Consider the following 106164-nt stretch of genomic DNA (forward strand, 5'->3'; position numbering starts at 1 on the left):
TGCATCGTAATACAAGGAAAAGGCCAGTTAAGGCTCATTACTGTTTGTGGGAGAAACAAGCCTTTGAAGTGAAAGGCAGTAAACTAGTAAACATCACAGTCATTCCTTTGCTTTAACAACATGGCACAATGTTTGCGCAATAACAAATTCTATGCAAAACCTTGATTTGAATATCAATGATGAAAATTTGAATATACATAAGCTGCAAATTGCCATTTCCCGTCTGTCCGGCCGTGCCCTTATTTTGATTCTCTGACAACAGCAACAACATATCGTGGATGGTGCTCTAATCTTTGGCGTACCACTGCACATTTGTCTGAGGCTGACTCATAGCTATTTACATGCAGTTAACATGCTTAATGAGATGTGTTCTGGTGAGTGAAGTGCTGGTCATATCTGGCAGCGGGGCCACTCTAAGCATGGCAGGAAACTAAATCAGAGTCATTTCCCTTCAATTAGTGAGTGATTAACGCTGGGTCAGAGAAGGCTGGCTGACCTTCTGGCCACCTAATGACTTTAACTGGATCGATGGATCTCCAAACGCCAGCCACATCAGCAACATAGGAACTGTGCAGTCAGTGGAGAGGCCCTGTAGGAGCAAAGAGTTGTTGAATCTACCACTGACTGCCCCCTTCTCACTCTTGTTCTATCTTTGGCTGTGTTGCCTGTCACCTCTCTCTTTCCCCCTGTAATATTGTCAGATCAGCGTCCCCCCCCCCCCCCCCCCCCCCCCCCACACACACACACACACACACACACACACACACATACCGTTGGCTCACTGCTATCTTTTTATCTTTGTCTGTCACTCTCTGTGACTTCAAGCACCTCCTCAACACTCTCAACACGTTCCCACTTTCTTATACTTTCTATTAACCCTGTGCTGCCTGCGCGCAGAAGAGTCTAGACTAGTACTGCAACAAATGATTGTGAAACTGAGGCAGATAAATGGAAATCAGCCATCATTCATTTACATTAAGTACCAAGGCTTTTCCTACTGTGATGTGCGAATTGGACAGGAGCAGAAGAGATTCATTCAGATGTTAACTCCTCTTCCTCCTACAGGCACTAAGGCCTCACCCAGTGGCCTTACAAACAATGTGCAGTGGAACAGTTTGTGTAGTTGTTGTAGGAAATAATTTAAGCTGTATATAAAATTTCACTTCAAGGGTAATGTTGATTTTTAGGCTCTCTGAACAACCAGCAACTATGCACCTGGTCTACACACTATATTTTTACAACACTGTGGAGAGGGTATGAGTATTGATGTGAACCCTTTACTCTGTTATAAAGAATAAAAGGTGGCTTTAAATACAGGTTACATGCTTTATTTAATAATGCAGAAGCAGACAGCAATAACCATTATAATTGATTAAACGTTCAAAATACCACAATAAAAAAAACAAAAAAAACAATAAATCTAATAGATATTTATTCCCTTCTTAAGCTTGAAGTTGTTGTACTTACAACCTCCAAACAGCTGAATAAAGCTGGTAGCTAACCCTGACCCTGGACCAAAGAAAAAACTTTGGTGCAGTGTGTAAAGATGATAAAATCACAAATCTTTAAAAATAATCTGATGGGAAGTTTATATGGAGACTGAGCCTTGAAATGTTTAAGATCACTGCAGTCCTGTATCAGGGTTGGATTTTTAATTACATTTCTTTATTTTTTTGCCACCACGGCAGCAGACATGTTTTCGGGTTGTCTGTACATACATCCGTCCCATCATCGTAAACACGATTTCTCAGTAATGTCTTGAGGGAACTTCTTCAAATATGACACATTCACTTGGACTCAAGGATAAACTGGTTAGATTTGGGTGGTCAAAGGTCAAAGGTCACGGTGACCTAACAAAACACACCTCACAAAATGTTTTTGGCCATCTCACAAATTCATACTCTAGTTATGACACAATTTATGGTAACTCATATATTTATAAGGATAAAATGAAGTTGTTACATTTTATATTCAAATGGTCAAAGTTCAACTTCACTGGGACATCATCATGTTCAGCAAAAACACTTCTCGCCATTATTCAGTGCTATAACTTTGGAAGGTGAGATTGTGACCATATTTCTAGTTTATTTTAGTTTATTTATTAGCTTCCTTTTTAAAAAAAATATTTTTAATGATTGTTCTATTTAATTGCCTTTTTGTTTATCTCTCCGTTCTTATTGTGCTTTATTGCCATTTGTTCTGTTTGTTTGGTTGTATAGCTGTTCTTGCTCTGATTGTGTGTGTGTGTGTGTGTGTGTGTGTGTGTTTGGTCTTGTGTTCCCTTATTGCTTAATACTAGTGGAAGGCTGGCTCTGGTTCTCTACTCTGTCAAAGCTCAGAAGAGTTTATTTCCAAAAATGCTGTTTCACTGACAATGAAACCTTTTCATTTCCAGTAATTCCCCTCACTGCCCCCCTTTCCTGGAACTGAGCTCCCCACTGTGAACCCCAGGTTATTGCCCCATACTTAAGTACTGATCACTGATTTCTCATACAAACTGTAAACTTAGTAGTGTTTTCCTCAGCCATCTGTGTCCACACATGGTCCTAATGTACAGTGCATCCAGAAAGTGATGTGATGTTTTTTGTTTTTTATTTTTAATATATTTGCAAGCAAACTTTTTTCACTTAGTCATTATGGGGTATTGTGTGTAGAATGTTGAGGTAAAAAATGAATTTAATCCATTTTGGAATAAAGCTGTAACATAACAAAATGTGGAAAAAGTGAAGCGCTGTGAATACTTTCTGGATGCACTGTATTGTCCATCTGTTCATTTCTAAATTTGTTAGTTACAATACCTCCTCTTTTCCTTTGTATTTTCCTCTCCTCTTCCTTTTCTCATACACTTTTCTTCAGATCAAAGAATGAGATTTCATTATCTTTCTATCATTATTTCAGTTAGCCTGTAAGGCCTCTATTGCAGCCAGCTGTTATCGTCCGCTGCTGCCTATGTTGTATCAGTCTCTGCTGTAGAGCCGGCCTGCTGTGGCTCTTCTCTTTTCCCCTTTATTTTTAAACCGTTTCCTTCTCTGTCCATACAGCCTGATTTTGGGGGACTGGAGTGCTTGTGCATTATATGACAATAATGTCTGTTTTTGTGGCTTTTTGACAGCTGTCTTCATGTATTTGTGTCCACCACACCTTCCTCTATGACACAGTATCCTCTTCTCCCTTTCTGCTTTAATCTGTTGTGCTTTCCATCTCAATATGTCTGTCCCTCTCTTTCTGAACCTCCACGCCCATACTGCAGCCATTTACTATATTGCCTACGTCCCCTTGTTTTTAAGCTGATGGAATTTTCTCTCTCTCTCTATCTCTCTCTCTCTCTCTCTCTCTCTCTCTCTCTCTCTCTCTCGCTCTGTTTTTTGCTGACTGCATCTGTTTTTCCAGACTTGAGTTGGCCATTCATAGCCTTCCTCTCTCTTACTCTCTCTCGCTCCACACACTTGTCTTCCTCCTCATATATCATTCCATCTCTCCCGCCAGTCTGCCAGCTGACTCACTTACAGTCAAGTGCGGAGGAAGGAAAATGAGCAGAGAGCTTTTGCAAGGGCAAGTAAGAAGTCTCTCACAGATGAATGGTTTTGAGCGAAGGCCCAGCTAGAGTGACAGCTCAGGCAAATGTGTCCTCGCATATAAGTTTGTACTACAGAGGTGAGGGAGGTGCATTGACTCTCCTGCTCGGGTCTCTTTGATGTGATACTCTGGCTATGAAAAGGTGAAAAAAGTCTGAAAGCGACAGAAGAGACATTATCTCTATTGATCAGTCTGAGTGAGACTTCCTACAAGCTGAATGCTATTTTTCCTCCATCGTCCACTTGCAGCTGCCCTCTGAATATTACAGTGTTGGCTTTTGTTTTAATAGCTTGGCCTGAACAGAGGCGCTGACTCAGACAGTGGTTGGATCAAGCATCACATTAACTACTGAATTCTAGTAACTTCCTGTTGATGAAGTATGATGCAGTTTTCTCCTTGTAAAAATCTACTTTAAGTTGCAATGTGTGTCCTCGCTCTTTTGTTCTTCTTGATTCCAGATTAATTTAGCATTGTCATGTCCATCCCATCTTCTGTCTCCGCTCCTGGCTTCCATCCAGTCACAGTTTTGACCTTGAACTCTCATCCTTTCTCCAGACATCCTGTCCCTCCTGAGGATAATGGAGATTCTCACCTATCTGAACTGGCGTCATCAATCATTTTTTTCCATGCTGTCTACTCCTGTGGCAGCTTTTGTCTGCATGCCTGGTAGATCCTCGGGCACCAGCAGCAGATGGGCACGCTGGCACCGTCAGGTTGGAGAGGCACAAAGAAAAACTACAGCAGCTCAGTGGGAAAGGGGCTTTCTGATTGGACATGGTGCAACCCCAATTACCTGAGCTGTTCTGAGACCTTTATGTTTAGGAACAAATGTGAAAATGTCCTCATAATTTGTTTCTGATCCCAGGTTTTCTTTGTGTTTCTTTTTCTTCTCTCAGCAACAGGACAAAAGTCATCTGTATTCAGTTTCTGTGCATTTTTTGGAGGGGTGAGCATTGACCATCTATAACAGAATGAGTATCATGCAATTTCACTCAAGCTCTACAAACTCGAGCTCTACAAGGCTCTACTTATACAGTCATGCGCTGTGCTGAACACTAATGTCAGCATGCTAACACACTCACAATGGCAATGGTAAAATCAGTATAACATGTTAACCATTTTAGTTTAGCACTTTAGCACACTAACATTTGCTAATTGGCACTAAAGTGTTGCAGGAATAAGGTCATAAACCAGATGATGATAATGATGATGATGATGATGATGATGATGATGATGATGATGATGGTACTAGAGGAAAAGTTAAAGAATCACCAAAGTTCTAATTCATCCTGCAGGTGACTGTGCCAAATTTCATGGGGATAAATCCAACAGTTGTTGAGATATTTTATGAAAAATTACAAATGTCATGCCAAAGTCAGTAAGATTCATCCTCTGGGGGCAATGAATGTCTGTACAAGATTTCATGGACATACATCCAGTAGTTGTTGAGATATTTCAGTCTGGAACAAAGTGGTTGAACGGCTGATCCACAGACCAAAATTTTAATCCATAAAGCCACTTTGCTAGCATGGATAATAAAAATACCTAAAAAAACGTGCACAGAAAACGTACGAAGAAATGCAGTCATTTGGTCACATCAACCACAGTGTAAACTCAAAAGCACCACAGTTAGTATTTATTGTATTTTGCATTGTTAGTTTCTACTTGCAGACTCACAAATGCATTTTATCGACTTAAAAGATAAGAAAAAAATCATCTTAAAACAGCACAAGAGGTTAACTGTTCCACAGTCTGCAGGCAACAGTGGAAAAATCTCTCAGTTTTGGATTTTAACTGGGTGTATAGAACTGAGAGAAATGATTTTTCAGAGGATCTAAATGGTTTTGGGAATAGGGGACTGAGTAGGTTTAAACAATAAACCAGGGCCAATTTATGCAGGGATTTATCAGCAAATAAAAGAAGATTCAGCTTTGTATTTCTGGAATTTTGGATGAGCTGGAGGGCGAACAGGACCAACTGACTGAGACAGAAATAGACATACGAAAAATAAAAGATCTCTAATATCATGTGTGGGAACACATCATGTCACAACAACAAACACTGCCAGACAACCCCTGGATTAGCCAGGCCTTTATTACCCCGATATCAGTACATCTCTGCAACCCCCGTCCCCCAGACTCAGATAAGAGACGGCAGTAATTCCTGACACATTTTTATTCACCAACGTTACGTAACATTCATCCCAGTCATGCCTTTGATTACACTATAATGAAGTGACGCTCAGTCGATGTCATTGTGGTAGAATAAATTAAAGGATTTTATGAAAGTCGAGCCTACTAGAGCGTACAGAGTACTAACACAAAACCTCATTTGGCCATTATTTCACCTTTAGTCCATTAGCTCCTGAATTGGTGCAGGAGGAGAAGGGAGAGGAAGTGCTCAAGGGCCATAGTGTATGTGCTCTATGTAAATGAACAGTATGCATTAATATGCTTGGCACTGCTTGGCTGAATATAGCGCAGAAATAAGAGCAGCTGGACCCACAATTCCAGACTGTATAACAGGGACGAAGAAGATGACAGAGGGAATAGAGGACAGGAAGGAGGAGAGGAGGAGGAGGTGGGGGGGTGGGGTGGGGTGGGGGGTGAGGAGGGTTTGGGTACAAGGAATGGCCAGAATCCACAGAGATGGAGGTGAAGGGAGAGCGAGGGAGGGAACAGAGGAGGACAGAGGGAGGCAGGCAGGCAGAGTAGAAGGGTGATGTCACCTCTAACAGGCAGCCAATGAGAGTCAGGGAGGGTGGAGAAAGAGCGGCCAAAGGAGGGTGTGTTTTTCTATCACTGCAGCATCAGCAGAGAGGAGAGGGGCACAATCAATTTCACAGAGAAGAAGAAGAAAAGGCGCAAGTAGATAAGGAAGAGAGGGGGGAAAGGACGCAAGGAGTTGCCACAGGAAAGGAGCATCACTGTGGAGGTAAGAAGCTCTTTTTGTGGTGAGATGAACGGTTTGTCATTAAACGGAGAGAGAGTGGGAGAGAGCTGGTGAGCGGACTAATTAGGCTCTGAGGTGGAGGTGGCTTGTTATGGAATCGCACCTTTGCTTCATCTTCTACTGGCAGTAAAAGATGAAAGTCTGGGTCATGTAAATCACTTGAACAGATTCTTATTTAAACGTATTCTCTTCAGAAATGTATCTCACTGCTATCAGGTGTGTTGATGTTTAGGAAAACTATATAATTAAAAAAATAATAATTAATGAATTGAATTAGACAAATGTGAAAAATGTTAAAACACTTCTTTTCTTTCAGTGGTAGCCTTGTGCCACTGCATTACTTTTAACTGTTAAAAGAGTATTAGCCAGGTGTCATGGATAACCTGTTGGTGCAGAATACTTTTAGAGAGAAGGTTTTCTCTTTTGATTCTGTTTTTTATTTTATCTTTCAGAACATTGCATGCAACAGGGTCTCCTTCGACATTAATATTGAATATACAGCAGGGCTATGTGCCATTGTACCACCTCACTGAAGACTTTATTGGCCATCATTACAGTATAACACTGCCTTAATGTCTCATATCCTCAAAGTTAGGATTTGTGTTTATAGAAAAGTAAACGTGATAATGATTGAAGAATATTTATATGTTTTTTTTAAAAATTAACTGCACTTGCACAAATGTTTCAAGAAGCTTTCTTTACAGTATCTTACCAAATGTGAAAAACATATAATGCAAATACCTTAAATCTTTTGCTTTGTAATTCATGTTGCATTGTGCATTTTCTGCAATCTGATGGTAATTTCTCAGGCAAATTATTTGCCTCTCCTTCTGCCTTGCTACTTTAGTATGAATATTCTCTACACATTCCCCTCCCCCAGCTAATAGCTGAGTAGCTTAATGTTCAGCACAGCTCATGATTGCAATGTGCTGCTACAATTTTCATTCATGTGAGGGATGAAACTTGGCTGTATAGTGAACAGCACAGCAGAGCAGACTACAACAATTTTCTAGTCTACCAATCTTATCTCCTGCGGCTCCAGTTAGTCTGTTTTGCCTTGGCAATGATAGAGCTGGGTAACGTTAAACTACACACCTTGGAGGGAAGAAGGAGAAGAAAGAATCTGAAAAGAGCTGGTAGAAGGAGAGAGAGAGAGAGAGAGAGAAAGAAAGATTCAGATATCAACAGGAGACAGAGCGTGAGAGAGATATTCATACAGAGGGAGATATCAAGGGAAGTGAAAATAAGGGTGGGGCAGTGCACACAGCAGACTGTGGAGGTGTGCCCATGAAAAGGAGGCCCTCACCTGGCTGTATGCCACACAGCTGGCTGCTGTCACCCTCTGCACATCTGTTGTACCCAATGGCAGAAAACAGACAATATTCTACCCACCAGTTGTGTTGATGATGTAGAAAACTGTATTGCCAGAAGCGGCTTCTAGACGCTATGAGCTTGTTTCTTCTGTTTGTTGTTTATGTATGTCAGTGGTGTTTTGTTGGTAAGAACGTCTTGGTGCATATTCTCATATCCTACACTCACAAATGCAATTCTCAAAAATACGACTGCACTTACAAGGATATGTATGTGTGGGTTTGTGAATATGTGTTTGTGTGTGTGCTAGTGGTGTAGTGAACCTGCTCTCTCTCGCTCTCTCTCTCCCTCCCTCCATGCCTCAGTAGCCTGCAGCTTGTCCCAGATGAACCCAGCCAAGGGACTGGAGTGTAGGGAAGGCGTTGTGCCCGACAATGACTTGTTACCATCTGTACAACATCCACAAACATACTGCACTGTACACATTCACACAACAGATCACGATCCAGCTGCTGCTGAAGAGGGCGTGTTGGGGTGAATAGGATGTGTATGTCTATGTCTTTATATGCGTGTGTGTTTGTGTGTGGGCCTATATGTGATTGTGTGTGTGTGTATGTGTTTGTACATTTTCTCCATAGCAGCAATGCTCCGGAGACCCACTGCTGGTCACATTATCATACTATTCAATGCAGTGGGGTTTGTGTGGCTGTGGCAGCTGCATCTTTTGACGGAGCTGGGAGCTGCTGGTGTAGCAGCGATGTTCTTGTCAGAGTAGCTGGTTAGACTTGGAGTGTATGATTACCCTCGCTATAGTATGCTGCAGAATGTAATCTCCCCTCTGACGCGGGCTGGTTAATTGAGCTGTTCCATCAAAGAGATTGATGGAAACAGGGATTTACGTGAGGAGAGAGGGACAGAGAGGCCCAGATCTGCAATGAAAAGACAGAAAAAGCAGGGGAGGATGGTGTAAGCAACATAAAAAAGATAAAGGAGAAGGACAAGAAGGTGGACTTCCTTTTGAAAGGCAGAGCACTTTGCATCTTTAATGCATGTTCTCTGCTATAGGTGTTGAAGGAAGTAGAAAGGGAGAAGGAGGGATCAATTAGGATATAGAAAAGGGCAAGGTCACAAGGGAGGACAGGCTGTAGGAAAAGAAAACGAAAGGCAAAATTAAAAGGAGGATTTCTAAACATTCTCCTCACAGATAGTAAGTCGGATAACAATTGAAGAAGGTAATGAGAGAAAAAATCAGATTTTTATGCTTTTGCTGTATTCATTTTTATGATGTCAGAGACTGGACTGGTTCCAAATGCCTTTAGTCCTGCAGTTGAAGTGGAGAGCTGGTGTTGTGTAGGAGGAGAGGAATGATCTGCTCTCAATCTGCCAGTTTAAAGCAACTCCAGGGAAGAGCAGTGCTGCACTGGCCCTACGCTCCTCAGCCACCTGTTATAGCCTCAGGGCACCTTTGCCAGTCATCCTGCTCACCAAACACGCACACACATTAACGCATCTGTAAAGGCTCAACTTCTGCAACACGCGCAAACAAACACTCTGCAAATACACACTGCAGCGGTCCTGTTGCAGTGCGCCAAATGAAAGATTCCCTGTTGCCGCCTTGGCCTGATTACTTAAGCGTCTGCTACTGATCAAAGACCACACACCGCACTTTCTGGGGATTCAGCCATTGAAGCAGAGACAGGGTAAAATAAGGGTTAAGAGAGAGAACTGTCTCTAGGACTGAAGTGTCAACAATGACTGTTTCATCATCTCTGCTTTCTTTTTTATCCTCCTTTGAGAAAAAAAAAGTTTTAAAGTTACAAACGCACAAGCGCAGATTCAAAGGCTTGAGTGAACTCCCTTGAGTTATCTTCAAGCATGTGTGCATCTTTTCCATGCCCTGCACACGTGTGCGCGCAGTTGCACGTGCACTTTCAGGATGCTGCAAAGATGGAGAGTCCTACCCACCCCACCCCTCCCTGGTTGCAGCTCGGAGGCTGTTTGATTTAGATTGTGCAGATGGGTGTCAGCCCACTGGGTGTCAAGTGGGGGATCGTGTAGACATGGTGTCAGGGTTTGGTGGAGAATACATTGTGGTGATTTAGGGAGCTAAGGGTCAGATGGATTGACAGGCACGGGTAAATGATTATAGAGAACTGAGGAGGAGGGAAGGAATACAGAAAAAGGGGAGCATGAAATTTGCAGAGGTGAGATGAGATAGGCAGGGAGGAAAACCTAAAGATGTAGAGGATTGATTTAAAAGACAGCAGGATAGTATGGAGATGGCAGAATGATAAAAGCTGTTATGGAATATGAGACAAAGCGGAAGAGGATTGTTGTGGCAATTTCTCTGAACCACCTTGTTCCAGTCATCACTTTAGAGTCCTGATCTCTCTTCTCAGACAACTAGAACAAACCTTTCAACCTCGGTAATCCATTTTCCTTTACTGCCTCTGTCTCTGTCTTTCGTTTCCCGCCATGCAGTTCTTTGGTCTCGCTTGTCCTATCAGTATTCATGCAGTGGTTGACAGAGAAGCCCGCATCAAGGTCTTAATCAAAATAATGACTGAGGTTCCTATTAGCTTTCCCAGAAAGAGGCTCTCAGACAAAGACTCATAAATCCAACCCCATTATACAATTGAACCTGCAATGGAGACTGAGGCACAAATAGAGGTGTCATGTATGGAAACAAATTTAATTGGGCAGAGTGAATTACCTTATTACGGCTTTCAGAAGTGATGGTGTGAGAGAGGAGAAATTGGAGAATTCCCCACAGAAACAAATATGATATTGGTGGCTAAAATACCACAAGTGCAGCCTCGGAGTGGATGCTTGAAACCAGGAGAAAAATTAATTACTGCCAAACCAATAACGAGGCCCCGGATATTCTAGAAAAATATAGTAAAATTGGGAAATTGTGATGCAAAAACATTTTCTAATTCTATGAATAAAACTTCTGCATTGCACACTGTTTAAAATAAAGCAGCAGACAGGAAAGCAATAAAGCTACACATAGGATTGAATATAAATTAGGGGAGATATTAAACTCCATGTGTGACCTTCTCTTTGCCTCCTTGATGCCGTCCTCATCTTATTTTTTCTGTCTGGCAAAATTATTTCTTTGTCTCAGCAACACAGAGAATTCCCCTTAGGGTCACTCCTTCTGGACCCCAGTCAGCTCTGTCAAAGAAGCTTTATTGTCCACATCAGTGAATATAATTGGACTAAATTGACCCTCTGTCCAGTGTGTTTCCCAACTGCATGTATCCGTCTCTATGTAGTGTTCTGTTGATTGTCAAAGATGCTTCTCTGTGCGTTTAGCGTGCGTGCATGAGTCACTATCAACAGGGAGCCCTTGTGAATGAATGAATTATAACTTACATGAATTAACAGTGTTGGGTTATTGCCTTTCATTTGTAAAAGATGAAAAGAAAATAAAGAGAGGTATAAAGAGAAGGTCTAGACCTCCTCTTTTTGGAAGGTGCCTTGAGATAACCTCTGTCGTGAATTGGCACTCTATGAATAAAAAAAATAAATAAATAAATAAATAAATTAATGTCAAGTGTCTGATGGCGTTGTTGAGATACAGTAAGTTTGTAAGTTTAATGGCTTCTGGGTAAAAATAGCTTTGAAATTAGGTTATGTGTTAGGCCAACCCTTTCTGCGTCATAGAAAGTTAATAATGCTTTTATTTTGCCTTTCATTCCTCTTACCATGAAGTCAATGGTCATTGTGAGTTGAGTTTATTCTCATCTTCTTCTTCTTCTTGCAATGAGGTAAAACATTCTAGAGTCCCTAGATATTTTATTAGAAACTAAATTAGACTGTAATTTAAAGGACAGAAAAATATATAATCAGTTTTATGATTCATTGTAATGCTAGTCGTATTACAAAGAGCCTCCACTTGCTTTGTAAATGTAGAACTAAATGTATGATTTATAATTTATACTAAAATGTATAATAAAAAGGTCATCTCTTGCTGTGGAACAACAGTTGTGGTAGGACTGCAGATGTAGCTAAAGGTACTGTAGGTTTACATCAGCAGCACCAGCTAACCTTCACTGTGCTGTTTCTGATTGTTTCTGCAAAATTCATAATAGCAAATTTAGCTCCATCTTATATAAGTTAATATGTCTATTTGGCAATACTGACAATATCCCAGACGCCTCTGACCATATTGTGACACCTTGGGGAATTTATGTGTCATTGTACCATTTTGGTTTTGATTACATTGCACAGGCTGTTATTAAGGAGACATACAGCATTGGTTTGCTAATTTATTGATTTGTTGCTGAGAGGCTGGCTGCATTTTTAATGAAATGTGGGGGTATGGCGAGCTACTTCAGCACTGGTGCTTTGCTTGAAGTTACATCATACTGCTCTGCTAAGCTCTTGACAGGCTTTTTCAATACTGGAATTTCTTCATCTGTGCTCTGTGTTTTTCTTGTCAGTTTCCCTCCTCGACATTGCCTCTCCATGTCCTTGGCATGACTTTCATCCTAGCCCAGATAATTTCTGTTGCCAAAAGCCAGCTTGCTACAAATGTAACAAAGAAAAAACTTTGTTCTGACAGTCAGTTAAATAGCACTATTTGGCCACCAGTCATACTTAAGGTGCATCTGTTGCACAGGAAGTATTTGACAGTCATGACTGAATGATTTACGTGGAGTCTGCAAGTCACTGTTTCACCAAAGCAGTTCTCCTAAGAGACATTTACATTCTGGCACTAAGGCATTATCACAAACACGTTTCTCTTTCCTCTCTGGATTGGATTCTAACATTGAGCCTTATGCCAGAGCATATCCAGTCTGTTGAAGCATCTCAGAATCACACCTAAAATTTTCCCGATCAAACGATGTTCATTGAACTGAAAATTCAGGCTGGGAACTTTGTGCTTTAGCTATAGATAAATTAAGCCTGTAAATTGCAGAGATGGGAAGATGGGAAGCAGTGTTTGAGCAGTGTTTTGTCTGTTGCAGCTGAAACACACATAGTCAGGAAAGCAGACATAAGCTCTGTTTGGGGTTTTTTTTTTTTGTTGCTGTTGTTTTTTTTTTTTGAGGTGTTAGAACAAGTGTGGTGAATTAAGGTGGCTGATTGATATTGACTGAGTGGCACACATCATTTTCTCACATGTGAAATACAATGTGGTTTCATACTGCCCTGAATCCATCTAAAGGCTTACTTATTTGGAGTGTTTACATTTAAGTGTATTGATTTTGTTTCACTTTGTGCTTCCCGCCTCTATACCTACACTTCATTTGAATTAAACCTAACTGAAATAGATGGGGCATGAAACACAAGCATCTATACACACTTGAAATGACACAGCATCCTCAAGTACTGTGGCTGATGTAAGTAACCAGGCTGTCTGTACTTGTCTCCTCTTTATGTCTCGGTGATGTTGTGATTACAGTTTCTTGCAGGCGCTTTATCTGCTGTGTCAGCCATGATATATTCATTAGGGTTGGATTTCAAGAGAGTGGGATGGGATCAGGTTTTGAGTGGGTTGTAATCCCCATACACTGGCCTAATTTAATCTCACCTACTGTGCCATCCTATTACACACTACACCCACCACATGCATGCAGGCTCTGGCTGGAGGACACTAGATGAGGGGCAGGCAGGGCTAAAACAGGGTAATGTCAGACAAGAGGCATGGAGACAAAGGAGGATTGTAAGAAAAGAGCTACAGAGAAGGCAAATTGATTATGAGCAGCAGGAGAGAGATTCAAGTTCAGGGAAAGAAAAAGAAAATGTCAAGGAGTAAAGAAATGTCAGACAGCAGTGGAGATAGACGAGATTCGGAGAACGGCTCTCTTTAATTTTGTTTATATGAGTGACAACAGTTGTGCTGTGTTCACTTGTTTCTTTCCCCTGGGAGTTGGCAGCCTCCTCTTTCAGAATGCTTTAGAGGACATTTTGCATGTATCTAATGACTTATTATACATATGTAGAATAATAAATGCAACCGTGCATCTCTCTCTGTCAGATTTTTTTCTTTAGGGTATTGTAGCCTGTATTGATGAGATTGATGGGAAACAACATATACACTCATGCTGGGGTGTAGAATCCCACAGCTGGTGATAAAACATTAAAATAGCCAGAGAGAGTTTTAACATTGATAAACTGGGACATGCACTTTCGTTAATATTATTGCATATAGATTTCTCTTCAAAAACCATAATCATCATTATTTACATTGCAAGTAGTATATTTCACCTGTTATGTCACATCTTGTCACACAGTCTATACTCTCTTTCACACTTTGATTGAAAAAATAAACATAGTTAAGTTTGGCAAATTGTCCAGTGAGCCTTCTGCTTAGTGTATCTCGGGATGTCCCCTAGCTCATTATATCTGTTTGACTAAGTTGCAAATAATTTACATGTCCAAGAGACTTTACACAGTGAAATAAGGGTTTATATTACCTATTCTGTTGTTTTCTTTACCATTTATGACCTACATCTTTCCTATCATCCATCCTCATCTGCTCATAGCCAGAGTGAATTAGGCCATGCTAGCGAGCTACGCACTATGTTGGCTGTGGATCTGTTCTTGTTAGCCTCTTGTGAATGTGGACTTGAATGTGTGTTTTTAAATCAGGTTGGGTGTTGGGGTTGTTTGAGTTTGCTCTCTGAATTGATCAGGGGTAATTGGGCATGGTGCTACAGACAGCCTCACACAGGGCCCAAGCTGCAATAATGAGACTCTATATTTAGCTATAAAACTGTCTGTTTACATCAGCCATCATGCTCTGTTGCACAGCGGGAAGAACTGAGCAAATGCATTTTTGTGGCAAAACTTGCAGGGGCGCACTTTCGTGTAGAGATTTTTGTTGAAATCTGTGCTGAAGAGAGGACTGACAGATGTAGCAGGAAGTGATACGGAGACATGGGGTGAGGCCTCTTGAAAAGATAAAAGACGCAATCCCCGAGAGAAAACACAGGAGTGCCAAGAAGAAAAAATAAATTTATTTCGGGGTGGAGATGTCACATTAAGGGGAAGGAGGGAGATGATGAGAAAAAAGACAAAGAGCAGAGAACAAACCACACGGAGATAAAGAGAGAGAATAGATATAGGGCCTGGATATTGTTAACGAGCTTAATGAAGTAATTATACACATAAGCAAAGACTTCATCCTCCAGGCTATATGTGGCTGGGTGGGGCAGGGTAAGCAGAAGAGAAAGTGGAATGCTGGGAGAGAAGGAAAGGGCGTTTATTATCAGTAACCTTTTAATCATATTGATTGTACCGTTAAAGTGTGATCCCGCTCAGGGCGACGAGCAGGAAGTGTGAGAGCGCGGAGGTTAAGGTGGGACGACAATGTGGGAAGACAAAGAGCGAAAGATACAGGGAGCAGAGAGTGATGGGAAGGTAAAGGACAGAGGTCCTGTAGCGATTAAAATGTCAGTGTGTACAGAGGCAGATGCACACCTGCCAAGCACACACACATTCAGACACACACATGCAGCTCACCTGCATCTTCTCCAGCTGTGTACTGAGTGACTCTGTGGCATCAATTAAATAAAAGGAACACAACCCCAAACAGAAATAGCAGAAATGCCTACAGACTGAACTGACAGGATTAAATCAGCATGTCTTCAGTGCTGGGATGACTTAATTCTCAGTGGGTGCCATATATCAGCCATCTTTATACATCCTCGTAACTCTTCTCCCCCCCACCCCCACCCATCCCCTCTGTCTTTCCGTTCCTTCTTCTGTCTCTCCTCCATCCAGTGGTCCAGACAGTTTGTGTTTTATTTATGTCTATGTTGTGAGCACTGTTTTGACCAGCCTGTGGTTCGGGGGGGGGGGGGGGGGGGGGGGGGGGGGGGGGGAACAACCCAACAGTAAATGTTAGTGACAGGGATGTTACTGGCTGTGCAGCTGTCATACACATTGTTTTGTTCCCTGTGTGTCAGCCCCTCAACCTGGCTGCGGGGCCTGTCTGCCTCCACAAGTGTCGAAAAATCTGGTTTCTCCTTTCACTTTGAATAATGGAAAAAGTCTCTGAGGTGTTTGAAAAATGTTGTCATGCAAAAGCTGTGTTTGTTTGGCTAGTTCTAGCTGCCATGAGTTGCTGACACGCTGGGTGGCTGTCCTATATAGGAACCAGCATGATCAGCAGATTTTAAGCCATGCTATCATGGGATGGAGATGATTCAGATATCTGCCACTATAGGAGGGGATTTATTGTACTAGAATATTGCCACTGGTCTGCATGAGAAGTTGTATATATGTGATCATTCTTCATATACTTGCCTGTGGAATTATATACAGGAGTATCAGCAGCTGGCCACAAGCTTCTTTGTTTTGTGTGTGTGTACAGTATAGATTGTCAGACCTTGTTGGCCCAACTCTCTATGAAAAGCTCATCAACTGGTTGTTTAGCCACAGGGAAAGGTCACCACAGCTTCCTCTGCATCCCCGTGGCCTCTCGTCCTTTCTCTCTCGCTCCCTCTGTATTCTATCTGTTTTTCTCTCCCCCTCTTTCTCTCACTGGATTTCTGTCATCTCTCATAACTGAAGCAAAACGGGACAGAAAGAGAGACGAGAGAGTGCGGTGGAGCTGTGGCCACAGCTGGGGCTTCAGTGTATGGAGCAATACCCCAGGAGGAAGAGGAGGGGAAAAGATAAGATGATGCAGGAGGAGAGGAGAGAGGCAGTGAAACTCTGCAAAACAATATAAATAGAGAACAGATGAAACAGCAGCCTCATTTTTTTTTTGCTTATTCACTCTGTCTGCCTCCTGGAATAGATATTATAAAGCCAGATATATTTGTCACTCCTTCTAAATGTCTGATGGGAGATGATGCACACACACACACACACACACATATATGCAAACACAGACAGGATGGAACAGGTTGTCTGTTTACTCTCTTTCATATTGCGCCTTGCTGAAAATTGCTTTGCGTTCTGGAAAATGTCATGTCCTTGATCTCTTTGCACCACTACACACTGGTGCGTAGAGGGGCTGGAGCTGTGTAGAGATGTGGGGAGGGGGATTTGCAGAGAAGAGGGTCTGCAGCAGGGACGTGGCTGTGCGCCTCAGATAACACTGCAGCCTTTGATGGAGGCTGGCCCTTCTCTGTTGGAGAGCACAATCCGCTCCGCCTCAAATAGATCTCTGCTGTGGACTCCATTGGTAATGATTGGATTTAGTTACGGAGCAGAAATGGTTTGCTGATGATAATGATAACAGATGCGATGGGAGTTAGTCAGCCACTTAGGGTGGAGGGATTGTATCGATGCTGTGCCAGCCTGCAAATTTCCCCTTGGACTGGACAGTCTCAGGCTTGATAAAAGTTGATGGCAGAGGTTGATAGAATGCTACCTGTAATTGCATTGTGTATGATCTTGGCTGGGTGGTTAAAATGAAGATGTAGTTCAGGACAGATGGAAGACAGTGCTCCATAAGCTTCTTTCTATAGGGAAGGAGAAGAAGACTGGAAGAGAGGGGTTGGGTAAAGGAGTTCAGGAAGATAAAAAAAAGAGAGACTCACACTGATATAGGGAGTGAGACACAATCAGCAGGGAGCAGAGAATAGAGAACAGAAGCGAAAGAGAGAGGAGTGCAAATAAAAGATAGACTTTCGGCACAGATGACAGTCAGGAAGAGGGAACTCTTTCATGTATGGGTAGCATGTAGACATAACGGGGGAACTGGAGAAAGGCAGAGATGGGGAAAGAGCAAGAGATGGAGACATGGGAGACAAGATGAAGGTGGAGAGTATAAAGTACAGATAGATGACAGGGAGAGAGAGAGAGGGTATGGGGGGGTGAACATGTGGGAGGGGGATGGGAGAGAAATATTTGCTGTGTGCTGCTGAGCTGGAGTCAGGAGGTTGTCATGGTGATTGCAGGGTGAGAAAAGGAAAGTGAGCCAGGGGTAATGACACCTAGCCCTAGACACTGCACACACACACATACACACGCAGAAAGACAAACATGCATATACAAGCATGGACACACACGGACACACACTATAACAAACAAAATGAGTCATGCATAACAATACTGACCTGTCACATCCTAAGTGGACACACTATCACACTTTCTCACACAAATGCACACACACAAAGGTGGTGTGTACAAATAGGCTGCACCCATGTATGAAGCCCAATGGCCATATCATAATGCAAACTATGTTTCCCATGTCTCTCCGCTGTCTTTAATCCTCACTCAGCCCCATTTGAATGGCAGGCAAATCTCCTTAAACTGACTTGTCTTGCCAGACAATTACCCTAACCAACCCTCAGTCTGCTGCTACGTGCGTGTGTGTGTGTGTGAGCAGGTTTGAGCGACTGTGTGTGTGTGTGTGTTTGTGAGTCTTGACATATCTGAGCTTCGCTGTTTTTCTGTGTGAGCTGATGACACAGAGATGAGAGAGGCATAAACAAGCTGATGAAGAGACAAGCAGCAGCTCCAGTGGGGCATAGTTTTCTATGCCAGTAAACTCACTTATATAACAATAAGCTGCATTTGTATATCTATTTAAAAAAAAACAAAACCTGTATGGAATAAAACTGCAGTTAAAAGGCACGTCTCCACACTGCAGTAACTGCTTAAAGAAATGTAAAACTTATCTTGCATCATAGGATTTCTTAGCAGCACATAACAGCAGATCATTTTATACAGTATGAACTGAACATACAATCATTCACCACGGTGACTTGTTAGAAAGGAGCAGTTTTTTATAAAGAAGAGTATTTTTCTAAGATGACAATGCAAAGTTTTACCTTCAAATTGAACTCACCTTGACCTGAATCATGTGAACGTTACTGATATTAGAAGTTCAGCTAGTCTGACTGAAAATATCTTTTATTCACACAGATAGGTGGTAGCAGATAGTAAATCTGAACGATTGACTGTGATTGCAGTGTTGGGAGAGGGCATAAAAGAAATACAACAAAGTGCAAACACAGCAGGAAGAATAAATGATTTCCATACTGGACAACAAAAAAAAATCAATAAAAATGCTCACTCTGACTCTTAGCACTTCTGCTAAAATGCGGTTTTGGTTGTGTCCCAACAGAACATAGAAATGATGTGATATTTTTTAAAATTTCAGTCTAGATAGAGGAGACTGGACAGTTTCAAAAAAGCTACAATCCATTATTTTCTCTTCATTCCTTATCTTGTTCTTTCTCATCCTTATACACATGATCACTTCCTCTCTTTCCCCTCCCTTTCCAGTCCATAGACATCTACTAGTGTTACATCTCTTGCCTCTTCCCCAGAAGACCATGTATTTGATTAGATGAGGACCACTTAAGGGGAAGTGCTGCTTTTGCAACTTTTAACAAAGTTAATGGGATTGCCAAGAAGCCGCTGCCTGACCTGGTTGATAATTGTGAAGATGTGAATCACCAGGTCCTGTGAGCTGTTTTGCTGCAACTGTAGCCAGTAAGCTTGTGAAATCTGATTCGTTATGCTTGGGCTATTCTGGTTTGTTTTTGTTGTTGAAAATTTGCAATTGTTTAGATATCTGTCTTTTGCATTGCTGGGATTAAGGAAACTGTGTGTATTTGTACCATATGTGCACGGTTGCAACATTGTTTTCATTTATGTACTTTCTGCAATTTCGTGTGACTCCACAAGCCCAGTATCAGGCTATAAAAAAGGTCCAGCCACTTTTTCACAGTCGTTGAGCCACTGGGGCCCTTCCATGCAAATGCGTTAGTAAAGCACTATGTGTGACCTTGTCCTGCCAGTAGCTCATTTCCCTGAAGTGGTGGAAAAGACAGGATTACACCCAACCGAAGGAGACCTTGACAAATGTTTCTGGCAAAGTACAAAGCTTAGCAATAAGCTGTCTGCAAGGAAGCTTAGGGGCAAAAATTACTTTTTTGAAATATTATAAAAACATATCTGAGATTAAGAACCTGGAAAACAGAGACATAAGGATTAGTCTGCAAAACAAAGATGTCTCAATTGATGTTTTGTTATATTTAACTTTTTAAGAATGCCTTTTTCCCTGAGAGTCAAGTTTCTCCAATGTCTAACCTGTTGTGATGGAGGTCATAGGTCACTTATACACCCCCCCCCCCCCCCCCCCCCCCTCCTCAGGGTGTGGCATGCTGATTTTCCCTGTGGAGGTGGCCACGTGTCCTTGCGTGTCACACGAGTCGCTGGCAGCTGTGTCCTCCATTGCTATATGGGCCACTTATCACCTGACCCAAGGGACCACTCCCTCCTCCTCCTCCTCCTCCTCCTCTCTGTCTGCTCAATGACTGACTGCATAACCCCTCCTCAGACATTACTACCTGCAACAGCCAACACAACCCCCCCTCTCCCACCTGCACTCTTTACTTAATGCAACACACACACACAAGTGCACAAATATGCTCCCCCTCACACCTGAGGCTCATGCAGCTTTCTCTTCTGGTGCTTAACACTGTATTTATGCATGGATAATGTGAGTAACAATGTGACCTGTATGGGAAAATAACCATAAAGTCATGTAAATGCTTATGTTTTGTGCTCTTACATATACACCATGGTATGAATATTCCAGCATCTGCTTTATTGGTGGATTTCCCTCTGGTGCTGTTACATACTGTTTGTGTTGTTGTAGCTGGTTTGTCCCCTCCAACAGCGTTAAGCTGCTGCATCTGGTTTCAGCGCTGACTCTGACAGATACTATACTGATGTCGACCTCTTTTTACTGGTCTGTCTGGCTCCAGTTTGATCCCCAAAGGCTTCACTAGCGCAAACACACATAAAATCTCCGCTTCACCTGTCTGATCTCCCTTTAATTTTTCTCTCTAAGGGACTGCACTTTCTATATAGACTGTGTCGTCACAAAGGTAGAGAAAAAAAAAGTGTCAGTGAAGGTCAAAATGCACATCAAAAATAGGAGAAACACAGGCAAGGCTGTTAGCTCCAGAGGAGCAGGAGAGAGGGGGAGGCTGACTATGAGAGATAAAGAGAGAGAGAAAGCAATGACTGTAGGATGGAACAGGAGCTGTAAAAGGAAGCGGGGAGTGGAAAGAGAGAAGGTCACTCCTAATAGCTCTTCCACATAATTTCATAATGTAATGATTGCCTCTCTTTACACAAGCTAACACCATTAACTATCTGCAATATGGACTCTAAACCAGTCGGCCACAAAAAAGTGTCCTTATAAGCTGTCTTCATCATCACATGTTCCCTCTGCAGTGCATAACAACATGGCTATGAGGACGGGTTTGGATGCATCGCATGTTATATCTTCTGCGTGACACCTAGGGTGTGTCTGTAATTAGCGCGCTTTGTGCTGCAGGGACAGAATCTGACTGATGCTGCTGCTAATGAAGCAAATGATACCCACAGGCAAGAGTGCAGCAATGTAGGGTAAGTTTATGTTTATGTGTGTACAGAGAGAATACACATGTTTTTCATTTAGTATACAAAAAGACTTGATTAGCTTCCTTGATGAGTGTATTTGTTTTTCCAATGAGAAAGGACAGTCTGTTTTCTTTCTGTCTCTGTGTTATCGTATTTAGCTTACAGGTGTATTGAAAGGAAATGGAAAAAGCGATTCAACATTACAGCACTGTCCACATGTTGGACCCATTTCACTGTCCCATACTAAAGTCTACCGTCATGATTTCATGTACCCTTGCATGCAAACTTACCGCTCTGATCCATTCTGTTTAATTTTTTCTTTTTTTTCTTTTTGTGTGCGGATACCTTATGTCTTCATGTCTTGTTACCAGCTGACTGACAGGCAAGCCGTAAGGACATTATGTTATCAGCTGTTTACTTAAGTGAGCAGCAGCTAACATGCTAGAAGCACAGAGGGCTAGAGGCAGCACTCCATCTGCAAGACTGGTTCCATTAGCTGACAAGAGAGATTAGCTGACCTGCTGACACACAGTCTGATCTTTACTGATACACCATGGACTCTTGCACACTAACACACACATACAGGGAATCTGATACACTATTACATTAGGGTGACACACCTGTTTTTGATTGTCAGAGAGCTTTTACTGGTCAGTGATCCCATAACCAGATCCCTCTCCTTTCCCATCTATCATTTGCACTTCATTTTCCTGCCCATCTTTTTTCTCTTGGTTCTCTCCATCCCACCTTTTTCCTCTCTCTTTGTTTTCACTTTATGTTAATTTTTCAGACTTTTTGTTGTCGACTTTGTTGTCAACCCCGCCTTTGATCTCCCGCAGGTCTTGCCCTTCTTTCTCTTAGTCGGTTTTCCGTCCTCCATCCCTCCGTCCCTCCTTCCCTCCATCCACCACTCCTCTCTTTCTCCATCCCTCATGGATGTCTTAATGAGTCCACTCCTATCTCCTTGAATTATTCACCACTTCTTTTATTCTCCCATTCCCATTGTGACTTAAGGGGAAAAACATCAATAAATAAATCACGCCAGGGGTAGCTTCTTTTGCAGTCTTGGCAGGAGGAGGGATGACAGTACGTGTGTTTATTGGTGTACAAAGAAGACAGAGTGAGAGTGGAGAACTGGAAAGGCCTTTGGAAATCTTGTATTTGTGTTTTGTATTTTGATCGGATATGTCTGTAAATGATTTAAACTCATAAAACTTTGACTAACTTCAACACTTTCTGCCAAGTCTGGGTGTTTCTTCTATCTTATGTGTGTCCACTTGCCAGTTTAAGTATGTGTACATAGTATAGATGTGAAGAAATCCAGTATTTGTCCGAACACATGAATGTATGTGACTCTGTGCGTGTTTGAGGGACGGCCTGTCAATGAGTGAGCGTGCGTACGTGTGTGCGCATATGTAAGCGATACCGCAAACCTGTTAGTGTCCATGTGTGTGAATAACTGATTTTGTATGTGCAAGGGGGGGATGACGTGTAGAGACCCTGTTGTCATGGCAACCAGGATAGAGAGAGTGTGGGCGGTTGCCCTCACGGCTCCTCTGACAACCTTTATTTTCTCCAGCTTTGTGTCACTCCAATGTTAACCCCTAACCCTTGACAAAACGAGAGGGGGTGGGGTGGGGTGGGGTGGGGCCCTCGAAAGACATGCACGAGTTGGAGGCTGAGGGAAATATGGAACAGGTTCTATCGCTTCATCTGTGGGAGTGGGAGTAGCAGAGTATCTAACGGCTGAGCTTATGCTAATAGCAGTATTGATAAATGTGCTGTCTGGGTACCCTGATTCCAGATAAGCTCTGCAGCTATTTTCCACTGGTAAATTTTCACTTGAAGTTGACCATGGATCGTCAGTCGTGAAGCACATGTAACTTGGCCTTTTAAACAGAAGAGAGTACAGACAAGAGTACCGGCATGACAGAGATATTGGTTTCCCATTGTGCTTTAAAGCCCCTTTTCTATTAAAGTTGCAAATATTGAATTAATGTCCAAACCAGAATGCTACCACAGCATTATATTTAATTGAGAAAATGCATTGAATATGGAAGACAAGAGAAGCAGAGGAGAGGAATAGTGACTATGAAACATCTTATGAGAGGTGATCAGTGAAGAAAGCTTTTAGTGTCAGCTACCAAGGGGTTGAGAGACCAATAAAAAGATGACAGGAAAATGGGCACTTATTGTTCTTGGACACTTCCAATTATAAGACTCGACTCATAAGTAGAGACACTAAGCAAATGTGAGAAGAGGCTTGTATGAAATGCACTTTTCACCGTGGTGAATGATTAAATACACATCCGTGTTAGGGAGTGAATCGTGAAGCGGACAAGAAACAGGTAGCCAGTATTATTTCACATGATTTGTGGTATTTTTCTGCTGTAGTGACAAAGTAGGTCTGAGACTTGTCTCACTGCAACAGGCTCATGCATTAAGTATGACCCTGCCAGAGAGAGGAAGAGGGGAGGCGGCGAAGGAGAGAATCAGACAGCCACACCAAAGACACCAGGTATAGATGGACGGCATCAGTCTGAGACCAAAGCAAATGTATGGTGAAGGGGTGCAAATGAATTATGAATTTGGGTGAATTTAGGGCAAATTGTGCCGACAGGAAGGGGATTTCTATGAATAATTCACTCTTTAGGGGGCCTGATCATCTACCCCCCGCCAGCACCACCTTGTTCCTCAAACCCCCCTCCTCACTTATGCTATCCATTGACCCTCAAAATCTCTCACTGCCCTTCTCCTGTAACGCCATAACTCTGCCAGTCCATTTGTCTCAGTGAGTACTCTCTTTGTTTATGTCGAAATCACTACCTTTTCCCCCGTCCTTCCTGTCTCTTTTCAGCCTGATGTTTCTTCAGACAGACGAACCCTGGGGGAAGAAGCGGGGGTAAAGGGGGGCATGTATTCGTTTATTTTTCTCCCCGCTGCTTCCATCCCGCATCCTCTCCCCCTACACATCTTCACAGCTGGAGGTAGTTAATATTTAAAAGCAAGGCATGACAGGACGCAAGACCTGCACACATGTTTGAACATGCACACACACACAATCACAGACACACACACACACACAAACAAACACACTTTCCCACAGTAGAATCCAGTAGAGCAACACATCTGATCAATGTACAGAGAGGCTTTCAGAATTCATATTTGCCTGACTTGTTGTGTTGAGAGAAAACATACCAGCAGTTCCTCACACAGATGCGTGAGGATAGGAAGCAAACAGTAAAAGTGTCTCGTGTGTGGGTGGTTGGCACGATGGAGATCAGAATATGTGTGAAACTCAGAACATGATTTGACTCTTGAGGTTTAATCTTGCGTGTTTTGCCCTCTCACCACACACACACTCACACACTCACACACACACAGACAGACAAGAGAGCCTGTTCAGCATTTAAAGTCCTTGGCAACGCCCAGCATGTCTACTTAATGCTAATTACTACATTTTGCAAAGGACAGACGGGTGCAATTTTCTATCCAATGGATGACAAGGGGGGTACACATCTCAATGGTAGTACAGCAATTAAATTCAACTAATGATAGCAACAGTAACATCTTAATACACAATGTTTGGGTTACTTGAGTTTTTGTAATTAAAACGCCTCAAACAGGAATCCATAAATAATTGAAGAGTTGCAAAATTGACTTGGTTGATTTGACTTGCTTGATACATGGCCTGCTGGTGGCTGATTTTCCACAGTGAGGCTTTCTTGCTGAAAAAAGAAATGACCACGCCCTGATATCTCAACCCGGCGCAGCACACTCTGTAATCTCCCTGTGATTGAACGACTTCTGATGGCGCCCGATGACATCCCAGCGGTGATAATAGTTTTTAAAAGCACTCAGAAACACTGTGACGGGTCATCTCAGCCCAGCTGCAGGCAGCCATCACAGGCGTGACCTCTGACCCTGTCCAATGAAGCAGGTAACAGGGCTGGGATTGGATCGCTGACAGCTGCGCAGTGGACACCCTGAAGAAGTGAAATCAGGCATCTGCTTCACTGTCAATGTCTCTCACCCCTGTGATAATGGAGTGTCCACATGACTCCATGCTGTGCACACAGCGTGGAAGTGTGTGTGTGTGTGTGTGTGTGTGTGTACATTTGTGTTAGTGTGTCTTAGGCGACATCAGTGTGTGCTGTCAGAATGTTTGGGTGGCAGGGTTGGCCCTGTTACATGGCAACCTTCCACACCTCTCTCACCCTCTCTCTGTCTGTCTGTCTCAGCCTTCTCCGCACCCAGTCACACCCCTGCCAGCCCATTATAGTGTTCCTCTTTACTGCTCCTACTCAACATGACTGGAATATTCTGTGGCACAATCTACCTCCTGACTGGAGCCCACTGGACCATGCCCTTTTATCTGTCTGATCTCTTCTGTCAGACCACTGGAGGTGTGTGTCTGTCTGACCGCCTTCCTTACTGTCTGTCCATCCATGCATTACAAGCTTCTTTGTATGTCTCCCCATGAGCATTGTGTGTGCGTGTGTGTGTGTGTGTGTGTGTGTGTGTGTGTGCCGGCTTGTGCACCGGCTTGTGCACGTGCAGCACAGTCCCTTAGTGAATTCTGATTGGCGTCATGACAAGCTACAGCCTGCCACATTGTTAATCAGCGTCCTGCTTCACTCAGCTCTCCTTTACCGTCTCACTGGAAGGGGCAATGATAGACAAGTTCCCACCTTAGATCACATTAACACCAGTACTAATACCCTGACTAGGTCTGCTTTGTTCATTGGAGTTTAATGGCATTTTGGAGAGGCTGGTTTTAAGACCGGATCACTGCAATTGGCCCCCTGTCTCCAGAGAACAACAACTAAAGCAGCTTCAGTCTGGTTCAGGGACTGGAAAAGAATGAAAGAAGAAAGTGAACAAATAATTCACACTGATTGGAGGAGCTTGCACATATTTGTATGCGCGTGCAAGGGTGGACGGATAGGATTAGCATCACAGCTGCCACCTATTGTCATCCCTCCTCCTCCTCCTCCTCCTCTCCTCCTTCCACATCTCTCCACTCCTCCCATCACCTCCCTCCCCGCTGTCACTATACCTCTCTCCTTGCTCACCTCCACCTCTCCCTCTCCTCTGCTCTCCTGCTTTTCATTTTCCCCAGGAGCACTCCACCCACCTCACCCCTCCCTCTCCTCCCTCTCAGTGTGCTTGTTGTGCCAGTCCTCCGACAAGGCAAGCAAGTGAGTGTAATGGCTCATTTAATCCTAATGCTGTTAGTTTAAAACTGCCTTATTAAGCGCTTAGCTCTTGTTTGGTCTTTAATTTTATTTAATTTGGCTCTTTTGATGTAGACAAATCCCACATTCCTGTTTCTCTTTCTAAGATATTGTTCAATGCATTCTCAATTGATTGACATATGAAATATCCACCGTAATTAACTGCCCAGCCATTACACACTAGATAAAAGAAAATGAATGATAATTACCAGTCTTCATCCTTCATCCTCTTCTCGCCCTCAACATTCTCCATCATCTTCATCTCCTCTCCTATCTGACCTTTTCACACTCTCCAAGGTCACCCATCACTCCGTTTTGGCACTCTAGACAAACTGCACTGTGCAGAGCCAGATCTCTTTCAATCAGGCTTCCAATACTGCAGAGCTGCCAAACAAGCATGCTCTCTCTTTTGGTGTTGTTTTCTTTTGTCTCCCATGTACGTCTTAATCATAGTGAGCCATAACAGTTCTTTGTGTGTGATACTGAGTAGTGTAAACAGTCAGTGGGCTGCGCCACGTGGTGCCGCGGGGGAGGACAGCCTGCATGTTGTGGCGAGGACCGACTCCAAGAGTACAGATGGAGAACGGATAGACTCCTAGCAGGGGTGGTTTGCCTCACTCACCATGACTGATAGCATCTTTATCGCACACTTATCACAGCACTATCGCCCAAATACACTATGACCTGTTCAGTTCGTGCAATGCAGCCCCAACAGTCAGCGTAATAATCAACTATTTGTTTGTCTGTCTTACATATTATCTGATTTGAGACTTAATCAATCTGCGTTTGTCCACAGCCCATCTGGGTTCTGGGAGGCTCTCTGCAGCTTTTTGTTATGGCCCTTCCATATGGGCTACTGCTCATGTAATTAACCAAATGGAATTTTTTTTTTTTTTTTTTTTGCAGGAACAGGTTCAGTGATAGGCATTGGTTTGGGGTTTTTTTTAGGGTGCATATTGTTGACTCTTGATTGGTGTGTTAACTCCATGTCTTGGTCTGTCTATAGGTCTGACCACATGGTGCAGGGTAATTTTTCTCCCATTCTGACACATGGCCCCTCTCTGCCCCTCCCTCTCACTGTTCCTCTTGTCCTCCCCTCACCTCCTCCCTTCTCTTTTATCTTTCAGAGAGGAGACCAGCAGGAGGGCGTGGACCTTACTTAAAGAAGGAGACAGGAAAAAAAAAAAAAAACAGGAGAGAAGAAAAGAGGGACCAAAGCTGAGAGGCAAAGCTGAGGCCTCCAGGAAGTGAAACATAGCCTCACACTTGCTCAGCACGAGTGAGTGTGTGTGAGGTTGCCCTCTGTGTGCATTTTACTGTTCGTGTGTGTGAGCAGGTGGGACTTTGATGGGACAGTGAGCAATGCCGCACACGCAGCGACAGCAGGTTGGCAGTAGGGGGCAGTGCTTGCCCCGCCTCCTCCCCCTCCTCCTCCTCCTCTTCCTATCCCTTGCTGCCCAGCCCAGCCAAGCAGCCATACACATACCCTCCAACTGTGAGTACCGATTCATATTGTGCCATTCATAACAATTGTAGCTGAATTTTTCCATGCACTTCAAATATCTATTTGTTGTGCTAATTACATTGTTGATTCTTCAAAGCAGGCTAATAATGATCTTTCATCATGATTAATGAGTGTAAATGAGTAGAATGAGCATGTTTCTCTTTCACTAGCCTCAATATTCAGGGTTGGATTGCGCTTTTATGCTTGAATACTCCACTGTTTGAGGCCTCTTTGGTTGGCTCTCATCTGTGCCTGTGGTGTGTCTAATTACTCTGTAATTGATCCCCTCATACTGCATTGATTAGTCCCACTATTGATCTAGTTTCTTTGGCGCAAACCAGAATCTGATTGGGGAGTAATTTGATCAACAATTGAGTTATACAACAATAATCCAGCTAGGCTTTACCTTGCTTGGTCTCATTCCTTCCTCCTCCTCCATGCAATATGTGGGCATTAGAAATACAGCTGAGCTTGTGGCCCTGCAGGGAAATTGATCTTCATCTCCTCTGCTGCTGCTGCTGGCCTGCCCACAGAGCTCCAATAGAGAGAGAGAGAGAGAGAGAGAGAGAGAGAGAGAGAGAATATTGTTTCCACTATTGCTTTTGTTGTTCACTCTTTATCTAAGAATGCTTGCAATGAGTCACAGTCCCTCACCACCCACACAGATTTCAGAATGTGTGTGTGTGTGTGTATACAAACAAGTAATCGCACATGCATGGCCACATATGAGCTCACACACACACACACACACACACACACACACACACACACACACACACATTTATCCCGTAAATGTTGATGAAAAACAGTAAATCTCCCATTCTAATTCCCGAGGGGACGGGGTGACATGGGGGTGAGAGGGCTGGACAAGGATGAAGGGAGGATGATGAGGAGGTGGAAGGAGGAGCAGGTCAAAGATGTAAAAGGTCAAGGTGTCCCATGCCTTTCAATTAGCAAGCCTCTGCCATGTCAGTGAGAGTCAGTGAGGACTGATTGATCAGGATCGATAAAGGAGATGCGTTAGAATCTGTGTCAAAGAGGACGGGGCCAAAAGTTCCGCTCCATTACAGGAGATATTACACTGCTTTATCGTCCAGGCATCATAATTGTTGTTCAATTATCAGTGAAACATTATCTATCTGTTTGGCCTATCTATGTATTTAACTGTCTCTTTCTCCTTCTTGTTTATCGCAACAACAATATTTTTCCCTCCTTGCCTTTTCTCTTTGGACTAACAGACCACATAAGTGATCGTAAGTGCTTTTAACTTTATTGATGTCTATCTGTCTTAATGCAGGTGCTGGCAAAGCTTATTGTGAACACTTTCATTATGCCAGAGAGGTTGTTTTCCATCCAGCACACAGTAAAACTCATTTTGCTCTTCGATGAATCTGGCATTAGTGCGTATCTGCAGTGTTATGTTAGCGTCTGTGTTTGCGCATCTGTGTCAGAGGATGTGTTTTATTGTGCATTTGTGATTGTGTGTGAAGATGTGTGCATTGTACTGTGAACATGTGCCTGTTTCTGTGTTCCTTTTTCTGCATGTGGGTGTGTGTTTAGCCTCATTGGCTCCCAGTAGGTGAGATCCCTGCAGGAACAGGGAAGGGGAAGTGTGAGGAGCTGCTGTCTGTAAAGAGGCAGCAGGGCTGTCAGATCAAAGACACAGGAAAAATAAAGAGGAGTTAAAGCACTAAGCACCAGCTCCTCTCCTCCTCCTCTGCCAATAATGGAGCACAGCCCGCAGCCCCAACTTCAATTTGATCAGCTGAGGAAGTGGGCTTATTTCTTCTATCAGTGGGAATTCTTTCATTAAATTCCCTCACTCTCCCTATCTGTCTCTTTCTGAACCTTGTTTGTTTTTTTCCCTCTATCTCTGTCTCGCCTTGCTCTGTTTTTCTGTATGTGCTCTTTCTTTGCCGCTCTTCCATCCTTTCCTCTCCGCTCAGATCTTCATCTCCATCACCTTCCTCTCATCTACCACAGTGCCCCTTCATCCTATGTCCTCCTTTACCCATTTACCTACATAATGTAAATTAATCTCTGTCTTGGGCTCTGTCTCTTTCCCTTAAAGTCAAATTAAAGACAAATTAAAGACAGATTAAAGACAAGTATCAAGCTGTTACCTCTATTCCACTGCAAACAGCCTATATGTAAAGTCACTGAGGCTATGTGGAGAAAGATTTAAATTTCTGTCTATAAATATTGAAAAGCAGAACATAAAAATACGACATGGCCCATAAAGCATGTGTAAGAATCAAACATGCTGGTTCAATACAGTATTCACGCCACATTCCAGCATGCTGGTTTTTATGAGTCTGTTATCAGGGCATTGCTTTATGGCTGCAATGGAGAGTGGTGACAGAGGAAGAGAAACCTCTTCTGGTGGTCATTACTTTTTTTTCCCCTTCAAAATCCCTGCCTCATTTCCCCACAGACTCTTTCCCTCCTTTTCCCTGTCTCTCAGTCTCACAAGGAGCTCGTGCCATATATCTCTTTTACATGAGCTCTCCCTCTTACATTATGCTGTATCAATTTCCTCTCATCTCAACCCATTTCCCCAGCCTGCTCTCTTACTCTCACTCTTTTCCTCGGCCTACATTTCATCTTATTCTCTGGGGAGTCCTTTTAAGTGATATTGACTGAATATACTTATGGACAGCTGCTAAACTATGAAAATGAGTGGTATCTCTAGTTATTCTGTGTTGTTTGCCAGGCCTTTAACAGCAGCCATAGGGTTATGTGTGACACAGTGGAGTATATGTGTGTGCATCGTAGCTGGAGTTTTTACAGTAGCATGAACGCAGCAGGGTAAAGACTGTAGCACCAGTGTGTTCTGAGTGTGTGCACGTCTTTCTACCAGTGTGAACCATATAGGTGTGTTAGAGTGCATGCATGTCTGCTTGATAATGTTTTGAAAATGGTACCTGTTCTTGGTCCCTGCAGTCAAGAGGCCTCCAATGATCACCACGCAGCCAGAGTCCGTCACCGTCTTCAGTGTTGAAGACCTCGTCATGAACTGCGAAGCCTCCGGCAACCCTTCACCCATGTTAGTCAGCACACACACATCCACGCAAACAGAAAAAGAAATCATGGTTTGTCCAAGTCGGAAGATGCTGTATGCTGTCACTGAGGAGACTAGCCTTTGGTTATCTTTTTAGACAACTGGGAACAGCGACCTTCCCTCTCCTTGTTCGGTTGACATCTACATATTAGTTTTACATGAGAGCACAGCTTCTCCAAGTCAGAGTTCTCATTTCAACAGGGGATAAATGTCATTAAGCCCTCGAGCAATCTTTTCAGAACGTCTTAGCTGCTCTGAAGTGGAAAACTGCTCCGATTGCCAAGGAAGAGATGAATATCGCAATTACACAGCACAGGCTTATGAGTCCCACTGGGGCATCTCATGTAAATTTTGCAGCAGATCATTTGTGTCCTCAAATGCAGTGACATGTAAGGACATCTTGTGTGTGTTAAGAAGTGCTTTTAAAAGCATGGATATTATTTATGACTTTGATATTTGACTGAACACTCTTCTATCAGTCTTAATGATTCTTTTTTTTTTTCTTTGCTCAAGTTTCCGATGGACAAAGGATGGAGAGGAGTTTGACCCAGGCAATGACCCAGAGCTGAAGGTTTCCGAGCACACCGGCTCTTTCGCATTCTACACACTCAGTAATAGTATGGACAACCTGAAGCAGTACCAAGGCAAATATGTCTGCTACGCATCCAACGAGTTGGGGACTGCCGTCTCTAATGAGGCCACACTCAACACTGATGGTAACAGCATGCTGATCACTGATTAATCCTAAAGCAACCACTGACCAATTATTGAATGTTGATCATTTACATCTGAATTCAGTCATACTCAGTGAGTATTTGTTGATCTGCAGTCATTTGGCTTTGGCCTTGAGAGAGGAATCACACCCTTTCAAAGAATGTCAAACATCCTCTGATATGTTTTCAATCAAACAGCAGAACACTAGAAATGTTTTTGATAGATGCCAGTTTCAGTGCTAGAGCTCCCGTAAATGTCTTCAAGGTCCAGATTAGAAGCGAGCTGTGTGTTGTTGGTTTTATCAGCAATAACACAGCAATTTACAAAGCTGTGAGTGCAGCCAGTGTATAAACCCTTTCCTTGCCCTGCTTTATAGAAAGCTCATTTGTAAGCAGATGGAAGCTCAGAGTGAGACCTTCAGGTGCCGCCACCCAGAACATAATTACATGCAATAACATGATAATCAGCATATACTCAGGTACACACATGCACATAGATACACACATACATACATGCACACACACACACGCGGTCCCCTGAGCAAAAGTGCAGTGCACCTCTGTGTATCCATCCACCTGTGTGACTGGCTCTCTCCTGGGCGACCTCCTTCCTTCACAGTTTCCCTGACAACGGTTTCCCCAGAAACGCTCTTGAGTTGATGTCATGTGAAGCACTCTTCAGTGGCTCCTGTGGGGTTATCAACAACGGGTGGGGTGGGGGGTGGGGGGTGGGCAAACCCACATGACTCACAAATCACATCACTCTGCTTCTGCAAGAGCAAAGACAACCTGGCGCCTTCTCTGGAGATGCTTTTCCTCAAATCTTTAAAGTTCCTCTCATGAAAATTTATGAGTAATAGTTCTTATTGTGTGTGCCCTTTGTTGTGCGTTCAAGTTCACCTGTGATGTGGATTGTCTCAGGTAGTCTCAAGCCAACATAACAGAGTAAATGTGTGTACAGATGTTTGTGTACATCACCTGTGTGTATCCACTCAGACTAACAGGTGTGTATTTTTTTCCGTTGCTTGCCTTCCTTTAGTTCCCCCGACACAGCAGAAAGAAAAAAAGGTTACTGTGAAGTCAGAAAAGGGAAGCAGCATTGTTCTGAAGTGTAACCCCCCGCAGAGCTCGATGGAGCCTATCATTCACTGGATGGACTGGAGTGAGTACATTACCTTTCCATCTCTGCTTCCATTACGTCCTTCCTGTCTCCTCAATAAATCTGCTACTTAGACTTAGACCTCTCCATCCTTTTGTTGTCCACTTTTATCACATCATAGAGAGGTAGTTGATTATTTATGTCTGAAACAATCATATCTAAATGTTTCTCTTTCATAATATTCATGGATTTAAATAAAATGTATTGTCATACCTTTTGAAGGCTGAGCTGGATCCATTCTTACCCCAGTTCAATGACGCCTCTTTTTTTTTTTCTCAGCCTGTTATATCTCTATGATACCCTTTACCATTTATTCTCAGTGTTTTATTCCATTGTTAACTACTTGAATCACTTCCAAGTAATCCCTTTTTTCGGTTATGTCTAACTGTGGTCATTTTCTCTGTCTTCCTCTCCAGGGCTACACCATATCCAGCTTAGTAAGCGTGTGGTGGTGGGGAAGGATGGCAACCTATACTTTGCCCATTTGACGAGTGAGGACAGCAGGGAGGACTACACCTGCAATGTCCAATACCTGGCAACACGCACCATCCTGGCAAAAGAACCTATCACTCTGACTGTCACCCCCTGTGAGTTTTTCATGGATCAGCTACGCATCAATTGTTTTTGATCTAACCTGAATTGAACTAGGTTCCTGAAATGCATCGTCATTCAAAATTTAAACCAACAGATTGTGATGGAGGAGGTCATAGGGAACAGAAGTCTAGGTCATACTGGCCCTCAGTAATGTTACTGCCATGTAAGAAACAAAACATTACAAGTGTCTTAACTTTCCCCAAACATTTAATTAGATATCAGGCTCATGGGAAAATATTGGATTGAATGTAAAATGACATTCTTTTGATTTATTCTTATACAGTGTCAAAGGCAGAGTCATTTTCTGGTCAACTTCTAGTGTTGGTAGAAATGCAGATAGTTTTGGTTATGGATTTCTGCTGCCACCTCGGTATAATCAAGTTGACTGGAGTTTCATCTGCAGGGCTTGTAGATTTGACAAATTACATTTTAAAAATTCTCTTTCTTGAAATATTTGCAAGAACACACTGTCAACTGTTTTTAAATCGACATTTTTTTGGTTTATAGTAGTTAAGAGTCTACAGCAGCTCTTTCAGGCTGCACACATACCAACATGTACCAAATTTCATGGCAATCCATCTGATAGCTGTTGAAGCATTTCTCTCAAAAGCACAAATGTGAAAAATCACAGGATCACCACTGAGGGAGTGATTTTTTTTTTTTACCGGAAACCAGGGATGTCTATGCCAAAGTATAGGGCAAGACATTTGACAACTGTTGAGATATTTTAGTCTGAACCAAAGATGTGGATAGAGCCATGCTGCCACCGTGTACAGCAGTTATATTAAAAAAACAGTATAGTTCTTTATATCAAATTGGCTCACACCATATAATAAATCATTAGCATGACTATTTGTTGAGAGCCACTGAGGTCCCATAGTTAAACCAAAGTCAAATCACCCCTATGTGGTGGCATATTTTGCTGACCAAAGCAGTGATTGTATCCAATAGACTGCCCCAGAGTGGCAGGGGGCTCATCACCACCTCAGCCCAGTGGTAATGAGATGCAGCTCACACTGAGATGTGGCTGCCAGCATCTGTGGCCCAACTAGAGGTCAGAGAGATGAGCGCATGTTAACATGCGACCTCTGTGTGTATGTAGAAAATCTGTATGATGATGTGTTGTTAGAAAGGTTAAGTCCCTAGAAAGGCTGTATAGTTGTCTCTGCATGACACCACGCCCTGCATCTGTGCGTGTATGTGTGTATGAGAGTGTCAGCAGGATGGCAATCTGAAAATTACCCATACATATGTATGAATCTTCCTCTCTGTCTTTGTGTTTCTTCCTCTCTTTCTCCAGCCAACTCAGTAGTACGGAACAAGAGACCCCAGATGATGAGACCTACTGGAAGCCACAGCACTTATCACGCCCTCAGGGGCCAGACTGTGGAGCTTGAGTGCATTGTCCAAGGCCTGTGAGTGTGTGTGTGTGTGTGTGTGCATATGTATGTGTTTCTGCTCCCATCAATCAGAAAACTTGAGCCGCTTCTTTTAATCAATCTTACCTGCCTCTCATCCATCTCTCTCCCCTCCTCCAACCTCCTCCTGCCAACTCTGCTTTGTGCTGCCTTCTCATTTTCATGTATTCCTCTTCTTCTCACTGCATGCCCCTTTCTTTCTCTGCCTACCTTCTTCATTTTATGTCCACTTCCTCTCACTTGCATCCACCATCACACAACTGCTGTTCCTGCTTTCTCTTTTATGTCTTCCTTCCCCTATTTCATTTTCTTTACCATTCTTGCTAAACGTCCTCTTCCCCTCTCTCCTCCTCTTCAGTCCAACTCCAGACGTGCTGTGGCTTAGGAAGGATGGTGAGCTGTCCGAATCTCGAACTATGAGAGACATGTTCGACCGCCGCCTGCGCTTTACTAATATCTCAGAGAGCGATGCGGGCGAGTACCAGTGCAGAGCTAACAACTCCCAAGGAAAGGTCACACACATTTACACAGTGATTGTGGAAGGTACGTCATATACACATACGTCATATTATTATTTTTGACACTAGTTATTTTGAAGTTGGCAGTTCTCGTGGATTTATAATGCATAAAGATTGTTGTATAGATATGGTGAGCAAGTTATGAATTAAGACTTTCACTTATGGATTATAAAATAATACAACTATATTGAATTGGTAAAACTTGTTTACCTGAATTTAAAACTTCAAAGAACTTCTAATGTACGTCACCAATGCACACACTGACATCCTCTTACAGAGACAGAACAGTTGTCCTCTGCAACCATAGCAACCATGGCACAAGTGAATAACAGTTTGGTGATCAGTTGCTTCATTTAAGAGACTGTGACAGGGACATATTCTGTCCCTTGCAGCTGCTCCCTACTGGATCAAGGAGCCAGTCAGTCAGCTATATGCCCCAGGTGAGACTGTCAGGCTAGACTGCCAGGCCGATGGCATCCCCAATCCCACAATCAGCTGGACCATCAATGGGATCCCCCTCTCAGGTCAGTACACACATGCACCTGCATGCACATACCTCAACACACAAACTTGGACACTCTGCATGTACTGAGAACATGTTCTTATTAACAGCAACCGATAAGGACCCTAGGCGCACTCTGACAACAAGCGGATCTCTAATCCTAAATGATGTCAACTTTGGAGACACTGCCATATACCAGTGTCGGGCCTCCAACAGGCATGGAACCATCCTCACCAACACCAATGTTTATGTCATTGGTGAGTATTTGTTTTGTACATGTCACTTAGAGGTGCATGTGTGCACCTCTGTGTGTGTCTCATTTCTCTTTGTGTGTTGTTTCAGAGCTTCCTCCACAGATCCTTACTGAAGACAGGAATATATACACATTTACAGAGGGCCAGAAGGCTCTACTGGAGTGTGAGACCTTTGGTTCTCCTAAACCTAAAGTCATATGGTGAGTCGGTTGAATATTTCTTTATATTGTATTGCATTCTACTTTGTTGTTTGGCAGATTTTCATATTAACAATTTGAAGAGGTGACAGTGCGTAGGTAGCTCTTCATATGCATAAATTAACAGCCAAATGCTGTTACATCTGGACTGTGACTATGAATTTATCAGTGTGGCGGGTATTCAACCAGGCTTTTGTTCTACTTGGTAAGAGTGTCAAATTAACTGGTGAATTCATCAGCCACTGGAGTATATGAGATTGTTTGCTTCTTACTCTGCATGTCAAGCTTCTGATGTGTTTGTGTGTGTCTTTTCCAGGGAGAGTGGCAGCACCTCCTCTCTTCTGGCAGACCCCAGAGTTAACCTACTCACCAACGGGGGGCTTGAGATCTCTAATGTCACCCATGATGACGAGGGCTACTACACCTGCTCTGTACAGAACAGCAACTTGTCAGTCAGTGCAGAGCTGGAAGTGCTTAGTAAGTGACACACGCACACACAAACACACACATAGTGTCCCTTAACAGCTGATGTAATTTGCACCTCATGCAGCCTGTCTCAGTATCATATGTCTCCTTGCTTTCTCCTCCAGACAGGACAGTGATCCTGTCGCCACCACAGGCTCTGAAGGTGCAGCCTGGAAACACAGCAATCTTCACCTGTCTGGCCCAGGTTGACCCCAAACTCGGCTCCCCATTCATTCAGTGGAGAAAGAACAATCAGAAGCTGTCTGAATCCCACAGTGATGAAAAGTAAGACTATATTGTTTGCGTTGGAGAACTGCCATTAATGGGGATAACGTTAGAAATGATTGAAATTATTAATTTTTCTATTGCTTTATCTATTCCTTTGTTTACTGTAGTTGTTTTACCGTAATTGCACAACCTCACTGGGACCCCCACTTTTCTATGGTGACAAAAAATTAGAGGAAAGGGATGAGGTGACGAGGTAGAGATGACAATAATAACTGGATGGAGGTGGTCTTAATTAAAAGGAGAAGGAAGATGAGGATAACAATGATCGCTGTATCCTCCACAGATACACAATTGAAGGACAAGACCTGATAATAGCTAATGTGGAACCAGATGATGAGGGCGTGTACACCTGTCAGGTCATCACTAAACTGGACATGGCTGAAGCCAGTGGCACCCTCACTTTATGTGGTAAGATCACTGATCATGTACTGTATGACCAAGATCCGGTGTTTTTTTTTTTTGCAAAATTACAGAGACCTGTTTGTTAAACTTGTGGAGTGTAGCCAAGCAGTGTGCAGGTAGTTGTTGGTAATGATATTATTGTTGTCCCCCTCAGATCGTCCCGACCCTCCTGTCCACCTCCAGATCACTGATCCTAAGAATCGTGCAGTCACTCTCAGCTGGACTCCCGGAGATGACCACAACAGCCCTGTGCTAGGTTTAGTATAGACAAACCCACACAAATTCACATACTGACACATCTCTGTCCACCTGTCCCCTGTACCTTTTTTTTTGTTAAATTTATTTTATACTGCCTCTGGCATAATGAAATGCTGCTCTGTTTTTAATACTTGGACATAATTGCTATTATTCTTTATCTGCAACATCAGACCTTTGTAAAGCTCAGGTATCTCCACTGAGTGTTTATTTATGTTCCTATTTCTTCCACACTGTGTACCCCCTGTCTTCTTCCATCAATCCTTGACTCTCTTGTCTACAGATTATGTGATTGAGTTTGAGGACCAAGGTTTAAAGGAGAAGGGTTGGGAAGAGCTGAAAAGAGTAAAAGGGGGCAACGAGCGTACTAGCCTCCCTCTGTGGCCCTACATGTCCTACCGTTTCCGGGTCATTGCCATCAATGAGGTGGGCAAGAGCGACCCAAGCAAACAATCTGAAATCCACAACACACCCGCTGAAGGTAAGAACCAGTGTTTTTTAGCCACAAGTTTTCATTGTCATGGTAACACCCCCCAAAAATATCACACTGAACTGTTTTTTCCAATCACAGCTCCAGACAATAACCCCGAAGATATTAGGAGTGAGTCCACGGACCCAGACACTCTGGTCATCACCTGGGAGGTACAGCTATTACCTGAGTACTCAATATTCTGAAGCAACACCAAACAAATTTTAAAAGAGGGTTTGTGTCTTATCGGCTGCTGTTTCCATCACTACAGGTAATGGACAAACGCAACTTCAATGGACCTGACTTCAAGTACAGGGTGTTGTGGAGGCGAGTGGTGGGCAGTGGGCCCAACTGGCACATCAACTACACAATGACACCTCCATTCATTGTCAATGACGTTGGCAACTTCTCTGCCTTTGAGATCAAAGTCCAGGCTGTCAATGAGATAGGGGATGGACCTGAGCCAGACCCAGTCATTGGCTACTCAGGAGAAGATGGTAAAATATTAGAATAACACAACTGAAAAGCAGTTTTTCAGCAATATGTTCTTCATTCACTGGGAACATTTCTACTTAGTATTCCTTCTCACCTATATCCTTCTGTCTGTCTCTATGTCTCTAGTACCATTGGAGGCTCCAATTGATGTGGGTGTTATACTAATGAATAGCACTACCATCAAAGTGACCTGGGCAGCAGTAGACAGAGAGACGGTCAGAGGACACCTGCTGGGATACAAGGTACTGATGCTGTATCTCCTTTGTTGTTTGGCCTAACATATTCAGTCCCTGTCCTCATGAATAATACATATTTTGGGTTTATAGAGGGGGCAGCCATATCTTGGCTTGGCAGAGGCTTCAGATTTTTCTTTAGTTTCAAGGTTGTGAAGAATAGAGCCTTTTTTATTTTAGTTGATCTCACCTTCAAAATGCATCACTCTCTCACTGCTTAACTTTCCTCTCTCTTGGGGCTTTGATGCCTGTTCCATTCAAGGTTCTAGCCATACCCCATCACTCAACACAGTCATAATATGAAGTGTATTAAGTATGTTGGTATGTTTAAAATGTTTAATGTAACTCCAAACTAACCAATGATTTCCTCTTTTATCATTTATCTTGACTGATTTTACTGGCTCCAGATCTACTTGACCAGAACTGGCTCTAGGGGCCATCACAGAGGCCGGAGGGCCAAGGAGTCAGAGAGCACTGTGGTGGTGGAGACTGGGGCTAACGAGGAGAAGAAGGTGATCAGTGATCTCAGACCGTACTCCCACTATACCTTGGCTGTCACTGTATTCAACAGCAAGGGAGAGGGACCTGCCTCTGAGACGCTGTCCTTCAAGACTGATGAAGGAGGTGAGACTGAAAAAGAGGGGAAAAGTCAGGGGTGGAAGAGGGAGGGGAGGTGACTAGATAAAGTGGGTGAAGAGGTTCAATCACGGACAGGGAGAGACAAGGATGGAGCAAGATGGGAGGCAGGGAGGGATGGATAGGGGATCACAACAGAGGAAATGATGCTGGGTGGAGGGCACTATAGAGAAGGAGGGTGAAACTGATGTAGGGGTAGATATTATTAAGCAGGGTAGGATTTGGGGGAAAAAAGGTGACAGTAGATCAAAGTAGTTAAATAATGCCTATTAAGTCAAATGCATTTTGTTGCGGCTAGTTCCTGGTCCTCCTGCATCCCTGATGTTGGACAGCCCATCAGAGACCGAAATGACCCTCCACTGGACGCCCCCTGACCACCCCAATGGTGTCCTCACTGGATATCTACTCCAATACCAACGGAGTGAGCATTGTTTATTTTTAATCCTTATCCAGTGCACATACTGTAAATGCTTTTGTTTGATGAGCTTAGAGTCATGCGGCTTTACAGACATCAGTAAAAAAAAATCAGCAATGTGAGTAACACCACACAATACATTTCCAGTTCAATCAATAACACCATGAAGATGTCAAAAGCATAACCCCCTAATGATGCTCATCAGTCAGTCACATGTCACCCAGAACAATGTGTCACCCATAACGATGTGTTGAAGACCAAGTAGTGATCGAATGTTTTTTTGGCTATGCTGTGGTCAGTTGTGGAGAGTGATGACAGCCCCATGCAGGTAGAGACAATAGATGACGCCACAGTCACCCACCTCACCCTGAAGAACCTGGACCGTCACAGCCACTACCGCTTCTACCTGAGGGGGCGCACTGCTGCTGGGGACGGACAGCCCGTCATGAGGGACGGTGCCACCACGCTGGATGGAGGTAAAAACAATGTTCTTCATTGTCACAAATAGGAAGCATACAGGACCAGATTGTATTAGATCATGAATTGGATCCCTCTGTTTGAATTTCAGCGCCTCCTGCCAACATCAACCTGTCTGTGGGGGAAAATGCAGTTAACCTCAGCTGGGTGGCCAAAAAGAGACACAGGAATGTTAGCTTCCAAATCCACTACCTCAACAAGAATGGTATAATATCTACACTAATATGTGCAAAAGGAATAGTTTCACAATCCTGAGCAACAGAAAAAAAAAGAAACAGTGGTTCATGTTGTGCTTCTGCAGGTGGCAGTAAATGGAAGAAATCGGAGAAGGTGAACTCCTCTCAGTCTTTCTATCAGCTCCAGGGCCTGACTCCTGGCTCTCATTATCGTCTACGCTTCACCTACAGCAACACCACCTTCTGGGAGACTGACATTGAGACAGAAGGAACAGGTACTATGAGCTTTCTGCCTTCATTCATCCTCTTTTCTTTCATCTCCTTTGCGCTCTCCTCTGGGCTTCCCACATCTAAATATAAAGCCTGATCCTACAGAGAGTGTCTTGCAGTTGCCTGCAGTGCCTGTGAAGTGCTTTCAAAGACTTCAGTGAAAAGAGAGCTTGGTTAGCCATATGAAATGATCCATTACTTGTGTTTGTTTGTGGTATTTTGCTGTATTCTTTGGTTCCCTGGTGAAATGTCACCCTGTCAGAAAGCATATTGCTCTGTCTCTTTTGCTCTAGATTCAGCTCCCTCTTTTATCTTATTTCTCCGTCCTTTTTCATCCTTTTCACTCCTCTTGTACTTTCATCCTATTTTCCCATCATAAAAAACTCACTCTCTTCTCTTTACACCCCCCACCCCCTTTTTGTTTTCAATCTGAAGGAGTGACAGAGGTGCAGCCAAGCTTTGCAACACAGGGCTGGTTCATTGGCGTTGTGAGCGCCATCGTGCTGCTGCTGCTGATACTACTCATCCTCTGCTTCATCAAGAGGAGTAAAGGAGGAAAGTACTCAGGCAAGTGTGGCCCTCCATGATGAGTGTTAAGTATTCATCAGTACAGCTGTCGAACTGTTTGAAAGAATCACTTTGGTGTTGATGAATCATTGAGGCCTCGAGTGAATGTGTTGTAGAATTTACTGTATTTGTTTGTCCTTCAATGCCTGTGCGTAAGAGCAATCTAATGTTGGACAACTGACACACTTTGTGGGTAATGCTGCCAGTCTGGAGCCATAAAACTGCCTGATAATGACAATGACACTGCAGTAGAAAAAGAGGCTGAGCAGTTACAGGAATGCACCACAGTAAACAAGATTAGTCTGACTGGAAAGAAGACAGTAAAATAGGATTGCACCATATTTAAAATGCTCCCTTCACTCCAATTCTTATTATTGTGGCTTCAAATCCAAATAAATGGCTGATTCCACTTTGCTGACTTTCTCCCTTGCAGCCTTCACATCAAACATGTCGTTAAAAAAAACAGACCTCTAAGCTTACATTTCCTTACTTTGAAAGTTAGGAAGAAGGTCTGCCCCGAAAAGAACCGTGAAATAATAATCACAAACCACTAGAGTAACTGCAACCTGCAGGCCACTGTCTGACTGGTCAGAGAGAAACACCAGCCTTTCATCCCGTTCCATAAGAAGGAAAACAAGTGTCTAGCTCTGTTTGTTCTAAAGACAAGACCAAGAACAAACTAAGAAATAAATCATACCATACCCACTGGCATCATGCTTCTGAACAACTAATTATTTAAATAGTTTGATCATTTAAAAGTAATATTCATAATGGTAGTTATTACGCTGAGAGTCAGACAACAAATTAAGTCAAAAGTTAAACTGCAAACAACATCAATTAATAGATTGTGCACAGATAGTGAGACTATTTTTGTTCCACGTAGATAAACCTGGTGTTATCTTGCTGTCTGACAGAATGTCATTATCAATGTCTGAGACAGTGGCTTAGAGAGAGACATGACTGAGATCTTAGTGATAATGAAATCCAATAATCTCTCTCCCTCTCAGTGAAAGATAAAGAAGAGGGTCCGATGGACTCGGAGGCACGGCCTATGAAAGATGAGACTTTTGGAGAGTACAGGTTTGTTATCTGAGTGCACATCATTTCTTTGAGTGTCACATAATGTTTCTATAGATTCTTTAAATTCTAACTCCTAACACGGCCCTTGTTCCCTCAGCACTGTTTGGTTTTCCTAACCCTTTGTGTTTTGCTTTCACTGTCCCTCTTTTCCCCAATGCTTGCCCCTGCTATGCAGATCTCTAGAAAGGTATGCTGTGAGCTGATTTGCTATCCCAAACCCACTTATTTATTATCCCCTGCCGATGCCTTTCCTACCCACTGCTTTGCCTGTAATGTTCGGTAAAATCATAGTGTTAATGTATTATGTTGGTTTACAACTGCTGACTAATCTGTTCATTATTTTGTCAATTAATCTATGAAATTTTTGTTGTAAAACATAAGAAAACTGTAAAAATTCCTTAAACCCAATGATATTCAATTTACTTACTTATGTAAGACCAAAAAAAGCAGCAACTTATCACATTTAAGAATGGGGAACTGTCAAAAGTTCTAGTATTATATATTTTCAGCTTGAATGTTTGCATATAGAAGACTGCTCTTTGAAAAACAATCCTGCTGAATAAAGGTGTATTTAATTATTTTTTTTACACGCTTTATGATAATATTTCTTGCTCACATACTTCAGTGATCTTGAGGAGAAGCGCACGACCAGCCAGGCGTCCCTGTGCGAGGAGAGCAAGCTGTGCAGCGAGGACCACCTTGACTTCAACGGCAGCAGTGCCATAACCACGGAGCTCAACATGGATGAGTCTCTGGTCAGCCAGCTCAGTCGGCCCAGCGAGGGCCCAGAGGTGCTCCATGGCCTGCAGGACAACTCTCCGCTCAACCCCACCACCATCTCCTCAGCCACCAATGGCATGCCCAACTCAGTCACCATCCTCGATTAACCCCTACACACATCCCCTGGGGACCATCAGACCAAAACATGTCAACACATTCGTGCCCATATGCTCTTGTTCCTTACTGACTTGCTGATCTCTACTTTGACGACTAATACACAATCAATACAATGACTATTCAGATGCCCCTGGCAGTCATCTGATTGACTGGACTATTTTGACCAAAGCAGTGTCCAAAGTAGTGGACAACATGATACAAGTCTGACTGACCTGAAGATGTCCTTTGACCCCCTCACCCTCCTTTATCTGTGTAGTTTACAACAAATCTAAACCACTAACATTCATTTCTCGCCCTTTCTTCTCTTTGTCTTTCTCTCAGCAACAAACTCCACAGAAAAATAAAGACAAAGTGCTGTACAGGTAGAAATATCAGAGGGACTGTAGGCGTGGTCCTATAGAGATGCAGTGTAGTACACTGAAAGAGGAAAATGATGTGTAGGGAAACAGACAGCACATGCTGCTGTAACAAGTCCCGCAACTTAGATATTTATCATGTCTTGACTTATTTCACACATTATTTTGTGTGTCAAATGCCATTAGATGTCTGAGATTGTACTTGCAAGTGACATTTTTTACATTTTTATTTTTTTATGTGTTTGAAAACATAAAACATAATTTTTCATGTTGGTTATTTTTATTTTTTTCATATTGTGTTCTACACTACATATTTCATAGAGCAAGATGTTTTCATTGAAACTAAGTGAAGCCAAGTTTCTTATTATAAATAACATTGGATGCATTAAGGGGAACTTGCCGTGAAGATGCTGAGTAGCATCTGGTGTATATAGCTGCATCTACATCTATCTATTTAGCCATAATACAGTATTATAGATATGTACATGCTCCTTATATGTCCCTGTGCCTGCTGGGTCTGCATAGAGCACCAGATTGATGTCATTACTTTCGCCTTCCCACCAGAAGTGTAATGTCATTATTGGAAATGATATTGTAATTATTTGTGTCGAGACCTATGTGTAGCTTTCTGTATCTGTCTTTGTCTCTTTCTACACTGTATTAAAAACATTGTTGTCTCTAATTAACAATCTTTTCATACCTGTTCATCTCACACTACGCAAATTGTTTGAGGAGCAGTATTTATGTATATTACAGATTAGAGAGTGGAGTCTTGTGGGCAAACACTCTCAACTTTTATTTTCAGACCCTCATCAATGCAAGTTGACATTGCAGACAGGCGTAACGATTGCCAGTTGATGTATAATAAAGGCAAACAGTTGGTATTTGCATCAAACGCAGAGAATGTATTCTTTTTAGTGCTGGGTAGGCATCGTATTTACATGCCACTGAAAAAAAAAAAAAAATCTTTGCTACAAGGTACAGGAGAGAGAAGAGTGGTTATGAGAAGACCTGGAAGGACAGTTTTTCGCCCACTGAATGTAAATACAACCCTTCAAGATTGTTTTGATGAAGCCAACCATGTTTGATAAAAAATGTGAAAAATGTGCAGGTTTAAAATCACTTAATTTTAAAATGTTGCAAGCTGTACTTTTTCTTCTTTGTACTATTGCTATGAATTCAAACTTTCTGTTTTTGACTAATGACTGCAGTGAGATTTGGCAGATTTAGCAAAACTAGCTCATAGTTGAGGAAAAAAAAAAAGTGAAAAAAGAAAAAAAAATGCACATTGTTCTGTAGATGTTTACAAACATTTCAAAATTTGAAAATCAAAAAATTGTACATTAGTGTCATTTAGTGATAGTAGTAGTTACATTATGACAAAAGCTAAGATTGCATTCATGCCCATAACCATCCAGCGATACATTGCAGTGCAGTGAATATCTGTGGAGTTTTTGTCTGATGCAGTTGAGAGAGGCAGGGATGCAGCAAGCCAGTTTGTGCACACCATGGGGAGCATCTATATGCAACATTGCTGTCTCAGTTCTCCCTACACAAATAAAAGCTTGACACTGGCCAAATATCACCTGACAGTCCCTGAGGTAAAGAATATGGGATATCAAAAATGGCTAGTGGCACTGAGAGAGGTGTGTGTAAGCTCCCTGTTGTTGGTTATACAGACACACTCAGGACAAATAAAGCTTTTAAAAAATCTATTTTCATACAGGAACAATGAATGACACAAAATATGCCAATATTCTAACTTGACTATCTGCTGCTAAACATCTGTGTTTGTCAGTGTTCGGGGCAAATGTTAGCTTTGAATGAGGAATGAGTGTACACACACAGATACTCACTCGACTGCCACTCACTCTTTGCTTTTCATGTGTCGAGGGGAAAGCCGGGGACGCTGGCATTTGCTTTTCCACCATTGTTTTCCTCCCCTTTTTATAGTTAAAAGATAAAAACCTTTCAAAAAATGAATTGGTTGGTTTACAGAAGCCTCTTCATAACTCAGAAAAACAGACAGACTTTAAACAACAATGCCTGAGTGGGAGGGGAGGGGTTGGGCATGTGTGTCCCTGTTGGGGTGGAGATGTGCCTCTTTGTGGTGTGTGGGGTGCACAATTAGCAAAATGGGACTGATGGTATCTATATGTATCATGGGTGAACGTCAGGAGTTGGGTGGTCTCGTACCATGGGCCCAATATAACTGTAACTGCATTATGAATCTAACACTGTAACTGGATATATGACTGAAAAATAAAGTACATGGAACAATCTGTACCAAAGCAGGTTCCCTTTATTGTCACCAGTATCAGTCAATAAAATCAATGAGTATGTGTCACTTAAGGTTAAGCAGTAAGTATTGATTAATGACAATTCAATTCACATTGAGTGTGAGTGTAACAATCAATAGTTTTTATTAGCGCATTGACACAGGAGTACGAGCCTGTTCAAGGTGTGTGATGGTCAGCGGGAGCTGGTGTTGAATTGATTAAAGTAGTCCTTAGTGGGTCTGTTGGTGTATAGCTTCTTGTTCAGGTACTCCTGACTGGGGGAGACAGACACACACACATAAACACAGTGATTAACTGTCTCCAAAGACAGTCATCTAAATCTGAATTCTACATTATCATCTACACCCAAAATACATTTGCTGACCATACTGCCTGAATAGTGAGTGTATGTGCTGTATGTATATGCAGTGCTCACTAAGCCTGCTGCTCTCTGGCCTGCTGCATGTTGTAATGGTCCATCTGAATCCTCCTCTGTCTCCTCAGCTCTGCTGCTTTTGTCTCCTTCTCCTCTGCTTCTCTGGACAGCTTCAGCAGCTTAAGGTCCCAGGCTGCACCCTGAATCCTCTCAGCATCCTGTTGTCTCTAAAGATGGCAAGAAATAAAGGTCTAAATGCTAAACCTAAGTGGAACTGCTATGTGGGACACCATATTTAGGTTTCCATGAAGGAGTGGTTCCCAACACGGGTGATAGGATCTGACCAAAAGGCCGCAAGATAATTTTGAGGGCTTCCAAGATGGTTAAAAGGATAACAAGGCAGACATTTTTTTCTGCTGAACAAATTTAGGTTTATTTTTTTTCAAACTTTTTTCTTCAAACTTTAAGCACTGGATAATTTTATCACTTCAGGTCCCTGAAAAGTTTTTTTTTTAAGAAGGAAGGAATAATACTTATTTTTACAAGTAGACATAGACATGGATGTCAAATGAATGGGAAAAACCTGAATAAATTAGCGGAGAATAATAGATAGATAGATCCATACTGGGCACAAGGGGTCACTGAATGTTTTGATGAATTTGAACATTATGTAAATCATATGCTACGGCCTTCACAATCACAAGATCTCAACCCTATTAAAAACCAATGGGACATTTTAGAGCAGCGTGTTAGGCAGCACTCATCTTAATATCTTTTGTGTGAATGCTGCTCATCCCTCCAGCAGAGTCTAACACCTTAATCAGACATTTTAAGTTGTTTTTTTTCCTTAAGTTATCATCCGTCTGTGACTTTATTTTAAGGTGTAAGTTTAAGTTGAACATTTTGGGAACCACAGTTCTGGAGGACTTTTGCAGAGCTTGTAGCAGAGTAAGGTGTGACTTGACCATGAATTGCTCATTTGCGTATGGGAATTGCTCGGTGTTTTAGGGTGAAACCAGTACCTGTCTCTCAAGGCACTGCTTCTCTCTCTCCTCATGGATGGCGCTCAGCTGCTCGGGGCTCATCCCCTTCCACCTGTCAGTCAGAACCCGGGGTGGCTTCCCTCCTCCCACCTCTCTCTTCGCTGTTTCTGCACTCTCTGTCATCATGTCAGATGCCACTGTGTGCCGCATCTCCGCAAGGTTCTCCCTTTCCTCTCTCCTGTGCTCCTCCTTTAGCCTCTCTGCCCGCTCTGCAGCCTGTGGGGAACAAGTCTTGGTGAAGCCTTATCAGGGATCCAGGGACAGTTGATGGATCATTCCCTTGATGATTGGAATGGCAGCATATTTATGAAACCCAGCCTCTAGTATGTGGTTACTTCTGGCTTAGAGTCAAGAATCAGCCACATGCTGAATGTCCTCCTGAGAGATCAGTTTAGTCAGTTGCATTTGCTTGTGCATCATGCATGTGAGTGGTTATTAGAGAAACCACAAAACTGTCAAAAATACCATGACCTGAAGGACTTGTAATGATGCCTCCCAATGGAGGATTTAGTTGAGTGCATTCAGGCAAATGAGGGGAGAGCTAAGTGGAGGCTTTTAAAAACAGGCCCACGCATACATCAAAGCAGTTTAACCATCCATGTAGCTTGGTACCAAAAAATATGATGGTGGCATTCCTGCAGCAAGTGTGTGCATGCATCACTTAAGATTTTCAATTAGCAATTTTAATTTTAAAATCCCACCTGAGAACCGCTTGTGACAGCTGAACCCCCCCCCCCTCTGGATTTTGCTTTGAGTATTCACATCAGCAGGTGGTGTGTGCCTGTGTGTGTCCATCTGTGCGTGCACACGCATGTACTGTACCAGAGCTCGATTGTAGTTGTCGAGTGCGATGCGGGCAGCTTTCTTACACTCTTCCTCTAGAGCCGCTTGCTGAACCCCCCTTAGGTCCTGATGCACCAGCTCTCTGCTCACAAGCATCTCTGTGACATACACATGAGTTGGAAATCACCTACTGTGTGTTTTTCACACAGCCATTACCCACTGCACAAAGCTCTTCAACAACACACTTGCACGTACATAACGGCTTTCTGGGATGAGCATCCATCAATGCCACCTGGCGATAGGGGCTGTGCGTAGGAGTGTGTGATTGTTTGTGCAGGAAAGCATGAAGCATGTGCAAGATTTACAGAAGCTATAGCATACAGCGTGTAAGCTCATCAGTGATTACAGTGTGTGTGTGTGAGTTCCTGTGTGTGTGCTTGTCTCCTTTCACCTCTGTGCTTGTTTCCCATGTGCCTTCTCACATTGTCCTCCTTCTGCGTGCGCAGATCTCTTTCTGTCTGTTTCATTTGTTCTCTCCTCTTTTGCTCCTCTCCAATATCCTCTCCCTGTACATGAAACAAGGGCTCAGTGCTCCTGGAATAATGTGATTATTTATTTAACCCCTTGCTGGATTTTCTTTCCACTGCTCTCGATGCACACCATACACCTGCCTGTCAAAGGCAGCATACCTGAAAGATTTGCATGCTGGCAGGCCCCAGTTCACCCTCTGGAATCCTGAATGCCCCCTTCAGGCCACACTTGAGATCGGCATCACTAGAGTCCTCCTCACGCTGCTGAGTGGCCCAGTAATTAGCCAGGTCAGTCTGCAAAGCTGCTCGCTTCTCTCTTTCATCAAAATCTTGCAGCAGCAGTATGTCATTGTGATACTCTGTCAGTTTTTCTGCAATATATCGAAAATAAATACACTTGTGAGCAATACTTATTAGTGGTGAAAGGTGATTTCATAAATGGACAATATTCTTAAAGGGACCCCGATATTCCTAGCGTTGCTCCTGGGTGAATTTGGTCTAATTCTGTCCCCTCCCTCCCTCTTCTCCCACCCACAGTTTACCAAAAGCTTTGTGTCGTTGTCGCTCGATGTTTTGCTGATGTTTTTTTTCCTGGACTTGTTGGTTCAGAGCATCAAGGTCGAGGCCCATCACACGTAGCCTGGTGTTGAGGATTCGATCCTTGCGTGCAGTTGCTGCAGACCTTCGCCTCTCCACAGCCTTTTCAATGGACTGGTCTACAGGCAAATCCACTTTGTGCATGTTCACAGTTTCTAGTGAGCCTCGAGGGAGGAGACACAAAAATGTGCTTGCTTTAGAAAATACTTGAAACAGCATTGAAAATAGGTTGGGATATTCTTACTGCACTTTGAAATAGTTGAGTAAAAGTAGAAAGTAATAGAAAATAGTTTTGAGGTACAAATACCTCAAATTGTACTTAAGTGGAGTATTTGACTAAATGTTCTAAGTTACTACTTACCCCTAAAAGCTACTACCACAGTTGGAAACAAATTATTGTGTTAAAATAAAAATAACACCCAGGTGGATTGGTACCTGACAATATGTCACACTAAACTTGAGAAAGGCTTCATTGAGGGTACATGGACTGGAAGCAACTTCTTCAATTTAGCTGTATTTTCTTTAAAGACAGGCAGTGGTCATTAATCTAAAGCAAACACTCACCTGATGATGAATGAATTAATTTGGGGACTTTAGACCGATGTGAGGATCAGTGCATGAGGCCGCTCCGCTGCTCGATTCCCGTCGTGTTTGGATGCCCTTGGTAACCATGGTAACATCTCAACACATTGTGCTACGTCAGAAACAAATCGGCGAGACAGGGACTGGTGCACTTGTACAAAACATGTAATCTCTCGGAAATTAGCCCACTGTATAACGTTAATGAAAAAGGCCTGTAACTTTAACGTCAGTGGGGCCTTGAACACAGCAGCTGTACTCGGAGCTGGTCCACTTCGTATCGCGAGAAATCACGAGGTTTCGTGTCTCGCGCGCTCGAAGGTTTTCCTGCTGGATTGTAAAATGGCGCATTGTTGTCACAACTGCATCGCGGCTATTTGATTAAGGTTATGAAGATGTTGAGATCATCAAACTAAATATGCACTTAATAATGTGACTTATGCGTAGGCCAGCAATAGATTGAACGGAGATTCATTCATTTGCGTGCATGCTTCGCCTTTGAGATCGCTTGTTCGGTGAACATTGGTCATTAGCATTAGCAACATTTTACTTGCTAATATTTACTGTGCAGCTTTTTTTCAGAACAGCGACACAAATACAACGAACATGGGGTATTTAAAACTCATAGAAATTGAAAACTTCAAGTCATATAAGGGAAGACAGATCATTGGACCTTTCCATAAGTTTACTGCAATCATTGGACCCAATGGATCAGGTATGTTATGATCGCGGCTAATGCAGAATGCAGACAGCCTGTTAGCATTGGCTAACGGTAAACACAGTGCACTGAAGCCCCTCTGTCTGTTGATACCACAATTTATAATTAAATCCATTTCTGTGTGTAACATAATTTGCTGGACAGCAGTATTTCTATCGTACTAACTATCTACCATATTATCATTCTGCACTCAATTGTTAATGTCAGTGTTATTTGTGTTATGATTTGTCAGCTTGTACAATGCTGTAGGTGTTTATATATATTAACGTTTAATATAAATGAGCGAACTTTTCTTTTGTCTGTGGACATTATGACACTGTCATATTTTAGTTTTCATTGATAGTTATGATTTATTTTCTTGTGAACACATAGTGCTTCCTGCATCGCACAGGAGGAGGTGAAAATCGTATTATTCAATGCGCTGCAGCATCACAACAAACTATGGCTTATGAAATTAGTTATATCAACAATCAACAGTTGATCTCTGACAAAACATGAAACTTCACATTCTAAAAGTCATGAGGATAAACTTTACTGCAGGATAATTGTTTTGGATTACACCAACAGATTGTACATAAGCGCATCAATTAAAAAGTTCACACTGTTTATATTTTATTTTCCATGTCGGATTTGTGTGGGGTACTGAAAACCTAAAAACTCTTGTTATAGGAAAGTCCAACCTTATGGATGCCATCAGCTTTGTGTTGGCGGAGAGGACCAGTAACCTGCGTGTGAAGACCCTGAAGGATCTAATCCACGGAGCACCTGTAGGGAAGCCAGCTGCCAACAGAGCCTTTGTCAGTATGGTGTATCAGGAGGATAACGGAGAGGAACGCTCCTTCACAAGGGTCATTATTGGTATGAACCACCATTGACAATTATCTTGAGATGTATGTTGCAGTTGCTTTGCTAATTAATAAGTACATCTATAAGGTCGTGTGAATATGTTCAAGTACAGCTGCACAAACATTAGTATTACATATTTTGAAACATTAAATAATTTCCTTAAAATAATGCCTGTACTTTTTGCCAATAAATGGGCCCCAATTTCAAACAATGCAGAGACATTGTCACATTCACATTTAATTTTAATCCATCTCACACTTCAAAATTCCCTAAGATCCAGTTGAGACCTGTAATCAAGCTCTGTTGACTGCTTTGTTGCACTGTATTTCTGTTATTAAAATATGAAAGCTATTCAGACAGCACTTTATAATGTGTTCAGATATGTATTATGATACAGTTGACACATTTAATCATACACCCTTGCAGCCGTCGTGTGTGCATTTGCTTTGATGAGCTAATGTTTCTGGTGTTTTATCTCACTGAATGTGTATGTGCCGTGAACGTCAGGTTCCTCCTCTGAGTACCGCATCAACAACAAGGTGGTGGGCCTGCCGGAATACAGCGAGGAGCTGGAAAAACTTGGAATCCTGATCAAAGCCAGGAACTTCTTGGTCTTTCAGGTGAGACTCCTAAAAATGTTTTCTCAGAGAAATGTATTGATCAGTGTTCTTCATAACAGGTTGGCTGTCATACAATTGTGCATCATGGATTTAAGTAACCTCTTTGCATTTCCAACGCTGAAGTTTGATGTAATAAATGCTTAATGTTTAAATAACAATACTGAATCATTGATGATAAAAGTTATTCTTATGACAAACAGTATAGCCCTTTTAGTGGGCTAGTTTTGTTTTCCTCATTGTCAATACTCTTTGTGGTGGAAACAGTATCAGTTTTGCTGGTGTAAAATTAATATCTGGTAAAGTTGTGTTGCCAGTTGTTATTGGTAATCACAGTTATTTCCCTCATTATTTCACCTCCCTCCAGGGAGCTGTGGAGTCCATTGCCATGAAGAATCCAAAGGAGCGTACAGCTCTGTTTGAGGAGATCTCACGCTCTGGAGAGCTGGCACAGGAATATGACCGCAGGAAGAAGGAGATGGTGAAAGCAGAAGAGGACACGCAATTCAATTATCATCGCAAGAAAAACATTGCTGCTGAGCGCAAAGAAGCCAAGCAAGAGAAAGAGGAGGTTTGTCCTTTTTGTTGATTGCAAATACAGTACCTAGCAGTTACTCCCATGTGTTCTGCTTTGACTGGAAATACTTCATGTAACTTTTGCCCCTTGATTTTAAAGTTTATTGCCCTGTATGAGGAATTTGACATGCAGAAAGACTTTAGCTTTTAGTTAGCAGTTAGTTTTGGCATTTGATTTCATCAATAAAGGTCATCATTATACAAAATGCCCAAAATTTACCTCATCCCATTGCCTGTGTGTCTCTACCATTATTCTACCAGGCTGAGCGTTACCAACGTCTGAAGGACGAAGTAGCCAGGGCCAGTGTTCAGTTGCAGCTCTTCAAACTGTACCACAATGAGACTGAGATTGAGAAGCTGAACAAAGAGCTGGGCCAGCGGAACAAGGAGATTGATAAGGACCGTAAAAAGATGGACCACGTGGAGGAGGAGCTGAAAGACAAGAAGAAGGAGCTGGGTAGGCTGATGAGGGAGCAGCAGACCATTGAGAAAGAAATTAAGTAAGTGACTAACATGATGGCCTTGCCATGCTTTCTTACTGTACATGCATAGATCCTGTACCTTTAAAAACCCAGGACTTTGTTAATCATGTGACTCTCTCCGCAGAGAGAAGGACTCTGAGTTGAACCAAAAGAGGCCACAGTACATCAAGGCCAAAGAGAACACCTCACACAAGATCAAGAAGCTTGAGGCGGCGCGCAAGTCGTTGCAAAATGCCCAGAAGATGTACAAGAAACGCAAGGCAGACATGGATGAGCTGGATAAAGAGATGAGGGCGGTGGAGTTGGCCAAGCAAGAGTTTGAGGAGAGAATGGAGGAGGAGGCACAGAGCCAGGGCCAGGACCTCACTCTGGAGGAAAACCAGGTCTGATATGTTAGAATGTTGTAGACATTTAATGGCTCCTTGTTTCATTTTGATCAGCTGCAGCTTTTTATGTAATTGATACAACTGGTACTTGGTGTCAACACAAAGTATAAATTTGCCTTCAGATCTATTTCAGTATATATTGCACTTGAGAACTTCTAAAAAAAATGGTTGACTTACATGCTGATGTCCCAGATGACTTTCTAGTCATCAAGGCCGCCTTGACTTCTCAAAATGCATTTAGCAGTTTGGCATTATGATAATGGTACAACTGGAAAGCTAGCACATGCAAATTTCAGGTTTTAGTGAACTGCACCTTAGATTTTTGTTAGGATGTCAGGACATCCAATGGATATTAAAAAATTTGAGTGACTAACACGATCCACTTTCTCTTTCCCCTGCAGGTCAAGCAGTACCATCGTCTGAAGGAGGAAGCCAGTAAACGTGCCGCCACACTGGCTCAGGAGCTGGAGAAGTTCAACCGTGACCAGAAGGCCGACCAGGACCGCCTGGATTTGGAGGAGAGGAAGAAAGTGGAGACGGAGGTAAATAAGAAAATGATGGCATGTTTTTTCCTGTGCTAGAACAAACTGATTTGTGCTGATTAGAATGCACATAATCACATATTATGTTGTGTCTCTCCAGGCCAAAATCAAACAGAAGATCCGTGAAATTGAGGAAAACCAGAAACGTATCGAGAAATTAGAGGATTACATAACCACCAGCAGGTATGCTGCTCTCACTGTTCAATGTATTGATTTAATAGGTTTCTCCATTATACTTTCATTCACACCCTTTTGTCCTGCCACCCCCCCAGGCAGTCACTAGATGAGCAGAAGCGCATGGAGGAGGAGCTGACCGAGGAGGTGGAGATGGCCAAGAGGAGGATTGATGAGATCAACATGGAGCTCAACCAGGTACACAAAAACACACACACACACACACACACACACACACACACACACACACACACACACACACACACACACACACAGGAAAAGAAAGAAAAGGAGGTGACTTTAAGCTGCGTTGTCTTAGCTGACTGTCATGTTTTCAGTGTGCTGTAGTTGTGCATGTGTTCCAATGTTACACTGTCCATAATTTTCAGATTTCAACTTACTTTGGTAGCTAACCTGTGCTTTTGAAGTCAGCAGCATGAATTTTCATGTGAATCAATGAAGGTTTCTCATTGCAGACACTTTACATATCAGGAAAAAGCACAAGTGGGACCAATAAGATAAATGAGGATGCTAGGTGTGTCAGTAAGCCATGCCAGTGGGCCAGTATGCGTAGTACCAGGGTCCTGGCACTGGTGCTACTATTCTTAATATTATTAGTTACGCCAGTGATTGTCAAGTGAAAATGTCAGCTGTGAAAACGTCTGTAACGAATCCCGTTATTGGCTTTTTCTGTAGGTAATGGAGCAGCTGGGAGACGCCAGAATCGACAGGCAGGAGAACAGTCGCCAGCAGCGCAAGGCTGAGATCATGGAGAGTATCAAACGACTCTACCCTGGCTCTGTGGTAAGGCAACTGTGACACCTTCCACTACAATATTTTCTTGCTTCCCTACTAGATTTAGTGAAACATACAACTCTTTCTTTCCTCAGTATGGTCGTCTAATCGACCTGTGCCAGCCCACTCAGAAGAAGTATCAGATTGCTGTGACCAAAGTGTTGGGCAAGAACATGGACGCCATCATTGTTGACTCTGAGAAGACTGGCAGAGACTGTATTCAGTACATCAAGGAGCAGAGAGGAGAACCCGAGACCTTTCTTCCTCTCGACTACCTTGAGGTGAATACCAGAAAGTACTGAAAATAGCTTTGATCATCTGGGTGCAAATTATTTTTTTTACATAGTTTATTAATTCCTGTTTAATGTCAGACACTAGGTTATCTGTGGAAAATGACACTTACATAAAAACAAGTCAACTGAAATTTTAAAATGCTCTATTCTCCCAACAAAGGTGAAGCCAACAGATGAGAAACTGAGAGAGCTACGAGGAGCCAAGCTGGTAATTGATGTGATTCGCTATGAGCCCCCCCACATCAAGAAAGCCCTGCAGTATGCATGTGGCAACGCCCTGGTCTGTGAGAATGTAGAGGATGCACGAAGGATCGCTTTTGGTGGGCCATACAGACACAAGGTACTTGACTTAGTTTAGGTCACCAGTTGAAGTTTCACATATACTGTCAACCATGTCGTCATAAAGACGGGAGGATATGGAAGCTATCACTCATGCCTCATGACTAGATGTAAACCTTGTCTATTCTTCCACCTAAACGAGTCTTGTCTGCCTGTGTCCAGACGGTAGCCCTGGACGGAACTCTGTTCCAGAAGTCTGGAGTCATCTCTGGAGGAGCCAGTGACCTGAAGGCCAAGGCCCGGCGCTGGGATGAGAAAGCAGTGGACAAGCTTAAAGAAAAGAAAGAAAAACTCACCGAGGAGCTCAAGGTAACGTTAAATATGAATACCTCAATCAATGAGGTTGTGACTCGGGTTGTTTTTTTTTTTTTGTTTTTATTAGTGAATAAGCATGAAATCATAAAAATGATTTATTATCCTGGCTGTCGTTTTATTGTCACTTTATGTTAATTCACAACTATTTCCTCATAATGTTTTTCATTGTAGGAGCAAATGAAGGCAAAGAGGAAGGAGGCAGAGCTGCGTCAGGTGCAGTCTCAGGCCCACGGTCTGCAGATGAGACTCAAGTATTCCCAGAGTGACCTGGAACAGACAAAAACTCGCCACCTCTCCCTCAACATGCAGGTACAGCTCACAGCTCATTATTTTACTCTCCCTGTCTGTTTTTGCCTTATTGGCCGTCATACTGAAGCGTGTTTTATTTGTGTTATGCAGGAGAAGTCTAAGCTAGAGAGCGAACTGGCAAACTTTGGCCCCCGCATCAATGACATCAAGAGGATCATCCAGTCCCGTGAGAGGGAGATCACCGACCTGCGGGACCGCATGAACCTGGTGAGACTGACAGAAATTCAAGTCCATTTAGAAATCTGTTTGTGAAGATTTGGCTTTTCAGTAATATCACTATGAATGTTTTTGTCTTCCAGGTGGAGGATGAGGTGTTTGTGGAGTTCTGTGAGGAGATTGGAGTGAGGAACATCAGAGAGTTTGAGGAGGAGAAGGTGAAGAGGCAGAATGAGATTGCGAAGAAGCGGTGAGTTCAGTAATTTAATGTTCAGTTCCAGTGTAGATCATTCATCATTCTTTCCACATTGTTAGTTAACCTGTTCCAGTTTGTCGGTGTAACCTAACCTGACATTCAGTATTTTTGCCTCAGTCTTGAGTTTGAGACCCAGAAGACCCGTCTAGGTATCCAGTTGGACTATGAGAAGAATCAGCTGAAGGAGGACCAGGAGAAAGTCATGATGTGGGAGCAGACTGTCAAGAAGGACGAGGCTGAAATTGAGCGACTTAAAAAGGTTAAAACACGAAGCAAAGGATGAAAGCTTAAGTTATTATCTACTCTGTCCTCAATTTTGACATCAAGTTAAATCTCACATGTGTCCTGTCATCCTGTAGGAGGAGCACAGACACATGAAGATCATTGATGAGACAATGGCCCAGCTTCAGGACCTGAAGAACCAGCACCTCACCAAGAAATCTGAAGTCAACGATAAGAACCATGAGATGGAGGAGATCCGCAAAAAACTGGGTGGTGCCAACAAGTCAGTGGCTGCACACATGCACTCACACACACACACACACACACACACACACACACACACACTCACACACACACACACACACTATATATATATATATTATCTATATAAATGTTACTTTTAATTTAGGTTTGCTCTAAAAATGTTGTTGTTGTTGTCTGTTCCAGGGAGTTGACCCAGCTCCAGAAGGAGGTGACAGCTATTGAGACTAAACTGGAACAGAAACGCAGTGACCGTCACAACTTGCTGCAAGCCTGCAAAATGCAGGATATTAGGTTGCCTCTTCGTTCTGGAACAATGGATGATATCAGCCAGGGAGAGGTACAGACAAACACTGATACAGGCTCTTAACTTTTATACCACTGGGACTGAAACATAAAATGACATCCTTCTTTTGTTTTATTGATCCAGGGGAGCTCCCAGACAGAGGAGTCCAGCAGCCAGAGGACGTCCAGTAGTGTTTTGGCTAAAGAGGCTCTCATAGAAATCGACTACAGCAACCTGTCTGAAGACCTTAAGGTAGCTCTTCCAAGTGACACCCTAGCTTTACATTTTAACTGTCCAGCTTGAGCTCTCATCATTTCATCAGCTCTTTGGATTTGTGTTACTTGGTTTTCTAGGTGACAGTAATTCTAATAACATATTAATAATGTACTTGTTTCTACATAGTTACAAAGTACTTAACAATACACAAATGAGGAAACATTTGCAGCAAAGATAGGACATCCATATTTTAAACTACACTCCTGACTTATTTAATTCTGTTTGACTTCCTGTAGGATGCGCTTTCAGAGGAAGAGATCAAGGCTGAGACAAACACACTGCAGCAGCGTCTGAACGAGCAGCAGAGCATCCTACAGAGGATCAGCGCACCCAACATGAAGGCCATGGAGAAGCTGGAGAGCGTCAGGGACAAGTTCCAAGAGACCAGTGATGGTGAGATGGCAGGAGTTAAATGAGTGAGAGAAAGGAAGTGATGCTGATTTTCACGGTGCCTTTGTAGAGCTGTTTATAGTAATATTCTCAATCTCTGTTTCAGAGTTTGAAGCTGCTCGTAAGAGAGCCAAGAAGGCCAAGCAAGCCTTTGAGCAGATCAAGAAGGAAAGGTTTGATCGTTTCAATACCTGCTTCGAGTCTGTGGCCACCAACATTGATGAGATCTACAAGGCCCTCTCACGCAACAGCAGTGCCCAGGTAGGCCTCAGAAATGTTTTACGGTGACATATTGAAATTCAACATAGTACAACCGCCTGCATTTATGCTTAGGCAGATAGTTGATAAGTAAGAGATTGTGTGGTAAATATTTAGGGGAAAATCTTTTTTACAGTGACTGTCTTTCTTCTGTAGGCTTTCCTGGGCCCAGAGAACCCAGAGGAGCCATACCTGGATGGTATCAACTATAACTGTGTGGCTCCAGGGAAGAGGTTCAGACCCATGGACAACCTCTCTGGAGGAGAGAAGACTGTTGCTGCCTTGGCTCTGCTCTTTGCCATCCACAGGTGAAGCAAGGGAGGAGTGGGAGAGGGAGTCTAAAACATGTTTGTGTGTGTTAATGTTGATGAAGATTTCTGCGCTATTGGAATATTGTTAACATCCTTTCCTAATTGTCTGTAGCTACAAACCTGCGCCCTTCTTTGTCCTGGATGAGATTGATGCTGCTCTGGACAACACTAACATTGGCAAGGTCTGTTCTTAATTAAATTCGATTTAGTGACTTGAGCTTTTTATCAATGCTGCTTGTGATGTAAAAACAGAGGCTTTGTTATTAATGTGCAACACATTAAGCACAACTACAACTCATAATTTCCTGTAAACTCAAGGTGGCCAATTACATCAAAGACCAGTCGGTGCAGAACTTCCAGGCCATCGTCATTTCTCTGAAGGAGGAATTCTACACCAAGGCAGACTCGCTCATCGGTGTTTATCCAGAGGTGCGTTTCCCAACATTGTCTGTGCAAAAATTCAGTGTAAAATACTGAATAAATGCAGCCATGATGCTTTGACAGTTTTATAAAACAGGGTATTTGCAGGTCTTCAAAAGTCTTAAAAGTACTGAAATCAGATCCTCAAAAAGGATTATTATTTAAAAAGAGTTTTTTGTAGTCAGCAACATTAGTTACATTTTTTTGGACATGGTTGCAGGCTGTCAAGAGATGTTATACATCCATAAACTACAGGTGAGGCTGTTTTGACACTGGATTGTTTAATCCCTTTTTAGTTTCAGCTGGTGTTGTCACCCCTGTAGCAGACACTGTCACTAGTGCTAGCAACGGAAGCTAAGAAACCCACCAGCTCATGTCAGTTTTAGTAAAAGTAAATTTACTTTAATTAATTGATTGTTTTTTAATTGTTAATTTATTCATTAATTTTCGTCCACTCTTCTTGGTCCAAGTAAAGTTACTTGATTAACTGTGGTACTAGGAATTACTGTTATATATAGCTGACATAAATGCCAGTGACATTGATATAAATGTCAATAAATTAATGTACTTTAATAATTGCAAGCCTTATTGTCCCTACCGGGTTTCCCTCATTTGTTGTATGAGTATGACCATGAAAAGGTATGACATTGCTTTCTATGTTGTATTAAAAAAAGGTCTTACATTTTAATTTGGTAAATACCGAAGAAACCATATGTTGGTTGAATGGATTAGCTGATCAACAGAAATCATTTCTGACATTTGTAAAGCAAACATTGTGGAAAAAAATGCCTCAATATCTCAGGTTCCAGCTCGCTGCTTTTCTCTGAATATCGTTTGGGTTTCAGACTGTTGGTCAGACAAACAGACTCGGGGGAAAGTTCTGGGAAACTGATTGTTGTGACTGATTTTTTTTCACTATTTTCTTTTGACATTTCATGGTCCAAATGATTAATTGAAAAAATAATTGATAATAATGTTAATATTTGTTTCAGCCCTAATTATAAGTCTATTTGGTACATCTAGTTTCAGATTTGGCCTTCATAAAGCATATTAGTGAATTGCTATTATTTTCAAGTGAATGGGAAAATGTGTCCAAACCTTTGACTGGTACTTTATATAATAATTGTATATTTTCAATGAAGCACATGTGTCTAATGTGCATTTAGTCAACAACTGGTACTGTATATATAAATTATTTTCCTTCTCCTCTACCTACAGCAAGGAGATTGTGTCATCAGCAAAGTTCTCACCTTCGACCTCTCTCAGTATCCGGACGCCAACCCAAACCCGAATGAATAGAACAAGGCACTCCCAACATTGGCATTTTGGCAGGTTGGATGTTCATCTGCTACTTTCTCTGGATTGCTCATGTATTCTATAGTCCCAGATCATGTATCCATTAGGTCCCACATCTTATTTCCTATTGTTTTTTATGTTTTGTTTATTTTTGAATAGGCTAGAGTAGTGAATTAGTGAATTGCTATTATTTTTACAACCAGGATGTGTGTACATTTATACGACCCAGCCCTTTCTCAATTTGGCCATACAAGTGTGATTATAATAATCAATAAAGTTAATTATAAGCTAATGAAAATGAGTGGGAATCAAACCTTTTTAACAGACTGTAGAATTTGTATCATGTGGTAAAATGTGTCAAATTTACCTGAAACAAGTTTTTGCTGTCAGAACTTTTATACTGTTTATGGCCCGCCTTTCAGTGGTGTGCTTTAAAGCCCTTGCCTGTCTTCTGTTGTGTGTACTAAAATATGTATTTGCATTTTCATATGTGCTTCTTTTTTAAAAGCTGGAAAATCAGGAAACTGTTTTTACAGTATGGTGGATACATTCCCATGTTTGATAGCTAAATAAAACCACTAGTTAGCTGCAACTGCCGATGCTATAATGAGATCATGGAGCTTTCATCAGAAAATAATTTCAAAGGAAAGGCTGAGACTACACGGCTGTATGAATAACAACAGTCTCTTTATATTCCCTGAGTGATATTCTGAATCAAGTTTGGGCGAATGGGAAACTCAATGTGAGTGAGAATATTCTGTCAGGTCTGTTTTATTGATTGCTTTGCTTCAATAAATAAAATTTGAATTATTTAAGCTCCTTTAATTTTGTTTACTTTTATTTTGAAATGCAAGCAAGATTTCTTTGACAGCTTTGTGCAACTGTTTGAAGGAATTTTCTTACCTATCTGTGAACCTGTATGAACCCACAATGCAGTATGCATCTTGCTGCATTAGTTTCCATTCCATAAGGGGGAGTCTTTGCTTTGCTAGGCAAGACTATTAATAGAGGCTCTCAGTTTTCACGCCGTAACTTCTCCAGGGGGCAGCGTCCAAAGCATGCACCTCTCTTCTCATCAAGACTCTGTTTGCACTCACTGTTCCATTTCAGCGTCCCTCTATCACAATTTTTGATTATTTCCTGGAGCAAACTCACCTGTCTGTGTTGTAAAGTGTCCATTTTTGGTTTGTTTACAGAAAGAAAACTAACACAGAAATTAATGTTTTGGATGATTTATTTCTTTTGCCAATGGTGAAATCACTGGTGTCCAACCAAACCAACATCAACCGTATTGGCACAGATCCAGAAGTGAAGGAGAATTAAGGTCAGAAGTTGAGCTATAAGGTTCACTCAAACTACCGGCATCTCCAAAACCTTTCAGAAATAATGTGAAGTATGACAGCAAAACACAGGCTGATCAGAGGACAATGTAAACAAGAAAAAAAACACTCCTCTGGAAGTCCTGTCATGTTTGCATTTAGGCACAAAATATGAAACAAGTGCAATAAATTATGCCCATGCAATTATGAATAAAATCAGTAAATTAGCCTTGGTGAGCTTTCAAGCTAAATCCACCATACTCCAGGTATGCTGAAGATACATTCTCTGTACGGGTCAAACCAACTGCCCCCAACTAAAAGGTATGACACATTCATGTAAATGAAAAACACATAAAACCTGTAGCAGTTGTGACTTATCGTGAACAAATATCACATGCACCATATGACTACAGTATAGTTTAAATTTAACAAATACTTAAACACAGCTAAATCCTTGGATAATTATTTTATAGATGAAATGTACTTCTATGTCCCAGATAATAAAAAAAACAAACAAAAAAAATCTTGTTTCCTCTAAAAAAAAATCTGCTGAAACCAACTGCAAACAGGAACAGTTGTGAACAGGAGGAAACTTCAAACCTCAGTAATAAAAGACTAAAAGACTGCAAGTCCTTATGGATCAGAGGACACTGCTTTCAAAACAGGTAGAAAATGCCTCAACTTGCATTGTTAGCACCAGGACCCTTTAAAGAATGTGAACTGAATACTCAGTTGAACTTTTCTGGGCCTGGATGCACAGAAACTCAGTCTTTCCCACCTTCCACACTGAACTGCAGCACAATAAAGACAGCTGCCTGTTCCCTGTATTCACTGAGTCACTTCAGACATTTTTAGTCACCCGTCACTATCCTGCCTCCCTCTTTGAGGCTTTCAGCAAGACACTCAGTCCAATCACATGGTTGTCCTGTAAGTCTATGGAATGGATAACCTCAAAAACGCTACAAAGAAAGGAGTGCGTCAATCTGTTCACTCTGAGATAAGTCAGTGTTTTTATTAGTTTCAATAAATCTGAAGATTAAGAAGATGTTTCATTATCAGAGATATTGTTTCTCCTTGTTAAGTTTCAACCACACTGGACAATATATCAAACCTGAGCCAACATGCCTTTAGGCCTTGAGCCAGGCTAGTAGATACAGATTGTCACAGGGGAACAAGCTTGGTAAAGTGAGGTGAGGTGGAGCCACCTGCGAGAGTAAAAACCACATGATAACCACGTAAACTAAAGTGACAGCATCTAAACTTTGGAGTTGGTCTCCGCCTGCCCCTGTACGGAGGGTATCATGGGAATTGGACGTCTCTTTCTCCTCACAGCCGGATCTGGCTGGCTCATTTCCTGTGCGGACACAGATGGCCCAGAAGAAGGGACAGGGATGGGTCGTCTCTTTTTGACAGGGGTGATGCTGCTGGAGCGTTCCTTGAGGATGCCCTGAGCCATGCCCTCCATCTGTGCCATGGGGATGTGCATGGCATCAGCCATCTCCTTCTTAGTCGCAGACACAAAGTCTGCATCTTTGGCCAGGGAGGCAAGACCTCCTTCCACTAGAGCCTGAAAGACAGAAACAAAACGCAGTGTTGGTGCTTACATACAGTAATGTTTTCAAAGTACTATTACTGGTGAAGCAACAACCATAAACCCACAACTCCTGCTGTATTATGTTATGTCCTTATATGTTGTTATGCAGCCTTTTAGCTGATGTAATCAATAGTGTTAACGATGATTTGATATTTTATTGAACTCAGCTTAACAACAAATGCCCTCGAGCACAGTTAGCATCTTTCTCAAAGACACTTTCAGGAAAAAACCTCCCTGAAATATGATTCAGATACAATATAATTATTAATTATTAAATTATTATTAAAGACTATTTTTCCTTACACTGCTGATGCCATCTAAAAGACTGAAATTGAAATTTATTTCAGTTTGTAAATTACACAATTACTGATAAAAGAATAAAATCAGACAACAGAAATGGCTCCCAACAGTGAAAAAAATAATGCAACACAGAAATCTGTACAGACTGAAAAGTTATAGAGGCTACAGCTTGTGGGGCTTACTCTAAAAACATGTCCCGGAGCTCCCTAAAACACAAGACAATCCTGACAGAAAAACCTCAACGATTCTTCTTACAGTGATTTGTGGAGTTTTCCTAAACTTTACACTAGCTGTCTTACACTGATGTAAAACTGAAACAGTAAGAGTGTGATGTTTCTGCTCTTGCACTGAGTTCCAAACAAATTCAACTGAAACCTTAACTGTCTTTACTTCTTAAGGAGAAATAAATGTAGTGAAATCCAGCATGAGCCTCAGTTTGTGTCATGGCCAGAGCTGAAAAGGGGATTATGTTTATCACCTATCCATGAGAGATGTGGATCAGGACATATCCTGCTGTCAGAGACCCTTCCTCACCTACCTCCTGGACGAGCTGGTCAGCTGCAGTGTGGGAGCTCTGACTCTGACTGTCACCATAGTTAGGGTCATAAGGGAACTGCAAAGAAGAGATGTGCATTCATACATAGTCTACATAAGCTGTTCATCATCATGTACACTGGGCGAGTCAACCTTCAATAAGACGTTACCTGTGTTTTGTCAGTTTTCACGATAAAGCTCCAGGAGCGCCCGTTGTCTGAACAAGGGTGAAAAAGGAAAAAACAAACGTGTATTTTACTGAGGACGATGAAAAGTTATCTAGAGAAACCTGGAGCCGAAAAGATTTGTTGATTGACAGAAAATTAATTAACTGAATAACCAGGTTCTCAGTTTTTAAGATATACCTTTCTCCTTTATCTTAAGACTGTACAGGGATTATCTTTGGCTTCTGGACTGGTGGTTGTGCAAAAAAGTTATCTGAAGATGTTACGTAAAATGCTCATCTGCTGCAGCCTTAAACCCATCTCTTTTTTCTACTGGCATCTTACTCAATTGACAGATTTTATCCAAACACTTTTTGCTGAACTTGAATTTGACGTTTTGGCCCATGTTCAGTTTAAAGTACAAAGCAAAAGATAATTCTTAACTTCAAAAATATCACAGTCTGTGAATAGGCACTGGGTCTACAATGTTATAAAATATGTTACCTGATAAGTTTAAATAAAGTGATAATATTTTTCATCATCTGTAAATACTTGAAAATTGAGGGGGGCTCACTTTTGCAGGAGTTTTGTCCCTTCTGCTGTAGCAGCCCTAAATAAAATACAAAGCTAACTACTGTGTATAGATGTGTGTGTACATGTGAGCGTGTGTACATGTGTATTTAAATATATGTCACGATACTGGGAGGGGTATGAATGTGTATGTGTACATTTGAACACATGTTCACTGTTAATTTGTGTGTCTTTGTGTTTTTCTTGTAAGACAGGAACATGTGCACACTGTAACAACAAATTTTCCTCCTGGGATATAAAGACAGTCCTTTTAAAATGTTCCCAATTTTGTGGACAATTTCCAAGTGTCTTGTGTCCTGTGAGGAAATCCCAGCCCTTCACAGGAACCACGTTTCTGTACCAGACCTCTCTGGACGTACCTGGCTCTGCATCCTCACTAGGATTGTAAAACTCTTCGGGACTGCCTTCTCTTTCAAATGAAAATCTGAAAGACAACAAAAATGACCCCCCATCAGACATATTCATCCTGACCATGTGTTATCATGGTAGATGGGAGTGTGTTTGGAACCCACTCTGCGAAGGCGTTGTTGTTGGTGTTGCTCTTCGGTGTGGTTGTGGGGAAAAATACGGTAGTGGGTATCGAGGTGGCGGAGTTTGGCGGGGACTCGGGCTGGGTCTCAGAGAACTTGAGGGGCCGCTGGTTGGTCATCTGTGGGGATGGAGAGTTGGTGGGCTCAGAGGAGAACGGGTCCACCCGGTCACCAAACAGGCCATGGGTACGCTGGATATGACAAGCAAGACAAGCACACATGCAGGTGAAATCTCATATTAGTGCACATGGTTAATCAAACAGAGAGCTCACTCCCATCCATATCATCATAAGGCAGAATCAGGACAATAAAGCATGTGTCTACATTTACGTGTCTTTTCAGGAAATGTAAAAAACTGCCATAATTTCAGCTTGACACTGAGCATATTTGATGATTTAAAAAGAATCAAAGGTCATAAGACTTTCTACCCCTATAGATGATCTTGTTATCGATCAAAAATGAAAACTGATCATAAGAAAAAACTATATGCACAAGTCTTCCTCATGACAACGATGATGCAGATTGTGTGAATGAATCCACTGCACTTTATTGCAGAAAATGCTTTTCACCTGGTAAATTCTTTCTTCTCCAGCCTCCTCCATCGCTCTGTCCATCTCATCCTCATTTTGCAGGTCTCCTGAAATGGCCCTGTGCATCTCTGGAGCGGCCTCTTCGTCTATACTCCTCAGACCCGCCTAGAAAAACATAAAAGATGTGGAGAAGTGAAGACCAGAGGCACATAGCACCGTACAACCAAGGATAGGAAGAAGAGAAAAGATGAAGTTGAGTACTGGTATAAGAAATGGAAAAGGTGAGATATAAGCCAGGGTATACTGCATTGGTAACAGTGAAGTGCAAAAAAACTTGCTGATACAATATTTTATTGATTTATTTACATCTAAGAGCCAAAAGAGAAAACAATATGTATTAACATTTGCATAGTATGCTACTCTGAAAAATGCTTATCATCTCTCTTGAGTATTTCTAAGTGATTTTGAGTCATTATGTGGTAATTTCCTGACATTTTAAACATTACACTAATAATATGACTTTGACCCCATACTAACTGCTTACCTGGATCTCCGGGCCTGAGGCGCTTTTCTTTGAGGGCCGGTATCCGTAGTACTCCTCCTGACACTTCAAGAATTTGCGAAAATGGTCCTGGAGCAGGAAGGTGGCGTAGAATTTCCCCACGGTCACCTCATCATCTACAACCAGACAAGTCAGAGGGGAATCAGAGTGAGAAATACAGGATTATTTTGTAAAGGTGCAATGTTACTAATTCAATTTATTTAGACCCACCTCCTATTGGTGGGATGACCTGGTCTAGCAGTTTCATACTGGTGCGTTTCCAGATTTGCTTTATAATGGCTCTCAGCTCCTCATTGGCCTGCTCAAAATTACCTATTCAGAACAATAAATGAAAATTGCATGGAATTACAGTGTGGACATCAAGTTGGAGGAAATATATATATTGTATATGAACTGTATAAGACAGGCACTGATGCATTGTACCTTCTGTTTTGATCTTGAGAGCAGTTCTGACCAGAGCGAACAGGGTGGCATTGAAGGTGACGGTGCCGTCGCTGTTGAGAGGCATGTTCATACCAACCAAACGCTGAAGAGAGGAAACCGAGAGAACAGCAGAACACTTAAGTTTAAAAACTTTTCACCTTATTAGCTTTTTATCCACTTACTTAATTCAATGTATTTATCATTGTCATCATCATCATCATCATTATTATGTATTAATATTATTTTAGGAGAGGAGAGGAAGGCTCTGGGATGGGGAAGAGGTGAACCTGGGAGGACTTTGATTGGCGGGAGGTACTATGTATAATTTATAGTTTATAATTTAATGTGTATAATTAAAAATAACATTATAATACACCTGTTAACTAATAGTAATGTTTTTATATGGGATATTCAATATATTATCGTCTCTCTTTTTGTGTATTGTGTCTCTGTGTGTTCCTTTACCACAATGTCCATCTGCAGTGATTTCATTATATTATTAATGTTATTCAGCAGTCATGAACCAACTATCTGATGACTTACATAGAGTATATGCAGAGCATCATTTGGTTTTTCACTCTGTTTATGATTGTATGTACCTTACATGCAGCACGATGGGGGCAGAACTTGCCAAAGCCCAATGGAGGCTGGATGCGTCGCAGCAGTGTCACCACATCCAGATGTTTAATTCTCCCCCTGTTTGATCCGAGAGACATGTTATATTTATCTGACCCAGTCACAGGGGTTAACTGAACATATAAAAATAAGTATGGGATTCTGGATCTTAATAGGAGTTCGGGCTTACGTGGCTTCAGGGTCATATTCAGCCCAAATCTTCTTAAACTCATCCAGATGATGAGGACCAAGGAGAGACCAATCACGGGTCAGGTAGTCAAAGTTGTCCATGATGACAGCTACAAACAGGTTAAGGATCTGAAGTAGGAAGGAATAAAACTCCTTTATTTATACTGTTTCAACATTTCTGGGAAAAGAGAATGAATATTTTTTTAATCATATACATGACAATAAAATATGACAACAGCTTAAAGGTAACTGTTGACTTTATGGCTGCCTCTCACCAGGAAGGCACAGAGACAGTAGAAGCTGAGGAAGTAGAAGACAGCAAAGTTGGACCCACAGGTGTACTCCTCTCCTGGCAGGAAGTCTGACTTGGGGTCACACTTCTTCCCGTACATCGAAGCCATCATGACCTCCTGCCAAGCCTCTCCCGTAGCACATCTGGATACATAAACGCACACCAACTACAGTGAGATCTTGGCTCTGTTTTTCATCCTGCAAGCAATGAGCTTTGAACCCACAGACTCACCGGAATAACATCAGAACAGCCTGAGGGAATGTCTGGAAGTTGTTGTTGCGGTTGATTTGAGTGCCGTCCACTAAGGCTACCTTTCCAAAGATCTGAAGGGTTGTTAGAGTCCCAGTCAAAATAAGTGCACCAATGACAAATACAGAAACTTGTCCTGGTGGCATTTAGTCAGAAATATATTATCAATCTACAGAGGTAAATTTTTTTTCATCCAGACAGTAAATATTGAAGATTGTACCTGCATCCCGATGACAGCGTAGATAAAGAAGAGCATCACAATGAGCAGAGCCACATGAGGGAGAGCCTGTAGACACAAAGCAGTCAGGTCATTAAAAGTGTGTTAAAAGAGGAGAATGAAAATTAAAAGTGAAGATGATAATGACCAATATGACAGACCTGGAACGACTTGATGAAGGTCCACAGCAGGTTACGGATGCCCTCTGAGCGGTTCAGCAGTTTGACCAGACGCATGACACGGAAGAGTCGGAAGAAGGTGATGGAAACAGAGGCATTTTCAGAGGCCTGTGGGCAAAAATTAAAACAGATTTTGAGGAAACAGAAAACTAAGAAAAAGAGAAAAACATTGCTGGTTTTAAATATTGGCAGTGTTTAGACTTACAGCAATTGCTTGCATAGGATTCGTCTCCTGCACAAAACAGATGAAGAGATTACATACTGTAGTTATATTTGATGGAAGTTATAATATTATTACTAAGAGGCACATAGCAGATATAGCAATTATCAACTGTTAAATATTATTAAGGTATGATGTACAATCTCAAAATAGGGTTAATATTAGAGACAATGTTTCCACCTGTAATGAATTACAAAGCCTCTGGGTTTTAGCTGCTGAAAACTGCAGCTGCAGCTTGTAACTCATGCGTAATAAACAAATACACACACATTGCTGTCAAATTATTAACAGCTTTCAGTCAGTTCAGCCACCATTAATACTTGCTGTGATTATATACACAGTCTTGAGATGTATCCCTGTTTGTGTAAACAGTATGAGCCACACTGTAACACAATATAGCGAAACAACTGGAGGTCTTATCTTACATTTGCTGTGTAAGATGAGACAGTTTCACCAGTAGTTTGAGCGGCACACGGTTCAGTACAGTAACACTACAGTTTAGTAGAGAACACAGTGGAGTGCAAACACAGCAAAGCTCATGCAGCGGTGCAGTGCAGTGCAGATCAGATATTTACAGCACAGCCATGAAGACAGTACAGTCCTCCACTGGAGGCCAGGGCGGTCTGTGGGGGATAGACAGATGAAGAGTGAGGTGCGTGGAGGGTGGAGGGATTGATGGTGATAAGAAAACAAGAGGAAGGAAGAATAGAAGACATTAAATATATTTTGGATGGAGAAAACTGAATTTGCTACAAGCTTGTGTTTGAAAAAGATGAGGATGATGCAGTGCAAAAATGACAAGAGAAAACTGTGACTAGACAGAGAAAACACTGTTTGTGTTGCATTATCACATAAAATAACACTATAACCCTTAATTGATACTGTGCTCTTTTTAAGTGCTCAAACAACACATATAAAGCATCAGATCACCGAACACATTACAATGAATTATTGTGTGAATAATGGAAATTTTTGGTGGTTTTGTGATGGAAATGGAAGTGCATCTGAGGCTGCATAAGACACAGAAGAAAGTGAGAGGGGGGTTGGAGGTGGGGGTGGGGGTGCGGTATAAATGGCCAACAACAGTACTGACCATGTCCTGTGAACCAGTTCTGCTAGCACCAATCAGCTGTTGGGCCACAATTATATGCTTCTGGGTCAGAGCATTGAATAAATACATTCAGTCATTTCAGCTCAAATCTGTTGTCTGGGAATGTGTCATAACGACAACACAAGGGACTTTCATATACACAGCACCTGCAAAGAGAATCTGATATCTGTGGAATTCATTAGAATAGACCAAAAAATATATGCTTTGTTATTCGTACTCACATCGACTTCACTCAAGATGACATCAACAACGCTGCCGACGACGATAATGAAATCAAAGACGTTCCAGGGGTCTCCAAAGTAGCCCTGTACAGACAGGGACAGCACTGATGAGACAGTGGCACACTAGACTGAGTGAATAACCGTTTGAACAAGAAACATTAAAGTGTTTACCTTTGCTTTGAAGGCCATGAGCTTGAGAATCATCTCCACAGTGAAGAGCACAGTGAAGATCAAGTTCAGAGTGTCTGACAGCTTGGTCACGTGGTCTGACTGGTTACAGTGCTGTTCAAAAGCAAAAGCAAAAATGTATTTTATTAATTTAAGATGTTACAGCTATTAGCTTGACATAGTATTATTACAGACTGTAGTTTTAGTGACGGTTATTAGATGTCATCGGCTAACATTAGGTGATACACTGAAAAAAGTTTTTAAAATCTTAGGTATGTCTCTATAATATTAAATATTCACAACAAAACAAGGAAAATTATGTTTTTTCAGTGTTTAACACTCAAATCCTGAGCTAATCTACTTTATCAGAACTGTGCAACTGTGGTTTTGATCATTTGACATTCACTGCACAAAGTGCCATCATTCTGCTATAAATGTTACTAAATTCTGATTGGTACACAGAAATTTGTGACATGACATTTTTTCAACTGAGTCCCGCCCACTTTAAACCAGTGAGCAAAGCACAGACAAAAAACAAAGAAATACAGAATCCTCTCATGTAAAATAACCACAACAGTTCTAACTTGTGTTCATGTGGGATCCCATCACTCAAAGTAAGAAGCTTCAAGGCCTTTAATAGATAAGTCCTGTTTATTACAAGTTGGGTCTTATTTGGGTCATAGCTTTGGCCATTGTGAGACTTTTAAGTCACAATTAACTTGGTGTGTACAATGTACAATGTAGAACATAACCCATAGGAATGATGGACAAGCTGACACAACAGTAATATCAGAGTTGTGATAAACTGGGATTAGCCTTTAAAAATAATTTAACAAATTAAAAATTAATCTCATCTACTCACTGTGTGTATTGTGCTGTCCTGTCTGACAAAAAAAAAAAAAAATCCACAAAACTTGCAAATCATTGTTTGCATACCCATTAAAGTTTTGCGAATTAACTGACAAAGGAACGAGTAGAGCACTCTGCATTAATCTGCTCCTAATTCCTTTCAAAATTAATTAGTCTGGGATTTGCTTGAAAGTTTTAGTGTCCCACATTTTAAATACTGTGTCAGAGTTTCACAACTTCATTAATTAAATGCTGTAACAAAATCTGAACCCCTGTGATCCTGGATAAAGAAATGCTTACACCCACATCTAAAGACACTGAACGCACAGTGACACCAAATATTGTTTGTCAGTCCTCAATACAAAACAGTGCGTTAGGTTGCAACATGACCTTGATTTACATACCTGCATCCCCAGACACAAGGTGTTGAGCATAATTAGGAAGAACATGAGGTACTCAAAGTAGGAGGAGGTGACAATGTACCAGACTCTGTACTGGTAGGGGTTTTTGGGGATGTAGCATCTCAGGGGACGAGCCTTCAAGGCGTACTGCACACATTGACGCTAAAGGGGGAGTTAAAAGAAACATAATTAGTCAGTCTACACTTGAGGAAGTTGTTTTAGATTTTACTGGGTGAGACTGGACTCTCTCCCTCTCTCTCTCTTTCTCACTGTCCATCGCTTCTTCTCTGAGGGTCTCAGTGTACCTGGTTCTTGTCCAGCTCACAGTTCTGATACTCCTGCTCGCCCTGCTCCTGGAAAGTGACGATGACAAAACCCACAAAGATGTTCATCATGAAGAAAGCAATGAGGATGATGTAGATGATGAAAAAGATGGACACGTCCACACGGTTGTTGAAGACAGGACCCATGTCTTCTTCATCTGAATCAATGGCTCTGTATAAGAGTCTGGGAACACATGGGATGGTGTTGAGAGAGGAGGGGCCAGACAAGGATCAAAGGTCAGAGATACAATAAAGGTAATTTGTGTAGATGAAATTTATGGTTCAGTGGATTTTCAAAGAATATATTGTCTCTTTTATAATCTCTGGCTCCAGTCAATGGAAATACATCCAACTCAATGTCCATGTAATCCGATATTCTGTCATCTAACTCAATCAAAACAGTCCTGTCAGAGACACAATTTGTTAAATCAAAATGAATGCTGCGCTTACTTTGGCCAGCCCTCAAATGTGGAAACAGTGAAGAGAGCCAGCATGCCATAGAGCACGTTGTCAAAGTTGAAGTCACTGTTGAGCCATTCTCTCTTAGCCACCACTGTGTCTTGTAGGGTGTTCTCCATGTGCTTCAAGAAGGATCCCCTGAGAGCAGACACCATGAATGGTCACTCTAAAATAGCGTTAGCGTTTTGATAAATTATTAATATCTGAAAGTTGTTTTCCTTACTGGCAGTCCTCCGCAGTCATTTTGGACTGGTCTGTGCAGCTGTAGAATTTACCCTGCAAGGGAAAAGAATTAGTGACACATTTAATACACAAGCAGCAAGGCTTCTATATTTCATTAGTCTGGAAATACAACTTTTACAGTACATGTGGTGTGAAAACCTACCTTAAAGAGTTGCACTCCAATACAAGCAAACATGAAATTCAGCAGCATGGTGACCAGAACAATGTTGCCGATGGTTTTGATGGCCACAAACACACACTGGACCACATGCTGTAAATAAAGACAAGCAATGACCACTTAATACTGAGTCCAGTAAGGTGTAGGTTTGTGGAAACATAAAGTGGTGGATTTATAAGCAAATACAATTACCCAGTACACTTTTCAGGTATTTGTACTTTACCTGAGTTGTCTGCTACTTTATACTTTTACTAGACTACATTTCAGACAAATTGCACTTTTACTACACTTTACTACACTCAGTAGAAGTTTTTAGATTAAAAAACATTTGATAAGCCTATAAAATATAATGCATCATTCGAGATTAAACCAGGATCCACTGGACAAAACTACCCAACTACATCTAAAGTAGGTAAACTAAAACAAATTTCAACTGTAAAATGCAACTAACCATTAATGCATCACTATTAACAATCCAATAATGTTATAAAATAATATATCAATTGCATGGGCCATTTCTCTGCAGAACAAGGGCTTAAACTTTTTGTACTTTAAGCTCATTTTACTGATAATTATTTTGTACTTAGGTGAGACTTTGAGTGCTGGACTTTTACTTGAAATGTATTTTCTCATCGTTGTATTGGTAGTGATACTTAAGTAAAGGATGTGAATACTTCTTCCACATAGACAAATGTAGACATTTCCCCAGTGCAATTATTTATGAATATGTTCTACCTTTGCAATTATTTATGAATATGTTCTACCTTTAACCCTTTTGCTCTGTTGATGGCCCTAAGAGGCCTCAGCACCCTCAACACCCTGAGAATCTTCACCACAGAGATGGCACTGGATCTGCAGATAACACGGGGCAAAAAGCAGACTTGATAAACACGTATGGGAATAGAAAAAAGTGTAATGTAGGGAGTGAAAATAACAATGGAATTGTTCTATATTTAATGTAGGAATCCCAACTTACTCCATTCCCATAGACAGCAGAGAGACTCCAACCACAATCAGATCCAGGATGTTGAAAGAGTTACGGCAGAAGGAGCCTTCATGCATAAATGCTCCATACACTGTCATCTGCCAGTCAGATATATCACAGTTATACACAGATTACTGAAGCAAAAGGATTGATGCTTAAACTTTTTTAAACAGAAGAAACAACACAGAAGACACATGTAAGACTGCCAATATTTTAGTGGCCTGTGATATTCTTAATGCGATTTCAGATATCTATTTCTCTGCTAAGAGCAATATTGAATTGGGAAGGAGGCAGAAATTTTTTTGTCATTTTTGGCACAAAATCATCAAGTTTAATATTGAAAAAAATTCCATTATCTGTTTTCTGGTATCTTGACTACCCAAATTAGACAAACACAGTACACAACTTTCTGTTGAATTTACCTTTAGTACAATCTCAATGGTGAACACAGTCGTGAAGACAATGTCAGCATAGGCCAAGATCTGGAGGAAAGACACAGACAGCAAAGTCGTTTTAAAATCTGGCCTAATTCTAACAGTTACTGTCCATCGTGCAGTGCTAGTCCTGAATGTCACCTGGTTTCTATAGGACTTGGGATCGATGGGGTCCTCAGCTGCCAGGGAGATGGAGGAGAGCAGGATGAACAGGAGGATTAAGTTGGTGAAGGACGAAGCATTGATGATCTTGTAGCACAGCTTTCGGAACCTGGATAGTAGTGAATAACCAAATATAAACACAGACAGATATTATGATATCATCTGTCATAATATGAAATATATTTTCAGGTTGGTATCATGCACGAGGACAATCAGATTCTGACTTGTTCTGGGGGCCAAAGATGAAAAAAGAGCTGGCTTCAGGCAATGGAACTGCTTCTTCCTTCAGCTGCAGGTCGGCCATTGGTCTGGGCCGAGGGCTGATGGGGATTTCAGGCTCTTCCTCTTCGTCATCACCTAGCGTGAGGAAGGAAGGAAGCAGACTCAAAATTCTATAGTGCAATGACATATGTGCTTATTAATGGTATTAATGTTACAGTGTTGCAGAGAAGAGAGAGAGAAAAACAAATATCCAGAAAATGAAATTAAAACTCATAAATTTGGGAAAAAAAGGAAATCTATACTTGTTATACTGCCTAGACTGAATCATATAGTGGGCTTTATATGGTAGTCACCAGAGTAGTGTGAAAATAGCCTGAGTTTAGACTGCTATAAACTCAGCTCAGGGAATTGGCTGAGTCTAATAATAATGAGGGGTTACTATACTTACACTGTAACATAGTCAAGACAGCAGCACTGGCAGACAGCCAGTGTAATGAATACGAATTCCTGCAATCTGTGAGCTCCTTCTGCTACAACTGCATTGCTGAGAAAAATGGTTCAAGATGCAAGAAAAGTTTGTATTACCTGGGAAATCGGCAGGTGGGAATGGATCTTTCACTTCATTGACATTGGACTCAAACTCATCAATTTTTAGCTGGAAAACACACACACACACACACACATACACACACACACATATATATATATGTATGTATATATTCTTTCTGTATGTACATATAATTAATATATCTATGTTAAGAGTAAACATGTGATATGATACCAGAAACAACACTAACCTTGGCTGTGGTGGGAATCCCCTCCATCTTGGCTCTCTGCTCTGCCAGTTTCTTAGCTATTCTCTCCCTCTCCTCATCAGTCTTGTCAGGCATTTTGGACCTGGAGGGCGACATGGGACAGGAATGGAATAACTTTGAGCTATGAGTAGACAAAGCAGATCATCTCACCCAGGTTTAACTCATTTTATTTACCTAAGCAACTTCCTTCTCAACTTCTCTTCTGCCTTTTCTTTCTGTGCTGAAGTCAGACTCTCTGCCTCTGCCAGGTTGTCGACGGCGATGGCCAAGAAGACATTGAGGAGGATATCTAGTTGCATTGAGCTCAGGAAAATAAAATCTTGGGATTTTTGTGAACATTATTGTTCTGTATACAATTTTGACAATCCCACATGACATTGCGAGTACATGTGAAGGATACAGTTTCCACAAACATAGAGGATGATAAAGTAGATGGCAACCAGGATGCCAGGGAATTCAGGCCCTCCATGAGCCATAATGCCATTATACATGATAGAGGTCCAGTCCTCTCCTGTTAGGATCTGAGAAACAGTCAATAGTTAGAGTAGACAATGATTTTCCACTTAAAACTATGTACCATAAAAATCAGGCAAGCACGGTATAACAAAATCAGAGTTTAAAAATGCCCATGTATGAATCAGTGTCTAATCTCACCTGAAATACACTGATGAGGGCCTGAGGGAAGTTGTCAAAGTTACTGCGCCTGGTTCTGTGGTCGGGAAAGTTAAATTTCCCCCCAAAAACCTGCATGCCGAGGAGCGAGAAGATGACAATGAAGAGGAAGAGAAGGAGGAGCAGGGAGGCGATGGAACGGACAGAGTTGAGGAGGGAGGCCACGAGATTACTTAGAGAGGTCCAGTACCTGCAAAGCAGTTGAGAGAGGAGGTGTTAAATGACAGCAAACAACATTACAACTGTTAAGTTTGATACATGATCTTTTGAGGGGACTGGACTTGCTTTGTGACTTTGAGGATCCTGAGGAGCCGAATACACCTGAGCACAGAGAAACCCAGAGGAGCCACGGCTCCTGCAGACAGCATGATCATCTCCAGGATACCGCATAGCACCACGAAGAAGTCAAAACGGTTAAACAGAGACATGAAATATGCTCTAGGGCCCAGAGCATACATCTTCACACACATCTCAATGACAAACAGCACCAACAGTACACGACTGGCAACATCTGTTGAGATAAGAGAGGAGAGAGAAGAATGGATGAAGCTGGGAGGGATAGAATTTATGTGAATAAATACTCACAGTAATATATTTTAATCACTGACCTTGTAGGGACGTGAGCCAGTCAGCCTGGTGGTGGTGCTCTGTTGCTATGGTCAGGGTGTTGAGTAAAACAAGGAACATCACCACCCAGTAAAAGCTCTGGGTTTTCACATACACCAGGCACTTCATCCTGAAGAAACGATTCCAGCGACGGGCAAGACGGCTACACACACACACGCACACGCGCACACACACACACACACACACACACACACAAAACCTTAGCTCACTGTGCCAAGCTGCTGTGGCAATTGCATGTACACATTTACAAAACAGCAGACTCACTAGTAGTAGATGATCCGACTCTTGCCTTCCAGGTCATACAGGCTGTCTGTGTCAGAATCTCCACTGGTCAAAGGCAGCAATCCTGACAAGAGAATAACAGTTGGAATTCAACAGTATTGCTAAATGGGATGAGTGCTGAGATGGTTTGCAGCGCTTACCTTTGCCCTCTCGGTCAGCATCCAGGACTTCAGCGTGAGTGATCCACTCCATGTAGCCATGAAGGTCTTCATCCAGCTGCTGACGCTCTCGCAACTTCTGAAACTCTCCACGCGACCTCGCCTTCTCTCTCTCTTTGGTAAACTCTCTTGAGAGGAGAGACGAAAAAAGGTAAAAGAAGAAGTGCGATTGTTTTTAGCTTGTTTGTGTTGAGAAGCTAGATGCAGACAGTAGAAGTAATCAATATATATATATATATGATAAAAGTTGTCTTACCCACTGAGCACACCCAGAACCAGATTGAGCACAAAGAAGGAGCCCAGCAAAATAAGGGGAACAAAGTAGAGCCAGGGCCATTCATTTCCTATGGCATCATTAATCTGAAAGACAACTCTGCGTCAGCCATAAACAGTGTATTCTGTTAGGCTATGCTTTGGACAATAATCATCAAAATGTTGAAGTGTTGGTGGTTAGCACACAAATTCCCCACCAATGAAGTGAGTAAATGTTCAAGCAGTCACTAACCCAGTAGAGGACTTTGGTCCATCCCTCCATGGTGATACACTGATAGACAGTCAGCATGGCAAAGCCAATGTTATCAAAGTGGGTAATGCCATTGTTGGGACCTTCCCAGCCTGGCCTACACTCAGAGCCATTGATGATGCAACGGCGTCCGTTACCAGCCTGAGCACAGGGAGCAGGCAGCTCATCCTCAGCTGTAGAATAGATATCTATGGGCCAAAGAAAAGAGATAAATATAACACAACAAAATATAAAAGCACAAGTGAAATGGTACCTGATTGTTCCCTTTATACGTACTTGTGCCAGTGTAATAGCAGGTCTTATGCATTTTGCATTTGAAAAGCTCCAGTCCCATGATGGCATAGATGGTGACCAGTAAAAAGACCAGCAGGGCGATATGCAACAGGGGCAGCATGGCCTTGAGGATTGAGTTCATCACCACCTGCAGGCCTCAGGGTTTAGAGTAAAACCAGAACATCACAACACTGTCTAAAAAATCTCAGTAGAGTCTTCAAAATACAGGTATACAGTGACTTCAAATGGTTTAAACAGTATAACATAGCAACAGGGTCTTTCTGCCATATGTGTAGATTAAAGCATAGGCTCTTACTGGGGACTCCAGAGACGAGACGTAGGGGTCGTAACACTCTGAAGGCTCTCAGTGCCTTCATGTCAAACCCCCCACCCTTCTCCAATGGCACACCAGATATCTTATGGACCGTATCCATAACAAAGGTGACAAGACTGTAGGAAAAAAGATGATATAAGCACCTACCACAATAAAAGTGTAGCTTTGATGACTTGAGGAGTATTATTTTTTTCAAACAAAATGAGCATGTCTGTACATGGACAGTATTCAATACTCTATTTCAATACTGTTTTGACAAGATGTTAAATTAGTCAAAGGCAGTTACAGTGATCAAGAAAAGCTGCGTCCTTTGGCAGTGGAGATATCCACCTGCAGCACACAGCTCATTTTACCCCATGAAGACGATGACAAAGTCCAATATGTTCCAACAGTTCCGTAAATAGGCGCCTTCATGGAAAACAAGCCCATACGCCACTATCTTCAGAAAGCACTCTAACGTGAAGATTATTAGGAAGATATACTCCAAACTCTCCTGCAAAAAGACAAACACAAACCAGGAAATTATGTTCACAAAGCCCACAACCTGCAGGTTCAATTCTTTAGTAAAAAATGCAATGATTGTAGGTAATGACAACTTTGGCCTTTAAACACCTGCTGGCGAGAATAGTAATATATAATAATGTCGCTGGTGTTAGATGAGCTCAATAGCTTTAATCTTTTTAATTAAACATTACCCCAGAAGTTTTTAACAGATGGGTGGATAGTGATGAATGAAACAATTTTAGCCTCAATTTATCAAGTCAGAGCTTTGAGACAGAGAGAGTATAACACAAAGCCAACAGTTTGCAGAAGATTAAATGCTTTCAGTGGTAAACAGATAAATGTCAGGCTGATTGAATAAAAGCATCAAGTTTGCAGATCTGGCCTGTTTCTGTGTCTTTATCATCAATGTCGATTTTTTCGAGGACACACAGCAGACAGACACAGAAATGAACGCTGTTTCCCTCAGGTGCTGTAATATTTCCTCTGCATGTCAGAGTAGTATCATTTGTCCATGAAAAACACTCCACAGCACCTATTTTCTCTAAAAAAGCAACACGAAATTGTCATCTTTATATACATTCTTTTACTTTTTTGCTTCATTGTTGGTGTAAATACAAATGTTGTAGGAGGAAAAGGAATAATATGAGAACAGTAGAGCTCAGAAAGAAATCAGCAGTCACCATCAAAACTGCAGAGTTCAATTTAGGAAAACTATAAATTATATATAAGATGCTGTTTATTTCCCTTTGATCCTTTTACACAAATCAGGTCAATAGTGCTTGGCTGAACCACCCTGCAGCAGCCCCCAAGCCCCTAATCAATAAGAACCTCCAAGGCCAACCTTGCATATATTAACAATAACACATTCATAAACATAAGAACTTTTGTAATTCAAATTACATCAAGTGGAGCAACAAGTAGAGCTGTGCCTCTGCATTGCTAGAAACATCATATTTTCTGATCATGGTATGAGTGTGGTAACAGACAACATTTGCGGACTCTCCTGTATCCACCTGCATCAGTGGGGTGATGCCGTCTGTGCCGACCTACTTCTAACAGAAAAGGGGGGTGGGGGTTTTTGACTAGCTCCTCTTACATTGGCACACTGAGAACTAAGAAGGATTTGGCAAGCAGGCCAAAGCAAAGAAAAGAGATGGGATCAGTTTTAGGTTCAGACACCTGATGACTTGATGAATTTGGCTGGGGTGTAGGTCAGTTGGTTGTGTACCAACAACTTTCATATAAACTTTAACCTAGTGATGTGTGGGGTTTATTGAGGAAAGTGCGTGATGGGTGGCTACAGGTGCTATATGTTGACATTTGCACTGGATGTCAGGCATCTCGGAGACAGTGATCCCCATATCAAGACTCTCACAACAAGCCTCCCCAATACCATAACACCTATGTCAATACAACATCAAATGTCTAGACATTGGCAAGACATGTAATATACTGTGGAGCAAACATTTATCTTTTTCTCACAGTTTTGTTCCATTTGTTTCCACTGGTATTATTCTGTTTCAGACATAGAACACATTATCCACAACCTCACAGCAGTATAAACACACACCTATGACGTTCAAATATAATAACACCTGAACACACAGCAGTGGTTTCCATGGGTCAAACCTTCCATCAGCTAGTTTACACAATGGAGCCATCTAGAGTGTGGAGTCATGAAACCTTTACAGAGGATCCTTAAACTACTTCAGTTTTATTGGCAGAATACATGTTTCTGGAATTAATGTCAAAAAATTAATAAAAAGAAAAAAAAGCCACACATGAGCCATCAACTCAGATATGATGAGCCCAGTTTTAAAGGATTGTGTACGTATGTGTGTCATAACAAACACAGGCATTATGAGACATTACTGCACAGCTTTGTATTCTGTAGCTTTTATCCATTTATGTAAAACTACCCCCATCATATCCTGAGTATATGAAGTTAGGCAGGTTGTGATAAGAGAAGGATAAACTAATCAGAGTTGAGGGAGAAACTAATAGCACACTTGTTTGATGACATATTCTTCTACAGACACAGATGGGACTCCAAATAAAGAACTGAGTTGTGTCTAGAGGCATTTAAAAGGAACTTGGCACTTGGACTAGTGACCAGCTGAAACAGCAACCTGACTAAAGCACTTGAACATATTAAATTATTGAACACAGCTCCGCAGTCATCATCTGGTCATGGGAAAATACTGGATCCTTTAGAAATCAGAGACCACTCAGACTCCTGAGACATTCATCAAAGAAGGGCGAAAGTGTCATATTCATACTCACCAAGCTTGAGTTGGTGTTATTACTATCTTCTTCAGGCATGGGCAGGAACACAGCCAGAGCAACACAGTTTGCAAAGATGGTCAATAGAATGATGATCTCAAAGGTTCTGGGTGGGGAAGCTCAGGATCATAACAATAATACATGAAGTGGACTGGTAAAATCCCAGTTACCACCTAAAGGAAATATTACAAAAGGGATACACTTTACATGGAACAACTCATGGTGATAATATTTGAGTGATAATGAAGGGGTCAGAAACATTTTTAGAAAATAAATATTCCATTTCTTTATCTGTGTGACTTGTTCTGTACTTTCTGTGATGTAATGTAACAAAATATATCAAACAACTCTGCAGCCATACTAACACTGATCAGTGCCTCTAAATGCTCCATGAAACATCATCTCTAAACCGACCCACTGGGTAACCAGCAAAGCAGTCACAGTTAATGTAATCTTGTCTGCTGTGCTGCTACATTCTCATCCATAGGGGGCTCTCTAAGAGAATTCCTCTGCCAGGTCAGCATCATGTCTCTCTGTGATGCCGCGGGACAGCTGCAGAGCCCAAGAATATGACCAAAGCATTTAAACTCAGACTACTCATCAGGAATAAAATGGTTTGGTTATTATATGAGGTATTTATTAATTCATATGTCTGTGAGCAGTAATTTTTGAAAGTACTGTAAGTAGTACTTGAAGAGTTTAAATCCATTGCTGTAATTTTGCTCTTATTACAAAACCTGTGTGTGTTGCAGGATCACATACCAATGTGATTAAACTGCTGGAGCAAAAAAGTAATGACCTGGTTCGGCATGTAGAGGCACAGTTCAACATACATGTTCATAAAAATCATAACTATTTACACCATAATAATGTTTTAAAGGGCACTGTTAAACCCCATATGTAAGTCCATATATCCTATTTAAAATGTGAACATAAGAATGTTGTCACTGGAATAGATATGATCTACTCATTCTATTTTGGATGGAAAACATGTATTATCCAGGAATGGACATCAGGCTGAAAACAGGAAACCCCCTATAGGGGCCATAACATCACTCAGCAGCCTGCCTTGTGTTAGGCCTTACGGAGTCCGGCCAGGATTGCAGAGCGACTATTTCCACATTAAAAGCAGAATGCCAGCCAGTCAGGATATGATTATGACGCAGCTTCATTAATTGTTTCTATATGTCAGATAAAAATAGATACGCTTAAGAAGCTCTCCAGGTGAAAATACGAGGGCTACAAACTTGACTGCCAGATACATAACAAAAGTCTTAACACTGCCTTAACACAGATTTGACAGAGACTTTGCTTTGCCAGGCTCATCGCAGGTGGACTACATGGCTGATAATTCCCTGCCATGTGAACACTTAATTTCTGTATATTCTAGCTGTCAGTGTTCTTAACCACAACACTATATGCTGTAATAACTGTGTAATACCTTAAGGATCAGAAATACTGTCTATTCACAAGTGAAAATCCCTTTAATTACTCAAAAAGTGTCTTTCTTTAGAGAGACAGGCACATTTTTAAGACAGCCTCTATCAAAACAGTTGTCTGTGTGTTGTGTGTGTATACATAGGCATCAGTGTGTGTGTGTGTGTGTTTGTAAGATATAAAGGATACTTCCACTCTACGATGTTGATGCAGGCCTTGCGGAAGGGATTCTTGAGGGTGAAGAGGAAGAGGGATCTCGCGGGTCGAGGGTTACCCCCCGTGGCCTGTAGCTTCTTCAGCTTCTCCCTCTGCTTCCTCTTCAGCTCCTCTTCATTCATGATGACGGGCTTGGCCGCCTCGCCATTGGCCGCCATCTTAGCGCCTTCACCTGAGAAGAGCTCCCAGTCCACGAGAAATGAGTCCTCTCACTGTATAATCCCAAACTGAGGCGCACTATAACTCCCTGTTGTGAAGGCCCCTGGGTTCCTGACCTGCCAATCCTGTGAGCGCTCCTCCACCAACCTCTCTCCCCCTCTTCTCCTCTCCCTCTGAGTCCTTCTCCCTCACACAGAGCCACAGGCCTCTCCTCCTGGCTGGGGGCCTCTGACAGAAAAAGCCCCCCCCCCCTTAGGCAGGGAAAAATAACAGGAGCCCAGAGTAGCTGGAGGAGCAGTTGGCCCTGCTGTAGTTTAAATTTAGACTGTGAACCACTGACAGGCCATGCTTGGGGATGGTTAAAAGGGTGGGGAGGTAGAAGGTGGAAGAAGGGAGTCGATGGGATCAAGGGGGGTTGGGGCAGGGCAGCAGTGGCAGATGAGGGCACAAAGGCGGGAGATACAGTTTGGGGGGTCTTGCAGCAGCAGAATATCCCCACCAGCCCCCTGAACTTGCCCTCCCTTTCAAAACATACTGAGCTGCTCTGCTGATAGACGCTAATGCTGAACACTAAACTGAGAAAAAACAGACTCATGGATGTTTTTGCCTCCAGAGTTACATTGTGCAGGTGGAGCACAGTGTTTAGACTCTGAAAAGTGGTGGATGAAAGCAATACACCAAGAGCAAGAAATGATTAAGGGACTACTTCAGATGATCTGCTTCAGAATCCCAGACTTTCACACAGAGTGTTTACATGTCCGGGGGTTTCTCCATTTAAATCCTTTGTGCAAGGAATTTAGGGCTGAACTCAAAAACATGATATTAGTGCAAGTATTTTTATTTATGTCCTTATATTTTTTAAAAGCGAAAATATGTTCATATTATCATGACACGATTTAAATGAAAACTGATTAATTGAATTACACCCCAGCCCTGAGGGAATTAGTCTGGATGGGGCTTCATGTGGTTTCAGGAATAAAATAATAATGTTGCATAAAATGCTTACTAACTAACATCACAATCTTCAGCATGTCAGAGGTGAAATTGTTGAAAGCTTTCCCAACAGCTGAAAACCAAAACAAATGTGAGGATTAATTTGATGATAAAGCAGCATTTCTCACGGAAGAGAGGAAGCAGACGGGCCACATACTGTGTCCTCTGTCGTCCCCTAGTGCCGATAAACAGTAGCAGTGACCCCAATAGGGAAAAATCTGCAACACCCAAAAGAATATTCCCAAACATCCAGAAGAATGAACAAAAATCTTGCACTCAACCAGAGTTTTCTTTTTTATTTCACATCAAGCTGAATGTATAGACATGGGAAGTGGAATACTCCAATGTGGCTGGAGAGAAATATAAATACAAAACACCGACACCAGTGATATGAAACCATACTTAAACCCAGTCAATCAAAAACATTTCAGTGATAAAACAAAGCATTACAGACAAATAAACTTCAGCAGTTCACATTGGTGCATGAGGTCGTGTGAGTCAGCGTACCTTCTTGGTCATATCAAAAATTCCCCAACAGGGAGCTTCAGTGGTAGACTGTGAAGGGGAATTCACTGACACATAACGAGGCCCACGAGGGCCTTTCAAAGCCACGAGGCATCCTGATTCTGCCATACTTAACTGCATTATCAGCAGCTTTACTGATTTGGGATATTCTCCAGCGGCAGAGATTTGATTCATGTGAGGATGGCTTTAAAGCTATGTTAAATGCCCCGTTCTCCCTCTCTCTCTTTGCATGGGAAAGTATGTTCCATCAAACTGCACTGCAAAGTATGGGGATGTTAATGTGGCCTTTTGGCTAACTCACTGATCAACCCTTAATCAGGTTCACTGTTAACTTCAAGATGAATAATAGTAGAAAAAAAACAAGAAAAAAAAAACAAACAAAAAGAAAGCAACTACTATTTGGTGGACGATATATACCTGCTAAAATGTATTGGTAGACTAGACTTGTACATCTGTTACGTTTTGCAAGCTCTGAAGTGCCAACATTTAAGAGCCAAATTTTACACTAGAGTTTGATGTAACACATGCACTCACACAAGGAGAGAAACAGAAAAAGGCACATATTGGGGCTAACTTAAAAGGTAGCAATGTCAATGCTTTGAAATTAAAAAGCCCAAAATATACAATCCTTTATTTGCATTATTAGTGCAAATGACACTAAATATGCCCAGGGTTATAATAAATAAATTATCATTAAAGCTAAATCATAACATGTGCAATGCTTGGCAACAGCAGAGATGGGGTACTCTGTCTACCCCATTAGCTAAACTAATCATTCCCAAACATAAAGCTTACCTGTCCTGAGGTAACGTCATAAATTACAATAATATCATACCATATTAACAATTAGTGAACAACAAAAAGTATCACAAAAAAAGCTTAAAGGTTATTCACAGTCTGGCTAAATGGACAAAAAGGAATCCTACTCTATCAAGACATTACGAGTCTAGTCGTCGTTAAGAGTGCACAAACTTGTAGTTTTTTCAAAATGCAACTTTGCCTGAAGTGTTACATATAATAAATAAAAAATATCTGCTCGTTAGATCAATATTTTAATGTTTCTTAGTGAGGAAATACTAATTCAGAGGATGGAGTGCACATCAAATGCAAACAGGTTAGTAATGCTGCAGCTGGTGCCAGTGGAACAGCGCTGAGTTATCTATTCTAAACTGGTTTTGAAGTTAGCCATAGGGTCTAACTAAGCATCTTGTGGCGGTCAAAAACAGTCTTGCGTTGTTCCTGGACCTGTTTTTTCCAGCGCTGCTGTGCTCCCTCGACCCGCTCCAGCACTGTGTTTCCTCTCGCCTGACTACTGTCCACCTGCGGGCGCATCTCCTGAACACACACACACACACACACACACACACACACAAAAACCAAGAATTAAATTAAATCAAGGACTTCCCATTCAATTGAAAGGAAATACATTTAACGGTTGTGTACGTGTTTAAGCATGTATGTGTTATTTGTTTGAATGGTTACCTCAGAGTCCTCCTCATTGTGCAGCGGCTGGGTGTAGGGGTCATGTTTGCGGATAAGAGGATCAACCAGCAGCAGAAACAGCATGTAGAGCAGCAGTGCACCAACAACAGACAGGTAAATAATGATGGTTACCTGGGATAAACAAGATAGAAAACATTTAGAAGTACTTCCACAGTGTGTTGTAGCCCCAACCTCTAACAACATTTCTTCCTGTTTGTAGGACTTACAGGACTTATTGTGACAGCCATGCTGTTGGTTGGGTGTAAGACAATTTCTTGAGCATTTTTCAGGACAGGTTTTTTAAAAAAAAACCCTAAAATGTTGATAGAATGTCAGCTTTTCCATTTCTGATGCATGCCAGTAGAAGTAGTCAGTTCTTCGCAAATATTTATTCTCATGTTTTTTTTTCTCCCAACTACATTTTCATTTGATTAAGCAGACAGATTAAATAGACTTTATAATGTTTGACATGACACGTGTTGTGACATATAAATCACAGTAAGATGAAGAAACAAACTTGACTATGTTATTTTTCTTAAAGAAAAAATTATCTATAATACCTTGATGGTGTTGCTGCTTCGTTCCTCGTACTTGCACTCACACAACAGGCAGTAAGCCTCAACATCATGGCCAGGCACTGGCATGGGCTCCACTACATGGAGGCAGTTACTGTAAAATACAAAACTGTGCAGTGAGTTGTGTCCACGTGCTCAACATTTCTACACAGTTGACACACACAAACCAGCATAGTGAACTAGGGAATTTAATTTACTACTAAAGTTACAGTGCATTCAGAAAGTGTTCAGACCCCTTCACTTTTTCTACTGTTGCAGCCTCATGGTAAAATTGTTTAAATTCATTCTTTTCACTCATCAGTCTACGTGCAATATCCCACAATGACAAAGTTAAAGTTTTGTTTATTTATCAAAAAGGAAAAATTTAAATATCACGTTCACATAAGTATTCAGACACTTTACTCAGTACTTATTTGAAGCACCTTTGTCAGGCATTACAGCCCTGAGTCTTCTTGGGTAACACGACGCAACAAGATTTGCACACCTGGGTTTGAGAATTTTCTGCCATTCTCCTCTGCAAATCCTCTCAAAATCTGTCAGGTTGGATGGGGACCATCAGTGAACAGCCATTTTCAGGTATGTCAAGTGATGTTCGATTGGGTTCAAGTCAGGGCTCTGGCTGGGCCACACAAGGACTGAGTAGTCCCTAAGCCACTCTCTGTGTTATGCCTTCCTGGTCTTGGCTGTGTGATAAGGGTCATTGTCCTGTTGGCAGGTGAATCTTTGGCCCAGTCTGGTGTCCTGAGCATTCTGGACCAGGTTTACATTATAGATATCTCTCCACTTAGCTCCTTTCTCCCTCAACCCTGACCAGTCTCCCTGTCCCTGCAGTTGAATGATGCTGCCACCACCATGTTTCACCCCTGGGATGGCATTGGGCAGGTAAGGAGCGGTGCCTCCTCCAGACATGACATTTAGAACTGAGGCCAGTTCAACTCCACTGCCACATAGGATCTCTGGAGCTCAGCCAGAGTGACCATCAGGTGCTTGATCACCTCTCTTACCAAGGTTCTTCCCCCTGATTACTCACTTTGGCCAGGCAACCAGTTCTAGGAGAGAACTGGTTGTTTCACACTTCTTCCATTCAAGAATTATTAGGCCACTGTGCTCTTGGGAACCTTCAATGCAGCAGATTTTTTTGTAGCCTTCCCCAGATCTGTGCCTCAACACAATCCTGTCTGTGAACTCTGCAGGCAGCTCCTTTGACCTCATGCCTTGGTTTTTGCCCTGATATGCATTGTCAGCTGTGACATCTTAAAGATGGTCAGGAGAAATGGGAGGCACCTAAGCTACATTTCATATGTCAATTTTTCCTTTTTATAAAGTTGCTAAAGTTGATTGTACTGTAAATTCTGTTGTTCTACGGAGCAAAAACACTGTGGTAGTTGTGACTGTAAGTCCAAAGAGACGGCTTCTCTTACCAATCCTTCTGGGAGACATTTCGGTTATATATGTGGCCAGTGATGTTTCTGTATGGAGGGCAGATGCACTTGCAGCGAACATCCTCGAAGCTCTGCAAGAAAATTGAGCCAAAGTGGCCCCAGTCAAATAAATGTCAAATAAATATCTTTTAACATGCTTCACAGGTTTTAGCTAACCATTATTATTTACAGAAAGTTAAGAACAACACTGGTGTAAACTGTACTTTTCTTTGGGAACTCAGAGAAATGCTGGACAATTTGCTTTGGTCTTGTGTGCAAAACTGCGCAGCATTTAACATAACTGTGGAATAATTTACTGTTTGGAAACATTAGGAATTCTTGCTCTCAGTTTTACCTAATAGGTGACACAAACACACTGGGAAGGTGAAGGAAACTTATTGGTAACAACCCAGAGAAAGAAATGCAATACACCGCTTCACGGTCATACCCAGCAAAGTATGATGTGGAGATATCAATCAAAACCAGTAGGGATGATATGATCTATAGTTATTTACTAAGTGCTATAATTTACTGGCATTTATGTGACATTTCTTATAACAATCTTTTCTGCAGATTAATTAATAATGATTGATTTATTGATTGTTAAAACATTCTGAACAATCAGCAGAAGATGGATTAATAAATAGATATATGTATGAACTTATCAAATATTTTAGTAACTGATTCATTTAAGGTCCATGTGTGAATTTTAAATAGGTCTGGGATAATAGTTCTTTCAAGCTTCCAGGGTTTGTTAAAATCACAGACTAAAAGATTTTAGAGGCCACATTGCTGCCTAAGGCAAGCTATACAAATATTCCAGACCTTTATAAATTAATTAAACCCCCCCCCCCCCTTTTTTTTTTTGAGGAAACTGAAATGCATGTTTTAAAGACCCTGCCAACCAGTTAGTTCATGTGTCCAGCAGCTGTGGAGCTGCAGGTTTTTACCTTCGCCTGTGCAAAAACAACAACATCCAGCAGAAATACGGTCGTTAGCGCGGCCACAGAGAAGGTCCAGGAACCTTCCCGACCAGACGACATTTTCTCACAGGCAAGTCGAGTGGCACGACGTGTGCAGGATTACCAGCAAATCTCTGTCAAATACACAACAGGCAGTCTGGTTAACATCTGGCAACGAAATCACCCAGACGAATAGCTTCACTGCGTAAACACCGAAGCTTTTTGTTGAATCAAGAAAAAGTAGATATACAGTTATAGAGTTAACTTACGTTGTAAAAGCAGCTGAGGTTTATGTTTTTGCTATGCATCCGGGATATAGCTACACACCAGCTAGCTCTGTTTAGGAGGTAAATCGTCCAAATTAATTTGACGCTTCCTTCTTCCGGGTGTCGTCACAAGAGGAAAGATGAAGCATGAAGCGACACTGACGCCTACTGGACAAAAACACAGAAAGATTACATGAAGTAAAATTGCGATCATAGTGGTGGAATGTACCTAAGTACATCCAATCATGTAGCCTGTTTGTGTATTCATTCAGGGTCTTGTACGCGACTTGAGGACATTTTGTTTTTTTCTACTTACTAATTTCTGAATAAAAAAAAAAAAAATGTTTACTCCTCTAAAGTTATTTCACAACTGTAATTAGGAGTTACTTTACAGAATAATATTTTACATATGATCATCTAATAAAGCATGATGCATGATTACATAATATGATTACATAAAGCTGTGTGCGTGTGGAGGGGACAAGTGGATATAACTGCCCAAAAAGGCCCAATATTGTGAGGGCCCTTAAAAAAACCTGGAATTAAAAACTTTTTTTTTTTTCATGTTGAAAGTTTTATAAGTCTAGTATTGATTTGGTTATTTTTATGGGTGTGAAAATGAATGTGTGATCAGTGAGTTTGCAAATGGTCCACATTTTTGTGTTATGCCACTGATTAAATAACCCAACAGTAGGTACAACATTAAAATGCTGCCTACATGTTAGTACGCGGTTAATGACAATACAGCAGTATAACACATAATAACATAACACTGACAGGGGTTATTCTGCTTCATCTATCTATCTGAAATTACCTGTATAATGTTTGATGTAATTATAAGTAACATTTATTATAACATAACATTAATGTTTATTTATTATAACATAACATTAATGTTCTGTATTTTCTCAAAGCCGTGACCAAGAAATTTGTGACTCATCAGAATATCTTCCTGAATCTTTCAGTCAACACTGTCAAATCCTTTCTCCCAGGTGGAATTTGAAATGTAAGCCCCAACTTCTTGACCCAATCAATACCTCTATTTCCTGGTAATCTTGGTTTCACATCTCTCTGTATAGTAAGATACTCGTACCTTTAATAAGCCATAAAAATCAATGGCTCACAAATTCACCCTGAACCTCTTGTGCTTGTGGTCACAGAGATCAATTGAAACCATGGTTATATCTCTAATGAGCTATGATATCAGTGTGAACAGCACAACCCCATCCTCTGTGTAACCCCAATCATTCATGTGACCCTTGATTCAACCATTTAAAACCGCCAGCAACTTGTTTATTGTGTATATGATTTGTAGATGTGGGGTATAAGGATTTCAGATTTATAAAGAAAATAAATGGTTTCAGTTAGGGTCTATTATATATTTGCTGGTTGTAGGTATATTTGCTTCTACCACACCTGTAATAGAAGAAATGGCCTGGAACTATGTTGGGATGTTTGTATGAGTAAACAGTGGAATAAATTAATGAATATGATTGATGGGAGACTATGTAAAAAACTACTCATGTGTGACACAAGCACAGACTGTCCTTGGCCCGATAATATTAACAATTTATATCAGGGTGTGGATCAATTTAAAATATTTTGTTATATATTATAATACTGGCATTATTAGAACTTTTGTTTTTAAGTGGTTTACCAAATGGTCCATGTGTGCCGAGCCCAGGTGAAGGATTATGTTGTTATATCTGGAAACCAGGTGTTTGTGTTGGTGAATAGGATAGGCTTTGTCATATGTGTCCCTTTGTTTACACACAAGACTGAAAAATTACATAGGCTAGTCAAAATGAAATGGTTACTTTTCTTTAACCTTTTTGATTATAGTTATTATTCTGCTCTTTTCTGGAAGATACCATCAAACCAACAAGTTACAGGCACAAATATGGTAAATGTTAAATGGTAAAATGGTAAATCTCAAACTGGTTTGTAGATTTAAAATTGTGAGGTGTTGTGCTTTCAGACAATGTATAGTCTTGGCCGAAAAGATCTATGGTATGACATAAAAATAAACTCTTATTCATTAATTGAATTGATTCATACATGCATTTATTACTTTGTATAATAATCATCATATTTTTTTGTAGACATAATGCATGTTTTATGATAAAAACTCATAAACTCTCTTCAGTTTGTGCCAGCCCTCTAACTGTATTTCATTCTCTCAGTCCTGTCATTGTAAGCCACTTAGTTCTCTGTCTTCTCTGATGCATGGCTGCCCTTTACACCCTTAGGCCAATTACAGCATAAATGACACTGACCAGAGCTTAGTGCCAGGTCTCATTACAGGTTCAGAGCTCCCATGGAGAAGAAATAAGTGATTCAGTCCCTTTAGGTAGATGTATCAAAAAATTATTAATTTGAGAAAGGAAAGAAATCCAGTCACCTTATGTAAAATGGTTTATTATCAAAACTATAATTTATGCAGACAAATATGAATGTGTGGCTTGTGCACACACCCTGACTATAAAACAGCAAAGGAAAATTATCCATAATGGAAACACTGCAGAGAAATCCACCTTATAAACAAGCTCAGAAGATGTCAAGTTCTCTTATTTGTCAAGGTACCTGAAGGTATTAACTGAATCACATTATTCAAAACATTCATTTTCATGAGACTGAAAAGAGCGGGCAGTTTGCCCACTAGGAGATGCTATAAGGCCCAAGGCAAAGCAAACTGAATCCAGACCAGAAGACTTTGGAACACTAGAGAGGAATGAAATACAATGTAGGAGGACATGTAGCATAAACCAAGATTGAATATGTTGTTAAAATCTGCAGTTGAACCCACATGAAAAGCACGTTACAACAGTCCTGATGTTGTTTATAATATTAAGCAAATTTAATTAAGAGCAGGTCTGTAGCTTTTCTGAATGCTAATAGGTTGAAAAGCAGTTTTTATTGTAAACAGTGGTTTAAATACTGCATATTGCAGCCACATTTTTATGTGGTTTGAAGCATCCAAATAAAGTCATACAGTCATACATTACTTGAAGATACCTGTTTCTGTCCTTATTCTCCCACTTTCAATACACTCCTCAACCTTTCACCATGGTTCTTTTTGACCTTTATCTCATCATCTGCAGTGTCTTTTTGCTCTCCACTCCTCCTCTGTATCATGCTTTTGTGGAGAACACTGTTTGAATAACAAGACTATCTCTGTGAAGTGATAATGCTCCTCTCCTCTCCTCTCCTCTCCTCTCCTCTCCTCCAGCTGAGGCAATGCATTGTGGGCAGCAGGACTATTCTAATAGACACATGTGGTAATTACAGTAGTGGGAGGCAGCAGACAGTGGTGGTCCAGGGACTGCACAAAACTATAAATCACAACTCCTGGTTCCGCCCTCCTGAGCGTAGCCGATCACGCTCAACCAAAAAGCAATTCTGCCAACATGTGTTTGCACATTTGTCTTCATCAGCCACTGGCTTGGGCCCCTGCGACTGAATTTTCCTTTCCCGTGGTAATCAAACAAAGACTATTTGTGTGTTTGAGTCCAAATCTGCTATATTAGGCTCAACAATTAGCCACACTTGAGATGCAGCAAGTAAAATTACTCTACGTAAGCAAAAAGCAGGAACATGAACTGTCGAAAAGGGCATTTTGTGTTTACTTTGAACATTATCTGCTGCTGAAGCAAAAGAAACAAACAACAGTGAAACTACAAAATGCATAAAATATAACCTGTGTAACCTTCAATCAAAGCTCAGTAAAAACAGAGAAAAATATCACCTAACGTGTCTTTAATGTTTCTTTTTTGGAGGTAGCATGGGATACTCCCAGGAGAAGTGTCTAAATCTAAGAGGTGGCAATAGCAAAGGTGTTAGAAAAGTAGGCAGCGATGGTGACTCAGAGTACAGTGTGTGTCCTCTCCTGCTTTATCCGTACGGACAGCTGCCTGTCAGCCACCTGAGCCCATGTAGGAGAGAGGTGTCTGCTGAGGAGCTGGTGTCAGCAAGGTGAAAGCAGAGCCCAGCTACGCTGAGCTGAGCTGAAATGGATGCAGAGGAGAGAGCGTCTCCTGCCTCTGAGGGACACAGATTTTCAGCAAGGAAACAGAGACTGCTGGAGCAGGAGAGACTCAGCCAGACAGAACATGAAAGCCAAGAGCAGCCATGACACATGATGGACACAAACGCAGGAAGAGAAGCTGCCTCCTCCTCCTTCCCCTTTTCCCCCCCTGCTCGCTATATTTCTCCTTCAGCAGCGCTGTGCAGAAACTGGACCCCTGAAGATGAGGGGGAAAAGGGAAAAAGAGAGATGATGCTTGAATCGCAGTGGCTCCCAGTTGAACTCTGGCCCCCTGTAATGTGCGGGCTTTGATGTTACCCAAGATGTTTAGGGGATGCAGGGAAGCTTCAAAGAGCGCTTCATAGGCCAATCATAGAATCGTGGCATGTTGGTAGGAAAAAAAAAACCAGCAAGCTGCCAGAAATCCACATGCATCTTTCAAGAGAGACCAGGGGTCAGGCAAGAAGACAGCTGAAAACAATAGCGAGAAATGAAAGGTGACATGAATTGAGAGGTAGATAAATAGCTTCAGGGGAGGAAGGAAGTTTGTTGCTGGTATAAAAGGATGTGATGTAGGCTTTAGTCTTGTAAAAGCTGCCAGTTGGTCTAACAAGACTTGGCAGGCCAGTCAATAGACTGTCAGCTATTAATGCCCACATTTCAGTAACACCAACACCCAGTTAAAGACTGATTTATATATCCAGCGGTGCATAGAAACTTTAAAGATAAAAATGCTACACACCCAGCTGACAGTGAGGAAAACAATTGTTACGTGTGTCTCACCAAAATGGACCCATATGGAAATCACACATGACACTTCCTTCTGTGTCACCTGCCTCAAAGAATAAGGGGGAACAAGCTAACCAGTCAAAGATCACACAGAGCCAGGGGTTTCTCTGACAAAACGCTGACAGATCAGAAAATGTTGTTGAGTTTTATCCTTTGGAGAGGGACCTCACCCATTGTTTCTCCTGTCTGTGGTGGATGGGCTTTCCTTTAACTCCATCCTATTCTTTTTACTCTATCTCCAACCATTCCCTTGTTGTGGCAGTTTGTGATCCACCTGCCCCAGCTGCAGGTCACATCTGCAGGCATGATAGATTTCGTCCGCTGGAGCCCCCCCCTCCAAATGCCACTGTGACTCACCTTCCTCTGCTTCGGCATTTGCTGCAATCTGACCTGGCAGCTCAGTGGTGTGCCACAATGGACTGCCCCTGGCACTTTTACAAACATAAACCTCAACAATAGTACTTAAGATGTGTATAATATAGAGTATAAATGCCTGTACATACAGCATGGCAGAATAAAAGGTTTCTGTCTTCTTCAAATGTTGGTGCTTTTTCTCTCTGATTCTCTATTTCCTCCCATTTTCCATGACCACAAGGGGCTTACAGGGAATCAGATGTAAACAGGGGGATCTGAGACCAAACTTGTCATCCCACAGCTTCAAAAATCAATAGAGCCCCACACTCTCCCTCTAATCTCGAAACATGCGTGGAGCGAGCTTGGCCTTGACTGGGCCTGAAAAAGAGGCAGGGAAACAGACAGAGGAGCAAAGGCAGAGAGGAAAGGATGAGGGAAGAAGGTCCACCAGGGAGAAAATGAAGGTTGATCAATTCAGATTGGGAAGGGAGAGATTGAAGTTAATGGGGTTGTTTTTCTCAAATTATGAAAACAAGAGATTTCTGTCTTTACCCTAATACAGTGGAAGTGAAAATTGTATTAATAAAATTCATCAGTCATTTGTCTTCCAAAAATAAAATCCCCATTACTCTGGATAAACAGTTTTCTTTAGAATTACTTTGAAGTGAAGAAACAGCTCTTGAACAATACTGCTGTAGATTATTTTACAATGCTGTGAGTATTGCTATAGCATGACATTCCAACCACCTTCATAGTCTTGGGGTGGTGGCAGAAATCTCAGACAGATATCTCAAAAGTAAATAGAACCAAAACTATCTTCATGGTAATATACAAGTAGACATAAATAAGAAAGTAGGTCTGTTAGTATTATAGGTGATCTGACACCTTAAAAGAATTCTCCACTCATTTGGCATTGCACTCCTGTTACATTATCAAACCAATGATGGACAGTTTATATAAAGAAGTGGATGCAACAGAACCAGACATATACCACACATTCCTTTTCCCTGAGAAAAACTACATTACCCACAGAACAACTTGGCCATTGACAGTTTGGTCAGAGATTGGGGAGTGTGAGACAAGTTGTGTGCTAATGCAGCCTCAAACCGCTAGCCTCAAGCAGAGATGAGGAGCAGGCTATGGAGGTCTGGTAAGCGCACTTCCTCACTTCAAGTGAAAATTTTTGAGGCAGTTTATAAGATGTCACACACTCTTAAGCAATGAAAGGCTTTAAACTACTTTATTTTTTTTAACATGTTGCAGTCGTGTTTCACATGATCTGTAAAGACTTTGACTCCCCCTTTAAGTAAGAGTTTACATACAGTGTAGCCTAGTCACTACAAGGCTACATATTGGTAGCCTACATATTAGTGTAGTGAAGCAACATTTAAAATTTAACAATGTTTGAAATGCTGTGCAGACTTTGTGTTGCCTTACTGGCTATTCACTCTCATCCTCTCACATTTGCCAACTTTTTTCTTTTTTTTACAAACCTTATCAGAATAATTTCTTTGCACCAATTTAATATACATCATCTCTTCCACTGCTTTGCACTCATAGGTACAACACAAGACAGATACCCCACCCTGTTTATCACCATCTATCATATCTCACTCTGTTGCTGGTCCGTATACACTTCATCAATAGGCTCTCTCTTAAAGGAGTGAAGAGTTGTTGTTTAACAGACTTGAGGAAAGCAAGAAACAGGGATTGTGAAAAGACAAGAGAAACAGAGCAAGCGAGAGCTGGAGGTTAAGAGAGAGAGAAAGAGAAAGAAAGTGGAAAAGATAGAGAAACAGGAGGGGGTGGGGTTAGAGGGAGACGCTCCACTGCCTAGCTGACAAACAGAGGGTCCCTCCAGAGCCAGGCAGATGAGAAGGAGAGGAGGAGAAAGGGAGAGGGGTGAGAGAAAAGGAAGGGAGTTTGATGCGGGCAGTCAACCCCACCACCCTCCAACAGCCTTCCCTCTCGTCCTCCACCCCCCCCAGCAGAAAATCTATGCCTGCTCTCTTAGTATTCCTCCCATCTCTTGTGAAGACTCTGCGGAGGGAAAGCAGACAAGTGGACTGCTAGTGAGGCCCTGGCCAGCCGTGTGTGATGCTATCTGGGAGTTTTTTTTTCCTTCTTCCTTTTTAGGATGGGGTGTTTGCTCAGGGCTGACAGGACAGACAGAGCGCCCAGTCACTTGAAAACCTCCACCAGGGACCTGGACCGGACACATCCTCCCTGTACACTTCCTTTTCCTCTTCCCTCCCTCTTTTTTTTTCCAAACCTGTATATCAGGTCTGTGGACCACATATTCTCAGACCTGGGCCTGATAGTACTGATGTGATGAAACAGCCAGTGCAGTTACAATGTCTTTTTGATTGAGGCTGCACTATTAACTCTTATATGTTGACCTAAATATGACCTACACCTGCTTATATACTGTAAGTCCACCATGACTTGTGGATCAGCTGTGTTTTTTTATGTGTGTGTATTTGGATTACATCCATGCTGACCATTTTCTAAATCATACCAAATTGATTTTCTTCAGTTCCATTTATTTTAGGTCTGTATGAAAAATCAACTTGCACAAACTTTATACTTGAAAGGTTCTCTATTACAAAGAGCACTTTGTCACGTTTTTTGACAGTTTTTACCCCAGTGAAGGCAACATTAGGTTAAAAAAATAAACCATGGTGTGCTGAAGAAGAGTTGTGAGAAGTGTTTAATTTTGAGGAATGTCACACTAATCTGTGCCTCATTGTGTGCAGTTTGAAAATAGAATAGTACTCAATAGAGTGTGTACCTTCACCCATGACAAACAATACTACATTTCTTTCAACAGATCCAGATTATGATTTTGGATCTGCACTAAACTGTACAAACTCATAGATTTATGTCAAGAAAATCCATGGATCCAGGATCTTGATTCACAGGTTCAAATCGGTTCAGTACTTTTTGCATAATCCTGCTGACAAATACAAACAAACAAACAGACATGGGTAAAAACATAACCTTCTTGGTGGCAGAAAATTGATTTATCTTCAAAGGAAGCTGGAACAAATAAAAAAATGATTTAAATTTGGTCATGGTTTCCATTAAAAGTTTGCTTCTCAGCTGGAAACTCTTAAGAAACTAGAAGGGCACAAGGCATAGACCTCCACCTAGGACAGTGTCAAACAACGTACACCAGACTTGTGTGAAAAAAATCTGATCTGGAACTGCCCCAAAATTTAATGTTTTTTTTCTCTGGTCCATGCCACATCCCGATTTGTGCAAATCGGTTCTGCACTTTTTGTATAATTCTGCTAGTGAATAGAGATGCAGGTGAAAACATGACCTCCTTGGCTGAGGTATGTTGGAGGATCAACTCTCATTTTCAGCCATGCCATGTTAGCATGCTAATGTTAGCATCTAGCTCTAAGCTTAAACAGTCTCACAATAGAGGTACTTGCACGACTGTAAACTCTATGCATGCAAATGCATCTCTACACAGCAATACCTCTGACAACATAGACAGGTAACAGTGATTGATGTAAATCTCAAGCTTCACCATATTGACATTCTCATATAATAATAAATAATGATATTTACAGAAAACAGTAACTTCCTGGAAAGAATGAAAATGTTCAGGAAATAGTTAAACTAGGCTACATACAATTTGCATGTTGTGAGCTTAAACATGCAAAATTAATCATACAGTCTTTAAAGAGAGGCAAGATTTCTGGTTCCAGTGTGTACATGTTAATAGAAGCTTGTATTACCAGTAATGTGAAGCAGCATGTGTGCACACTTGACCTTCCGTGGATAAATAAAGGTTAAAAAGGTGTTGCTGTTCTCATTTGCCTTGTCTGATTGATCTATCTATATCTTTAACTGCATTTACACACAGTTAATAAATGTTCTCTGACAAAACCTGCAGTGTTATTGATCACCTGTGTACCGATAATCTCCATTACCACTGCCGCACCATGACTGCCAAACCACAGACACACAAAGCTTTGTTGTCCTTAACATCCTTTTCCAAAGTAGCCGGTCTCTCTGTCACCTTGAGCTTGGTTCGTCATGCTTGTGTGATCCCTCTAAAGGTCACAGCTTGTAGCTATTGTCATTAGCTGTCACTCTTCCACACTCCCTCCTGCTCCCTGCCTCTCTCCTCCTTCAAGTTGCTCTTTGTCACGCATTTCTTTACTTGGCTCTGGAAGACAGATCAAAGTGCCATCCTCAGTTGGACTTTGAAGGTTAAAAAAAGTGAGAAGCAATCCCAATGCAGAATGAGCCTACTATGAGTCTCTGTGTATGTGTTATCTGATGTGCAGATGTGTAGCGAGCAGAGACACGTTGATCAAGGTAGCTCTGCATGGAGCCCAATATCTTTGAATGTTACAGCGTACCAGACAGTATGCTTGTTGCAATTTTGTGTTTGAGTCTAAGGCTAACTGATGAGCAACTGCCTGAGGGGTGAAGAGAAGAAAATGTGTTTTTCAGCACTTCGACAGCTGCTAATGAAAGTCTAATATATAGACTTGCAGTTAAAAAATAGATTAATTGTATTTTTCATCAATGAGATGAAAACAGTATCTCAGCACTGTTTTGTGAATACGAACAGTGTTTAATAAGCTGCATTCTGCTTGGGCACACCTATGAATGCATGTGAAGGAGAGGAAATTCAACTTGTTATTCGAAATTCAACTGACAATATCAGACAGTAACAATACTGAAGTGTCTCACATTCCAGCACACACAGCGCGACCACGTGGTTTGAGTGAGAGGGAGGAGAAAAAAAAAAAAAAAAGGAAAGTGAGTAAAGAGACAGCAAACACAGGTGTGGCATTTTATCTGTTGGGGAGGTGAGGGGTAATCACGGCAAACTTTAATCAGTTCAAATCAATTATTCATGGTCAGGGGCCTAGTGAGCTGATTTCTAAAATGCCCCTTCTCTCTCTCTCTCTGACAGTGCTGTATGAATTATTCAGACTGCATTTACACAAGAACTCCATCTCTGATACCTGATCAGTCAGTTAGAAACATTATGCAACAGGGAATGTCAATTAGAAATGGGGAAATGGGTCTCCTGGTATATGCAGAAAAAAAAAAGAAAAAAAAAAAGGAAAACAAATCCACTCTAAGAGAAACAAAAGGATAGCATATGCCATGAAAAGTCTTGAAGAACCCCAAACTTCGTGGTCTTGGGAGAATTATTATTCATTGAGAGTTCTTAGCTTTATTGGGCTCAACCAAAGTCAAGTTCATCCCTGCGCTGTGTGTCTTCTCATCATCCATCAGTTTATCTTTTCTTTAGGTGAACTCTACCATCAGTGTGCACTGCATCAGACCGAGGATTCAACCTAGCTCCATGATCAAGCTTTAATCATTTCCCTTGCAACGCCAACCTCCCCTACTCAGAACGATGCTGCTGTTTCATTTTCATCCTCACCAAATCACCCTTGTCCCCTTCCTTTTTGCCGTCCTTTCACTAGCTGCCGCAGGCTGTTTGTCGTTAGATAAAAACCCTGGTGCTGGTTTATGAGCCCGCACTCCTGTACCTCAAGGCCAGGGCTATATGCACTGGGCAATGCCAGCCATTTAGCTCTCCTTTCTTTGGCTATCTTTCCACATGGTCACCACTCTTCCCCCAGCTGGGTCCCTGAAGATGGAATGACCTTCTCGTTCTGGTCTGAAAAACACTGTCACTCCCCTTGTCCACCATTTACTGAAAACACCTCTTTAAAAAAAATCTCCATTTAATTACTTTGTCTTTAATTTCTTAAAAAATAAAATAAAAATAAAAATAAATGGGAAAAAAAGCATATTCTATCTTTTTTATTGGGTCTTATTTGTTTTTTTGACTAACGCGTCTCTTGTACAGGATCTTGGCTCATCAAACTAGAAAGTATTGTCAGGGCACATTGGTCGTGAATATTGCTTTCCTTGTAATGATGATGATAAAAAGAGATTTTACTTTGAATGAGATTGTCAGCGAAATACCTTAATAGTAAGTGAAGGGAAACTAGACTAAGGGTATATATACACCCATGCAAGCCGCTCTGTAATGACAATGCTAACATGCTGATTTTATGAGTAATGTTTACCATGTCCATCATCTCAGTTTAACATGTTAGCATACCAACCTTTGCTAATAAGCAAATAATCCTGAGGCTAATGTGAATCAGTTTACACAGAGGTGTAATGCTGTTTGTAAACCGTATGACACACAGACGCACTGTTAAGTTGTTTCGAAGGTTATGTAACCACTGTTCATATGATGGCAATATTACATACTTCAGTCAACCACGACCACATGATCAAATGTTAGACTGACTTTATGAACAGTTTCATCATTGTGAAAATATGACGCAGCAGTCAGCCAAACAGCCAGCTAAGTAATATTAGACAATATCATGATGTATGTAGTAAATTATAATTGGTGTGGCATTGAGCAGCAAAGGTGAATGAACACAAATAGTTTGTGTTTTGAATGATTTCATTTACTTACTTAAAGATGCAGTGCAGGCAGAGGTTAAGCAAAGCTAAACTAGCTTTCATTTCCAGCTGCACTGTGGATGCAGCACATGCTGTGCAATAGGTTGACCTTATAATGTTTCCTTGCAAATGCATCACAAATAAAGAAACTGTTAGAAGAGCGAATGATGAATCAAAGGATGTTTTCTGCCTTTTCATCTTTACAAATAAACAATTTAAGTCAGTGTGCAGCTCTAAGGCCACTTGCAGCTACTGGCAACTTTTAAGGTGGAATATTTTATTGTCTGTTACTCGATGCATGACTGACATTTTGAAATTAATCAATAGACCTTAAATGTCAATATGACAACTTTGACCATTTCATTTGTTTTTATTGGCTTGTTGGCACGACATGGAGTCATTCTGGTGTGCAGAACTACACCTATGGTTTAACAGGTATTTGGTCATAAACTCAAGTTTAGGGCAAAGTGAAATTAATCCTGAAAAGGACATAAATGTCTATACCAAATTTCATGGCAATCCATTCAATACTTGTGACATTTCACTCAAAAATTTCAAGTGCCAACCTCATGGTGGTCAATGGATTATCAAAATCAGTGGGGTACACTGTTTGAAAATCATGAATAGCTGTACAAAATTGTACTTGTCGAGACATTCCTAGAATGACATTGCCATCCATAGAGCCGTGTTGCTAGCTAAAAAAAAAGGCACAAGAAAAAAGGCATAACAAAACCTAAAGTGAACACAGCAGTTATCATGTTGTTTCATTACAGGACTTTTGAGGACATACGGCCCCAAAAGTCAGTCTGAGAACTTACAAGCACAAGGACAGAGGAGGTAAAGGGATGAAGAGAAGAGGTGGCCAGGCAGAGAAAGGCAGATAAATAGACAACAGAGAAATGAGAAAGTGTAATTCTTGCTTGGCACAGTTTATCATGCCGTCCCTGACAGCCACCAACCATAAGTCACCAAATAATCACTCTCAATAATTCAGAGGGATCTCTTACGTCCTCCCTTCCCCTCTGTTTGCCCTTGTAGCACATTCCCATGACACGAGGTCAAACCACATGCCCATTGACACTTTAAGCTCTTCATAAATACAGTGTGACCAGACCAGGTTTGACTTGACCAACTGTATTGCTGTGGTGCATGACAACAGGTTAGAGGGAAGGGTGGAGAGAAAAGCAGGACGCGCTGTTCATTCCTCCCAGTGTGTCTTAGCGATCCTGCATCTCAGCGGCTGGACTAATAGGCTATCACAATTGACATCTCCATGGGAACATCCCACCGTATCACTAATACACAATTCACTGCTGTTTGCTCACATTCCAATAATATCCTCCTATACTGTGGAGAGATTCAGAGTCAGCTATGGTGATTTTTTTTTTTTGCTTCTGTTTCTACTTGGATTTCCACACATGGAATTTTATAAAGACCACAGAGCAATGCCAGTTCTGTCAGTAGATATGAATTCTGCAGCATACAAAGTGTCACAGATAAGGGGATAAATGTTGTACATACAAATTCTTGACTGCATGTTATCTGGCCAAAATTGTGTGAAAAAACTGAAGGATGGAGATATGAAGGACTTGATCATGACTGAAAGAAATTATGAGGTGGATAAATGTTTAATTTCTCCAACAGCATGCGTCTTGGTTGGGATAGCTGGACAGTCCATTCATCCTCGTCATGTTGCTGTCAGAGCCCCGCTGCAGACGAGTGATGACCACCCTTGTCAGACCAAACGCTGTCCCTCTGAATGATAGAAATGTAGAGTGTGTCTGTACGGAAGGACAGATCAATTTCTTTCACTCTGTCCTCTACGTCTCTGTGCTTCTCCTTGTCATACCTTGAAATTCACTGTAATCTCTCTTTGCCTGAAATAGAAGATATGGATGTTTTTTTCCCCCCACCAGTATCTGAATCTTAATCCACACCTTTCATACATCGGTAGGGTTTTCGGCCCGACATCTGTCCCTGCTGTGTGTCACTTCTCGACCTTTTCTCCGTGTGTGTGTCCGTCATATCTTTTGTTAGTGACTGTTGGCTTGGATGATCATGTGTGTTTATTTCACAGTGTTGCACAGGAGGGGATCGCCACCAACTTGGGGATGCTGTGAAAATGTCATTGTTTGGTTGTGCTCTGCTTTATGACACAGTTTATTCAGCGCTGATGATTTCTCTTCCCCAGCGTGCTCTTCTGCTTTGTCTGCCTGGAATCAGGAACGGTAAATAAGTGGTAATGGGAGTGAATGGGAGGGGAAGTCAGCCAACGTCTTTCTGTCATCACTTTAGAAGGTTGCGACCCTAAAGCACGGTGGCACAGAGCTGCTAAATTATTCAGGCTGTGTCTCAAGCCCTGATCTCTGGAGAAGACGGGCCTGTGATTGCTGGGAGCGGACTGACTGACATTTGCACATGAAAATCGCCTCTGTTTCCCCCAAACACACATTCTGCTCAAGGAAAACAGTAGAGGGACCCTGGTTCTGTGCGAGAGGGCTGTGGGTTGCGGTGGGTAACACTGAGGAGTGGGAAAGTTAGCGGAGGGTGCTGTAATTAGAAGAACACTGCAGCCACAAAACCTCAACACGCAGCTCAGGAGGCTTTGCTTTTCAGATGTGCTCAGCGGTTAACAATCAGACTCACACTACATGGTTGTAACTCCTGGAGAAACAAACTAGGGGAAAAGTTCTCCTGTGTCATGAAATTGCAGTTCAGGGTAAATGAATACCCTAAATGTGCCAATATAATGAGCATAAAAGCAGCTTGAGGAATGGAGTGGCAGACCAGGACCTCGGGGACTAGCTGACTCATAAATCATCTTTCTGAGTGGGGTCAAGGGCCATTTGACTGAGGCATGAGCAGAAATGTGATTTTAGTTATGGGAATATTTTCTCAGCAATAATGCAATAAAACAGTGTGCTTATACCAGCATACATATTGATTAAATGCCATCATTTTGTGTAAATAGAAATTCCAGATTGCTAGGATTGATGCTAAAAAGAATCAATGTGTTCCAAAAGGCCATTGCATGCTACCTCAGCGAACTTTATAATGATGCATTACACTATACAAGGTTGGGATGTGTTGCAAGGCCAGCAAAGAGCATCACAAATATTTGCAAATCAATTGTTTAAAATTATAATTTAGTATACTCTTCAGTAGACTGTTACAAGAACAGTCCACACAACCCAAGTTGTTAACTGTTATGTGGCCAATTAAAACTGGAGTGATTTTGATTAATCAGACTCCTTCCAGAGTGCAGTTAAAGTGAGCGAACCGGAGTGTGTGAGTGAGGGAGCAGAGTGAGAACACCCCTCTGTATGCTGGACCATGTCTCTGAGCTGAAGGCGAACGGGGCTGGGGTGAGGGGAGGGAGGAGGTGGGGGTGGGGAGGTGCAGGCAGTAACTGGCCCTGCTGGGAGGGAGGAGGAGGAGGAGGAAGAGGAGGAGGAGGAGGAGAGGACAGCTAAAGCAGGGGGAGGGCGAGAGAAAGGCAGAAAGAGAGGGTGGAGCATCGGACAGATGACAAATTGTGATTAATAAATGTGGTTCAGGATGGCAGTGCGCAGGGTTGTTATTAATAGAGAGAATTAGAGTGGCTGTGCAACTCAATCTGCACACTGTCACTCTGCATCAGGCCCCATAATCAGAACCTAATGAAACAGCACAGCACCAGGATGTAGACACATCCACATGCATGCACCATGCTTACAAATATACACTTACTGTACACTAAACACACACGCTCAGGTAGGTCAGGGAGAAAATAAAGCCTTTCATATCAGAGTGCAAGAACAACATGATGCATGGCCTAGTGGGCCTGAAAACACAAACCTCATATTTAGCTTTAACTTATCTTGCTAAAAATGTGACATATTCTTTGTGGCAAGACCTCCATTTCTTTTCTTTTTTACTCCATAATATATTCCACAATAACCTTATTTTCAAGGGTCAAAGAAAATACAAGCATCAGATGTATCAAAGATTCACATGTACCTCTTGATGTACAGACATGAGAGTAAATGTCGAGGTCTTCTTCCGCCATCTTTTCCCTCAACCGTACAGTTCTCCCTGGTTTTAGATCTCCCCCAAATCACCTGTTTATATCCCTAATGACCTCTAAATTGATTTACAAGACAGTAATCTGCATAGCAAAGAATGGGATCTCAATAGCTGGATTCCTGTCAGTGTTAACTGTGGAAGTCGTGAGCAGTGGCTCCTCTGGGAGTGAGGGCCCTCTGGCAGCTACGTTCCCTTTTGGGGACCACATGTCATCCCCCAGAGCTGATGCTCAGTTTGTGTTGGTCAGGCTCCAATGCTGGTGTGGATCGTGTAACGGTGCTGCCTTTTCAAAGTGAATCACAGTACCTCACAGATATCTTTATGTGACATATATCATTGACCGAGGTAGCTAAGATAGTCCCAACGATTACCTCTCTGCTTGCCAGAAAGATTTGGTTTGTTTTGTGCTGTACATTTCATAAATTAAAAAAACATTAAAAGTACAGAGTTATTTAAATCTCACTGTGTGTGGCTGAACTGAAGAATTAGTATGTCTTTAAGAAAGCAGCAGCAGCAGCAGCAGCAGCAGCAGAGAAGAGAAATATAACATGAGTAATGTGGCCATAAATAAGTTCCTGCTCCTCTTCTACTTGTTTACACAGAAGAGAAGAGAACTCAAATTATGCAGGCGTGTGCACAAAAGACAGAGATTTATTCCTGGTGTTTCACAATATATGAAATTAATTATTAAACAAACTAATAACTCAAACAGCCCAGTTCTGATTCTCCTATGGCCTTTTTTCGGTCACAGTGGAGACTGTGTGAGTCACAGTGACGTCACTGGACGTCACTAGACTGATAAAGCAATTACACACAAAAAAAAGGACATTTCATCAACATAACGCACATAATGTTGAAATTTTAGGTGTGTCTGAATACTAAGGGGAACAAATCAAGAAGAGAATAGGGAGAGAGGGAGACAGACAGCTGAGAGACATGCGCATATTTCAATATTAATCACCTCAGTAATATTTTAACAGGCTTTAAAAATCCAATCCTGAGCATATTGCCTCTGACTGTTGGCAATGATTATCTGCCCCGTGCCGCTCAGGACCTCTGAGCACTGTTCTAGGGGGCCAGACTGACTAACACGCAAACTGGGACTGACACAGCATTTAACTTGTCCCTGTGCTGCTCAGCTATACCAACATTTCCCAATGGAAATATCACAGGCCATCTCTCCCCAAACCTTCC

The 106164-nt window shown here is 41.7% G+C and overlaps 5 protein-coding genes across 9 annotated transcripts; 2 read left to right on the forward strand and 3 right to left on the reverse strand.

The window, feature by feature from the left end:
- The first annotated feature begins 6337 nt into the window (after window positions 1-6337).
- On the forward strand, window positions 6338-46091 carry l1cama (L1 cell adhesion molecule, paralog a). 3 transcript variants are annotated; one of them, XM_071476172.1, is made up of 29 exons: window positions 6341-6510; window positions 27536-27903; window positions 29151-29165; window positions 30856-30958; window positions 31487-31689; window positions 32726-32848; window positions 33262-33432; window positions 34740-34854; window positions 35216-35400; window positions 35768-35899; window positions 35988-36134; window positions 36220-36331; window positions 36645-36805; window positions 36919-37078; window positions 37365-37489; window positions 37638-37739; window positions 38022-38219; window positions 38310-38380; window positions 38479-38704; window positions 38829-38944; window positions 39343-39559; window positions 39870-39992; window positions 40286-40462; window positions 40555-40668; window positions 40765-40914; window positions 41345-41476; window positions 42484-42556; window positions 42732-42743; window positions 43182-46091. In XM_071476172.1, the coding sequence occupies exons 2-29, from the start codon at window positions 27771-27773 to the stop codon at window positions 43441-43443; spliced, it is 3858 nt and encodes a 1285-aa protein (XP_071332273.1). In that variant the 5' UTR covers window positions 6341-6510; window positions 27536-27770; the 3' UTR covers window positions 43444-46091. The 3 variants fall into 3 exon arrangements, with proteins under 3 accessions (XP_071332275.1, XP_071332273.1, XP_071332274.1); XM_071476174.1 differs by lacking the exon at window positions 29151-29165 and having other exon boundaries at window positions 6338-6510; XM_071476173.1 differs by lacking the exon at window positions 42732-42743 and having other exon boundaries at window positions 6346-6510.
- Window positions 46092-46093: 2 nt separating this feature from the next.
- ribc1 (RIB43A domain with coiled-coils 1) lies at window positions 46094-50277 on the reverse strand. 2 transcript variants are annotated; one of them, XM_071476177.1, is made up of 8 exons: window positions 49982-50277; window positions 49363-49572; window positions 48980-49191; window positions 48742-48856; window positions 48330-48448; window positions 47487-47723; window positions 46525-46691; window positions 46094-46363 (listed from the first exon to the last, which is right to left on the reverse strand). In XM_071476177.1, the coding sequence occupies exons 2-8, from the start codon at window positions 49559-49561 to the stop codon at window positions 46282-46284; spliced, it is 1131 nt and encodes a 376-aa protein (XP_071332278.1). In that variant the 5' UTR covers window positions 49562-49572; window positions 49982-50277; the 3' UTR covers window positions 46094-46281. The 2 variants fall into 2 exon arrangements, with proteins under 2 accessions (XP_071332278.1, XP_071332277.1); XM_071476176.1 differs by having other exon boundaries at window positions 49363-49581; window positions 49982-50276.
- A 42-nt stretch (window positions 50278-50319) lies between these two features.
- Window positions 50320-61345, forward strand: smc1a (structural maintenance of chromosomes 1A). Its single transcript, XM_071476175.1, has 26 exons — window positions 50320-50711; window positions 51384-51572; window positions 52068-52180; window positions 52545-52748; window positions 53015-53253; window positions 53360-53618; window positions 54023-54163; window positions 54264-54346; window positions 54436-54535; window positions 55034-55141; window positions 55228-55413; window positions 55586-55765; window positions 55927-56073; window positions 56251-56388; window positions 56479-56595; window positions 56688-56794; window positions 56918-57059; window positions 57160-57305; window positions 57470-57623; window positions 57714-57821; window positions 58082-58238; window positions 58342-58496; window positions 58650-58801; window positions 58917-58986; window positions 59123-59233; window positions 60443-61345. The coding sequence occupies exons 1-26, from the start codon at window positions 50603-50605 to the stop codon at window positions 60521-60523; spliced, it is 3696 nt and encodes a 1231-aa protein (XP_071332276.1). The 5' UTR covers window positions 50320-50602; the 3' UTR covers window positions 60524-61345.
- Window positions 61346-61736: 391 nt separating this feature from the next.
- LOC139620519 (dihydropyridine-sensitive L-type skeletal muscle calcium channel subunit alpha-1-like) lies at window positions 61737-83216 on the reverse strand. 2 transcript variants are annotated; one of them, XM_071476170.1, is made up of 45 exons: window positions 82861-83216; window positions 81235-81340; window positions 78801-78940; window positions 78430-78563; window positions 78117-78269; window positions 77823-78028; window positions 77574-77677; window positions 77300-77445; window positions 77142-77223; window positions 76859-77019; window positions 76536-76761; window positions 76233-76440; window positions 75979-76099; window positions 75753-75867; window positions 75561-75660; window positions 75349-75418; window positions 74766-74898; window positions 74521-74650; window positions 74368-74427; window positions 73937-74043; window positions 73725-73812; window positions 72946-73053; window positions 72784-72836; window positions 72552-72698; window positions 72084-72285; window positions 71782-71940; window positions 70532-70642; window positions 70361-70444; window positions 69604-69651; window positions 69014-69040; window positions 68791-68916; window positions 68633-68698; window positions 68395-68486; window positions 68147-68306; window positions 67873-68000; window positions 67667-67763; window positions 67068-67170; window positions 66855-66956; window positions 66627-66760; window positions 66122-66247; window positions 65535-65743; window positions 65382-65446; window positions 64438-64484; window positions 64272-64346; window positions 61737-63406 (listed from the first exon to the last, which is right to left on the reverse strand). In XM_071476170.1, exons 1-45 carry the CDS (start codon window positions 83043-83045, stop codon window positions 63095-63097), a joined length of 5556 nt encoding a protein of 1851 aa, XP_071332271.1. In that variant the 5' UTR covers window positions 83046-83216; the 3' UTR covers window positions 61737-63094. The 2 variants fall into 2 exon arrangements, with proteins under 2 accessions (XP_071332271.1, XP_071332270.1); XM_071476169.1 differs by having other exon boundaries at window positions 74368-74650; window positions 82861-83211.
- Window positions 83217-84320: 1104 nt separating this feature from the next.
- Window positions 84321-89403, reverse strand: tmem9 (transmembrane protein 9). The gene is made up of 6 exons (XM_071476178.1): window positions 89274-89403; window positions 88993-89138; window positions 88043-88134; window positions 86607-86715; window positions 86047-86178; window positions 84321-85899 (listed from the first exon to the last, which is right to left on the reverse strand). Exons 2-6 carry the CDS (start codon window positions 89083-89085, stop codon window positions 85759-85761), a joined length of 567 nt encoding a protein of 188 aa, XP_071332279.1. The 5' UTR covers window positions 89086-89138; window positions 89274-89403; the 3' UTR covers window positions 84321-85758.
- Between the last annotated feature and the right edge of the window lie 16761 nt (window positions 89404-106164).

The sequence above is a fragment of the Trachinotus anak genome, unplaced genomic scaffold, assembly GCF_046630095.1.
Source record: "Trachinotus anak isolate AG129_WGS33_773 ecotype Australia unplaced genomic scaffold, CSIRO_AGI_Tana_v1 ptg000004l, whole genome shotgun sequence".
NCBI lineage: Eukaryota > Metazoa > Chordata > Actinopteri > Carangiformes > Carangidae > Trachinotus > Trachinotus anak.

Excerpts from the sequence above, each read along its gene's own strand:
- LOC139620519 (XM_071476169.1), bottom strand. The coding sequence starts at position 83,045 with ATGGCGGCCAATGGCGAGGCGGCCAAGCCCGTCATCATGAATGAAGAG. Across the intron at positions 81,341-82,860 it reads ATCAACATCGTAGAGTGGAA|AACCTTTGAGATCATCATTC; the intron begins GTATCCTTTATA and ends TTCCCCACCCAG. Across the intron at positions 68,001-68,146 it reads ACTGTCTCTGTGCCTTCCTG|ATCCTTAACCTGTTTGTAGC; the intron begins GTGAGAGGCAGC and ends TTCCTACTTCAG.
- tmem9 (XM_071476178.1), bottom strand. The coding sequence starts at position 89,085 with ATGTCGTCTGGTCGGGAAGGTTCCTGGACCTTCTCTGTGGCCGCGCTA. Across the intron at positions 88,135-88,992 it reads TTGTTTTTGCACAGGCGAAG|AGCTTCGAGGATGTTCGCTG; the intron begins GTAAAAACCTGC and ends ATTTTCTTGCAG. Across the intron at positions 86,716-88,042 it reads AATGTCTCCCAGAAGGATTG|TAACTGCCTCCATGTAGTGG; the intron begins GTAAGAGAAGCC and ends TGTATTTTACAG.
- ribc1 (XM_071476177.1), bottom strand. The coding sequence starts at position 49,561 with ATGCACAAAGTGGATTTGCCTGTAGACCAGTCCATTGAAAAGGCTGTG. Across the intron at positions 49,192-49,362 it reads ACAACGACACAAAGCTTTTG|AAAAACTGACAGAGTATCAC; the intron begins GTAAACTGTGGG and ends GATATATTGCAG. Across the intron at positions 48,857-48,979 it reads CCAGCATGCAAATCTTTCAG|GGAGAGGATATTGGAGAGGA; the intron begins GTATGCTGCCTT and ends TTTCATGTACAG.
- smc1a (XM_071476175.1), top strand. The coding sequence starts at position 50,603 with ATGGGGTATTTAAAACTCATAGAAATTGAAAACTTCAAGTCATATAAG. Across the intron at positions 55,414-55,585 it reads TTCCTCTCGACTACCTTGAG|GTGAAGCCAACAGATGAGAA; the intron begins GTGAATACCAGA and ends CTCCCAACAAAG. Across the intron at positions 57,306-57,469 it reads AAACTGGGTGGTGCCAACAA|GGAGTTGACCCAGCTCCAGA; the intron begins GTCAGTGGCTGC and ends TGTCTGTTCCAG.
- l1cama (XM_071476172.1), top strand. The coding sequence starts at position 27,771 with ATGCCGCACACGCAGCGACAGCAGGTTGGCAGTAGGGGGCAGTGCTTG. Across the intron at positions 33,433-34,739 it reads CACTCTGACTGTCACCCCCT|CCAACTCAGTAGTACGGAAC; the intron begins GTGAGTTTTTCA and ends CTCTTTCTCCAG. Across the intron at positions 37,079-37,364 it reads GAATCCCACAGTGATGAAAA|ATACACAATTGAAGGACAAG; the intron begins GTAAGACTATAT and ends TATCCTCCACAG.